The sequence below is a fragment of the Papio anubis genome, chromosome 19 (assembly GCF_008728515.1).
Source record: "Papio anubis isolate 15944 chromosome 19, Panubis1.0, whole genome shotgun sequence".
NCBI lineage: Eukaryota > Metazoa > Chordata > Mammalia > Primates > Cercopithecidae > Papio > Papio anubis.
The window spans coordinates 11,758,443-11,902,621 of NC_044994.1; the positions used below are offsets into that span (position 1 = coordinate 11,758,443).

General features: G+C 37.0%; 1 long non-coding RNA gene across 1 annotated transcript; it reads left to right on the forward strand.

Annotated features, from left to right (window-relative positions):
• Nucleotides 1-37,180: 37,180 nt before the first annotated feature.
• On the forward strand, nucleotides 37,181-115,675 carry LOC103879597. The gene is made up of 5 exons (XR_002518635.2): nucleotides 37,181-38,358; nucleotides 41,519-41,608; nucleotides 107,778-108,004; nucleotides 110,523-110,568; nucleotides 115,616-115,675. It is a non-coding gene; the product is annotated as an uncharacterized LOC103879597 (long non-coding RNA).
• The last annotated feature ends 28,504 nt before the right edge of the window (nucleotides 115,676-144,179 follow it).

Consider the following 144,179-nt stretch of genomic DNA (forward strand, 5'->3'; position numbering starts at 1 on the left):
ACTGAGGTAGAAAATCACGAAACTTGTGTCCAGACACCTGTAAATAATCTTAGTGAAATTATTGACACAAAAGTAAAACAAATTTCCCCACAGGAACAAAGAGAGTAGCTGACAAAGTAAAAAGTCCAGACACTGAGCTCAATGGTAGGAGTATATCTTTTTCTCCAACTTGTCTAACTTAAGGAATCCGAGCAGTATTTTCACTCACAAAACCAAAGTTGTCTGTGGCAGTTTACTTTATTATCTAAAATGGCATACAGTGCCAATAATATGGATAATCTTGGCTGGGCTTGGTGGCTCACGCCTGTAATGACAGCACTTTGGGAGGCCAAGGCGGGCAGATCACGAGGTCCGTAGTTCACTACCAGCCTGGCCAACATAGTGAAACCCCATCTTGACTATAATACAAAAACTTAGCTGAGCAGGGTGGCGGGCACCTGTAATCCTAGCTACTCGGGAGGCTGAGGCGGGAGAATCTCTTGAACCTGGGAGGTGGAGGTTGCAGCAAGCCGGGATGGTGCCACTGCACACCAGCCCCTGCGACAGTGGGAGACTCTGCCTCAAAAAACAAACAAACAAAAAAGGGTAATCTTACATATAAGATGTAGCAAATACATTCTCCATTTAGATAAAAAGTATTTAGGAAAACTTCGGGAACAGTATGCCTCTGTTGCCTCTTGGAAGAATTATCTTCACCCTTTATTCATAAAAACCAGGAGACAAGTAGCCACTGTTTCTCATTATGATTCTCTTACCTTTAGTAGCCAAGTTTTAGAAGTGAATGGTTGTGAGAAAAATGGTAAGTAGTACAGGAATTCATTATGTACAAAGCTTAAAATGTAACCTGGAAGTAGAAATTATAATTTAGTTGTTTGAAGTTACCTCATTTCATCATTAGTTTTTTTTACTAGGAGGTGATTTTTGTGTTTCTTTCTTTTTTTTTTTTTTTTTTTGTATTGAATTTTCTTCTCATCTCCTATGGCACTGAAAAAGAAAAAGAAGAATCTGTAGCCCATGATAAGGTGGATATTTAAAAGCCTCCCAGAAAATTTGAGGTGAAAGACTAGCTTATTTTAAAATAATAAATAATGCCCATCAGGATAGCAGAAATGTGGCATTGTCGTTTCTTTTTTGCCCATTCCTTTTCTCTGGGCAAAATATATCAGGCTATAAAGGAGAGCATGGAGAAAAAAAGAAATTTAAAAGGAAGAAGAAATACAACAAAGACATAATATACAAATAGAATTAAGTTTGAGAAATATTCCATGCACAAGATAAATTGAGGAAAATAAAATGCGAAACAAATTGAATTCATTTGATGAATTTGCTCCCAGTAAATTGGCAGCATTACAGAAAGCAATAAAAGAACATTTCGAGGTAATGGTTGAATTTAAAGCCTAAACACAGAAACACTGGCAATTTTGTGTTTCACAAATGCACATTTAATAACTAAATAATTATATTACTTATCCATTAATTCAAATATTCATTTCTACTATATTTTTGTTTCTATGTTACCTATCAATGGAAATTGAGTTTTTTGGTTTTTCTTTTTAAAGGTGTAAGATATCTTGTCACACCAAGAAAAACAGAGTAAAACGTTTGGGAGACATCATAAAAGAACCTACATTTTATTTTCTTCATGCATAAAGAAAGGAATCTAAATTCAGAATCACCTTTAACATTCTGTAATCCTACTTTATAGTCAGCTCTAGACAGTGGAGTATGAAGAAGATGAACAATGACTTCTGATGTGTTTTGGGGGAGAAAATCAAGCTCACACAGGAATTGAGGAACAAAGGAACTAATTCTGAATGTCAGAGCTGTGCCAAATTATGATGCCCCATAGTCTTTGATTAGTACCTTTAAGAGTATAGATTTGCATATTGTTTTGGCTTCCTTAGAAAGGTCTTCCCCATTATTATTTGAATATCATTAGAAAATCCAGCAATGAGAAGAGAAAACCTTAATTAAAAATTTCACTTAATACACATAAAATTCTAAATGCCATCTCTGGTTTATTTCGTGTCAATCTTTCTGAAATATCAGAATTACAGTATTGTGCCTCTTAAACAGAAGTAATCAACTATTTTGGTTAAAAAAGGGTATTATTAACTGAAAAAGATAATTAGGAACTGAAAGCAATATTAATAGATACAAATCATAATGCACCTTATCATTTCAAATGTAAATTTATGTAGAGCATTTAAGCAGTGTTCATTTTTAAAAGACTCTATAATAATGCTCATAATTGTCTTGCATTAGTTATGTCATTAGAGGAATTCTATTCTGACTCATAAAAGCCAAAATTGTCATAACCTGCCAAAACATTTTCATATATGAACCATACTGCAAATTTCAGATCAAAAATTACTTTAAATAGAAATTATACTTATTTATGTACCATATAGAAAATAAGAAAATATCAAAATTAATATATGGCCTATCTCTTCAAATAAAAGGGCTACAGAAGAAAAGCACATATCCAAAGTATACTGTCTAGAATTTAAATTTCAAATGGCATTATAAAAATATTGTCCTCAGTTTTAATTTTCACCTGAACATCTACCAATCACTTTTTACAGTTTACATCTGAGACAAATTTCAGTATACTACTAACGCATAAGCTTTAACATTCTGAATTAAGGTTTGATACACTGCCACCTAGTGATAATTTGAAGAAAATTCAAATGTATTTACGTAGTGCTGAAGGCTCAAACCCGCACTTACTTGAGGGAACATTGGGCAGGAATTTACCACACACTCATTTATCTGGCCGAAAAGCAAGCTGGTTAAAGGTAATAACAGAAGAGTAGATGGTAGTTCAAATATCTGCTCCATTTATGTCCTGACCTTGGGAAAGTTATTCTACATCTTTAGCTAAGCCTTGGTTTACATTTCTGGAAACTGGAAATGATTATATAATTACCTCAAATAATAAATTATTTAAGGTTAAACTACTTTATTTAAATTCATTTAAGAAATGAACACGATGAGGGTATATTGTTGATCATAGCCCATGCCATATCACAAACCCTTTTAGTAGTCATACAATTATTTGGCAAAACTTTTTTCTAAGTGTTGCATGACCAAACTCAATTATAATTTTCCAAAATACTGCTAAAGGTATTCTTGCTCCTTCAGCAAAAACAAAAAGTAGCTGATTTACCATGGAAAAAGTGATATTTACAGTTGCTGCTTCAAAATGTAAAACCACAGGAAAATTCTAAGTTTGGATTTTATTTCTACCATTTAATAGTTCCATAAGCCAATCAAAATACAGTCTTGAATTAAATTCCTACGTTCACTTTCTTCTAAGTTAGCAGCTGTGATAATGTCTTATATTCATTTTTATACATCAAGTACATATAGTGCCTGCACATAATACATGTCCAACAAATATTTTTGTAAGATCTGAGCATAATATCAACATAATATGCTTAGTTCAATGGGCATTAAGTTCCTGTTATAATTCAGTAGCTGACATAGTCATTATTAAAAAGATGAATTAAAAAACCATTCCAAATTAGGAAAAGATGGAGCCATACAACTAACAATACAAGTGAGAAGTATATGAAAACTACATCAGCTTTGTAAACAAAGGAACAATTTTTATCTGAGGGGCTTAGAAAAAGTATACAGAAGAAGGCAACATAACAATGTTAAAAAATAAAGGAAAGCACTCCGTTTCTTTGCTAGACATTTTCCCCCTTGTATTCATTAGCGATTTGTATGGTTCATTTGGCAAAAGTAGGGAAGAAGAAAGTGAATTTGCATAAGCACAATTAATGACTTCTTAAAAATTCAGCAGAATTGCAATTAAATCTGAGTGTATTCCAGTTCCAAAACAGTCATTCTCTTACAGTAAAAAGCTACTTGAAAAGTTTTCACCATAAAACTGTGCCTCACTCTTTTACATTTTTAAAGGAGTATTTAAATCTTATATAGTTAAGATCCGATACATTTTTATCAAAGAACAGGGTGGCTGCTTTTGTATTACCATCCCTAGCAGCATGAAATAAAGAGGCGAAGGCAGCCTGAAAAACCTTCTCTTTTTCTACCATATTTATGAAGAGGCCAGTGCCCCTGAGTCAACAGATCTGGCCATAAATGCATTTTGATAGTGGAGAGAGGACAGCAGATAAGGAGATAAATGAGGAAAGAGTCTAAAAATGTCAGTGAAATTCTCACCATAGCCAAAAAATATCAAGTGGCTGTCAGAGTACATCTTGATTGATGTTATTAAAACCTAGTTGAATCAATAAAATTGCTTTCAGGTCACAGTGTGGCTCCCAATTCTACAATTCTACTCTTAGACTTGATGTGCTATAAATTGTATCTAAGTTGAACTTTACTAATTCTTCTTAGATGTTCTGTGATATATAGTGCACAATTGCTCCTGAAGGAGAAACACCAACAGGCAGCATGATATGCAGCCTTTTCAACAGTGCCTGCAGCAAGGCAAAGGAGAGCAGACAGTAATCCTTCATATACTCTAGAAAGCATTCTTTTGCCAATAATCAAATTAGTGATTACCCAAATACGGACAATTCAATAGAAGATATGTATTAGGAGGTGTCCATCATGTATAAAAATGCACAAAGTTGTTGTGGGAGCTAAGAACATGCAATATGCATATAGCATAATTTTTGCTTAACTTGAATGATGAGGGAGAAAATATAATAACATAGAAGGCAAGGCAAGGGAACAATATAAGGAAACCAATGAGAAAATAATGGCTTTTCTAGGCATTAACAGAGGACATTTGCAAAAGAGCAACAGACATGACCAATGAGGGGAGATAAGAGTCATGCTTTTCTCATTCACTTGTTTAACAAAAATGTATTGTCTACTTCTTGCCAGGTAGGCATTGTTGTGGACTCCAGAGATATGGTAGGGAGCACAGCCAAGGAGCTTAAATTCTGACAAGAATAGATACAAATGTAAAATGAAAAGTATAGAGAGGACAACTTTATGATGTGAAGAGCACCAAGGAAAAAATAAGTACAGTGAAATGGCCGACCATGATGTGCGGGGAGGACTAATAACAATGCAGAATCCAGGGAGCGGTCTCCAAGGAGTTGGTGGTTATGTTGAGTTCTGCCCAATGGATGGCTCCAGCCCCATGACAACCCTCGGGAAGAACATTTCAACCAGAGGAAGGTGGTCAATAGATGGTCATTCCTGAAGCAGGTCAATGCTTTCCAGAAGCCTGAAGCTGCAGCTGAAGCACACATGTTGTGAGATTGGGTCCAAGAGGCAGAAGCTAGAGCATGTTGAACCTTCAAGGCCATGTTGAGGTAGATGAGTTTTATTCTAAGTGAAATGAAGAACCCCTGGGAGTTTTTAAGAAAGGGGGAAACTGATCAGATTATAAAAATTGAAAAATAATTTTAGAAATGGATTATGGTGGACCTGAAATGACAAGTTGAAAGGTTGAGGACTTACATGTGAACAATGAGCATCTGAGGACAGAACAAGGAGTTTCCACAAGTGGAACTATGGGCAGATGAATAGGATACATACATAAAGCAGGAATATCATATCAAATAAACAAAAACAAAGCAAAACCCCTGCTTATTTGGTGTATATGCCCTGGTGGCAAATGGCAGGCGGTGGGCGGCGAGGTCTTCATTATTTCACCCCAGTGAAAACTACATGTTCAAATGTGACCTTTTCTGTGAAGTCTTTCCTTGTGGTTCAACACTACTCAGAGCTTACAGAATGTTCTCCCTGCTTCTACAAGCTTTGAATGTATCTCTCTTACATCAATTTCATATTGCATTCTAATGTTGGGTTTACATCTTTTCCCTGTAGATTTTGCTCTTTAAAGATACATGTGGTCATGTTCACTTTAATACCATCAGTGCCTAATGCAGTGCCTCCTTCATAGGAGGTCCCCAGAGAATGTCTCTTGGAAGAATGAATCTCAACAGATCAAGCATCAGGGAATGAGATTCAATGAGACAGGGAGGGAGCAAACCACTCCCATCTCACCTAACATGAACCCTACAGTACTCTCTGTGTGTAGCAGACAAATGTCCTCTAACCAGTAACAATGGTATTATTAGTTGAGTTATTGCTATAAGGTAATCATCTGGGAGTGTGTGCAGTTATTATTTTAAGCTTATTGTTAACCATGAGAAGAAAACTGCATCATAAAATCCTGTATCTACATGTTACATAACAAATTATTTGAAACAGATTTGTAAGCATGGTGGTATTTTACTTCTGCTTGTGGGAGGTATTCTACAGTATAGACAATGCTCTAACAATACTTAAAAATATTAATTGACATTAGGTACTTGACATAAGTTGATTTCACTTGTTAAATGATAAACAATGGATGACACTTTTTGTGTGAAAAACTGAAGAAAAGTATCTTTTTCCGACGTGAATAGGATTATTTTGGTAGGCAGAATTACAAGAGAGTCCAAAATTCTCTCTCCATAAAATATATGCCAACTTTGGAGTGTTCACTCTGTGAGCTCTCCATTGATCATGTGACATTATATGGCAAAGGTGAAAGGATTTTGCAAATGTAATCAAGTTCCCAGATCGGCTGATGTTGTGTTAATCAAAAGAGAGATTATCTTGACTGGGCTTGACCCAATCAGGGGAGCCCTTTAAAAGAGGGTCTATAGGTCAGAAATGAGAGTTATAGCCAAGATGCTTGCTTGTTGCCCTTGAAAAAAGCAAACTGTAACTGGCTGAAGATAGGTCACATGGCAGGGAACAGAAGACAATCCTTTGGCGCTCAGGATTTCAGTCCTATACCCACGAGAGACTAATTTTTTCGATCAAGCAGTGACTGTGGAAGAAGACCTCAAAACGCATGATACAGTTCTGCCCAACACTTAGATTGCAATTTTGTGAGACCCTGAGCAAACGACTCAGAACCTGTGCCCAGACTTCTAACTCACAGAAAATGTATATTGTTTGAAGCAGCTAAGCTTATCATTTACTATGTGGCAGTAGAAAACTAATATATTTATAGTTTTGAGTAATGCCAATTTGGAACAGAGTAGCAAAATAGCATTATTGAACTCTGAAATGTGTTCTTTTAGCAACAGCTACAAGAATGCACTTTCTACATATGTAGAGTTGGAAGAGATCATAACAGTCTTAGGAATCTTGTTTTCAACTCACTTATTTTATAATTGCAGAAACTGAATCTCAGGGAGAGTAAATAATTTGCCTTTGGGTAGCATAGCTATGAGCTGGAGACTAAGCACAGGTTTTAGGGGAGAATACCATTACGGATATGGAAGCATAGGCAGTAGGAAAACCAAGTAGAAAGGGACTCGAAAGGAGTAACAGTAGAATCTACATGCCAAAACTGCTAAAATTCAGAATAGAACTAGCCCCTGGAAGAACTTGTGCCAATATTTTGGGGTCTATTTCTGGAAACACTGGAATATATTCAAGAGGCCAAATGACAGCATCAAACATTGAGGAGTAAGACACCGATCTTTTTACCAGAACTGCAATATAAACTGTGAGCTTCGTCATACAACGAAAGTCTGATTGCTAGGACCAAAGCACAAATTCAGTGAAAAGTAAGCACTGAAGTGAAAGACAAACTTTGGATAGGGATTTTAGGAATCTTCATGTTTATGACCTGTTTAGCCCTGAAAGAGGGGAGCAGGACTGAACAAACAGGGAAGAGGTCTTAGCGGTAAGATTAGGAAGCTGCATGACCCAAACATGGATTGCATATATCCCTCCCTCCCTCATCCCCAGTGTGTCTTTGGGAAGCGGCAAAATGGCCTGCCTATGAAGGAATCACCCTTATAAACTAATAAATATCTTCGTTTTTTTCATCCTCCTACATACCTCTGGAATTTTATCTTTCTTTTTATTAAAGAGGGGGATCTCTTTTGGGCAGAGGGCTCATTTAATGAACATTAATTAGAACACGGCAGGGTTGTCACAGAGTACATAATGTTCTTTGCCCTGGAACGTTGGCTGTTTATGACTCACTTCTCTGGGGGATACTTCCTTTGATCCCACTGGGCAGCAGACTAAAGAGGTCTCTAATTATATTTTGGGCTAAAATTAAACTTTGTTTTAATCTCTAATTTACCAAAGAATTTTTCCTTCACAGGCATTTTAGATAAGAGGTGAGGTTTCCTGGAGCTCTAAATTACCTTTCTCCTGCCCATCACAGAAACAGTTTGCATTTTCAACATACCTTTAATGATTCCAAACAAACAACGTAACAGATACTAAATTCTTGCTTACATTAGTACCTGAGTATACCCTTAGGTGTAACTTGAATATAGCCTAAGTTACATATCCTTATACTTGTTTGGGCATTGCTCTGACTCAAACTCTGACAAAGCATACTTTTTCATATTCATTACCATGGGACTGTTGTTGCATGTGTCACAACCTGTACAAGAGAAGTGCTTCCGTTTTTTTTTCTTCCTGCCTTCTGTTCTACTCCTACTTGGAAAAGAATGAATATTTAAGCAACATTGAATAAATAAATAAAAGCATGAATGAGTATTATTTCTGGGAAGCATACAATTCCATGGGTAGGAATGGTTTTTAGCAGCAAAGAGGCATAGGTGGGTCAACATGCTAAGCACTTTTCATGAGTATTGATGTTCTTTGACCCCTGGCTAATGATTCCCCAAACAATTACAGTATATATTTTACATTGCATGACCTTTCACCAACAATTTTGGTATTAAACAACATTATATTTATACACAGGGCATTTTGTAATGGCAATTCAGTGATGACAACAGTTAATCCTTTTCTCTCTTCTTTTCAGTGTATCAACAACCATTGCTTACAGAGCATTTTCTCTAGCAATGATTAGTCTCCAATGGTTTCTCAAAGCAAAAGGGACTTTCACCAGGTTTTCACCCTCTACTCAGGTTTCAAACATCTACAGCAGTTCTTTTTATCACAAGTTTAGAGAGAATTTCATTCAGGAATGACTTTGACAGGATGGGTTCAAAGTCCTAAATAGAGGTCTTATCCTTGTAGTTATAATGGTGCTTCTGCAATTAACATCACTGTTTCCAAACATCAAATCCCCCATCTAATACCCTAGTTCCCATACATGGCTCCCTAACCTGCTTTCCATGATGAAATTCCAGATATGCATCTTCATTTGCTCTGAGAATAAAGGGCCCACGTGAGTCGTCTTTCTTTTCAACATTTGTTCTAAAAAGATCATATCTTCTCTATAACCTCAGTGTTAGAATTTCATTTCCCCTTTTTATAAACATAAGTTACAAAGATGTAGACATCTTTGAGACTTCAACACTAGGCAAGAACGAAGCTAGGACTAACTAACCAAATTGTGTATTTGGTTCGCAATTCAGTACCACCCCCTGCTTCCTGTCCAACCATGTTTATGACAATCAGTCAAAACCTTGGTTCTTAACTAATGAACGGTAAAGCAGCAGCAGAAACCTCACATTTTTAACAAGGAGTATATCATCAGAGTCCAAGTGCCATAAGAAAAAAGTTGGGTAGGTTGTCGGGATCAGCTGGCCCTCAACTGGATTCTCAAACCCCAGAACATGGATGAAGACTCAGAAGAGAACTGGAATATAAACAAAGAATCAGGGTAGAGCCCCAGTTAAATTGACTTGGAACACCCTAGGTAAGATTACAGCTTTGTGGTTACATTCCTAAGAGCCTAGGGAACTAACATGGGCCAAACCAAGAGCCAAGAAAAGGATAATAGAGTAATCCTTATAGTAGGGCATTCTTGCATTGCTATAAAGAAATATCTGAGACTTGGTAATTTATAAAAACAGGCTAAATCTGCTCATGGTTCTGCAGGCTGTACAGGAAGCATAGCAATGCCATCTGCTTCTGGGGAGGCCTCAGGAAGCTTGCACTTACAGCTGAGGGCAAAGCAGGACTTTCATGTCACATGGCAAAAGCAGAAGAAAGAGAAGAATGGGCGGGGGGAGGTGCTATGCTTTACAACAACCAGATCTTGTGAAGACTCACTCACTATCAGTAGGAGAGCACCAAGTCATGAGAGATCTGCCCCCATAACCTGAACATCTCTCACCAGGCCCCACCTCCAACACTGGGGATTACAATTCAACATGAGATTTGAGCGGGACATCCAAACTGTGTCAACCCTTCACTTAGCAAAGAGTTGTGATGGACAATGTCCTAATAAAGCATCATATTTCATTTTTATCAACTCAGGCTCTGCAAAGTCAAAATTCAAACCCAATTCTCCTGATCGATAAGGTAATTTTTATTATTCCATACAATCAGCAGATACAGAAAAGGAAATGGATACATTTATTGCACAAATATGAAATATATTGTTCTACAATTAGAACTCTTTTGAGCAGTAAGGACATAAAGATAAGGAAAACAAAGCTTCTTCATTAAAACTTACAGCCTTGTAAAGAAGATAGAAAAGTGAACAAGCAATTACAGTACAATGTGATAATACATGCAAAAGGTGGTATGTGAATCCAGAGGTGAATAATATTTACATAAAAGTTTTAAATGCTGGCCAGGTGTCATGTTTCAGGGCTGTAATCCCAGCACTTTGAGAGGCCAAGGTGGGTGGATTGCTTGAGCCCAGGAGTTTAAGACCAGCCTGGGTAACATGGCAAAACCCTGTCTCTACAGAAAATATGAAAGTTAGCTGGACATGGTGGCACACACCTGTAGTCCGAGCTACTTGGGAGGCTGAAGTGGGAGGATGGCTTGAGCACTGGAGGTCAAGGTTGCAGTGAGCCATGAACATATCACTGCACTCAGTCTGGGCAACAGAGTGAGACCCTGTCTCAAAATTTAAAAAAAATAAATAAAATAAAAATAAAAGTTTTAACGAAGAAGGTGACCCACAATGATTCTTGAAGGATTATTGGGAATTTGAAAAGCAATGTTGTCATTATTATTTTTAAAGTCATGGTATACTTATACTAGAGGGAAACTTCCTTATTTTGATAAAGAATATCTATTCGAAAACTACAGCAAACATCACCTTTTTATGAAACCCAAGAAATTAGGATGATTATTATTGCAATGCTCTGCACAAGTTTTCTAGAGGACATAACAAATAAAATAAAATAAAAAAGCACAGACTTTTAATGGAAGAACAAAATGCTATTATTACGTGACATAGTGATCATCTTAGAAAACTCTTAAAGCAAGTCAGTCAGTAAAATGGCCACAAACACATGACAGGTGATATATTTAAGAGTTTTGGCAAAGATGGATCTGAGAGTCAGGAGAAAGAATATGGAAAGAACCCATTTTTTGTTGTGGTGGTTGTTACTTTTTTCTTTTTTGTTTTTTAATTTCAGAGAGGATATTTGCCTTTGTAAGGGATACATTTGACGTAAGTAGAAGAAAGAGGATGAAGAGAATGAGCGTGATTTTGAATACAATGTTTTCAATACGACTGATGCATTTTAAAGAAGATTCCATTTATGTATTAATAAGGATAAATTACACAATGTTGTAATAGCTTCCAGATCATGGTGGCTTGTACCAAAACAAGATTTATTTCTTACTCTCAAAAAATACAGTGCAATTTGAAAAAGTAGCCGGCTCCTTATCTTGCAACTATGCTATCCATAAGCAGAGGAAAAAGGAACTGGCAGGTAGCATAAGATGTTTTTAAGGACAAAGTCTAGATATATCTTACATCATTTTCACCCACAACCCATTCATCCAAACTCTAACTCCTGACCCAAACTAATGGTAGGAAAGGCCAGGAAAAGCAGTCTCTCTGTATTCCCAGAAAGAGGAAACAATACAGTAACGATAGAACAGCGTCTACGCCAAAAGAGGACTGACAGAAATACAAGTTTTAAGCTTAGGGATGAGCTTTTCATTAAATTTATTTGCTGAGTACTTAATGAAGTTCTACATTAAAACTTAACTTTCTTTATAAGGAAAGTCAGTACAATAAGGTCTGCATTATCTACTTTATAAGGCTGTTATAATAAAATTAAATGATGATGTGGAAGAACTAAGTTCTGAAGTACTACATAAAATAACACAAACATATATTTTAGGTACATTTGGTACCATACTTACTCTAGAAATATAGGCCTACACAGAAAAGAAGGCAGTTATTCTCTGCTTTTGTTTGATACTCGCTTCCCGTGTAGCATGTTTCCTAAATGAAAGCGTGTGTGTGTGTGTGTGTGTGTGTGTGTGTGTGTGTGGTAGTTGGTCATCTTTTCACAATTGAGGACAGTAAGGACTACCAGACAACTTCCAATACCCAGGGGTTGTCAAATATCTTGTGTAAAAGGGTAGATCTTATATATTTTAGGCTTTGTGGACTATAAGGTCACCACAGAAGTCTGTCACAACTACTCAGCTTGGCCGCTATAGAACACAAACAGCCACTGACCACAGGAATGGGCATGATTGTGTTTCAATCAAAACTTTATTTACAGATATAAATAGGATGCTGAAGACAACTGATTTGTCCAAAAGAGTTCTTTCTGCATTCATAAGGATTTAAATATTAGATCGACTTTGATAGTATGTATGTAGTACTTGAAGGCATTTTCTTCATCCTGCAACACTCTTATTTTTAGCCCCTAAAATAGTCAATACCTGTCATTTTTACTGGATGAGCAAAAAACGCCTTCTGTTGCTCCAGGACAGGAACTGGGATCCATAAATAAACTTATATAGAAATTAATGAAATGTTTTTAATAGAGAAATAGTCATAGATGTGATTGCATAGTAAAGACCAAACAGATCTTTGTAATGGAAAACAGATTAAGTATCTGCAAAACTTAAACAATGGACAATGAAAAGCTAGAAATGTCAAGCCCCTAAGTAAGGCTCAGGGAAATCCATTCATTCTCAAAACTGTGTTTTAGCTGAGAAATCCTTATGTGCTACTAGCCTTCCTTGGATAAGGGAACACAGTAATTGTAATAAACCAATAAAGCAACATCATGTGTGATTTTTGATGCTCAAGAGCTAATAAACAGACTGCTTGTCAATGGTCTAATCCATATTTTCTTCAGCCAGTAAACACCCAACTGTCAAAATATGTATTTATGAAAAGACTTCATATCTACCATATCTGTTATTAACGTTTTTCTTTCCACTTTCATAATTTATACCACACATTTACACAATCCTCTGCTGCTTTTGGAATGATATAGTAGTCTGAAAAATAGTAAATTCTCTTCCAGTTACAGTATGAAAGAACATAAAATTTAGCCTTGACAGACAATTTTTTAAAAGGTATTGCTGGGAGATGCCTTTATTATTTTACAACAGTTGCTAAAGGAAGGTCTTGGTCCAAAGACTATGTTACTGGGTTGGAAAAAAAAAAAAACCCTCTATAGCTGCAATAGCCTGCACTTGTACTTGTTGGCTAACACAGGTTAACACAATAGAAGCTAATTATTCTGTTGGGTCAGAGGCCATTGACAGTAAAAAGACAGCCTGTGATCAGGAAAGAACCTCTTTTCACCTTTCTACTACCCCATCCATAGGGTGCTGAGTAATGTGAGCTCACTTTGATCATATGAACACAATTCTATCTGCAATGGCCTCATACCTCATTATGATTATCAGTGATAAAAGGATATGTGGAACTGAAGCTTTGCATATACTTTCTCTTGTTCTCAGCTTTGATTATTGCCTTCTTCACACCTGCTTATTGAGCTTATACTAAATCCCTTGACAATTGGAGATCTGGAATCTCACCTGCTAATTACATTGGCTGTGGCTCAAAAACAGACCCATGCTAGTTAAACACCTGTGAACTTTACTTAATGGACATGTTATGACATTAAAAAGCCCTCTTTTCCCACCTTTACTGATAGCTTTCTTACAAAATTTAAGTCAGAAGTTTTTCTGTAACCAAGTTTATAAAGATCTTGCATTATTAAATTTAATGTAAAACTATTAGTCTTACATTTACTATATTTAATGTGTTATTGTAAATCTGTTATCTAGAGCTATAAATCCAATTCCTTCATCAAGCATTTACCAGTTACCCACTATGTGCAGAGGATTTTAGTAAGAACAATGACAGATACAATGAGATGAGCTGTAAGGAACTAACTTGTGGTTAGAAAGAACTATACAATGAAGTATGAATGACAAGGACTATAACTGAGCTTTGAAGAAAATCTGCAGGACTGTAAAAGAATGAAGAGTAACTAATTCCATCAATTATTAATGTTGCACAATGGTACTTGAGTCTGCCTGCTCAGTGCAGCAAAACTGAACAATAATATCAGGATTTGTGGCAAGATAAAGTGAAGCATGGGGAATTAGGAAGTTAATGCTTAAGACTCTGCACTCTCCAATGGTGTATGTGTAAGAGTTTTTAAAGGCAGGGAGGTAGGTTATAGGCAAAGTCGAAAATCAATGCATGGAGGCTATACATTAGTTTGCCTAAAAGGCAGGCCATCTTGAAGCAGGGACTTACAGCCCATAGGTGGATTCAAAGATTTTCTGATTTGTGATACGTTAAGGGAGCAAAGCTTTATCTAAAATTTGGGGTCAGCAGAAAGGAATGTTGAGCTCTGGCCTGTGGGCATGACTTCCTCCAGGCCCCTCAGGAAGAAATTTAGAAAAAGTAACAGCGGCCAGAGTTTGGACCACAGTTCTCCCTTATCTGAAGTCTACATGCCAGTGGACAGCATTTTTCATTTGGTGCGAGTCCAGGTGTTTGAAAAACAACTCAGGGACATATGTTAATATATTATCTTTAGTTTCTGTAGGGAACCAAACATTTTGTGACTCAAATTTCCTTAGCTATTATTTTAAGCTATTTCTACCTTCTTCCTTATCAGGTTGCTCATTTACTTCTCAGGGCTAATTGGGTGACTGGAATTTCCCTTGAAGGAACTCAAAAAGTTTCCTTTATTTTTATGATTGATGGGGCCGAGAAAGCCTTTAAGAGGGGTCCTACTCTGCCTCATTAATCTAGAAAGTAATTAAAAATCAAGACTTGGCAGAATATCCTCCCTAAAAAATGTTCTTGCTATCCTGTCTTATCAGTTGCTATTCTCATCACTATCCACTCAGTGATGCAGATCTGGAACTGGGAATTGCCTTGTATAATGAACACGTCTAGGACTTACAATGAGAAGACTGGGACTCACACCATACCTTCCTAAATTACTAGTTGTGTGGCTTAGGGCAAGTTGTTTAATCTTTCTAAATCTCAATTTCCTCATAAAAATTGGGAACAATTATTCTTACTTCTCTCACTGGCATATGGGGAGGATCAAAAAAGATAAAATGGATGAACGTTTATGTATCCACATAACTCTTTATAAATGTGCTTCTTTTGATCTTTTATTCTCCTATTATTTATAACATTTAGAAGATACAGTCATTATTATTTTAACTTAGTAAATTTATAATTGAAGACCTCAAAGAATGGTGATGACTAAAAAGCAGAATTAAAATCAGCCTCAGAGTCATCTACAAATCGTCAAAGAAAAAGAATGTTTCTTCAAACATCAAGTATGGGAAGAAGAGAAGAGAGATCATAGTTTACATCAAGACGGGGCTCAATTAGAGGGTGATAGCAACCACTGGTACTTAGGAAAGGGAGTGTGTGGGCTCTTTAACAGCTTTTTCAGGAATTTCAGCCAGGATGCTATTTTATAAAACCTCTGACAAGTTATATTAAGAATGCAACCATTGCTTGGAAACTAAACTGTATCAATTGTACCAACCATATTTTTATAGCAATATTTGTCCCTCTAGCAAATAATTCAATCCGGGATTATACAATACATTTTGCTTTCCTGTCTTTTGGATCTCCTTTATTCTGGGATCATTTATCAGCTTTTAGCTTTATGCTATTGAAATTTTTAAAGAACACGGACTGTTTACTTAGAGAATGTCCCTTAATTAGAGTTTGCTTGATATTTCTCTAGATTTGACTCAGTTTGTGCATTTTTAGATAGAAAACTACATGAGTTATATATTTTCCTAGTTCATCACATCAGGAGACAGGTAATGTCAGTTTATCCCATTATTTGTGAAGTTAACTCTGGTTAAATTGGTGTACACCATCCATATTCCTGCAGTCGTAAGTTACTACTTTTCATTTTGTGATTAATTTGTTATATTTGAAACTATGTAAATATTCTGATCTTCATCAATAGTTGTTTACTGTTGCATCTATTGATGATTTTTGCCTGAATCAATTATTACTGTGATGGTTACAAAACCATAATTTTCTGATTCTTATTACTTTTATTAAATGTTATCCAACTCTAGGGAAGATGTTTCTCTTGTCTCCTATTTATCCACTAATTTAGTCATTCTTGTCCATAGGAACTCATAAACTATTATAAAATTCAATGAACTATAATTTATTATCTAATTCAGTTTAATTTTGTCAACTATTCTTCACTTGGATGATGGGAGCCCTTCCAATATGGCTCCTATATCCTTTGGACCTAATCCCTTTGTTTTATGTTATTAGCCTTGCCTCAGTTTCTTCAGAATAAGAGATTCTAGTATTCCAATCTCCTACTGTACATTGGTACAGAAAGACAGAAGACAGATAAGTAGGTAGGCAGATAGATAGGTAGGTAGGTAGGTAGAGAGATAGACAGATAGATAGATACATACATACATACATACATACATAGAAAGATAGATACACAGATACATAATAGATAGACAAACATAAAGATAGATTAAGGATAAGAACAAAGTTTATAAAATATTAACAATTGATAAATCAGGGTGAAAAGAATGTGTGAGTTCTGTATACTTTTCTCGAAATTTTTATCTAATTACATTTTTTCAAGCCAAGATTTTTTTAAATTAACAAAGCAAACCAACTCATTTTGTGCCTAACTAGACTTTCTGAGCTAGTAATTTCCCTGGGAGTTGCTGACTCCTGTGGAGATGTGGAGATAGTATCGACTATTAGGAATATGCATGTTTTATAATTTTGTCAGGTGTCTAGTCATCTTAATTTTTAGGTTCAACTGGAAAACAATTTTCAGAAATATGGAACACTCAACGTGTCATTCTTTAAGCTATATATGGCCATTTATTTCTCCAGATTACTATTGTCATAAATCTTCAGGCTAAAGAATGAGAAATTTCCGTGTAAGAATTCTTCTCTCTCTGTTCACATTTTCTTGGTGATCTCATGTCATACTTTTATGAACTATACACTGTCAGATCTTAAATTTACATCTCCATTCCAGACTTATTCCCTGAACCGAAACCTTGACTTTTTGAATGCTGATAATACGTTTCCTTCAATGTGACTTACCCAAAATACAACTTCTGACATTCTCATGACTCATAAACTCATTCTTCAAATCTTCCTTCCCTATTTTATTCTCCTCCACAGCATTTAGCTACTTCGTGCCTCCAACCTAATTTGTTTGTGTATTTGTTTACTTTCTATAGTTCCCAATTAGAATAGAAGCTTCATGAAAAGAAAGTTTCGTATTTTTTCACATTTACTTTCCAATGCCTAGTGTGCTTGCCTGTGTAAAGCACTCAAATATTTGTTGAATAAATGAGTATGATGGTTCAATATGTTGCTTTAATTCACGCTTTCAAATGTAAATAGATTCTTAGGTCCGAGTAAAAAAGTATTTTAAAGTAGATTTTCTGGAACAAGTATAAAGAGTGAATGAAGATAAGTATAAAGTATTACCTACATTGGAGACCTTATTGGGTCACTATAGGGGTTGTAAGAGAGAGAATTAATAAAAATCATTCAAACTAAGCCTAGATGATTGTAAGTCGTATTGTGTTGCCACTGATATTAACATAAATTTTCTTAGGAAGAGGGGGTAGGTTTCAGAAAAAGAAGTCATATAAATTGATAATGTAGAAAGCCAATGCAATTTAGCCAGCAGAAAATTAAGAGATAAAAAAACTCTCTGGAGAAGAGAGAGAGAGAGAAAGAAAGAGGAGTATTTTCTATAAAACTGTTACACGTCCCAAATGTAATACTTCCCAATTCCCTCAAACACACTTCCCTTCAACACTCCACTTTTCTACACTTGTGTTTTGGGGAGTTGGGGGGCTAAGTATAAAGAAAATATTAACAGTATTGACATTTCAAGGAAACATGGTTTAGCACAGTGCATTGGCCATAACTATTACCATGACCCATATTCTCATTAGTATGTGTGTGTGCATGTGTGTGTTCTCATATGACCACAGTTTTTATTTAAAATATAGCACATTAATATAAACCTCTATATTTGGTCCTATTTCCTTCTAGTTCCTGAGAAGTTATAATGAATAGCACATTAGCTGCCCTATAAAAATTACATTTTAAATAAATTCTGATCATGACTGGCCTTCATGCTTAACCAAAGAAGTGCTGTGGCTCTTGTATCAAATATTTGTCAGATATTGAGAGCAACTTGGTTCTTAGGATTCTTTTATATATTTCTCTTTAGAATTTGGCTGAAGAAAACCCTAGCCTGCCTCTTCAATTGTTTCATAACATCTAGACAGTAAATAGAAAAACTGTTGAGTGCTTTACTTACAGCACAAGGTAAAAGAAATGTGAGGAGGTTAGTAAATAATAAAAAGAGGGTTACATAGATTTAGCTAAATAAACTTAAGAAAAATGGATTCAGTGTTCAGTATTCTGCAATAATGTACTGAAAAATTTTTTTCTTATAAAAGTATCATTCACATATTTTAAGACATAATTTCACGCAAGACTGGAATTGTTCTTTCTAAATGCACTTTGATAACTTTAACAAAATAAAATCAGGAAACAATGCATTTGAAAGGCATCTTTAAAAATTAAGTTCCGGAATAATAACTCAGTAGGAATCCATCAGTGAAGTTCTTGCTTGGTTCTCGCCCTTAAATATTCCTGTTCCACTTGCTGGTCCTTAAGGCATCAAAAGCAAGACAGAGCCTATCTAGGTCCTCAGAATACAAGCACTTACATATGAATAGAGGGGGATCTTGTAGGCATGGGAGTCATCTACACACACTGACCCACAGAGTTTGACATCTGGGGCAATATACCTTATTGGAAGGAAAGTAAATCGGCATTTATCTTTCCAGAAAATGCTACAATTCCCAATTCTACAGCTGGAATTGAATAAAGCATTTAAGAGAAAAAAAAAGAATCAAGAAAGAAATGTACATTCTCAAACTTTGCCTAGTATGCTTTCTTCTTAATAGTTCCAAAGTGAAAACAACAAAAATGCTCCTTGATAAAAGAAAGTCTAAACAAATTGGGGCATGTTTATACAATGGAATGCTACACAGTAGTCATGAAAAATGAACTACTGACATGAGCTACAACATGGACAAATATAAAAAACATAATATTGAGTAAAATAAGAGAAAAATAACAGTACATAGTTTAATTCTCTATTTATATGTATTTAAAGAATAGGCCAAACTAATCTATGGTGATAGGTGTGAAAATAGTTAATGGTGTTGACCACAAAGAGGACAGTGATAAACTTTCTAGGGAGCTAGAAATGCTCTGTATCTTAAATGAGGGATGATCACACAAATGTTTATTATTGTATAGAATCATAAAAAGTTATAGACTGTGTGCACTTGTAATTGGTGTATTTTGCTCTGTTAATTATAATTCAATGGCACACATACGTACAACATATACATATATACACTCATACACACACACACACATATGAGATATATAGTGCATAATAACTCATCTTGTAAATGCCCTAACCAACAGGAAAACAATGAGACATTATTGGAGGTGCAAAAAAAATCAATATTACCTACTATGTTTTTATAACCTCTTGTGCCCTTCTACCCAGTGGTGTGCTGGTAAGTTGTTAACAATGGTCATATGCACACTCACACACTCACAAGTTTATTGTAAGTTTGATAAACTCTGGGTAGCACACAACTTACAAATAATAATAAAATGTGCAATCCTATTTATAGCAAATTCTATACAACCACTTGATTTTACCCAATGTTTTCACTGATTTTTTTAAATCTTATTTTTTATTCCTCCACAATGCACTTGACATTTATAAATCAATACTTCAATGTAAGTTCTTTCATTGATCGTTGAACTCTTATACCCATGGCTAACCTACGGCTGCACATGGTGAATTAATGCTGATTTACCATGAATACAATTGAGAAGTTTGCTTTCATGAATAAGATGAAAGTGAAACAACAAAGACACATGCCATAAATCCAAATATTGAAAAAGTGTTTCCTCAATTTTTGTGCTATTTCAGTACAACAGCTGTAGACACAGCAGACATTTTAACTTTAACCAGCTTTATTAGCACTTCTTCATCACTTTAATGTTTAGACAATACCATCAAATATCATGTAATAACAAAATAAATAATAAAATATGACAACAAAAAGAGCATAAATTAAAAATAGTCAAGCACTTTTCTGTAGTGTTTGCATTTTCAAAGTTTAAATTTTCTCACCAGGCCGAGGGTGGTGGCTCATGCCTGGAATCTCAGCACTTTGGGAGGCTGAGGCAGGCAGATCGCTGGAGCCCAGGAGTTCAAGACCAGTGTGGGCAACATGCCAAAATCCTGTTTCTACCAAAAGTACAAAAATTAGGTGGGCATGGTGGCACACCCCTGTAGTCCTGCTACTCAAGAGGGTCAGGTGGGAGGATCGCTTGAGCCCGGGAGGTTGAGGCTGCAGTGAGCCATGATTGTGCCACGGCACTCCAGCCTGGGCAACAGAGCAAGAGCCCATCTCAAAGAATAAGTAAATAAAAATAAACAATTTCATCATAGTCAAGTTCAAGCTACTGCTGTGACATACTAAATGTGAAGTTGGGAAGAGACGGGCAGTTATCACACCATTATGCAGAACTCCCACCACACAGGTGCAGCAAATGTAAATAATCTCAAGAATATGTAAAGTAGTAAAATGTAGTCAAATAATTAGTGATGAGTTGCAAGAAATTATTTTGTCTCTAACTGTTTATTTAAGAGTAATTTGTAATATTGACTATATTTAGTGACTGTGTCTCAAATTCCTAAAAAATAACAATGAGTTCTTGAAAGCCAGTTTGAGGTGACTCCAGGTCACCATTGTTTCTGTCAATATTCACATTTAGTATACTATATATAGTAAAAATTTCCTCAAAGCAGAGTTTATATCCACCCCCTTTCCCCAAAAGCTTCTTTTTTCTGTCTAAACAACTTGATGTTGTACACCAGCACTTTTTGTGGTAGGACCAATATAAACACATTATCTTCTCTACTAGCCTGCAAGCTCCTTGCAGTCAGCCTTCTGTCCCAGAAAATCCCATGCATTCAGGACACAGAAGAGTAATGGGCACAAAGAGACCACCAATAAATATAGAAATGCGCTTCCTCTGACCACATTAATGTTCCACTCTTAACAGATTTGTTTGACCAGTACCCAAATTATTAGCCATGCTTATTATGGTTACAAAAAAATAGAAATTCAATTCAAAAGAGCTCATGCAAAACTGGTAAATTTTGACACACATAATTGGAAAGGACACTGGGTGGCTCAACTGAGAATTATAGAAAGAAATGCAGGAAAACCATGAACTCAAAACCAATGTCTCTAGAATTTCCTTTGGTCTTTGCTTAAAAAACATAATCTCTTGCATTGTAAATAGTAGATTTATTGAATCAATCCAACAAATATTTATTGAACATCTGCTACATGCTTGTACAGTGCCTGATGTTAACAACATTGTGAAAAAGACAGATACAATTTATATTCTAATAGTCAACTCTCTAGTGATGATGTTATCAATAAATGATTGCAATGCAATGGGAAAAGCATTCTGCCAGGGGAAGTCCAGAGATCTCAGGGACTTATAGAAAGAGCACCAAAATTAGCCTTAAGAAGTAAGAAAAATTCCAGGAGAAATATTGTCCAAGCTAAGATCAGAAATATGATTAAGGGTTAGGCAGGTCAATTTCATTAAAGATAAATTTATCTATTGAATGTAATTTTGTGTTCTTCATCCTGGGAAAATATTGCTCACGTTTCCTTTTAGATTTCCCATGAATCTCTAGACCGGAGAGATTTAAGCTTATAAATATGACTAAACCAGCAAAATTTTAGACTCATGTTAGCTGGAAAGGAGTTAAAGAATTGAATTCCCTCTTCTGGTCTAAATAAAGTAAGAAATACTTTGACTTATTTGCCATGCGGAGAAGACAGAATAATAAGCACAGTAAAAAGGTCCAAGCAAGCACTTAATATTTCTTCTCCTCCTGAACATAAAATCGATTTAAAAGAGATTAAGTTAATAATAGTGAAACATAAATTAACAGGTTCACCTTAGAAGCCATGATTTTTGGGGAAAATCTGATCTGCATTAAACTACTTTCCAAAAAATACAATATGATACACTTTTATTTACTAAAACACATTTAAAGGAAGAATATTTCTTAGGCTCTTAACATGTGGAGGGGAAAATCTTTTATTTTTTAGGAGCCACATGCATGGATTTTTGCTCTAACAAATTAAGTAATTTATTTATTCTCTTTGCTCAGCATTATCATCTTCTAGGTCCGAAAGGGGCTGAAATGTGAGGGAAAACGATCCTCAGAGCGAGCCTTGGACCTGAATAAGCACCAGTTTATTCGCTCCTGCTGAGGAAAGATTAGAAATTTGACAGAATTTCTTCATGAGAATGAAAACCCCGTACAGAGGATTAACTTCATATAACAGCAGTTTCATCAAACTAAGCAAAAAATACTTGTGAGAGAAAGGCAAAAACCCAAGTACAATCTAACAAGCTGAGCAAGGGAGACAGATATTATACACTGAAGCTGTGAAAACTGGCCATATTCTCCCCTAATTAATGGTATTGGATCAAGTTCAAGTACACTCATGACATCATGCTGTCGGCTAAAATTGTGACCAAAAAAATTGTGACAAAAAAAAATTGGCTACTATAGGTCGGGTATGGCGCTTAGCCATCAAAACGATTATATGAGAAATATTGTTACCCTTATTTTTACAATTAGGAAAGCAGTGATACAGAACTTACTCAGTTTTTTAAAATAGTGCTGCAGATAGGATTCAATTCTATTGAGAAAGCCGTCTTTTTTATTTTCTCTACTACACACACAATAAAAATGGAAGAGATGAATAAATATGTAATAATGTTTTAAATAATAGCTTTTTATGAACTGCCTCTTCCTAAGAGTATTTTTTGTGAATTGCCTACAAGTAATCAGTCTAATGGTATTTTGGCAAATGGATGAGAGCTCCTTTCCTAACTAATTCCTGGGAATGTCTACATTATATGACTCTCCCTATCACAGTAAATATATATAATTGACTTAAATCAATATATAAGACATACATACAGATTACAAGTTAGCTCTATTATAGAAAATGATCATTTCTGGGTCATGTTACATTGAATCAGTTACCTTATCACAATATTAGCTAACATTCTATTGTCTTAAACTGTTTATGCTGCTATAAAGTAATATCTGAGGCTGAGTAATTTATAAAGAAAAAGGGTAAAGATTTGGCCCACAGTTCTACAGACTGAACCAGAAGCATGATGCCAACATCTGCTTCTAATGAGGGTCTCAGGAGAATTCCAATCGTGGTGGAAGGTGAAAGGGAGGGGGCATCACAGAGCGAGAAACAGAGCAAGAGAGAGAGAAAGAGATGCCAGGCTCTTTTTAACAATCAGCTCCCACGGGAACGTGAGAACACACTCATTACCATAAGGATGGCATCAAGACATTCATGAGAGATCTGCCCCCATGACCTAAACACTTCTCTTCAGTCCTACAATATTGGGAGGAAATTTTAACATGAGATTTGAAGGGGATAAATATCCGAACTATATTACCTAACCACAGTAATTTCATACGTTAAACACAAGGATGTGCTACTTCTTATAAGCAGAGCATTTATAGATTTCCAACTAGTGGGAAATTTCATCAGCTGCAGTTGTGTCTTCTTCCGTCTACAAACCCACAAAGGACGATTACTAATCAGGGTCTATTACATCCAGGAGCTGGCAGAAAAATCCTTTTGGTCCAAGAACCACCAGAGATTTACTTTCTGCTGACTGCCAGCCTTGTGCCTCAACCCTAGACACCACATTACAAAAGAAAGCAGTTCATTTTATTCCCCTGAAGTACTCAGGTTCCATTGCTTTCACTGCTTCACATGGTTGCTCTGCCCCATAGTGTCCTTTTCATCCCTTTGGGGCTCATTTTGTTTCTCAGCCTGGCTTTTAATGCCCGCCTTCTTGCTCCCCTTCCTATTGATAAACTTCTGAAAAAAGGAGGAACAATGAAAAGCAGGGTTTTTTTTTTTTCCAAACATATCTGCACATATGATACAACCAAAATTTGATAGATGAGCTTAAGAGCAGAATATAGGACAGAAGAAAGATGCCATGAACTTGAAGATAGCATAGGAGAAATTATTCCATCTGAAGAACACAAAGCAAAGATTTTTTTAAAGAAATGAACAGAGATCGGGCAACCTGTGTGACAATATTTAGTTTTCTAATGTATGTGAAATTTAAGTCCTGGAAACATACAAGAGAAAGCATAGTGTAGAAAAAGGTTTTTTTTAAATAGAGTGACCAAAACTTTTCCCCAAGTTTGAGCAAATATGTACATTTTTCGGATTCAAGAAACTCAGTGAATTACACGGAAAATAAATTTCTAAATATTTAAAAAATGTATGCATAGGCCCACAGTAGTAAACTGCTGGAAAACAAAGAGAATTCTTTGAAAGTGGCCAGAGAAAAACATGTATGTGTGGAAACAATAATTCAAATGAGCAGTAACTTCCAATCAGAAACTACGGAGGCCAGATAACTGCAGGAAAGTACCTTAAAGCACAGAAAGAAGAAAACAACAAAGAGTAAACTCCAAGTTCTATTCACAGTGAAAATATTATTTAAAAATCAAACAGAAGTAAAATCATTTTAAACAAAGGAATGTTAAGAAAATTTGTGATCAGCAGATCTGGAAAAAAAGGGAATACTATTGTAAGTTCTTCTAGTTAAAGGATAATTTCTTATAAAATGCATGGAAAATGATAAATTTCTCTAAAATATGTAGAATTTTAAAGGAAATAGTTTAAAACTTGCTTTGTGGGGCTTGAAATATGTGTAAATATCATACACATGACAAGAACAGTATAATGTATGGGGCAGTAAATGGATTAATATTTTGCAAGCTTTCCTCATTATATGAGATGAGAGTCAATATAAATAAAAGTAGAGTATAAAAAGGTATGAGATATATTTTATATCCCTAGTAAAACCACTAAAATTCATGCCCAGGAATATAGTTTAAAATCCAATAGATAAAAAGCAAGTTTTCCAAAAGTTCAAATTATCCAATAGATGCTAAAAAAAAAAAAAAAAAGATTGAGAGAAACGAAAAGCAAAGAGGAAAAAAACAAAACCAAAATGGCAGACCTAAATCTATCTATAAGAGATTACTTTAAACATAAACAGATAGCTTAAAAGTTAATAAATGAAAAACCATATACTATGCAAATAACAACATTAAAAGGAGGGATTGTCTATATTAAAATCAGATAAACTCCAAAACAAAGAGTATTAACAGAGACAAATAAGCATATTTCATAAGGAAAAATGTCAATTTATCAGAAAGACACAAAAATCATAAATGTATTTTCAAGAAAGCAACAGTGAAAGTGTAAGATTTTTCTCTACTGGAAAGCTAGCAGGCTAGCCTGTCACAGTTTGATAGATAACAGCAGAAACCAAGGCTTTTGGTTCAGAGACAAATGGAAATGTATTACTCACGGTAGTAACAATAGACAGAGTGACATCCCATGCCATTTCGCTAAGCCCTGATTCCACAAGGTGATGTGATGAGAGCTAAGTGTTGTCCTTGGAGTGAGATGAATAACAGGAGAGGAATCCTGAGGTCGGGCATCCCTCATCTCTTATGTCCATTCTTATCACTGTTTCCTGGGTGATATTATCTTTATTTCCATGTAATATAAGTAAATATGGTATGTGGAGAGGAAGGAGACATCCCTATCATTACTATTCTGGAACATAAACAAATCTACTCTGGGGAGAAAGATGTAGGCGTCTATATCTCTATTCCCTGGAATATGAGGCATCTCTATCTTTCCAAGTCTGCCTGATTACATGAACATTTTTGTAAAGATGGTCTGGAACAAGTTGGTCATTAATGTCTAAATTTACAGAGATGTGAGAGACTCACTGAGAATTGTTTCCCAACAATTCCACTCCTCATTCCTACAGGCTTAGATTCTAGAAAATTTTCCCATGTGTATGCTACACTATTGGCCACTCTGAGTAATCTGACAAAGGCTAGGATTATATTCATTCAAGTCGTTTCATGCATCATTTAATTAAAGCTTCTCTAAACAGAATTCCAGACAGCAGAATGTGGCCAACCTATAGTACTGACTCTAGTCAGGCCCTGCAGGGACCCAGTTCTAGACAGCTAAAGCAATTCAAAAAACAATCAGGGTGGCTTTCTCCTTAAATTTTCTAAAGACCCGTCCACTGGGCCAATGTCATTGATCCATTTATGGCAGGATGCATTACCAGTTGTACAAAGTCTACATTCATCTTAAAAGAGGAAGTTTGAGGAAATTCAATCATCCATAACAGCACTTGCTAATGTGTTGAGGCTGATCTGAATGCCTACCAGGGTCAAGGTGCTGTCATTGATCGCTTCAGTTAAATTCAGAGGCAAATTTCATACCACCTTTCTTAGTCCACTCAGGCTGTTATAATAAAATACCAAAAACAGCATGGCTTATAAACAACAGAAATTTATTTCTCACAGTTCTGGATGCTGGGAAGTCCAAGATGAAGGTGCCAGCATAGTCAGTGACTGGTGAAGGTCTACTTTCTGGTTCATAGATGCACTTGGATAAAGGCTTTCCAGAGCTTTTGGTGGTGGCTACACCCCTGTTGAAAGTGAACCTGTACCTCACAGGTTAGTTACTTTGAAGAGCGAAGCCCATCCCTCCCTACTTACACAGAGCGGTAGTGTAACGCCAAAGGTTCTTACCTTAGCCACGCCAAAGATTTGGTGTGGCGGCAGCTTGCGATGAGAGAGAGATACGGATCAGACCGAGAGAAAAAAAAAGCTGGAGGCTTTACTGAGCAGAGTGACAGCACAAAGCTTCCACAGCGTGCAAGGGGTCCTGAGCGGGGAGCCAGTGTTCGATTTTTTGATCACCTTTTAACTCTTTAAGGCGGGAAATACGTGAGGCGGGAAGATGTTACCAGAGTGAGAAACAAAGACAATTAACATGCCTTAGATCTTGAGGAAAACTGGAACTGTAACTTAAGTTTTATCTACTTTATAACCTTGCAGCGGCATGGCAAAGGAGACAGGATCTCACAGGATTTTACAAATTGTGTTTACAGGGAATTGGAATTGGGACATAGATAAGGTCTGCTGGTCACAGAAAAACGGGCTTTTAACATTCCTTTTAGTTTTCAGGGGAGGGGCAAGGGAGAGAGGAAGCGAGGACACAGGGAAGCTTACAGCAAAAGTTTCGCTGTTTATAGCTTTCTTGGGGGAAGAAAACACATGCACAAATTCTTACATTAGGAATATTTTAAGCGTATCTCTTCAATATTATTCATCCAGGACCAAAGTAAGTCCTGATGCGGGAAAGGAGTGAGTTTCACAGCTTTCCAAGCCTCTACTCGACCCAGGAAGTCCAGCTGGAACTTCCTCTCAGTAGTGTCCCAGCAATGGAGGGATGACAAGCCACAGAGCTATCTGCTCTGAGCTGGGAAAAGGGGCTCAGCCCTGAGCCCATGTTGGTGGTAGCCTCCAGATGGGCATTTCCAGTGTCCCCAGTCACAGCTGGGAACCAAAGGATAATGTCTAAATGAATTGAAAGTCATGAACCCTGTGATGGGGTGTAATAGGGAAGTGGATCACGTTACTGCTTTCCCGGGAGGAGAAACTGGTACATTACCCATCCCCTACCCCGAGACCTCAGTTCACCCTAACATGATCTCCTCCCACCTCCTGCATGAGACCAGGTGTCTCCACTCATTATCAGGCTACCTGAGGGTGAGCTGGCTTTTAATCTTAAGTGCCACCTACTGGAAGGGAGGCTGAACTGCAGCACCAAATAAAAGATCTGTCAGAAGGGTGTAGTGCCAGTGCTTACAAGATAAGCTTCTGAGAACTCTGCACTCTTCGCCCCAGAGGAATTAGTGTGTTGGTTTATACATCCAATATATTGCTACAACAAGCAGTATTTGAGAAAGCCACCATACAAAATCCATCCACAACTAAGGAATGCATACAGAGCCTTGTCCCCAGTAAACACCCAGAAACAAAGCCAAATGATAATACAAAAAAAAAAAAAAAAAAAAAACCATAGTCACACCCTCAGGGGAAGAAAGAATAAATTAAAAAGTCCCTTCCAAATGATAGCAAATTAAAAAAGCGTGATGGCTCCTTCAGGTGAGAAGGAATTAGTAGAAGGACTCCAGCAGTACAGAAAAGAAAGAGGCCAGGCACAGTGGCTCATGCCTGTAATCCCAGCACTTTGGGAGGCAGAGGTGGGTGGATCATGAGGTCAAGAGATGGAGACCATCCTGGCCAACATGGTGAAACCCTGTCTCTACTAAAAATACAAAAAAAATCTGGGCGTGGTGATGCGTCTTAGTCCCAGCTACTTGGGAGGCAGAGACAGAAGAGTTACTTGAGACTGGGAGGCAGAGGTTGCAGTGAGCCAAGATCGCGCCACTGCACTCCAGCCTGGCGACAGAGTGAGACTCCGGAAAAAAAAAAAAAAACAAAAAAAAAAGAAAATATTTTGACACCTCAAGAACACACTTGTTCTGTAGCAATGTATCCTAACCAAAATGAAAATTCTGAAAAAAAGCAAGACCCAACCATCTGCTGCCTTCAAAAAACTCAGCTAATGAGTAATGACACCTGCAAGCTCAAATTAGAGAAAGATATATCATACACATGGAAAACAAAAAGAGTAAGGGCTGCTATTCTTGTTTCAGGTAAAACAGACTCTAAAACAAGAACTGTAAAAGAAAAAAAGACAAAGACCATTATATAACGATAGAGCTCAATTCAACAAGAATATTTAACTATCCTAAATATATTCACACCCAACACCAGAGTACCAAGATTTATAAAATAAAAACCAAAAGATATAAGAAAGGAGATAGATGGCTATACAATAATAGTTGGGTGACTTCAGCATCCCACTGGCAACACTAGATAGATTATTGAGGCAGAAAACTAACAAAGATTCTGGATGCTAATTGGATTCTTGAGTAAATGGACCCATTAGGCATCTACAGAATATTGTACCCAACAACTAAAGAATATATATTGTTCTCATCTGCACATGGAACATTCTCCAAAATTGACCATATTTTGGTGACAAAACAGGTCTCAATAAATTTTAAAAAGTCAAAATAATATCTAGTATTTTCTCAGACCACAGTGGAATAAGATTAGAAATAATTTTAATAATACTAAGAGGAACCCTCAAAACCACATAAGTACATGAAAATGAAACAATTTGCTTCTGAATGACTTTTGGGTTAACAAAAAAAAAAAATAAGACAGAAATAAAAAAAATTATTTGAAACAAACAAAAATAGAGAACAATATATCAAAACCTTTGGGACATAAGAGGCAAATTTATAGTGCTAAATATATACATCAAGAATGTAAAAGGCCAGTTGCAGTGGTCCATGCCTATAATCCTAGCACTTTGGGAGACTGAGGTGAGCAGATCACTTGAGCTCAGGAGTTCAAGACCAGCCTGGGCCACATGGCAAAACCCCATCTCTCCAAATAAATCCCCAAGGATTCACTGGGCATGGTGCCATGTACCTGTACTCTCAGCTGCTTGGAAGGCTGAGGTGGGAGAATCACTTGAGCCCAGGAGGTTGAGGTTGCAGTGAGTCATGATCACACCACTGCATTCCAGCCTGGGTGACAGAGTGAGACCCTGTCTCAAAAACAAAAAAAGATCTCAAATGAATAACCTAATTTCACACCTCATGGAACTAGAAAAATAAGGAGCTATTTCTAGCAGAAGAAAAGAAATAACAAAGATCCCAGCATGATTAAATGAAATTGAGACCAAGTAAATTATACAAAAAGTCAACAAAAGGAAAAGTTGGCTTGTTGAAAGGATAATCAAAATTGATAGACCACTAGCTAGATTAACCAAGAAAAGAGAGAAGATTCAAATAAGTCCAGTGTGAAATAATACCACAAAATACAAAACATCATCATAGGCTACTATGAACATCTCTGTGCACAGAAACTAGAAAACCTAGAGGAAATGAATAAATTCCTGGAAACATACAACCTCCCAAGATTGAACCAAGAAGGAATTTAAATCCTGGTTAGACCAATAATCATCTGTAATAGTTAATCAGTAATAAAAAAATCTCCCAACCAAAAAAGCTTCAGACAAGATAGATTCACAGTTAAACTCTACTGAACATAGAAGCGCTAGTACCAATCTTACTGAAAATACTCCGAAAAATAGAGGACAAGGAATACCTCTCTAACTTATTCTACAAAATTGGTGTCATCCTTACACCAAAATCTGACAAGAACACAACAAGAAAAGAAAAATACAGGTTAATATCCCTGATGAAAATAGATGCAAAATTCCTCAAGTTAATTTTGAGTTAATTTTGTGGTAAAGTTAATTTACCACAATCAAGTATGCTTTATTCCTGAGATGCAAAGTTGGCTCAACATATGAAAATCAATAAATGTGATTCACCAGATAAACAGAATTAAAAATAAAAAGCATACGATCATCTCAACAGATGCAGAAAAAGCATTCGATAATATCCAACACTCCTTCATGATAAAAACCATCAACAAATTAGACATTGAAGGAACACACCTAAAAATAATAAGAGCCATCTGTGACAAACCTACTGCCAACATCATATGAATGAGGAAAAGTTGAAAGCATTCCCCCTAATAACTGGAACAATATGAGGATTGTGGTCCAGTGTCACCACTTCTATTCAACATAAGACTAGAAGTCATGGCCAGAGCAATCAGGCAAGAGAAAGAAATAAAAGGCATTCAAATTGGAAAACAGGTAGTAAAATTATCTCTGAATGCTGGTGATATGATTCTATACCTAGAAAACCCTAAAGATTCCTCCAAAAGATTGCTAGTACTGATTAATAACTTCAGTAACATATCATGATATACAATTGATGCACAAAAATCAGTTGCATTTCCACCAACAATGAGCTGAGAACAAAACCAAGATCTCAATCCCATTTACAACAACTATAAAAAATAAAATACCTAGCAGTACATTTAACCAAGGGGATGTAAGATCTCTACAGGGAGAACTTTAAAACACTAATGAAACCAATCATACATGATACAAACAAATGGAAAAACATTCAATGCTCATGGATAGGAAGAATTAATATTATTAAAACAACCACAATGTGCAAAGCAATGTACAGATTCAATGTAATTTTTATCAAATTGCCAACATCAGTTTTTACAGATTGAGAAAAAGAAAAGTATTCTAAATTCATATGGATCCCCAAAATAGCCTGAAAAGCCAAAGGAACTGTAAGCACAAAGAACAAATCTGGAGGCATCACATTGCCTGACTTCAAATTATACTGCAAGGCTATAATAAATAAAACAGCATGGTACTGGTACAAATATAGAAGCATAGACTGATGGAACAGAATAAGAAATCCAGAAATAAAGCCACATACCTACAACAAACTCATCTTTAAGAAATTCCCCTGCCAAAAAAAATACATAAAATATTGGAGAGAGGGCACCAAATTCATTAAATGGTGCTGGGAAAATTGGCTATCCACATGCATGAAAATGGAGCCCTATTTCTCATTCGATACAAAACTTAAGATGGAATGTAGCCTTAAATGTAAGACCTCAAGTTATAAAAATCCTAGAAGAAACCCTTTTCTGGACATCGGCCTAGGCAAATAATTTCTGACTAAGACCTCATATGACTAAAACTTCAAAAGTAAAAGCAACAAAAACAAAAATAGACAACTGCGGCTCAATTAACCTAAAGAGTGTTTGCACAGCAAAATAAACTGTCAATAGAGTAAACAGAAAATCTACAAAATGGTAGAAAATATTTGCAAACTATGCATGCAACTAAGGACTAATATCCAGAATCTATAAGGAACTTAAATCAACATCAAGGCATTTCCCTACAGCCTCTGAAACCTAGATTAAGGCTCCCAAGACTTAACTCTTTCCCTCTGTGCAATCATAGGCCTAACACTGTATGCAAGCCACCAAAGCCTTGGGGCTTGCACTTTCTGAAACAATGGCCTGACCTGTGACTCCTTTTAGCCACAGCTGGAGCTGGAGATGCTGTAATGCAGGGTGCCATGTCCTGAGACTGCACAGAGCAGTGGAGCCCCGGGCCTGGCCCATGAAATAACTTTTCCCCCTAGGCCTCTAGGCCTGCAATGAGAGGAGCTACTAAGAAAGTCTCTGGAATGCCCTGGAGGCATTTTCTCCATTGTCTTGGCTATTAACATTCAGCTCCTCTTTACTTATGCAAATTACTGCACCTGGCTTGAATTTCTTCTGAGAAAATGGGTTTTTCTTTTCTACCACATGACCAGGCTGCAAATTTCCCCAACTTCTATGTTCTGCTTTCCTTTTAAGTATAAGTTTGAATTTCAGGCCATTTATTTGTTTATGCAAATGAGCATTGGCTTTTAGAAGCAGCCAAGCTACATCCTGAATGCTTTGCTGCTTACAAATTTCTTCCCTATATCATCTCACTTAGGTTCAGAGTTCTACAGATCTCTAAAGCAGGTGCAAAATGCTGCCAGTCTCTTTGCTAAAGCATAGCAAGAGTGACGTTTACGCCAGTTCCCAATAAGTTTGTCATCTCCATCTGAGACCTCCTCAGCCTAGACTTCACTGTTCATATCTCTATCACCATTTGGTCATGACCATTCAGCAAGTCTCTAGGAAGTTTAAAATTTTCCCACATCTTCCTGTCTTCTTCTGAGCCCTCCAAACTGTTCCAACCTCTGCCAGTTACCTGGTTCCAAAGTCACTTCCACATTTTCAGATATCTTTACAGCAATGCCCTGCTGTTCAGTACCAATTTTCTGTATTATTCCGCTCTTGCATTACTATAAAGAATGACCTATAAAGAACGAGGCTGGGCAATTTATGAAGAAAAGAGGTTTAACTGACTCACAATTCCACAGACTGTACAGGAAGCACCGTTGTGAAGGCCTGAGAAAACTTACAGTCATGGTGGAAGGACGAAGAGGAAGCAAGCACCTTCTCCACACGCTGGAGCAGGAGGAAGAGAGTGAAGGAGGAAGTGCTACACACTTTGAAACAACCAGATCCGTGAGATCTCACTCACTATCATGAGAACAGCAAGGGGAAATCTGCCCCAATGATCCAATCACCATCCACCAGGTCCCTCCTTCAACACTAGGAATTACAATTTGACATGAGATTTGGTTGGGGATACAGAGCCAAACCATACACCGGTTAACTAAGAATTAATGGGAGTTGAATTTTACTATTTTTTTCTGCAACAATTGATTGACCAAATGATTTCTCTCCTTTATCAATTAATGAGTTGAACTCCATTGATTTACCTTGAACTACATTAATTGTAGCAAGTCAGAAAGTGTTCCCTCTTTTTCTATTCTCTGTTAAGGGTTTGCGTAAGACTGACACTATTTCTTCCTAAAATTTTTGTAAGAACTCACCAAGGAAGCCACCTATGCTTTTGTGGGAATGGTTTTAATTTCAAGTTCAAATTACCTTTGTCGGCAAAGGAATATTTCCAGTTCTGTTTCTTACTGTGCTAGCTGTGGTAAGTTGGTTTTTTTTTTTCCTAGAAAGTTGTCCATTGTTATTCAAATTGACAAATGTATTGACCTAAAGTTAATAGTGTGGTGTTACAAACATCTGTAAGATTTATAATTATGTAACTAACTATTTTCAATTCTGAAAGAGGTTCCTTGTTTTTCTCCTTTTTTTCTTATAGAAGTGTTGTAGATATAGTCTCATAGGATTGAAATGTGGCTTCTATCAGGTAGGACTTTGTTTACACTGAAGTTTGGAAAATTCGTGTCTGATTTTCTCTTCATGTCTGGTAATGACAATATTTCACTCATCTCAAAGATAGAAACTAAAACCTAATGCTCGCAGAGCTCACACTGGCTAATGTGGTGAGAAAGGAAAAAGCAAACATCCTGGTTTTGGAAAGAGGCTCTGAGAATTATTTTAAATTAATGCTTTAGGGAACTGATGTGGTATCACCTTGCTGTGATGGATACACACAGTTAATAAGAAGATGGACAAATAAAGCATACTCCATGCCCAAAGACAATGAGGCTCTGGTATATGCAAGATTCTGTGATCTTTAGACCACAAAGAAGTATCATTCAATAACTGTACCCCTCAAATATAGGATCCTGAAAAAATGTAACATCCTCTTGGGCATGATTGTTCCACCTTCTCCCATTTTTCTATGGATTCATCATGAGTGGGTGATTAAAACTGTTATATCAATTGCAAAGAATTACTTAAGTTTTAACATCACATACAGAGGTTAATTTGAGAGCGGTTAGACTCGGTAGACTTATAACCAGCTTTCAAGCATTAAAGCATAGTATCATAAGTTGTACATGATATAAAGAAAAAAAACAAATAGTTCCTGTTATTACTGAAAACTTTAGTAAAAACAACGCTTGGCTTCAAAAGACAAATGAGATACTTGATGAAACTGAAGCCTGGCAAAGAGAATGAACCTGCCCAGCCAATCTTGAGTAGTAGAGAAAGTGAGAGTGATGTTAGAATTCATTTAAGGAGGACCACAGAATAAAACCTTTTATTGTCTTAAAGAATAAAAGATTACGGGAGCCAAAGTATACATGCATAATTAGAGGTGGGCAGGCACAATCTGAAAAGCAAGTATGAAAGGTAGATATGTAAAGGTTCAGATATACTAAGTGAATATGATTCTTAAGAACCGAAGGGAGAATAATGACAAGCAAAGAAAGAGGAAGAAAATATGGTCACATAAGGAATTAAGTTTCAGTAGAGGGTAATTGGGGAGACAGGTTGGGAAAGGCACAAAACATCTTTTTTAAGTGAAGATGGCTGATTATTATCTAATTCAGAACAAATATATAAACCTGACTTGTTGCTTATATGGAATAGCTAAAAGCCTTGTCTTCTCACATACTCATATAATTTCTATGTGGAAGGCAGTGAGTTAATATCACTGAGTTGGTGAATTATACAAAGGCTATTCAGACATGGATCCTGCTAAAATTTAATGGTTAAAATAGGTTGAACAAAAACTTTATCTGAGTGATACTTTTAAGAACTAGTCTCTCACAAGTATGTCTCTCAAATGTTCCTGACTTATTTTTATAAAAGTGTTTAATTGATTGATTTGTTTGTTTTAAAATTTTCTCATCTGGGTTATATTCCTAATTGGTGACCCTTAACCTTTCTCCTGGCTGAAAGTCCACCATGCCTCACTCATTAGGAGCCTTTTGTTATAGCTTTGCTACAATTCTAATATACTTGTGGAAAAAATGTATGATCATAAATGGTATATGAGATTTACCATATAGCTAAAAATCATTGGTAGGACACAGGAAAAAGGGATTCTTTCCCAGTAGAGGAATCAGAAAAGTCTCTATGAGGCGTAACTTGTGTCTTTAAGATTGAATAGCTTCAGGACAATTAAAGACAGAAAGAAGGTGTTCAGAGCACAGAGAACACTTCAGCCAAGAGAAAGACACACACAAAAGCCCCCAAATGAGAGGAGGCACAGCCAGCCATGAGGGTCTGACAGAGGCCCCTGCGACCAGAATACAAACACAGAATTCAGTCCATAATGAGGCTGCTGCGATAGGCAGGCATCACACCATGCCTGGTCTCACAGAATGGTGGAAAACAGCCTCCATGTGGCTTCAAACCAATGAGAAGACACCCCGGGGTTTTAAGGAAGGCTGGTAGCTTATTCACATTTGTGTTCTAAAAATACTATTTAATGTAAAAATGTCAACGTAATGTAGAAAACAGGAACGGATTGAGAGTGAACTGCTAGTACTAGAAAGAGCAAAGCAAATTACATATGCTATTTAATTATTCAAGATTTATTTGAATATGTACCAAGGCCAAGTCATGTGCTAGGTGTTACCAGAGTTATAAAAGAAGGAACGTATGTACACTTACATGTGTGTGTATGTGTGTGTTTATATTAACATATATGTGGATATACACATATACACATACTTAAATATACTTACACAAAGGAAACAACTTACACAATACTTGAAATAGCTTACATAAAGGAAATCTTTAAAATAATATATATATTTGTGAGTGAATAACAAAAAGAGTAGTATAGATCACAAAGGCTATAAGAATATAGTAAAAGGGAGCATCGGAGTGTGCTAAAATATTTGGCCAATGCTTTATCAAAAAGATGGGATTTAAGAGTGAACATCAACATGTTAGCAAATGTTCCAGTTACCTGTTGTTGCATAACAAGCCACTCCAGAACAATATCAATCATTTCTTGTACTCATGATTCTGCAGTCTGGGCGTGGCTCAATAAAGCTGGTTTATTTTCAGCTGGGGAGGGTCCACTGGGCCTGGAAAATCAGCTTCCATAATAGCTTAATCACATGGCAGGCAAGTGGCTGCTCACTGTCAGCTGGGGACACAGATTGGATAATGGACAATAGTCTTGTTTCTTTCCTCATGGACCTCCATACTTGGTTGCTTCCTCTTCTCCAGAGTATGTTGGCTTCAGAATAGTCAGTTAGTTCTCTCACATGGTGACTCAGTCATTCGAGAGCAGGTATCTGAAATAGTTGGGTCTCTTAAGGTTAACCCAGAAATTTATGTGGCATTATTTTTGTCATATTCTGTTGGTTAAACAGTCACAGAGTCCATTTCTAGTTCAAAAGGAAGAAACAAATCCCCACCTCTCAATGGAAGGAGCGTCAAAGAATTTGCAGCCATCTCTAATCTACCATAAGGAAATGCATACAGATAAGGTGGATGTAGAAACTATTCAACGTCAGGGCACAGGAGGTGATTTCCACAATCAGTAATAATAATAATAACTGAGATTCAAGGAGTAATTATTATTATTATTTTTTTTTTTTTTTTTTTTTTTTTTTTGAGACGGAGTCTCGCGCTGTGTCACCCAGGAAGGAGTAATTATATGCTTTGTAGGAATTATACAATTTATTCATTAACACCATCTTATGAGGTAAGAATTATCATACTCATGTCACAGATGGAGAAACTACAGCTTAGACAGAAGAAGGAACTTGTCTAGCATCACAGACCTGGTAAGGAGCAGAGCCTGTGTTTGAAATGAGTCTGACTTAGAGTTTTAATGATTTAGTCACTATGACATGCTACTGATTGGTTAAAACAGAACAAAAATTTGAAACCTTTTATGAGATAGGCAAATATTTTCACCTGTCAACTACATACTTATATTGAAATCACCGCGTGTGTCAGCATTTGGGGAAGTAATAAGATTCTCTTATCAATGTACAATTGCCTCTGACAATTTCATTTTTGGATATTAAGAAGCTTATTGATTTCAATATACGAGTTCATGGAATTGTAAATAGATGTTTATAACCAGCATTGCCATATCAATAATTCTAAGTTCATAGTTTAACTTCATATTTGAATAAAAACAATGAGTTCTTAAGCTTAACTAAATTAGATTTAATGTTAGTATTCATGTGACTCAAACTCTTTTGAATAAAATTACACATGACACAGATGAAAAGATTATCTTTTAACTCTTTATCATTGATTATTTCAACACAAATGTGGTAACTTCAGGATAGTTCTCCAGGTAGGCTCAGACTGGCCCAGCTCTCCCCAGTTTCTCACTTGTAGTTCTCAAGAATAACTGTAGAATACTCGAAAAATCCCACATCCTGAGATAAGGCGAAACTGGCTAGAAGAGCTCACTCTGTTCTAGTACCTCTCCCGGCGCCGTGTCCTAGATACAGGATTTCCTTCAGTGCTTTAGTCCAGAGCGTCGTATCGCCCATGATATAAAACCCGGGCAGGTTTATTTTCCGGGTCCTTCAGTTACAGTGCGAGTGCCGCATGCGCAGAGGAGACTCCATCTGCCATGGGCCGGTTTCCTGAGACTTGGACCGGCTGGCAATGAATCCTAGGCTCCTGTGTCCCTTGTTACCTATCTGTAAGGAAACCGCTTCGTGCAGCTTGTAATGTGTGTAGGCGTCTGTCTTACCAAACTCAAGACAACTTGGTAACCAGCACACAATACTGGTTTATAGTAACCACTAACTTCCTCAGAAGCAGCAAACTTTTAGAGTTTTTCAATTTAATTATGGTAAGTAAACATGTAAAAACAAAGTGTAATAATGAAAATATGACTAAAATATAATACATCTATAGTGTTTGAATTGTATATTCTTAACATAAAAACATTATTTGTTAGCTAAATGTGACGTGGGAGCTAAAAATGTTTCTAATAGCTATCAACTCACTTTTTTTGTTGTCTTTATCATTATGGCTTATCTGAGGGACCCTAAGAAATTTAATCCAAAATAGATGTGTCTAATTTTAGACTGAGATTTGTATTCTATTATATTTATTAATACTAAAGCACCTTCTGATTCACTTCAGAGGATAGTAACATTTAGATGGGAAATTCATACAGCATGATTCTTAACCTCACTCTGTATTTTATCTGCTTGATGATATTAATATTTTGTAATAAAATGGCATTTCTAACACGAAGATAAATCATATTTCCAGCTAATCCTCTGAATACTCGTTGGAGCTAGCTTTCTGATAAATATAGGCTTTTAATTTCTAAAAGAAAAGAACAGAGAACTTAAGCCATTGAACAAAGATGGTGACTAATACCTGTTCTGTTCTTAGGGCATCAGATAAACTATTCCAAAGGTAAGGAAATGAACAGGAACCTACCTCTAAGTCTTTATGAAGGATTATTAGTGATGATGTCTTTACAGACATGAGTATACACACAGTGCTGTTGCAGCTTAATATATCATTGGCCTCAATGGAGCCTTTAGTATCTGACACACTAAGTTCAATAGGAGAGGAAGGTAATTTAGAAAGCAGTAGAAATCTCTATATTGTTGCTGTGTATTCTCCCTTTCACCCCCCAAAATCACACAGACTATGAAGTCATCTGTGGCTACCTAGATTCTGCCAAATTCTTCTTTAACTCATTTATTGCTAAAGAGGAGCTAATCTAATTGCAACTCAGATGACTTGGAAAGAGAAGCAAGAGTCATTCTGCAACTAGGAGATGGTAAATAAGAAGATCACAAAGGAGAAATTAAATGATGAGAAAATAAATGTATACTCATGCAAAACAATGCATAAGAACAATGAATTAGCCAGTCTTTTATGGTATACTAGATGGTACACAGGCTTTGAATTTAATGCTGTTTATTTTTGTAAAAATCATATGATGTCCTAGACTAGGCATGCAGGAGAGGAGCTTTAGCTTCAGTGAGACAAAACAAGTGAAGGAGTTTCTTTCCCAGGAGATGTTTGTGTTGTTGTTGTTTGCTTAAGTCTGTGTTTATCTCAGAGGCTCCAGCGGGAGAGAGGAGAGCAAGCATGAAAGGGAGAATGATACGTGAGGAAGTCCTTACATTTGAGGAAGATGAGGTGGCCCAAGAGACCTGAGCAAAGAGCAGGCTAGTCACCTTGAATCAAAAACCTCTATTCCAGTCAGGCATGGTGGCTCACGCCTGGAATCCCAGCACTGTGGGAGGCTGAGGCGGGAGGATCGCTTGAGCCCAGGAGGTGAAGGCTGCAGTTAGCCGTGAGTGTGTACTGCACTCCAGAGCTTAGGCAACAGGGAACAGGGTGAGACCTTGACTAAAAAAATAAAGTAATAAAAAGCAAGCACTCTACTCCTACAAAAACCAAAACATAATAGAAACAAGCTTTTCCTATTTTTTTCTTCCTTCTTTTTTCCCCCCATATATTAGACTTAAATTTCAAACTCTCTCTACTTTCCTTGATCCCCACAGAGCTTAACACAGCCCTACAGCCCCGCAGGTGGAAGACTTGTAATGTACACTGAGAGATGAGCACAGTTTTTTGTTTCATGGAAAGTTATCATGTAGGTTTCAATTAAAAAATAATAAGCCTATGTCCCTCATAATCTCATTCAATTATGTTTTACGGTTTCCTTTTATGGAGAAGACATCTTCCGTGGCACCTCTTGGTGTTATGAATTAACGTAATTCACTCTCTGTTAAATATGGTAATTTCTTTTCAAGTTGAAAATATATCTCTAATGGTGTAGAATTTAGTCTCTCAAAGCCTTTGAAATACCAAAGAAGGGGAAACTGACCCTCTGCCCTGCTGTTGAGGAAAATGCACATTATTTGATCAGCCAGAGGAGAGAGCAGCATTTGTTTAGTGACTTGTGAACATCTCTATTATCTGCTTTATTTAAGGTGGAAAAACCACAGTAGTAGCTTACTTTGGAGCTCTTTATAACTAGAGTTGGCCTACCCTAAAGCACTAAAGTTCCTCTGAATTCGGTGTCCTTATATGTCAAATGGAATAGACTGCAGGGTTGTTTGTAAATATAATAATGTATCTGGAGGACAGAGGACCATGTAACACGGTGAGCATTTGATAGATTTTTGTGGTTGGCATTATTTCTCTCGTATTAGTTAACTACAGTGTCATCACGGAAATGAAAGAAAGATAATCTTCTTATTTGTAGCTGTTTATTCTACTCAAAGATTTTGTATGCATTTGTCTGTGCATGACAGGTCCTTCCACCCTACTCTACCACCCGCCTGCACCCCATACATGTCTCTTGTTAAAAATTATTATTCAGAGCAAAGTGGAACACACTCATTTATCAAGAACCACAGTTCACACTCCAAAGTAAATAGAAGAGTAAAGTCTGTAGGGAGAAAGGGAAGAAATGAGGGTTTCAACCCATCTCCTCTGAGAAATAAAATTTCTATTACAAAAACATATTTACTACACCATGTTGTCGGGAAGATCTAGCTATATTATTTTTCCCATGACATATGCATCAAATCTTTGTGAAACAAACATTTTTATATAAAGTAAATGTATCAGTAAAGTACACTAAGTATATTGCTATTGGTATTAGTCAAGATCCTTGACCCATTCTTTAGCTACTGAAGAAATGTTTTCAAGATAATATTCAACTACTTTCAAGATGTCTGACAAAATCTATTGAATTAAATTCTCCCAGTTATATTCATTGAGGTCCTTATCTTATCCTTACTGCTTTATTATAATTGTATGGCTATAAATCTGACTACAAGTATAGTTTCAGAAAGACTATTTCATTTTGGGAAAAGCAAATGATAAAATTTATATAATTTTATTTTTAAGTGCTTCTGCTTATAAGATTTACAATATATTAGCTTTCCATGAGTTTGCAGAAAATACTTTTAATTATGTATCTAGTTCCCTGAGAAAGTTAATTGTGATTTTTCATTCATTTTTGGTAGGTTATATGATTTTTATTTCTCCATGAAATGGACTGGGATCCTCCCAATCAGATGTCCATGATGTATTACTGACTGAAGCAGCTTAGACTGGTAAGTTCACAAGCTGGTTCTCTTTAATACCCTACTGTGCATGCCATATGGGCATGCTGTTTACCGTGCACTCCAGTTTTTCAAATATTCCCTCGCCTATTTTTTTAAAAGATACGCTGCTATTTTAGTAAGCTCTTCATTAAGTTCAGATTACTGTTTTTGTGTTTTATTTTCCCTGTTATAAGATACAGAGTAGAAAAATAAAAAGTCTAAATCAATATCCTAGACATTTTCAAGCAGTGTCACTAATTTCATTGATTTATGTTTAGGGACCCATTTATTTCCTTCCATGGAACTACATCTCTAAAAATACTTCGATAGCATCCACAGAAGTTACCTTCCTACCTTCTTGTTCTAACACAATTAGAAATAACAAATTGTGTTTTCTATTCTCTATGTCTAATGCAAACTACTTTTTGCTTATAGACTAATGGTCACAGTGTTCAGCTCTTGAGTCAAAAGATAATACTACACGTTCTCCCACTCTCATTTGTCATAGTGGCCAGTCTATGTTTCTCACAAGAAGGTTGAAGATAGTCTCACAATGCCCCAGCCAAGTTCCATTTCCAAAGCAGTGAATCGTTACTATTCCTTTCACTATTACCTTGAAATATATAATAAATAGAATATAATAGAATAATATAATACTTCTGAAGCCATGACCCATATGATACAGTCTGAAATCAGTATCAAATTTAAAGAATTGTAGCTCCCCAGATGCAATTCTACCCTTTATTTACATTTCACCAAGCAGATGTTTCATAGCAACACATATTAAAAACGGTCTAACTTTTTGATTACCTAATATCCCCACAGTCTGTGGAAGCATCCCATTCTGTTTACAACACTATTCTGCCTCACCATTGTGCACTCTTGGGCTGTACCTTCTTGCCTAATAACACCCCAAAACATCAAACCCCCTCTTCACCTGCATACCTGCCTCATGTAGATATTCTAGTTCATCTTCAACTCTTATCATTTATTTCATGAAAATAAAACTGTTCTCTCTACTCTTTGCATCATCAAAAAATAGGTAAAGTAGTGACATCAGCAAGATGGCACAAGATAGCATAATAGGACTTGTCAGCACTCCTCTCAATGCAGAAACATCAATTTGAACAACTATGCATGTACAACAATACCTTCACAGTGCTATGAAACCAAGTAAGAGATTACAGCACCTGAGTATAACACAGGAATAAGGAAAGACACGCTGAAGAGGGTAGGAAGGACAGTTGCACATTACACACGTCAGCCTTCTCCAACCTACCTAGCATAGTACAGAGAGAAATACCTACTTTGCAGGAAAGAGGAGGGAAGTGAGCACCCAGTTTTGCTCAGACCATAACACTAGGCTCCCCGGTGAAACCCGAGCCAGTCAGGCCCTCATGGCCCAGGTTCCTGGTTAGCACTTGTAGACTGAGTGGCCAGGCCCCTACAGTGCCAGGCCAGGACCTGGACAGCTATTTCTCAAAAGATGACTTAGGGAACATGACACACCGGGGCCTGGTGAGGAGTGGGGGGCAAGGGGAGGGATAACATTAGGACGAATACCTAATGCATGCAGAGCTTAAAACCTAGGTGACGGGTTAATGGGTGCAGCAAACCACCATGGCACGTGTATACCTATGTAACAAACTGCATGTTCTGCACATGTATTCCAGAACTTAAAGTATAATTTAAAAAAAAGAAGACTTGGAAATGGCCAACAGGTATATAACAAAGTGCTCAGCATCACTAATCATCAGGGAAATGCAAATTAAAACCACAATGAGATGTCACCTCACACATGTTGGAATGGCTATTATCACGTTATCAAAAAGACAAAAGATAACAAGTGCTGATGAGGATGTGAAGAAAAGGGACCCCTTGTACACTGTTGGTGGAGATGTAAATTAGAATAGCCATTGTGAAAAACAACACAGAGATTCCTCAAAAGATTAAAAATAGAACCACCACATGATCTCACAATACCACCACTTGGTGTCTATTCAAAAGAAAAGAAGTCAGTATATCAAAGGGATACTTGTGCCCTGATGTTTATTGCAGCACTATTCACAATAGCCAAAATACTGAATCCACTTAAGTGTCCATCAATGAATGAACAGATAAAGAAAATTTGTTATATACACACAATGGAATACTATTCAGTCTTACAACCCAGCCTCCCTTTCCTTCCCAGTTAATACACCGTCTGTCATTTACACGACCTCATTCTTAGCCAATTGTCAGCACATCCCAATTTATCTGTCTGCTGATAAGATTTAAGATGTTCCCGGCAGGGCACGGTGGCTCAGGCCTGTAATCCCAGCACTTTGGGAGTCCGAGGTGGGCGGATCACGAGATCAGGAGATGGAGACCATCCTGGCTAACACGGTGAAATCCCGTCTCTACTAAAAACACAAAAAACTTAGCCAGGTGTGATGGCAGGCGTCTGTAGTCCCAGCTACTCCGGAGGCTGAGGCAGGAGAATGGCGTGAACCCGGGAGGCGGAGCTTGCAGTGAGCCGAGATCGCGCCACTGCGCTCCAGCCTGGGCCACAGAGCAAGACTCCGTCTCCCCCCGCTAAAAAAAAAAAAAAAAGAAATTTAAAATGTTACCATCCCAACGTAATATGAAACTCTTAAAGTTCCTTGAGACCCCTTCAGGACCCAAAGATGTTCATTTTTGATGGTGAGATATTAAAAATCATAGGTATGAAGGGAATATGGAATTTCAAAGCTGGTCTGTTTCACGACCCTCTTTTGATGCATTCGAAAATTAAGATCTAGAGAGAGGAAGAGGCTTGATCAGAATCACACAGTAAGTCAGTGACTGACCAAGGCCATTACGCATGTCAAATCCAAGGGCTCCTTGCCCATTCAGATCATAGCTTATAGATGCCCATGTAGTCAACTGACTACCTTGAAAGTTAACCTTCAGCCTATAGGTCTTTGTGATGCTTGGCAAACATACTCGCTTGCCCTCTAAGCAGAGGGGATAGGAAGCAGCTGTAGGTTTTGTTAATATTGTGAGGGATCCCAAAGGTTATATGAACCAATTCCATAATGTAACAACTTACTGAGAGGAAGTGGTAGGAGAAAGCAAGTGAGGAAGGTTAAAGATACTTGTTCCTAAATTCGTATTTAAAACCAGTGAGTTTCAAATCTGGGCTATGACTCAGAAACATCTGTAACTGTGTTGGCAAACTAGGGTAACTAGGGGAATTACTTTAAGGTGGGTTATAAACATAAAAGCAAAAACTATAAAGTCTCTAGAAGAAAACATAGGACAAAATTTTTGCCATCTGGGGTTGGAAAAGATTTCTTGATAGGATGCAGAAAGAGATAGCCCTACAAAAAAAGAGAAAACTTATCAAAAGACACTATTAGGAAAGTCAACTGGCAAGCTACAGAATGGAACATATTTGCAAAACATACATTTGACAAAGGACATATCCAAGATGTAGAGTAAACTCATAAAACTCAAAAATATAAAGAACAGTCTAACTGAAACATGAACAAAAGAACTGAGGAGACCTCACAAAAGAAGGTTGCCCAATAAGCACAAGACCAGGTGCTCAACATCATTAAATATCAGGAAAATGCAACCAAATTCTCTTATATAATTAGTGGGAGTGTAAGTAAAACAGCACAACCATTTTGGACAAAGGCTTGTCAGTTTCTTGTTTAACAGCAAACAAATAAATTTAAAAACTACCCTATAATCCAGCAGTTCCACTCCTAGGCATTTATCCAAGAGAAATGAAAACACATGTCCTCAAAAAGACTTGCATAGAAACATTTGGGTTTTTGTTAGTTTTTTATTAGTTGAAAAATAAATTTAAGGAATAGAAGTCTCTCAATTTATTCTATTGACATTTTATCCCATAAATCTAATTTTTAAAAACTTAACTGTCAGTGAATATTTTCTCACAAGAACTAGCAGATAAAATATGAATTAATGAGTAGCAAATTAATGTTAATATTAATCTAGAAGTAGTTGATCATACTAAGATGCTTATTCTTTTTCTGGACATACATTTTTATTAATATAATTCAATGTAAAATACATATAACACAAATATAATTATGCCATCAAATTTGTTTTGGTACATTTGCCAACATTAAATATGTCAATAATGAAAATGGACTTGCAGAAATTTAATTCCACAGTTTATCCCTGAGTTTCAGCTCTTGTGTAGGATCAGATTTTTACTGGATTATTTTAATTATATGTACCTAAAATGGAACATGGGACTTAACAGAATACACAGGAAGAGGTTATCAAAAATCAGAGACGAGACCCCAAACTGAACTCAAGGACTCCTGGTTGCACTGGGGCTCAATAGATGGCTCTAGGAGCCACTCCAGATCATCAAATTAAGGATGGAACCAGCCCAATGAGACACAACCGGCATTAATAATGAGCTCAGGGTGGAAGCCTGTTGATGACCAGCAAGGCAGGCGGAATTAGAAAAGATCAGGTGCTGCCATAGATCACTTCCCAAAGAGAACAACAGATAATGCGGAAGACCTGATGCAACACCAAAGGCTACACAGGAGCCATTTAAAATTAAGTAGATGAGTTGCTTTGGCTTCAGTTTATTGGTCAACAAGTTGGAAGAATTATATTAATATTTTCTGTGCCAATAACATATGGTTGTCATAAAGATGAAATAACCCAATGAATTTGAAATTTTTAATATTTTCATGAAATTTATAATAATAGGAAGAATAAGAATAAATGGGACTACCTAACAAAGAAGAGTAATTAAGCTGGAAAGTAAGGAAGGGATTCTGTGTAATGCGATGAATTATTCTTTATGCATTGAATATCTATGATTGTGTACCTATCTCAAGGTTATTTTGGGAATCACTGTCTCTTAGGGTGTATTCCCATGAGCAAGGGTATTTAGAAGTAGGAATATATTTTATCTTCCCATACAATCTATAGCCCTTGAAAAAATATGTTAAAGGATTTTGTTTCGTTCTAATGAAGAGCAGACTAATGACTCTGAAGTAGGTTTGTGGCATGATGAAAGAGGGAATACAAATCTTTAAGATGAGCAAGTAAAAAACACAAGAGTAAATAATGACTGGTTTTGTGTAGGAAGAAAAAAGAGACATTAATAATTTACTTCATTTTGGTTGTTTTAATAAGAAAAATATCAAAACATCAGATCAAAGCAGTAGTTTCAAATCTAGCTTCACTTCATGCACTGATAATAATTTATAGGCCAGAGGAAGAGTTATGAACTGCATGGATTATTTAAAAGGCACAATATTTTCTCTTTGCTTTCCTGTTCAAAAACAAGTACAGTTTTCAAAGAGAAGAGAGAAGAGTTGTAGCAAATGCTATAACAAGACAAATTGTAAAACAAAAACGAAACAGATTCTACTCAGTTATTAAATAAAATTTAAACCAACCAAAAAAAAAAATCCTTAAAGTGACCTAACTCCCCACCCCTGACCACTGGTTTTATAAAATTATATAGCCTACATTTATTTGACAGTTCATCAAATGAGTAAAAATATGCCTTTTGTAAGTGCCATTCATTTTAGCAGAAGAAAATTCTAAAACAGTACATAATGGCATTTCACTGAATGAATTAAGTAGGATTATAAAGTCTTTACACTTTAGGAAAAGCCCTTAAACACATGGGATTCCCTCAGTTAACAGGAAAAGTAATCTCAGGGTCTATGCATGAAATCGCCTTACTAATCTCAGCTGGCCCTTTCTCATTGTTCCTAGACCAAAAATATTTAGATGTGCCTTCTTTTACAATCAAGTTTTGGCTCTGCTTCTGCTGAGTTATTTGCTCCCAGCTTAGCTGCTGCTGTTCTCTTGCCACAGTAATAAGGCTTGTAAAATTTGTAAAAAAAAAAACAAAAAAAACAAAAAAACAGGACCACAATTTATAAGATTTAGTTGATAATTTCTATCTACTAGTAAGGCTGTATGTTGTAGCAGAAAGAGTGAATTTAAATTATGGTTAGACTATTTATTATCTGCATGCACTTGGGAATTTACTTAAATTCTCTGAACTTTATTTCCGCATCTGTAAAGTTACCTGAGAGTTGCTGTGAGAATTAGAAAGAGTATATTCAAATTGTCTTATGCAATGCCTAGCACATTTTAGGTATAAAATAAATGGTTTTATTATATTTTATTGTATTTCTACAATTAAGTTAAAAAATCATAATTTGGAACTATTAAGTCTAATTAAAATTATGAAATCTTCAAACTTTCTAATAGAGCACCCTAATATATTTTCACATTCATTATCACTATTGTTTCTCACAAAACAACCTACAAGGCAGACAAGATGGATGTTATTTAATTAACTTATTTATGTTTAGAATTGTTATTAAAAATTTCAACTTTTATTTTAAATTTAGAGGGAACATTTGTTACATGGGTATATTTCATGCTATGGAGGTTTGGGATATCAATGATACCATCACACACAGAATGAGCATAGTACCCAGCAGTTGGTGTTTCCACCCTTGCTTCCCTTCCTCCCTTCCCCGTCTAGTAGTCCCCAGTGTCTACTGTCACCATCTTTACATCCATAAGTACCCAAAGTTTAGCTCCCACTTTTAAGTGTGAACATGCAGTATTTGGTTTTCTGTTCCTGAGTTATTTTGCTTAAAATAATGGCCTCCAGCTGCATTCATGTTGCTGCAAAGTACATGATTTAATTCTTTTTAACGGCTGCAAAGTATTCCATGGTGTATCTGTACCATATTTTATTTATCCAATTCATTGTTGATGGACACCTAGGTTGATTCCATGTCTTTGCTATTGTGAATAGTGATGTGATGAATACATATGCGCATGTCATTTTGGTAAAATTATTTATTTTCTTTTGGCTATAACCTCGTAATGGGATTGCTGGGTTGAATTATAGTTCTATTTTAACTTCTTTGAGAAATCTCCAAACTGCTTTCCATAGTGGCCAAACTAATTTACATTCCCATCCCTTTTCTCTGCAGCCTCACCAGCATTTGTCCTTTTTTTGATTTTTTAATAATTGCCATTCTGGCTGGTGTGAGATGGTACCACATTGTGGTTTTGATTTGCATTTCTCTGATGACTAATGATGTTGAGCATTTTTTCATGTTTGTTGGTTGCATGTGTGTCTTCTTTTGTGAAGTGTCTGTTCGTGTCCTTTGCCTACTTTTTATTGAGTTGTTTGTTGTTTACTTATTTAATTGTTTAAGTATTTATAAATTCTTCATATTAGACCTATTTGACTCCGTTTTGGTTCCATATGAATGCTAGAATAGTTTTTTCTAATTCTGTGAAAAATGATGTTGGTAGTTTTATAGGAACACCATTGAATCTGTAGATTGCTTTGGGTAGTATGTCCATTTTAATATTGATTCTTCCAATCCATAAGCATGGAATGTTTTTCCTTTTGTTTGTGTCATTTATGATTTCTTGTGTTGCTCTTATAAATGGGAATACATTCTTGATTTCGCTCTCAGCTTGAACATTATTGGTGTATAAAAATGCTGTGGATTTTTATACCTTGACTTTGTATCCTGAAACTTTACTGAAGTCATTTATCAGTTCCAGGAATGTTTTGGAATATTTATTCCAAATATTCCAAATATGATAAATATTGACCAGTGTTGGTGGTAAGAATTAATACAAATCTGAATATATTGTGACGAAACCCCCCCAAATTATTGAGATAATGTGAGATAAGGTAGTATGATAGAGAAGAATAAAAACTCCAAAAGTTTTATTGATATGATAAATATTTGGAATATTTATCATCATATCATTAGTGAAGACAGATAACACTCTCTCTCTTTTCCTATTTGGATGCCTTGTATTTCTTTCTCTTGCCTGATTGCTCTGCATGGATTTCCAGTATTATGTTGAATAGGAGTGGTGAGAGTGAGCATCCTTGCCTTGTTCTAGTTCTCAAGAGGAATGTTCCCAGCCTTTGCCTGTTCAGTGTGATGTTGTTATTTCATTTTAAGAATACGGAAATGAGGATTCAATGAGTTGTTCAAATAGCTGGTATATAGTGGGTCAAGGAAGTAAATCTATATGTATGACATTGAGCTTACTATATTCTGTTGCTGGGAGTAGGAGAAAGCTAAGAGTTTTATGGTCTTCTCCCCTAAAATTGTCCTCATGTTAGTTGATGGCAACTCTGTCCTTTCATGTAGCCAAGGTCAAACTTTTGGAGCTTTTATTCTTCTCTATCATACTACCTTATCTCACATTATCTCAATCAATAATTTTTTGGGGGGGTTCTTAACAATATATTCAGATTTGTACTAATTCTTACCATCAACACTGGTCATCTTTCTCCTGAATAACTCTCACATTTCTACTACCCTATACCCCCAACCATAGTCAATTATCAACACAGCAGCTAGAATGACTTCTTAACAATATAAGTAAGATGATGTAACTCTTCTCTCAAAATCCTCCGATGACTTTCCGTTTGCCTCAGAGTAAACAACAAAGTCTTTATAACAGTCCACAAGACTACATGTCCTGACTCCAGATAATTATTTGCTTTCCCTCTCATGTTCTCCACTGCAGTCCCACACCAATTGAACTTACCCTGAGAGCTCACATGAGGCGCTCCTGGGATAAACTTTCCCCAAACAGTATCATGGTCAATTTCCTTACCTTCTTCAAGTCTTTGCTAAAATGTCACCCCTCAGTGAGGCTTATCCCCAACCTCCCAATTTAACATTAGAAATTATCTCCCAGTGCTTCAGATCCTCTTACCCTGATCTATTAATCTTTCTTTCATTGTATCTTTTTTCTTTCTAATAATCTGTATAATTTGTTTATTAATTGAGTCCATTACATTCTTGCTCCGCCTGCCATCTCACCTTAGAACAAAACCTTGAACACTTTCCTCCCTAAACACACCACATGTATACATACACATGCACATACACATACATATGCACATACACATGCACATATACATACAAGTACACATGCACACACACACATACACATGCATATACACATACACATACGCATACACATATACACATACACACTCCCTCACACATGCACATCCACATCCACATGTTTGATTGCTTTTAACAGATCTACTCTTCCTGGCCAGTACACCATAGCTCAGTGTTTCTCAAAATATTGTCCATGTATCATTAGAATGGAATTTACAAAGGATTGTTGATTAATAGCATAAATCCCGAGCTCTCTCCTAGAAATGCAAAATTAGAATTTCTGGGGCTGGGTCATATTAGTAGGATCCCTTTGCAGACTAGAATTGGAAAAAATTGGCTAGTCTTTTCTTTTTTCCCCTTTTTCTTTCCTCCATTTCAGCTGTAGTTTTTCTTGGGAAAAAAAAAAAAAATCTGTGAAAACAAACATCCCCCAAAGGGCCAGTAATTGAAACAGGGGAATGTGTTCTCACCTTCTGTAGGCCACTCTGGAAAAGGAAAAGCACTGATATGAGTCAGTGTCAAGATGTTAAAGTTGAAATATTTTATTTCATGACAGAGGTTAAAAATGCAGCCACCATGTCACATGGCCTTTTAATTTGTTTGCATTTCTCTTGTTTTCTGTCCTACTTGTTTGGAGTAATTCTGTCTTATGGAACAGATAGAGTTATCTGACCTCCTCTGTCCCTCTCTATTGTCATGATCACCTAGGAAAACCTACAAGGGGATTTTTAGGCTAGCTCTGCTCTAGACATTGGGAAGAAGCCTTCTCTTTTCTTGGCATTGATGCTCCTCACTTCATCTCACTACTATCCTGGTGAGACATGATAATATAATTAGGAGCTTGGCCTGGATGAAAGTAACTAAAGATTAACTTAGTTTTAGACCAGAAGCGTATTTGTGGTCTGACTTACCTTACCAGTTCTGGTGGTGCCATATAGGAAAAGCAGTCTTTAGCTCACACCAATGGAAGAGCTTTAGAGAGTCCAAGAATTCCCTAAAATTATTTGCAAAATGCATTTTTGGTATTCAGTATTTTTATGGAAATAAAGTACTAAACTTTCCTTAAATTCTAAAAAGTTTCTGAGCACCAAAAGAGATTAAAAGCCTCTTCCCTTAGGATTCAAGATTTCATTAGAATTAATGTCCTCATAGAAAATTCTCTTCATATAAACAAATAAGTAACTTATCTGTTTACATTTGCCTTGCAATAGTGTGGTATCAAATATAGTTAATTCTAATTCTGTTCATTGTTAACCTCCATCACTACTCTAAGAAAACATGCATGCTTTTAAACATTTTTTAGGAGGAGGGTCTCTCTATGTTATCCGAACTGGCTTAGAATTCCTGGGCTCAAGGGCTTCTCCTGCTTCAGCTTCCAAAGTATCTGGGACTATGGACTTGAGCCACAATGTCCTGCAATGCATACACTTTAACTTCTCCTTTCTGTGACTTACTCGTAAGGTATGAACCACCAGAGAATCCCAATGTCTTTGAACAGGGATTGAGCTATGCCCATATTGAACAATGCTTTGGTTTGGATCCCAGAATCTATTATCAAACCTTCAAACAGCATCTATCCTAGAAATGGTCTTTTATACTTAATTCAGTAATGAGAAAATATGAGACATAATTTTTCAAAATCGAATTCTAACTTAAATATATACAACAACAATTCTTAAAGGAAATTTGAGTATTTTACTTCCTATTCGTTTATTGTTAGCACATAAGATTTAAAGTATTCTGGGTTTTATATTAGAATTAAAATATTTTCATTTGAACAGGAATTTGCAATTGACTTTATTTTCCTCTTGTTTTAATTTAAAGCCAAATGCATTTTTATCATATTTGAACATTTAGAATAAATCCAATAGCAAATTATCATTTTTCTTTTTTGTTTCATTTATTGGGAAATGTTTTTTAAGCTCCTATATTGTTCAAGATATGGTGTGGGTTATTTAGAAACATTAAAAAATGTAAAGATGTATATAATCTCAGTCTTGCACTCCAGAGGCTTATAATCTTAAAAGATATATGAGGTGCACACACCTATAGCTACAGAGCAAAGCACTAAAGGGTGTACATATGTTATAGACAATAAATCATACGGGAGTTCAGCTGAGACAGTACTCTGTGTTGGGGTGTGTTAAAGAAATGTACCACCAGTTATTTACGTGAAAGACAAATGTTAGCCTATTATAATCAAGAATTCAATATTCAATTTATCATTCAGTATTGATCAGAATCATTTTAAAAATATGGGTAAATTCAATAATATACTTTCAGAATGCATTATGTATACCATAGCAAATAGATGCTAAAGGTTTTTGGTAATGATTCAGTCAATTAATCCACTCATAGAGCTGAAACACTTTTCAGCCCTCTGCACAACTAAGGAATGAATGCTGAGAAATGAAAGAGGGACAAAGGCCAATAATTTGACGTAGAATGGCTCAAATGGTTCAGTGTCCACTCAGATATAGTGCCAGGAAAAAAGAAGAAAGTTTCAAAGTGAGTTTTAAGTTTAATGCAAAGGCAGATACTTACAACTTGTATTTTTTAGTCAGTACCTGCCATGATGACAAAAATTCCAGAGTCCTTTGAGTCCCTCCAAAATGTTAATCATGAACTTTAGGCATGAGATAGTGGACTGAATAGCTTCTTCATTTATTAGCCTCAAACTATTGAATATTAGATAATTCATCTCTCTCTCTAACTCTATCTCTGTGTGTGTATGCATACATATATAATACATATTTTTATATAGTGTGTATATATTACATATATATGTTCTCAATTTCTTCAAAAAAGTAAAACATATAACTTGATGTTTACCATTTAATAGTCACAGTTTACCTTGAGGTTCCAAAAGGACTATCCTTATTAAGCATATTCTACCTGAAAGACAGTGTTAATATTATTTTACTCAATATGAAATTCAGGTACTCGAATTTCCTCCGTGTATTTATCTGATACAACATTATCTATTAACTTTTTGAGATTAGGAACCATGATAAAATATTGCATATTTCCAAGAACAACTGATTACTTTGTTTTTCACTGACGAACACTTTTAGAGAGCAAGATTTTCTGATGTATCCTTCCTTTAGCATGACTGAATTTTACACTGATTCACAGATAAAGAATACGACACTTTTTTTTGCTGAGAATTGTTTAAGCCCTCAAATCTGAAAGGAATATCAAATATCACACGTTCAACCTCAGACTGTGATAGTCATGAGCATTGTGAGTCAGGAGCTCTGGGAAATCCATTATTATGCAAATTACTCAGTTTTCTTCAATTCCATAAAGGTTAATCTCTTGGTTCAGAAATTTAAATTCCGCAAGAAGTCTACTGATGGATATTGAATAAAAGTATATCTTATTTTTGTGATAAGTTATTGTAGTTTTTTAGATCTCTTATTTGGGGGGAATAGAACAAACTTCTTTTATTTGGAAAGTATGCAACCACATAATAAAATTTTAATCAGCTATAACATAAAAATGGCAAAACATTAAATTCTAAATAAAGTATTCACTTATTCCAGCATAAAAATGTCTTCAGCCCCCCAAAATTCTAGGGATCAGTAATTCTGTATAGCAAAATTCTTGAGAACAATCTGTAATCAGTAAAATGTACATTTTAATATTTAAAAAATTTACAAATCTTAAAGCAATCAATTAAATAAGATAACAGTACTTCCAAACATATTTTTTGAACATAGTCATTTTTCTGTCTATATGCTCAGTATCTAAACACTTAGCTATTGTTTCATGACAAGTAAGAAAAGATAACACAAGTCAGTAGAAAACAAATATTCTGATAATAATGTACTTAGTGGTGCTTGACGCATTTTAGCCAGCTCTTAAATGCTCTTTCCGAGCATTAAATCAATACAAGAGAGTCAGTCATCAGGCAACCATAATGGTGTTCCTTTAAATTTCCAGCATTCTGTTGGTAAAGAATAATCAACCATTATGCTATTATAACTCTATCTATACTATATGGTGTTTGCTAAACATTTTAAGGGAAGTTTCCAAAGACTCACTGCTGCTGGTTCTCAGTAATGGAAATATAATTCTCCTCCGTCAGCCTTTCTGGCCACCCTCCTTCCCTGGCTTCCAGTGCCTGTACCATCTTCTTATCGTGCTCATACTGATCTCCTCAGTAGCGCTGATTAGCACCTATAGGAATCCTAAGTTCCTTCATTCCATGCAGTGATGTCCTTTACCCACCATCACATACCGAATTCTTGATGTTAAAAGCATATGGAATAAAATATTTTATTTTATGAACTAATGACACAAAATTCCAGAACATTGTTATTTAGTGTCCCTCAGAACCTCTTGATCCTATAAGACTTTACCTCAGTTTTACTGAGAGCTTATAACTTGCCAGGAAATGAGTTAGGGATGTATAGTCATTTAATCCTCATCAGAAACTTTTAAGATAAGAGACAATATTGATGTAACTGAAGGTTAAGAAGGCTAAGTACCTTGCCCAAAGTCATTAGCAAATCAGAGGTGAAATTTGAACAAAGCAGTGTGACATCAGAGCCTATGCATTTGACTACCTATACTATATTCCTTCGCATAGGTAGAAGGAAAGATCCTGTGACTTATAAATTGGTTAGTACTGCACATGATAGCCGTAGATTAACAGTGTTCATTGGTATTTAGAATGCATTTTAGTAATTTCTATGTTCTGTGAAGCCCTAGGGTTTAATTTATTGGTGGACTATATGAAGTCCACCTCTCTGTGGACCATCTATCTGCCCTACTATACCCTACCTGTCTCAAGGCTGGGCCGTGAGACGATGTGATGAATGAAAGATGAGCAGAAGTGATATGTGTCACTTCTAGACAGAAGCTTTAAGAGCCTGTGTGTGCTGTGCATGCTCAGTTCGGTCTTTGCAACAGCAACATACACAACACCACATGTGGCTTCTCTGTCCAACTGGCTCCCAGAGTCAGGTTAAGAACAGTGACACAGAGCCGAGGCTGCAGCTGACCCACAATGGGCATTTGTGAGTGAGAAATAAGTTTTATTTGTTTTAAGCTACTAAGATGTATTGATTATTACCTAGCTTATCCTGGTTAATTTTTTACCATATTTTTTTTTTTACCCTAGACCCTGTCTTTTACAGAATACCTATTAGTATCTATGAGATACTAGTGTAACACAGAAGGCGGCTAGAGAAATTCTTCCCCCATACAGTATTATCGAAAGATGAAAACAGAATTATTTTGGAGACAATGAGAAAGCCTTGCTCTTGTCACAGCGTGACTAAAGCCTGAGGGAAACAATGCTTAAAACTGACAGTTCTTTTTATTATGTTATCCCCAGCAACAACTTCACAAAAGTACTTGTGCCTGATACAGCTGTCCCCCAAGATTGTTTCACTCAAATCTATTAATTAGTTCATTCAATAATTATTTTCTAAATGCTTGCTAGGTGCTGCTGGCCGGTATCAGGTGGCTACCCCAACCCAACATGTGGCTGTGTTCTTAAAGTGCCCAGTGATGATGTAGAAAACTCTGACTTCCCAATCTGACAGAAGGTTTAAATATGTTATTCATCTCGTTGTAAAAATCTCATGATGTTTTTGAGATGTCAGCTTGTCTAGGATAGAATTCCCAGTTAGTCAATGGAATATTTGTCTGAGTGTGTGTGCCATGAAGGGATGTTGCAGATGTAATTGGAGTCCCTAATCATTTGACTCTAAGCAAGGGAGATTATCTAGATCTCCTCTGGATGGGCCTAATCAGTTGGAAGTCTTGAACAACTGAGGTTTCCCTAACAGAAAAAAGAAATTCCACTGTGGCTTTTGTCCATTGGCCAAATGTCACATGTTGTTCTGCAACTTCTTTCAATCAAAATAATATTTTGTGAAAATGTATCCAGATTGATATAGATAATTTTAGTTTAATTTTATCCTTCAGATGATCTCCCATTTTATGGACACATCATAAATAATTTACTCTCCCGTGTACAGACATTTATGTTTTTTCAATAATATTGCCTTCGCATAAAAAGCTGCCATTCTTATGCATATCTCCACATGAGCTGTCTCTCTCTATTCCATTCTTATGCATATTGCCACACAAACATGTGCAAGAGATGCTTTAAAGTACACATCTAGAGGTAGAAACAGAGTACCATGTGGTGAAAGTTTCTGCAGCTTTACCAGCTATCACCAGAACACTCTACAAGATTGTTCACAAGTTCAACGTACCACCAGCAGCGAACAAGTGGTACCCTTATTCCAGACCCTCAACAACACAGCATTTTCAGGCTTTGTCATCTTGTTCAAGTTGATGGGCCTGAAATAAAATCTCATTTTCATTTTCATTTTCTTTCTTTCCAATGGAGTTGAACATCTTATTTTTATTAAACATTTGGTTTTCTTCTTCTGCCAACTACCTGCTCATTTCCTTTCTATACTTAGTTATTGAGTATTTTGTACTTACTGATTTTTAAAATTCTTAATATATTCTTAATAATTTATTTTCAATTATGATAACTTGATATATTTGCTTCTGAATCCAAACATTTTTTCTACTTCTTAAAAGTAACATTTTTGTAGACATTTCTAATTTTAATGTATTCAGAATTATCACTGGAACTTTTTGTAGTTTGCGGCTTGATGCCTACTCATCCTAGTTCTCTAGGCTCCTAACAGTGCTGTGATTCCCTACATGTCATTCCAATTTCAATACATGTCTATTGGTTACAATTGGCCAGAGACATTCTCTGCTGCTTTCAAACTAACTGATGTAAGCTTAAAATCATATTATGACTTTATCTAAATAGAAATTAAATTTTAGGCAGAAAGATCAATGCACAATAGCACAAAATGTCTTGTTCCCTGAGCAAATTTCTCATCGCCTCTTGAAAATTTGAGATCAGATAGTAGACATAACACATGGGTGAAGCTCACAGTGTATTTATACTTCTGTTTTATATAAACTCATACCCAACCAAAAAAGACATCCATATGTATACAGAGTATTTGAAAAAAATTAATTTAGATTGTTAAATATAGTGTGGAGAGGTTTTCATGTTGCTTCTCATTAACATGGAACTTTCTGCAAGTTTCTCTGCATCCTTGCCTTTTGTAAAGTTTACTTTAAGGAAACCAGGTACAATTAAAACAGAATAGAATATAATAAAAATTCCTGTTATGATTTTCAAGTCATCCTCAAAATTAGACAAACTAAAATCACTTGCAAAAAGATTAGAATAAATATAGGAATGTAAAAGTCTCAGAGGCTCATGAGAACCAGGATGTTTCATCCACTAGGATTTGCCCTTAGTCATCCCGCATTAAAAATAATGGCTATTCTTGGAATCTCTCAAAGGTGAAGAGATGAAACCAAAACATCTTTCTGAAACAGCAAGAAAACACTAAGGAGGTATAACCCATCAATTTAAAGTTCCATCTTACTGCAAAGTTCATCAGGAAAATTACAGAAAAATTAGACAAGATATTTAAATAGTTGTACTCACAACCTTGATATATATATATATATACACATATACTTCTAAGTGATACTGAAGATTGTTTTCTTTTTTCCTGTCCCAATATCAATCAGTGCTATGATAACTAATTCTATTAAACTGAATTTCTGTGATCCCAACTTCAAGACATGTATTTAGCATCTATACACCTGTCAATGAATATATTAGTCATGTGTGTGAGTGTGTGTGTGTGTGTGTGTATGAAAATATATGTTTAGCCATGACTCTAATTCAGGATACAATATAATATGACAAGAAATCCCAAGATATACGATTCCCATTTGGTCTTTTCACTCAGTCCTTTTGGAGACTTGTTTCTTCTGATCCATGTGCCAAAAAGTTCTGATAAAATTAATGATTTGAAGAAGGAAGTTTAGAAGCAGAGAAGTAGAAACCAACCACACCATGGCCTAAGGCTTACTTTGCCAAAGCTCAAGCTGAGATGTAGTCTTGGGCATGTTATTACTAGCATAATTGCCTCTTTCTTTGCCTATATACCTTATTGTACTTGTTTGGATTTACAATTGAAAGGAACCCTAAATGCCAAGCCAGAAGTCAAGAGGAATAACTGTTGAATTAAAGAGAAATTTGAGTGAGTTAGGAACACATGGGAATCTTCATTAAGCAGATTTTGGGAGTCATTGACATCTACTGTTGTGTAATGGTTGGGGAGGGACCAGTAACTTCCACACCTTCCACACCTAGATAATGAGTTGCCTAAATTATCAAAGGCCTCCTTTGTTCACTTATTCATTCTCTCAGCAAACAGGCATTTTACCTCTACTGTATGGTAGCTCTGACATACAGCAGAAAGAGACATAGCACAGACTAAACCCTCAGAGAGCAACACAGTTTAGTGAAGAGCATCAACAAGCAGTAAGAACACTCCAGCAGTGATCTTACTGGCAGTGTTCTACAGTGGCAGAAGAAGGACAATCATTCCAAGGAAAAGTTTGAAGAAGAGGGAAAAGTAGAAGTTACTAACCAAGAGAAGGTGTGAGTCGGGAGGAGACCCATAGAGTCAAAAGAAGAAGGAGCAAGAGGCATAAAAGCAGGGAAGCTGAAGAAAGCGTGGAACATTTGGAGAAGGCAAGTGGTTTGTCAGGCTCTGCAGGTGGGAATATTCAAAGATGAAATGTAGCCAGGATCCAGGAACCAGAGAAGGAAAGTCCAGAGTCTGGGGTAAATGTCGAACCGGAAGTTTATCATCACAGTAAGGAGATGAGATGGAAGCACAGCCAGAAATTATGAAACTCAAAGAAGGTCTTGTCTTTAATTTTGAATTATTTTCTTCCCTTAAGAAGGTGAGGGAAGAATAATCTGAGCTTGAAATAAAGACTTAGAATATAGACCACCGCCTGCGACCTTCTAACTCAAAATTAGAAGACATTATTGGATAGTTTCAAGGGAAGTTATGAACTTGAGAAAAACCCAGAAATAAGGTAAGGCCAATAATAGGTTTGACTCTGTGTCCCCACCCAAATCTCATGTTGAAACATAATCCCCAATGCTGGAGGTGGGGGCTGGTGGGAGGTTATTGGATCATGGGGGTGGTTTCTAATGCTTTAGCACCATTTCCCTAGTGCTGTTCTTGTGATAGAGTTTTCACAAGTTCTGGTTGTTTACAAATATGTAGCAATGTCCCCCTCTCTTTCTTCCTCCTGCTCCAGCCATGGAAGACGTGCCTGCTTCCCCTTCACCTTCCACCATGATTGAAAGGTTCCTGAGACCGCCCCAGAAGCCGAGCAGATGCCACCTTCATGCTTCATTTACAGCCTGTGGAAGTGTGAGCCAGTTAAACCTATTTTCTTTATAAATTACCCAGTCTCGTGTATTTCTTCATAGCAATATGAAAATAGACAAATATAGCCAAGATACAGCATTTTGTGTGGAATTTAATAATTAAAGAAAATTTTTTCTTTCTTTGTTCCTGCTTTTGGCATAGTCGGACTCTAGAGGGCATAGTGGAAAGAGATGAAACAGAAAATTGGAAGGATGAGTCATGAAAGGGAAAATACAGAGTGACACAGGAAAGATAAGTAAAGGCTTGCTGGAGTGACAGTTTCCAGGGATGACAGCAGAGATGTTCTGTTCTCACTGGCCCCATCATTTAGAGTGAAGTTCTCCACACATTATGTGGGGATTGTAAGAATCTGGCTGGACCCCTGACAGTCAGGGCAGGCATTCCATAGAGCGACCTCTGATAATTGACAACATCCATGGGGTAGAGCCATTTCTTTATATGTGAGGGTCATGACGTACCATATATTCCAGGGATCAAGGATCAACATCTACTTCCGTTATCACTGAAAATTCACCAACCTTCCTTGGATTCATTTGTACATTCCTATAACACCTTTCCTAAGTGGCTTCTAATCCAATTTGGATAAAACACCATTGGTGTTTTTAATACTTATCTGGTTGCCTGGATGTGTTTTGTTTGTGTATGTCTGAAGTAACTAATCCAAAAGGAAGAGTCTTTCTCTTGTTGCTCTCATTTGGTTTTCATTTTCTTGATAGTGTTCCTTTGCATAAAGAATAATCACCTTACAGAAAAATGTCATCTTAATCTCACAAGTGGTAGGAATTCTATAAAAATACTCAATAATAGATCAAACCTATTGGATGGTACCTAATGTTCTTTCATAGCCAGTGTATTTGCTGTTTTTAAATAGTAAAAAAGAAAGAACAATATTAACAAAGATGAAAAATAGGCTCTCACAAATCCCCCAAATCATTTTATCTGTAATTAATCTGTAGTGAGAACAGGCAGTTGACATAAAGTGAAAAAGATCGTCCTGACAAGACCTCTTAGTTCAGTAAGAGTCTTTTAATTAAAATGAGGGATTTCTGAGTATATGTTGTTTCCAAGCAGTGGGAAATTATGTTAGCATGCAACATTATTGAGGAATCCAAAAGCAGACTTGAAAGAAATAGGAGAAACTGACAAGCATAAGGTCCCTGGTTGCACTCACTCTCATTGTAAATGTTGTATCTTCCCACAGTGTATACTGCAGCAAATTTTCAGTCTCACTGGAAAAAGTAAAGCCATTGAAACTTTTAAAACCATTTTACACCAGTTTTGAGTGCTCATATTTTAGGGTCTTTAAAAATAATACATATATTAAATTGTCGGTATAGATATATTAAATAGATTTTTTGTTTTTATTTTATAGTCCACACTTTAGAATAAATAGTCTTACCCCCAGTGGAATTTTGGGGCTGCATATCTGGCAAAATAGATATTGGTGCCTCATTACAGGAAACGCACTGACATATGTGTAAGTCGTTTCTAACAGAGTTAGTTATATACATAATGAAGAAAAGAAAGATCTGTTCATTATTTCCTTCCTTGGGGAGGAGCACATAAGGCTTTGCAATCAAATAAAGCTGTACTGGGACAGCAGAAAGTGAAATATTTTCACAATAACTAGGATAGTAAATATTTGCCTTTTTTAAAAGAAAAGGGAAACCACCCGTCTTCATTGGCAGCATAGAGTAGTGAAAGTGGCATGTATCATTTGCCCTCTTACTTACAGAAAGTCTGTCACTCTATCTTTAATACTAGGATAGGCAGTGACAACTCAGTCTTTCTGTCCTGGCATAATTGCATGCCCCAGAAACCTTCCGTAATTTCAGTTACTCTTTTCAAGTGATTCCAGAACAAACTTGTGTTTTGAGAGGTGTCCGTTACAGTAAGGGAAGGGAGGAGCATGACTGACCAGAGGCCAGCATTCGCCTCCACCACAAAGCAGCCAGCTCAGCCAAGATTAGCTCAGAGCCAGGAGGAGCTCCCTATTTGGGGGAAAAAGTAAGTGAGAGATCCTCAGCGATCCACATTCCCCTGCAGACTCCTGCAATCCTAGCCACAGGAGAGCCCCTCAGCTCCCCTGAGACTAACATTGGGAGCTACCTGGAGTCCACACGATGGCACTGTTGCAAGTTACCAACAAGTTGGTACTGGGTCCCGTGTATTCCACAGGAAACAAGCAGCTGCATCACCACGCCATTGTGGGAGCCCAACTCCTACCAGACGACATGCTCTCCTGGGGCCCAGCAACTCCTGAATCCCAACATCCTTGAAGCCTGACTGACATCCCCCCATGTCCACCTGGAAGGTTGCAGCATTGTGACGCCAGCTGGGCCCAGCAGTGCCTAGGTGCATAGCACTCTAGTGTGCCACACAGTATGCTGCATCCCTGGGGAATAGGCAGCGTGGCATACCAGGGAGCCTTTCTTCAGGAGAAAGGCAGCCAAAGTGTGTGCTTCCCAGAGCCTGAGAGCTGCCTGACAGGACTGCTGCGTTTGACAGCAACTCCTCCTCGTCCAGCAGCAGCGGGGATGCCATATACTTACACGTGCCTTCAGGGGGACTGGGGATCAGCCTGCCATCCTGGGGTCTAAGAATAGGCCTGCCCTACCCATTGCCACTACTACCAGCCCATGCCTTTAAGGGCCTGAGGATATTCCTGACCTGCTTACAACCATCATTGATGGTCCTGAGCTCACTGTCTGGGGGCCCAGAGATTGACATGCTCCACCCACCACTACTTGTACCTATAGTCCAGGGGCCTGAGGACAGACCCTCCCTGACCACCACTGCCAGAGCCCTTGCACACCTTTGGACAGCCTGAAGATGGGCGTGGTCTGCCTGCCACTGCTGCCAGTGCACACTACTCAGGAGCATGGGGACAAACCCACCCTGCCTCCCATCACCATGCACATACCATCCAGAGGCATAGCGACAAGCCTACCTTGCCCAGTGCTGGTGCCGACTTGTGCTTCCCAGCAGCCCAAAGGCTGGCCAGCCCCAGACTGCCACCACCTTGCTGGTGCCCACCCCTACACACCACTCGGGAGCCTGGGGAACAGCCTGCTATCACCACTGCTGCTGCCTCTGTATGCTACTCAAGGGCCTGAGGGTTGAGCTGCCACCATTACTGCCACCACCAATGCCATGCATGCTGTAAGGATCCAAAAGACCTGCCTGCCTAGCCCTCTGCTGATACCACAGCACCTGAGCATGCTGCCAGGAGGCCTAAGGACTGACTCACTCAGATCTACCACCGCTGGTGCCCATGTACACTGCACTGGAGCCCAAGGACCAGCATGCCTTGCCTGCTGCTGCCACCACTGGTAACTGAAGACCAGTCCACCTTGCATTTCCATCTGCAACAAAACCTTGCTATAGTCTCTACTAACAACTGAGGTTAAGCCTGTAAGGAATGAACAGACACTACTGACATTGATTACAGCCAGAGAAATCATATAAAGACTACACTCCTGTACCCACCACAAATCAAAGGAAAAGTGCCCCCTACTCAACCAACACTATACATATATCTATTAAATAAGGAAATGTTTAAAACTGTGATACAAGAGAACACAGAAAAACAACACAAAGAAATCAGACATAAAAGTCATGATTTGAATGAGAAATTTAACAAAGAGATAAATATAATTCTAAAAGAACCAAACAGGAATCCTGGAACTTAAGAATTCAAAAAATCAATCGAAAGAACACAATCACGAGCTTCAACAGGAGACTCGATCAAGCAGAAGAAAGAATTTCTGAACTTGAAGACAGGTCTTCTCAAATAACCCATTTGGAGAAAGAAAAATAAATAAAGGAAGAAAGCGTATGTGAAATATAGAACTCCGTAAAACAACTATATATATTTTTTTTAATTTGGGAGTTTCAGATGCAGAAGAAATGGACAAAGTCATAGAAAAATCCATTTAATGAAATAATAACTGGAAACTTCTCAAGTCATGCAAGAGATACAGAAACACAGATACAATAAGCTTAAAGACCCCAGATAGATTCAATCCAAAGAGGTCTTCTCCGAGGCATATAGCACTCAAACGATCAAAAGTCAAAGACAGACAGCAAGTTCTAAAAACATCAAAAGTATCAAATCACATACAAAGGAATCCCTATCAGAATAACGGATATTTCCCAGCAGAAACTTTGTAGGCCACAAGAAAATAGAATGATACATTAAAAATGTAGAAAGAAAAAAACCAGTCAGTCAATATACCTTACCCAACAAAGCTATCTTCAAAAAATGAAGGAGAAATAAAGTTTTTTCGAAATAAGCAAAAACAGGAAATTCATCACCACCAGACAAGCCCTACAAAAATTCTCAGGGGAGTTCTACATCTGGAAGTAAAAGGATGATATTTACCCTCATGAAAATACACAAAATATAAAGCTCAATGGTAGAACAAATACAAAAATGAGAAAGAGACTGAAATCAAATGTGAACACTATACCAGATCACCAAATCAGAGTGGTAAACAATAAAAGGGGAAGAAAGGAACAAAGGATATGAAAAACCAGAAAACACAAGCAAAATCCTGGCAGTAACTCCTCACCTATCAGTAATAATCTGGAATGTAAATAGCTGAAATTTCCCAGTTAAAAGATGTAGACTGCCTGAATGGATTTCTTTTTTAAAGACAAATATTTGCTGCCTAAAAGAAACTTACTTTGCCTGTAAAGAGGCACACAGACTGAAAGTGAAGAGATAGGAAAAGATATTCCACATCAAGAGAAACCAAAAGTGTGCAGGAGTAGTTAAACTTAGATAAAATAAACATTAAGTCATAAAACATAAAAAGAGACAAGGCAGATTATTACATAATGATAAAGAGATCAATTTAGCACAAGAATGTAAGAAATTTACATGTAGATATATGCACCAGCACCAGAGCACCCAAGTGTATAAAGCAAATATTATTAGAGTCCATTACAATGATAACTGGGGGTTTTAACAGCCTACTTTCAGCACTGGGCAGATAAAAAATCAGACTTAGTTTGCACTATGAACCAAATGGACCTACCAAACATTCCATCCAATAGCTGGAGATACAAATTCTTCTCATCAGGAAATGGAATATTAAAGATAAACCATATGTTAGGCCACAAAAACGTCTGAACAAATTTTAAAAATCTAAATTGTATCAAGTATCTCATCAGACTGCAATGGAATAAAACTAAAAATCAATAGCCAAAGGAATTTTGGAAACTATACAAGTACATGGAAATTAAACAACCTCCTCCTAAATGACCACTGGAGTCAACTAAAAAAAGATAAGAAGAAAAATTTTAAATTTCTTGAAACAAATGCAAATGGAAACAGAACATGTCAAAATTTATGTATGGGACACAATAAAAACAGTGCTCAGAGATTATAGCAATAAACATCTACATCAAAAAAGGATTTTAAATAAGTGACCTAATGATATACTCTAAGGAATTGGAAAAACAAGAACAAACTAAATCCAAAACTAGTAGAAAAAAGCAAGAATGAATATCAGAGCAGAAATAAACAAAATCGAGACTAAAAAGACACAAAGGAATAATGAAACAAAAGTTGACTTTTTAAAGATGAGCAAAATCAATAAGCCACTTGCTAGACTAATCAAGATTAAAGAGAAAAGTTCCAAGTAAATAAAATCAGAAGCATAAAGAAGATATTACAACTGATACCACAGATATACAAAGTCATTCATTAGAGACTGTTATGAACAACTATATGCTAACAAACTGAAAAATCTAGAGAAAATAGATAAATTCCCAGACACACACAGTCTACCATGATTGAACCATGAAGAAAAATAAAACTTAAACAGATCAGTAACAAGTATTGAGATTGAATCATTAGTAATAAGTCCCCCAACAAAGAAAATCCCAAAACTTTACTTGGCTTTATTGCTTAATTCTACAAAACTTATGAAGAATAACTGACACCAATTCTTCTCAAATTATTCCAAAAAAAATTGAAGAGGAGAGAATTCTTCCTCATTCTACCAGGCAAGCATTACCCTGATACCAAATCCAGACAAGGAAACAACAAAATAAAGAAAACTATAGGCCAATATCCCTGACAAATATAGGTGTAAAAATCCTTAATAAAATACAAGCAAACTGATTTCAACAACATATTAGGAAGATAATATACCATTATCAAGTGGAATTTATCACAGAGATGCAAAGATGGTTCAACGCACAACAGAATCCAGGATAAAAACCACATGATCATCTCAACAGATGCGGAAAAAGCATTTGATGAAATTCACCATCCCTTCATGATAAAAACTCTCAAAAAATTAAGCATAAAATGAATTTCTCTCAGTATAATAAAGCTATATACGGAAAACACACAGCTGCCATTATACTGAATGGGGTAAAGCTGAAAGCCTTTTCTCTAAGAACTGGAAAAAGACAAGGATGCCCACACTGACCACTCCTATTCAACATAGTTCTGTTAGTGCTAGCCAGAGCAATCAGGCAAGAGACAGAAATAAAGGAATCCAAATTGGAAAAGAGTAAGGAAAATTTTCCCTCTTTGAGGATGACATGATCTTATATACACAAAAGTCTCAACAACCCAGCAAAAATCTCTTAAAACTGACCAGTGAATTCAGTAAATTTGCAGGAGACGACATCAACAGACAAAAACCAGTGGTGTTTCTCACACCAATAATGAACTAACTGGAAAAAAAAAAATCCCATTTACTATGGCTACAAAAATAAAATAAAATAAAATATTGCTGATAGGAGCGTGTAATGATACTATCACTTTACAAAAAGTTTGTCAATTCCCTATAAAATAAACGTATGCTTACCATGTGATGCAGCAACTCTCCTCCTAGGTATTTACCCAACTATAATGAAAAAATAAAACTTTATTCATGAAAGTTTATAATAGCCAAAAACAGGTAAAAACCTCAAGTGTTCCTCAACTTAGGAATGAATAAACAAACTGTGTACATCCACATAATGGCATACTGCTCAGCAAAAGAAAGAAATGAACAACTAGTCAACACAAGAACACAAGTAAATTTGAAATGCATTCTGTTAAGTGAAAGAAGCCAGATTCAAAATGCCATTCAATGTGATTCCATTTATTTCACCTTCATGCAAGGGTACAACTGTAAGATCAATTCTTGAAAGGGGAGGAAATGTTAGGAGGATTTGTATAATGAAAAACATGGAATAGTTTTTTGGGGTGAAGGAACTTTTATATCTTTATTGTGGTGTTGATTACACACTGTGTAAGCACGTCAAAAGTCATAGAGCTATTCACCAAAAAGTAAATTTTACCGCATGTAAATTGAGTAAAAACAAGGACATCAAAATTTCTCAGTTTTAGGTAAAGCATTACTTAGAGGGAAATTTAAAGCGTTAGCAGTTATATTAAAATTAAGAATGTTCTCTAATCAATGATCTATGTTTGCATCTTAAAAAATTAGAAAAAGATAAGCAAATTTATCCAAAGTAGAAGGAAGGAAAAAATAAAAGTAAGCCCAAAAATAGGAAACTGAAAAGCAATATAGAAAATGAGCTAAGGCCGTTCGTCATATCAGATAGAAAGGAAACTACCAAAGTTTACTAAGGTCATGTCAAAATGACTTAGAAGCCAAATTAAAGGGGGTCTAACAAAATAATTGAGGCAATTTAAGCTCCAATAAGATTATTAATCAGAACAGATTGAAATAGAATATATTTAAGTCCATGAGTTTGTGATAAAAATTTTAAAACTCTCCAAAGAATGATAGAGATAATATTAATAATTTTGAAAGAATAGAACATTTATCTTTGCTTCTTTATGATAATGAAATCACTGTATAATAAAATATTAAATAATGGGAAATATAACTTTATAGAAATATTTCAACTAGTAAACGAAAACAGAGTGATGAAAATGTCATCACTTCCAATTCCCGGTGAATTAATGTATCTAGGCATCAGATGCCAATAGGTACTAACATCCTAAAAGAAAAAATGATGGAACACATCATTACCTATAAAGTTAACTTGCTAAATATTAACAAGGAATTAGCCAAGTCTTTAGATAAAACTACTTAATTTCAGGGAATAACAGAGGAAGAAGGACGTGTGAAACGTGTCATGGGTATCAAATCAGCAACATTCAGACTATGAGAAACTTCAATTAAAATCACCTGATTTAAAAAAAAATGATTTTAAGAAAAAAATAATAACAAGATGAAAGGAAAATGAGAATTAAAATGTGTATATTGTAAAACCCTAAAATATACAGCTTAACTATGCACACTTGGGTGATAAAACCATGTTTTCTTTGACAGAAGCAGAAAAAAAAAAAAAAAAACATAAAAGTTGGTGATATGGTTTGGCTCCGTGTCCCCACCCAAATCTCACCTTGAATTATAATCCTCATAATCGCCCACATGTCAAGGGTGGGACCAGGTGGAGGTAACTGAATCATGCAGGACATTTTCCCCATGTTGTTCTCGTAATAATGAGTGAGTCTTGGAAGATTGAATGGTTTTAGAAGCATCTGGCATTTCCTCTGCTTGCACTCATTCTCTTTCCTGCCACCCTGCAAGAGGTGCCTTCTGACATGATTGTAAGTTTTCTGAGGCCTCCTCAGCTATGCAAACCTGTGAGTCAATTAAATCTCTTCTTTATAAATTACCCAGTCTCGGGAATTTCTCTATGAGAATGAACTAATGTAGTCAGAATAGTGGTTTCTTTTAGTGCAGAGACTGGGAATTGGGATTAGGAAAGGAAGTGTTGAGAGTTGCGAGTTTGTGGGTGGGGTTTTTGAACTAGGTAATTCCCAGGGCTTTTGTTTCCTATCCTTACTCTATTAAGTTATAAATTTTTTCAATACACTTTTCTATATTTTTTTTTTCCCAAAAGGGCTTTAGATCTGAAAATCATGATCAAATTGTTCTCCCAAACGACTTAAACCACACCATGTTGAAACTCTAGGAAAAACTACAATAGACCCAGTGAACTGGATTAAGGGGTCCATGAATGCCTCCAAATTGTTTCCAAGCTTATATGTGCCTCCAAGATTGAGAATTGTGCACCAAAAAGGGTAATTTCCACTTACTCTGCTTTTAACGTTTCAGACTTCTTAAGCTCTCCCTGCACAAGAAACAGGTGTCAAAAGGTAAAAATACATGATTTTTAAAAAGATAATTACTGATAACAAGTTTTTGAAAAACCTAAAATACAAAAAACTATGATTATCCTAGTATGTCCTTTTTCACCATTCTCTTATACTTGTTAAGGTGGCTTCCAGTTTATGCAGGCTTGATAGACTAGCTTTTTCCTATTTGCTAACTACTTCTTGGAGAGTTTACCAATTTTTATATCCTTTCCCTAAGTTTTTTTTTTACCAAGGAAAAATTCTCTTTTATTTACCATAAATGGCCCCTCACCAGGGGCTGTTCTCTTTCCATCCAACTTATCTCTAACTCCTGGCAGCTTTTACTTTTCCCATAAAACAGAAGTGTGAGTCAGGACCATGTGTGTTGGAATCACCTGGACTGCTGGTAAGAAGTGACAGTTTCTGAGCCCAAGACCCCAATTATCAATCATTAGAGTAAGAACTCCTGGGGATCTGTAATTTAAAAGGCATGAAAGCACTGGAAAACCATGGCAAAAGCATCAGCATGAAAACTCTCCTTTTTTTTCCTTAGAAAAGTTTTTAATTTCTTTCATTTCTTTGGTCTTAAAAAAAAAAAAAATTAGCAAAGATAGCCCTGCACTAATTTTACCTGCCTATCTTACAGCTTCTTGTTTAATTTTAAAAATTAGTTGATTGAGGTATAATTAACATAAAACAAATCCACCCCTTTTCAGTGTTCAGTTTGTTGAATTTGGACAATGTACAGGCCTGTGAGCATCACCACAGTCACAATGTACAACAGGGGTGTCTAATCATTTGGCCTCCTTGGGCCACATTGGAAGAAGATTGTCTTGGGCCACACATAAAATACACTAACACGAATGATAGCTGATGAGCTAAAAAAAACTCATAATGTTTTTGGTTTTTGGTTTTATACAGAGTCTCGCTCTGTTGCCCAGGCTGGAGTACACTGGCGCCATCTCAGCTCACTGCAACCTCTCCCTCCCGGGTTCAAGCTATTCTCCTGCCTCAACCTCCCGAGTAGCTAGGATTACAGGCACCCGCCACCACGCCTGGCTAATTTTGTATTTTTAGTAGAGACAGGCTTTCACCATTTTGGATAGGCTAGTCTAGAACTTCTGACTTCAAGTGATCCAGCAACCTCAGCCTTCCAAAGTGCTGGGATTAGAGGCGTGAGCCACCATGCCCAGCCTCATAATGTTGTAAGAAAGTTTACGAATTTGTGCTGGGCCACATTCAAAGCTCCTGGGTCACAAGCAGCCCACAGGCTGGGGGCTGGACAAGCTTGATATAGAATATTTCTTTCACTCAAAATGTTCCCTCATGCCCCTTTACATTCAAGCCCCTCGCCCATCCCCTAGTCATTGGCAACTATTGCTCTACTCTTTGTCCCTATAGTTTTGCCTTTTCTAAATTTTTTTCTTTTCTTTTTTATTCATTGTGATAAGAATATTTAACATGAAATCTACCCTTGAAACGAATTTTTAAGTACACAATGCAGGATGGCTAACTAGAGGCACAGTGTTATAGAGCAGATCTCTTGAACTTCCTCATCTTATTTAACTGAAACTTTACTCTTGGGATAGCAACTCTCTGGCTCTCTGTTTCTCACTTTCCCCAGCCCTGGTAAACCACCATTCTATTCTCTGTTTCTATGAGCTGAACTGTTTTAGATACCGTGTATAAGTGGAATCATGCAGTATTTGTTTTCTGTGATTGCCTTATTTCACTTAACATGTAACATCCTTCAGATTCATCCCTGTTGTTGCCAGTGACAAGATTTACTTTCTTTTTAAAGTATGAATAGTATTCCACTGTATGTCTTTACTAGCTATTAAAATCTATTCATGTGTGATGGACATTTAGGTTGTTTCCATACCTTGGCTATTGTGAACAGTGCTGTAATAACTATAAGAGTGGTTATATCTCTTGAATACCCTGATTTCAATTATTTTGGATATATATTCAGAAACAGGATTGCTGGGTCATATGGTAATTTTATTTTTAATTTTTTGAGGAACCTCCATACTGTTTTCCATAGTAATTGCACCATTTTATATTCCCACCAACAGTGTACAAGCATCCCAATTTCCCCACATTCTTGCCAGTACTTGTTCACTTTTTAAAATAATAATACACAAATGATGTGCAGTTTTATATGATATATCACCTATTTCATAAGAATTCAATGTATATTATGAAATTTACAAATATTCTCCTATCTGTGGGGCATTGGTACTATTATACTTAGTTAATGGATTGAGAAGAAAACAGAGAAAGCAAAACACTAGGTAATATGTAGAACCGGAGGCTTCTACAGAGCACTTATGTTCTTTTATTTCATTATATTAACTTTGTATGAATAATTTTAAAAGACTATTGCTTTTCTCATGAAGTGTGTAGTTATTTACAAATGAAAAAGAAAGGAAACCACTAGCACAGTGTATTAGGGTTCTCTCGAGGGATGGGACTAATAGGATTGATGTATATATAAAGGGGAGTTTATTAAGGAGTATTGACTCACACGATCACAACGTGAACTCCCACGATAGGCCGTCTGCAAGCTGAGGAGCAAGGAAGTCAGTCTGAGTCCCAAAACCTCAAAAGTAGGGAAGCTGGCGGGGCACGGTGGCTCAGGCCTGTAATCCCAGCACTTTGGGAGGCCAAGGCGGGTGGATCACGAGGTCAGGACTTCAAGACCAGCCTGGCCAAGATGGTGAAACCTCGTCTCCACTAAAAACTACAAAAATTAGCTGGGTGCAGTGATGCACGCCTGTAATCACAGCTACTCGGGAGGCCGAGGCAGGAGAATTGCTTGAACCCGGTGGAGGTTGCAGTGAGCCGAGATGGTGCCATTGCACTCCAGCCTGGGCAACAGAGTGAGACTCCATTTTAAAGAAAAAAAAACCAAAAATGTAGTGAAGTCGACAGTGCAGTTTTCAGTCTGTGACCAAAGGCCCAGGAGGCCCTGGCAGACCACTGGTATAGGTCCAAGAGTCCAAAAGCCAAAGAACTTCGAGTTCAATGCTGGAGGGCAGGAAGCATCCAGCACAGGAGAAAGATGGAGGCCGGAGGACTCAGCCAGTCCAGTCCTTCCAGGTTCCGCTGCCTTTATCCCAGCAGCTGATTGGATGGTGCCCATTGAGGGCGGTTTTGCCTCTCCCAGTGGACTGACTCAAATGTTAATCTCCTTTGGTAACACCCTCACAGACACACCCAGGAACCATACTTTGCATCCTTCAATCCAATCAAGTTGATACTCAGTATTAACCATCATACACAGGTTTGAGCATTATATCAACATCTGAATACTTACTTCTTTAGGTTCTAATTCTATAATCTTAGATGAAAGCTCCAGACAGTCCTGATGATTAATATTTTGTCTGACCTGGCATAAATTCCAGGTTTTAAAAGATGATAATTTATGAAAATTAAATTATGCCTAGAGACAGTTTTATCCATAACATCACAAACTCCAAAAATTAGCTGCACAGGGAGTAACAGGAAACACCAAATAACAGTTTACTGGATGTGAAGCCATCCAAAATTATTTTGTTTTTCAGAAATGTAATTGCTGTAAGCAGCAGCTTGAAATATAAATTGGAATTCATTTTTTGTTTTCCTATTACTGTCATGGGAGGGAGGGATAAGGAGGGGTGAGAAGGGGTAACTGAAGGTTCTTGAAAGTAATTCTCAAATTTGGCTTCTCGGGTTAATTTCTTCCTATTGTTTATGTCTTGTTGAAGTGTAATACTTTTAATTCTGAAGCTAAAGGGCCACAGGAAAGACATGTTTACCAAGTGCATATCAAAAGAAAATAGTATCCCGTGATGATCTCTTTGTCTTTCAGTAGATAACCGCTGGTGAATTGTGGAGTAAGCAACCTGTCACATACATTAGTCATGTGAGCTATGGGCCATCAGACTAGAGCAGTACTTGATGTAGCTTTATCTTCTAAGATGGTTGTTAATTTCCTTAAAGTAGTTTTGGGACTTGAACATCTTTGGCACAGTTTGGAGAGCAGAAATAAGTTTGTTGCCTTTCTATGCATTAGTGGAAATTGCTTAGGGTGATAACGGATTTTCATTTTATCCGGCCATATTACAGTCTGAATTATGTCCTTTTGACAATGAACTACCACATCCTTATGAAAATAACTTCGTAAATATTAATAAAGCCTTTCCCCTCAGGCTAGCCTATGGGTGTTGCTATGAATAAACAGAAGTGGACTGACTGGAATGCTACCCTATTAGGAATTATCAATGTTGAGAAATGACCTCTTAAATTTTGGTTTGGTGGTTTCTGCTAAGACTCTACCTTGTTTTTTATTATAATGTGGTTCTCCTGTATACCATATTCTAAATTATTTATTAATTGGAGTGGAGCCTAACCACAGTATCATTAATAATTAATTCTTCTTTTGGATCTGTGTGCATTCATGTGATTAAATGCCTGTGCTTTATCTTATGGAACCCACAGTCTGCTATTTTGCATTGATTAGAAGAAATGCACAAATAGCAGGCACCCATTATGGAATTCCCAAAGGATATTCACAGTAACCGTTTCCTGAGTGTATGTAACCTCTAATGCACCATCATGTGAGAAGGGAAAATCTAACTCTTCTACCCGCAGTTTGTTGCATTTGAAGCAGTGTCTTTGTGGGTAGGTAGAGCTTTGTGCCTGCTTCTTCACTATTGTTCTTTTAATACTTATTTTTCCTCAAGAGCAAATAGATGGGTGAATAGGATGGATGAGCTACATGAAGTGTCCTTAGCAATATGTAGGAAAATAAAATAACATTTAGAAAGATATGCTTCATACAGAATTTTCAGCTTTACCAAACATAATTGATTTCGTCTTAATCATCAGCTAGATTCTTGTTTTAAGAAAAAAGCACTCCTCCCAGCCCAGAGCTCAGACGATTAACATAACAAAGGTTTACTTTTTACTCTGGTTCACACCCCATGCAGTTTGGCAGAAGGCACTGTTTCACACTTCCTCTCAGAAATAAAGTCTGGCAGAGGGCTCTCTTCCTATTACTTGTTGGTCTAGAATAAAAGCCATGTTCAGTCTGCACACCAGGGAGAGAGAGGCTACAGACCACACCTGGGCTTTTCATGATCTCAGAGTGAGACGTTCAATGATAAAATGAATCATGGAGGTGATGCATTGCTCCCACTCAGAGTTCATTGGCCATCACCAGTCACATGAGTGGGAATTGGGGGATATACAGAAATTTGGAGGAGCATTACTGTCTATGGCCCTGTCTATCCTTCTAGTCACCAAATATCCTTTTGTTATTTTCTCCCAATATATGGCTCACATTTAATAACTTCCCAAGGAAGGACACACAAAAAAATTCCATCCAGTCACAAACTCAACTTCAAGTCCAGAGTCTTTGAGTGATGTGCAATCATCTCTGTGTTAAACCCACATATGACTCCAGCAGCTCTAGGTCCAGAAACCTGTAGACTAAAAGGACCTGATACTGTCCTCTCCAATGAAAAAACAAAAGAGAAAAATAGGAGACTAACAGTAGTGACTTATTTGTATCAATTCCCAAATTCCACTGAACACGTGTTATTAAGGGCACTCTCTTTGGTGGAAACGGATCTTAATTCCTTAATTCTGACTCTCCTTGGCCACACTGATTCAGGCACTGAAGAGTATAACCTTCTTCCAGGCTATGCAACTTTCTGAGCTCAATCCCTTCCCATAGAACATTAGTACCCTGTCATAGACCCCATTATTATCAATATTCACTTCCCCTCCTTGCAAGAGGATTGTATATCCCACTCTATGTTAATCTCTGAGTGTTGTATGATTGTTTCCAAAAAGCAAAATCATATAAGCAATGGAATGTATTTTGTCTAGGGTAGCACATGTTCTCCATGATGTCTTTGCTCTCTGCCATGCTTATTTGCAATGTCAGAGAGGGACCCAGAGAAAAGGAAACGTGGAGCAGAGCCACAGCCAACCTGTGATGGCCATGGCCCTGTAGTGCAGAGAAGTGAGCTTTGCCTGCTATAAGCTACTGACATTTCACAGTTGTTTGTTGCTGCAACATGAACTGATAAGCCCATTCAAAGGCCACATCTCTTTTAGTCGAGTGGCTTTTTTGGCAATATAACTGTTTCAAAAACTTTATAGAGCTTCTTAAATAGTCTATGCAAGTTAGTCTGATGTGCTAACAAATGTATCTAACATTCTCTTTGAGGCATGATTCTCATCTATGAAATGTGGGATTGCTTTTTTACTCACAACTCTCACTCTCTCTAAACTTTATATATATATATACACACACACACACAAATATATATATACACACACACAAATATATATATACACAAATATACACACAAATATATATATATATACACACAAATATGCACACAAATATAGATATACATATATACACATATATATATGTATATATATTACTCTTATCCTTAGTTTAGTTTTGCCCTTAAGCATTTAAATTACTTGAAAGGTTGTACTGAGTATGTTTCTCAAAAAGGCTTTCTTAAGCCTGTTACTGCCAGGTATCAAAGCAGTTGACTCTTCTAACTCAAAGGACTCACTGTCCTAATTCCCTCTGCAAATTGACAATTTCTTTACTGAAATTATCTGTTTCTTGCAACACCTTGTAAATACAACTAAGTAGCAATAGAAATACTATAAGTCCTCCATTTTTCAACCTCTTCCCATAAAGCTACATCAGAGAGTGCTACATGATCTACTTTGCAAATTATCACAGGCTCCAGTTTCACAAAATATTTTAGCCCTATAAAAAGAGATTGCTAATGTAAATCTAAAAACAGTTCTAAAATTTAAAAGTTTACTTAAAAACTAGGTTGTTATCTTTTTAGCTTGATAACCATTTCCTCAGTGGCCACTAAACCATTGCCGTGTACTTTAGTGTTTTGGTTTGTCTGTTATAGGAGCATATCATTCCGGTACCAGTTTCTGTATCAATAAGGAAAGGCTAGGTTACAATGGAGCAACCAATAATTTCCAAATCCCTGTGGCTTCGCATACCAAACTTGTATTGGTCAGTCTCAGTACGTGTTCCCTGGAGATGGTCACAGCTTCTGCTCGAAACAGCCCAGTGTAGGGCCCACTATTTGGCATTTGTACTAGTTGGCCTGGTAGCAAGCCTTTACAAAACCTCATCCTGGAAATGACACATGGCCTTGCTCTGGACAATGTATTGACCAGAACTGGTCTCCAGGACCCCACCCAACTTTTGTAAAAGTACAAGAAAAATGTAGAGAAGTAAATGAAATCTTTGGGGGATATTGCTGTCTCTACACAAAATTATGTAATATACCATTCAAATTAAAAAGAAGCAAGTGACTGTAAATATAAACAAAATGACAGGAAAAAGAAAAAAATTATAATAATATCCAGGCACAGTAATTATGGAATAAATCAGATTTCTGGCATGCCTGTTTGTATGACAGCAAAAAAATCCCCACCATCATTTCTGAATTATTCAAAAACTGTCTAATTTGTATTTTTTATCTCGTCCTTGCTTATCTTTCCTCCTTTGGTAGTTACTATTCCCTAATACAAGATGAAAAACCCAAACTAGGCTATTTTATGTCTTACAGTTGCTATGGCAAAAGGTATTAACAAACAACAGTAATGTGTCTTATCTGAACAACTTGCAATCTTAATCAATTGTGTGGCCATATAATTTTGCTCAAACCAGAACATTTTGAGAGTGAAAATGGGTGATATTAAATATACAGAGAGATAACTCAAACAAATTTATTCTTCAAAATGTAAAGATGTGTAAAATAGTTGCACAAAGGTTAAGAAACTTATTTGAGGTTATCAAATTAAAAAGCAGGAGAAACATGCTTAAATTTGAGCTGCCTAATTCCCATATCTCAACTCTTACTCACTGTGCTGTCTCAATTACCTCCTCCCTTCTCACTGGAGAGTCATTAATAATAAATTTCTCAAACTGGGATAAATATATAAAGAACTTCAGAGAACATAGGAAGCTTTGTGTCATATTTACTTGTGATGATTCCACATTAATCAGGAAAGAGCAAGGGAACTGTTGGGAAAAATTAAATAAATAGAACCCAGTTCTGCCATAATTTTTGCTTAAATATGGAGGGAGGTGAAATTGGTTGAGAGGTCATGGTAAAGTCTCAAGGGACTCCAGAAGACTGGCTCAGTGCTTTAAACAACAATGTATTACTGTATATTATTATTATAATTATTTGAACAATAATGTATATTAAAATTATTCAGAAAATAATAAAATGGGTAATATCCAGTTCAGTGTAAATGACTAGTATTTACTCAGATATATATACAGTATAAACATTTTCCTTTCTCTTTCTGTATCCTTCAAAAGTCATAAGAATATCTGCACATAATCATATGTATGGTGTAAAATTACTCCATGGAAGTTGCTGGATGGCATAACCTGATGGGAGAAACAGAAAACTTAATAGAAGTGAAATCGGCAGAGAAGTTAACAGAACTTAGAAGCAATGATGAATTTTATTTGCACAGTATGCCCTATGATTTTTAATTTTATATTGTTTTGAGCCTTGTTGCTTTTAAGATCATAAAACTATTTGTTAATTTCCATGCCCACTACCAATCACAGTTCATGGATATATTTTGCAGGAATATGTAGCACCCATCAAGCATAGTGTAAGCAGTGATTAAAGGGGCAGATAAAGAAACAAGGTAAAGAGAATGAATGAATGAACGAATGAATGAATGAATGAATGAATGATACAGAGTTTAAAATAGATAATTTTGTCCCATGACAGCCTCTACTTCTCCAGGATACGCACTGAAAACTAGACAGGTCATTCTCTTTTCGACTCCATATGTGACTTTGGCCCCAAAGACTAATACAGTTTCACGGTGGGCAAGACAGTTACACTCATATAAAGTAGTTATTGAGCATTTTATGACATCCCAAAACATTTTTTAAAATAACATTTGCCTGTAAAATTGGCAGTCTCCACTCACCTTTACCAAAGTTTCCCTTAGAAAGTCCCTTATTGATTAACTATGGATTAGGATAGCCTTAGTTGATAATTAACAAGGTCATTTGCAGGTTGCCCAGTCTGGTTTACATTTAAATTTAATTTTTGAATTGATATTGGACATTTGATGTCCCTTAGGGAGATAGTATTTCTTGTGTTATCCCATTTATATACTTTTTGCTTTGGAAAATTGTTTTAAATGACCTATAAACTGCCGGAAATCAATTTAGACTTTGCTATAGTGTTTCAACCAGACGATGAACACAATTCAATTAATCCTTAATAGTAATTTCTCTAAATATACCTTAGTTATTTTTTATTGCACGTGGGATGATTACTCATGATTGTATGTGGCACTACCAGCAAAAGGAAAATGGACCATATTCAGAGATAAACTACATGTAATTATGTAATTGCACTTGACATAAATTCAAGGATATTGAATGCACCAGGAAATCTGTAATCTGGAAGTTTTATTGTCTAATTCAAAGATCTAGCCAATAAGCTGTGTAGATTTTTCTTTTAAGTAGCTAACCACAAATGAGCTAATGACTGATTGTGTTATGGTTGCAATATCACTGCACATATGACCAAAAATTGCTAATGGATTTAGTTTATATATCTATTTGAGAGAAACAGATATTCTGGATCTTAGAGAACAGTTAGCCTGTGTTATTTCTTTGCTTTGAAAATGATTTAGAGCTCTGGTCTTCTAGCGGGATTCGTAATAAGTCTGGAGTACCAGAAATGCTGAACAGGGAGTTGAACCCTCATTAGGCATATCCAGACACAGTTCAGCAATTGCTGGTCCTCACAATCCCAACTGGTCAGTGGCCCTGAGGCCCTAACTCTTCTGCTGGTCCCCTCACTCATTCCCAAGACTGTAGGTACCCAATAAAATATTAGCACAAGTTCCCTGTCCCCACTCCTCACCGTTACCCTCCTTACTGAAACTTGTCTTTTCAGCTTCTATCATCAGACCAGTGCCAAGTTTCCTGGCCTCCAAATTCAACGTGTTTATAAGATGCTGCCCAAAATATTATTCCCATGGCATAGCTCCTGAGAAGAAAGTATCACATACTAGGCTCCACCTAGGATTTTGGAATGCTTCACTCTGACCCTACCTTCTGTGTCCAGAAGTAAGCATTGAATTCCTTACAAAAGGTAAACCCAGGAAATAGAATTTACCAATAATTGAAACACAACCAGCAACAAGGCAAAGGTATTTAACAAGTGGTCAAAAGAGACAGGAAGACATATTTGAGCATCTCCCTCATGAGAACCAGCAAGTTCTGGACTAAGATTCTTCAACATCTAAACATTCCAAAAGTATTAGCTCTGCTTCCAAATGCTAGCCAAAGGGAGAGAAAACTAGTGTTATGTAACGGTGATACAGGGTTATTACTGTAAATTATCTTTTTTTGGAAAAAAAAAATCTCACTCTCACCCTGGCTGGACTGTAGTTGTATGATCTCAGCTTACTGCAACCTCCACCTACAGCGTTCAAGCAATTCTCCTGCCTCAGCCTCCCGAGTAGGTGGGATTACAGGTGCTTGTGACCACACCCGGCTAATTTTTGTATTTTTAGTAGAGACGGGGTTTCGCCACGTTGGCCAGGCTGGTCTTGAACTCCTAGTCTCAAGTGATCCACCCACTTCAGCCTCCCAAAATGCTAGGATTACAGGCATGAGCCAACGTGCCTGGCCTGTAAATCATCTTTTGTGGTTCAAAGGAGATGGTCCATTTTTTGTCGTGATCCCGTGGCTAGTCAAGATCACTGCAGAGCTGCAGTGATGCCTCACATTTTTACTTCAAGTTTATAATTCTGAATGTATTTAGCCCATTCTTCCAAAGATTGACCACCCCACCAAGATGGCAGAAGCAGGAGAAACTTGCATCCTCAGCCAAGTAATGTTCCGCCACCTGATGCAGCCCTCCACGTGAGCTCCTGTGCCCTTCTCTTACTCAGGTTTATCAACAAAACGTCTCACATCCCTTGGGAGAAATTTTCCTCCTTAGGGACCTCAAAGGTTTTGCCAGTATGTGAACTTCTGTCTGAAGTATCTCATTAACCTAGTTGGATCGGGGAAGTTCTAGCAGCATTTAACCTCAGAAGAGCAGGTATAATTTCTGCAAAATCAAGATCCCTGGGGTATAACAGCTCAAAAACCTTCCTATGGTAAATATATTGGGACTATTTTATAAGACTGTGCCCTACTAAAAAGTCATACATGCAAAACACCTCATAAAAGTGAATAGGACCCAGATTGCAAAATGCAGTAAACATCTAGTTGGTCTATCAGATTTTCTTCTGATCTGTACCCATTTTTCATAGGCATGCAGTCCAGCTCTCTCGATTATTGTTAGAGTAGTTTCCAGTATATGTAAAATACCACCTCAACTACATTCACATTGTATTTTATGGTATTTTTATAGCAGTGTTGCATTTCTTATTTTGAATTCTGTATAACAATGGAGTATTTTAAACCAGAGAATATAATATATCCTTGTATATTTTTAAAACCTGGTCATAAATACAGTTTGCAAAAAGATTTATAGAAGTAACAATATTCTTTATGATGTGTCTGAATTGTTTTACCTTATCACAATTTAAACATAAGTTGAGGAACTAATATGACCTCTAGGTGGCATCTAACTTATTGAAATCAAGTTTCCCACTATGTTCTGAAGCTTTGAGAGCCAATTCCTGCCTTGACTACCATTAACTTGGCACTTCTTGTAACTGACACATTTTTCAGGAGGTTCACAACCCTAACAGCGTCACAACCTCCCAGTTCTAGTATGCCCTGTGGTGAAAGTTAATGGCAAACAGCAGCAACCCAATTCTGGAAGGACTGCTAATGGCCCAAACTCTTCAGTACTGAAGGTTTGAGTCCCTCTACCAGGTACAAAACCAAGGCTTGCTGAGGTCCTTGCTGAGGGCAAAGGAAATATGGAATAGATAGTGAAAGAAGGTAGTTATAAATACAGATATGACCACATGACCCATTGCAGAAATAGACTGTAATTATTATAATATATCCTTATTTTATTATGAATATGTTTGCATATATGTATTTGTACCTAGAAAGTGTTCTTGTTTTCTTCTCTCTTATGTCTTTGTCATATAACATGAGATAAATTAACTCTATACCACAGTATTTTAAACATTGTGAACTTTACATCATAGTATGTAAGTAATAGAATATCAAGGAGAAAAGTAAACATTACTGAAGGATTTTGCATCCTCTTCTGAGGAGGGGGTAAGTGCATTTCCAGTTGTACATAGGATAGTAGTATCATATTTGGCAGAAATGATCATTTGTTTTTGTCTTTATTTGGATATGAAGTCTGGTTTATAAAAATGTGTATAGGTGTCAAGTTGACAAGCAGTGGACTCTGATGATTAATTTGTTGTTCGACTTGGCAAAGTTGTGGTGCCCAGTTACCTGGTAAAACACTAGTCTAGATGTGGTTGTGAAGGTATTTCTATATATAATTCACATTTAAATTGGTTGACTCTAAGCAAGCATAATATGAGCAGGCATCATCTAGTCAGTTGCAAGTCTTGAGTAAAGACCGAGGTTCCCCATAGAAAAGGACTTCCTCCTCGAGACTGCAATGTAGAAACTCTGCCCAGATTTCTAGCCTGCTGGTTGGCCCTAAGAATTTCGAACTCAAGATTGCAACATCAACTGTCACCTGAATTTTCACCCTGCCTGTCTGCCCTATAGCTTTTAGACTTGCCAGGAACCATAATTATTATCTGAGCCAATTCCTTAAATAAATAAATTTCTCTCTCTCTTTCTGGAGAACTCTGACTAGTACACATACCTTTGTTTCTCTTTGATTTGTTTCTTTAAGCCTACAGCTTAAGAAATCATTTAAGCCAAACGAAATCAATGAAGAAAGTATTGATTTGAAACTTTTGCTCTTAACTTACTATCCAATACAATAAAAATTTAATAAATCATATTGAAACATTTCTAACTTACAAAGCCAAAAGTTACACAAAGTGTAAAGAATTCAACAGTGACATTTTGAAGTAAACTAGGAAAGCCTAATACAATCTTTTCTCCTCCACGCAGACTAGACCCATCCTTGGAAACAGAACACACCTAATTCCCAACTGCTCTGGATGAAAATATTGTGAATTCCCACCCTCAAGTTCCCACCCTCGAGTGAGCTTCAGCTCGCCTAATAACAGTGCAAGTGATAGATTAAGCTTGGAGGGTAAGAGTCTTTAGGGCTTTGTAAGATATTATAGCTGTTAAAGTATACATTGAAATTCTTTGAGGGCAAAGGATTTGAGTCACCTAGCTGACCCCTATAGTACTTTTTATAGAATAAATTCTGATAATACCCATGAATAGTGGTCCAGTTTGGTGAAGCCACTCTCATTCTGAGAAGTAAAAATATTTACTTCTCTTTACTTTTGTGAACACTATGTATATAACTTTAACATAATTTGTGTTCTGCAAAAAGATTTGCTTATCAAAACTTTTAAAGCACTGCATATATGTTCTAGAAAATGATCTTATCAAAAAAAGGAAAAGAAGAACTCTTAGAATAAAGTCAAAGCCACATTGCTTTCTGCATTCAATAACTTGTATGAACAGAAAAATTTTTTAAAGAGACATAAATACCCTCTCACTCATAGCATATTTTAAAGAAAATAAAAAGAGAAGGGGCACTACTTCCACAGTACAATCTACAGCTATAATTAAAACTCCATCGCTTTGAATTTGTCTAAATTTTGTGGTTAGAGTCCTTTCCTCTGTGGTTGAAATTACTTTCTTGACTTAAGTTTCATTATGCAGCTTGCTTGCTCAAAACTGTTCTTAAACTTTTCGTTTTCTGCCACTACCCTTTTCTCATTCTTAAAATCTTACCTGCAATCCTTCTTCAATCATATGAATTCTTGTAGAATAACTAATGTATAGGAGAACGTAAGAGGAAAAGTGGGCATGGGAAGAGTCCCAAGCAGGCTGGAAACTATGACATTATGCAATGTATGAAAGATTAAGGTCCAAGCACTTTGGGAGGCTAAAGTGGGGGGAATACTTGAGGCCAGGAGTTTGAGACTAACATGGTGAGACCCTGTCTCTATAATAAATACATAAATTAGCCAGGTGTTCTGGCATGCACCTGTAGTCCCAGCCATTCAGGAGGCTAAAGTGGGAGAATTGCTTGAGCTCAGGGGTCCGAGGTTACGGTGAGCTATGATCACGGCACTGCACTCCAGTCTGGATGACAGAACAAGACCCTGTCCCCCCCGCCAAAAAAAAAAAAAACATAAAATAGTTTAAAAATTTAAAAACCAAAGGACGAGAAATAGTAAAAGAAGAGGCCAAGTGACTGCCAAGGTGAAGAGCAAATGGAAACTCAGCTTCACCACTGAGATGTCAATCGCTTGTTCAGAAACTCAGTGGCATCAGTCCACCCAGGGATAGTTAAATTTCAGTGATGTCTACCAAACTCACAAAAGGAAATTAGCAGGGAGCCAGCTATTGGATAAGGTGCCAAAATGATTACCTCAGTGGAGATCCAGCTGACTGGAATAAAAGGCTAAATCAAGCCTGGTTCAGCTAACACATAATAGTAGTGTTGAATGAATAAGCAACAACGCATACTGGGTCATGGAGACAAGTCAAGGTAAACAGCACGGTTGAAGTCAAGAGTAGGTACAATGCAAGTGTCAAGCATGAAATGAAATCAGATCCCATTGGATTAAGGAAGGTTAAAACCAAAAGGGGCACTTACAGGCTCCTCTGTAAAGTTAGTTAAATAGCACATGGCTTTAGCACTGTGATTTTGAAGTTTAAAAACACTTTGCCTATGACTGTAACTTGTCTACCTCAAGCAGCCATATTCATTGCTAACATGTGTGTCTTCATTTCCTATTGATGCTGTAACAAATTATCACAAATTTGTGGGATAAATAGCACAAGTTTGTTGTCTCACAGACTGCAGTTAGAAGTTTGGGTTGGATTACAGGTTTCTCTACTTCAGGTCTCATAGGCTGAAGCCTATGGGCTCTGGGAAGAACCGCATCTAAGCTCATCCGGGTTGTTGATAGAATCCCATTCTTTACTTTTGTAAAGCTGGCTGACAGCTAGGGGCCACCTACAGCTTCAAGAGGCCTCTCTCTAGTTCTCACACATGGCCCCTGCATCTCAGAATTTCCCTTTATTCCACATCTATCTTCTGCTTCCTCTTCCACGCTATCTCTGACTCCAGCCAGAAAATGTTCTGTGGTTTAAGGACTCATGGGTTTAGATTGGGCCCAACCAAATTATCAGGATTTCTCTCTATTTTGAGGTCCTTAACCTTAATTACACATACAAAGTCCCTTTGCCTTTTAAGGTAGTGTATTCCCATATCCTCAGTGGCTTCAGTGGCTGCCACTCTGTCTGCCACTATCCCCAGGGAAGAAAAGGCTCTGCCATTTGGAAAGGTGGTTTCTGTGTCATTGGACACCAGTTCTGAGAGTTAGTTTGAGAACTCATCCCCGAATGTGCTTTCCTCCCTCTCCCCTGCCCACCACACCTTACATTTAATAAATAAGGTTGTACTTTTCTTAGGGTGTGGATATTAGGGGGGTATTATTCTGCCTACCACATACCCATACAGTATTATTATTTTCCTGACCAGATTGCCCATTTTGTAACATTTACTGTTGCATATGCCTGAGAAGATCACAGTTACCCTGTTTCTTAGAAAATACTAAGACTAGAGGTTTGCTGAGCAAAAATGTACAGTCAGAATACACACAGGTCTTCAGGCATATTATCAGTGAGCTTTGGTAGTCTGATGAAATAACCTTGTTTCTTGAGATTATTCCTATGAAGGTTACTAAATACTACTGTAACCCTGTCATTGCCACCATGTGCATTTGTGCAGGTTGTGCCCTGCATAAGCATGCTCAGCAGAGGGACTGGAATCTGGCCAACATTCTACCTAGAGCTCGATGTCCTGCCAGCACCCAGAGAAAGCAGTTCCCACAGCTTCCCTCCAGCCCTGGAACTTTCTCTGCTCAATATTGTTGAAGGACAGTCTGACACATTCTTATTCTTCAACTTTCTCTTTGCTCAGCCTTGAGATGCCCACGTCTCTTCTCTTTCCTCTTGTCATTCATTTATTATCTTTCTCATTTCACCAGGAAGCTGTAAAATATATCAATTCCCCACAGTAGAACATTTTGTTTTCACTGGTTACATTCTAGGTTGGCTTTTTCCTGATACCATCTAAGTAGTCACTGTGACTGTATCAGTCATATTTCTTCACACCACATTTTAGGGTAGACTCTTTCTGGGAAGATATCTTCAAGAGAGTTCATTTTTTCCATCCTGTGAGAATTCCTATAAAGCTCAATCAAAGAGGGGGGCTATTCTCGGTCAAAATACCTTATCCATTTCCTTTCTGGACTTTTTAAAAACTGTTTGTCACAGTTCAGCTTAAGTCTTTAAAGCTGTATATTGCTAGTAAATGTAATTTTGGTTCTCCAATGTTTATTCATATGATCCCAGGCAATTGTGGACAAGTTCACCTCATATTAACTAAATTTTAGGAGAAGTCATTTATAAATGCAGAGTATAAATAAAATTAGTAATTCCTTTTTCAGGATTGGCCTTTTTTTTTTTTTTTTTTTTTTTTCTTACTGGATTGAATGGACTTTTTAAAATGTTCAATTTTTTTTGTAAAACTTTTAAAGATTGATCACAGATGAGCAAGACTGGGGGAAAAAAGGTTGGCACAATTCTTTTTAGCAATTTTGAAATCTAGAACCTTGAGATGTTGACTAGAGTAAAATTTCATACCTTCGCTACTGTCCACACCTGAGCTAGTCTTCCTACACAAAATGTAGCTTTTGCCACCTGCGTGTTTGTGTCGTTCCTGCATTTTAAAATGCATAGTCACCACCACTTTTCCTTACCCTGTCAATTTTTCACCTCTTTACTATTGCAATTGAAAACATTTTTCAAGATCCGCCTGCAATTCCATTCTCTCTCTGAAGCTTTCCTCACTCCACCTAAAAGTGAGTTCTCACTCTTTGGACTCCTTTTACTCCTTGGTTCTTTCACTTTTATAGTGTTGATTATAGACAAAATTGTATCATAATTTTTTTTTCTGAGCATATTGTATGTGAGTTTCTTCAGACAAAGGACAGAAATACCTGCAGTGGTTTTTCATGCCTACCTGAAAGATTTAAGAGACTGATCAACAGATCTATGTGTGTATATAGGTTGTCAGTGGCAGATTTCAATGTGACTACATGGAAAATTGACTTTAGGTTACAAGTTCTTGAAGGCCTAGAGCTAAATCTTGTTTATCATTTTTCTGTACAATGGTCAGGATATTGTCATTTACTTGGTGGGTGTGCAACAAACATTTGCAAGGAATTAATAATACAAAATATTTTTAATTTATTTTGAAACACATTTTCAGAGGGGAGAGATTAATGTATCCACAATATAGTACTATTAACAGAACAAAATTAGAATTGTGTTCAATGTCCTTAAATGATAGCAGTAATGCCCTACTATTAGTACTACTAGTAGTTACAGTAAGAGCAAATGCTTATTCAGTGTAGGCAATATGCAAGGCACTGTTTCCAATTAATATGTATTAATATTAATATATTAAAATATAATGTTATATACTAACATTAATATATAATGTATTTTATATATTAATTCATTCAAACCTCGTAAAAATCCTAGGATGCTGTTATATTCGTTGTCCTAATTTTAGTAAGATAAAACTAAAAAAAGAGACATTAGGTACCTTGCTAGAGATCACGCAGCTAGCAAATGTCAGAGCTAGTGAGTATTTGAACCAGTCTGTTTCCAAATACTATGCTCTTAACAACTAGACTATATACTAAGTGGAAATACTTTTTTTTTTTAATGTATGGAACATTTTTAGCATTCGGGAGCCGCGGACTGGATCCACATTTAACAATGAGTTTTGGTGTTGAAAATAAATTCTGAGTAGCTGAGAGCTTTGCATACACAAGAGGTCCTGTGGTCTGATACTTTTGGGAAAGTCTACACTAAATAAATACTTTTCTCATACACCCTGTCATGAACAGAATACAAGTTGAGAAACACTGATATGGATTATCGCAGCTGCTCTCTATACTGGCTGCCCTCATTTATCTCCTATGATAAATAGTATTTGAAACAGATAGTCTGTTTCCAGATACTATGTAATCTGGAAACCCACATGCAATATGCTCAGAAAAAAATATGATACGATTTCTTCCATTATTAACACTATAAAAGCGAAAGAACCAAGGAGTAAAAGGAACCCAGGTGAGTGAGAGCTCACTTAGGTGGAATGAGTGAGGAAAGCTTCAGCGAGGGAATGGAATTTCCAGATTCCACTTCAAATACTATTGAAGTGCACGTGCATGCACGCGTGCACACACACACACACACACATACACACAAACACACATTTCAGTCCCAGCTAAGAACTGCTGCATTTGAACTGTGGGGGTTGGGTGGTCAACCAGTAGGTCCAATTATAGCAATAGATTTCAGAGCTATACTGGTAGAATTCTAAAGATTAGGAAAAATTTAGGTGTTCATATATATTCTTCACTACATTCTGCATGCGGCTTTTACAGTAAAAAGAAAGAAAAATAATGTAATTTCACACTGATAACCCATTAATTACAGTTATTTCAAAATTCAATCACTTTTTATGCTTATTACTTTATTATACTGTGGGTATTTCTAATCAGGGACCTAAAGCAGTAAGTATAATTAAAATCATTTAGAAGAAAACTGAGCAAAAGGCAGTACTATATAAAATAAGACCAATACTTGTATTAGTGTTAGTATTATCAATGTATATATACAGCACATTTATTAATTGTTAGTGCTATATGTCTGTTATATGTCCAATTCCTATAAGAATATATTGGAATGCGACTTTCAGCCAGTTTACTCTCCCTTTGGGTTTTAGAAATAACAAGTATGAAAGAAAGTGGTACATTGCACATATCTATATTTTAAGGAATTTTTTCTTCCAAAAAGCACATAATACTTTGTAAGCATTAGAAATGCCATATTAAAACGAACTAGCAATCTTTTTGTTTTAAGGAAATGGAAAAGTTTATTAGCAAAAGCAATCAAAATGCTATTATTGCCCTACTTGTGTATCTACTTTGCTTATACGCTTGTGGTTGGATCTCATTTCTCCAGACAGTGGATATAAGCCTTTTCAGTGTTTTTCCATTGCTTCGCAAGAGGTTGATGAGAATATTTTATCAATATTATTGGCAAACCCATACATGTATATATCTACATATACAGACTTTAATCTGGATCAGTAAATGATCGATTTCAGTTTTGAATCCTGAGGCATTAAAACAAACAAGAAAAAATGTGATAATCCAATTTAATATGGAAAAGGACTAATATGCTTCATTAAATGCACTCTTTATAGAAACCTAATTTTTAAAAAGATATTTTCCTGGGGTAGTTTTTACAACTTTTGGACACATTCTTTCATTCATATTGCCTGTAAGTTTTACTCTCTTTGATGGAAAGTTTATTCAAATAAAGATTTAACCCGTGTGTGTGTGTGTGTGTGTGTGTATGTGTGTGTATTAAACTTGCAGCATTGTTAATCGCACATTATGTTCTCATGTTCTGCTCCCTCACAGGTGTGTGTGTGTGTGTGTGTATTAATCTTTCTGAATTGTTAATTGAGCATCATGTTCTGCTCCCTCACAGGTGTGTGTGTGTGCATGTGTGTGTGTGTGTGTGTGTGTATGCATGCACACATAGAAATGCCTTTAATCTTTTTTTGTAGTTGTTACAAAAAGAGGGGAAAGAAACTTCAGAAGATCCATCGACATTCAGTAGCCGGAAAAACTGTAGTAATTCAGAGTTTATTGTTAAATCAAGAGTTGCTTTAGATTTGAGGGCAGCTTTTACGGTGCTTTTTCTTTGTGTAAAGAAAAAAGTATAAAGAAACTTTTCGAGTCAATCGTGCAATAAAGCAATTGAGAACTACTGGAACTTACACATAAAGCCTACCATCTGACAAAGTCTCTGCCAATAGTGAGTCATTATCTCCAAAGTGTGTCTCATGCCAAGAGGACATAACAGAGAAAAACAGTTATTCAACATGACAGAAAGCATGTCTTGTTTATTTCCACCACCTCTCAAGTGTTCTATAGTACCCCCCACACAGTATGTGATTAACACATTGTTGTCTAATTTGATGGTAACTCCAACCACTCAGTTGCTCATTGTAGAAACTTTGATTATGAGCATTTTTTCATGTGCCTGTTGGTTGTATGCATGTCTTCTTTTGAGAAATGTCTGTTCATATCCTTTGCCCACTTTTGGATGGGGTTGTTTGGTTTTTTTCTCATAAATTTGTTTGAGTTCTTTGTAGGTTCTGGATATTAGCCCTTTGTTAGACGAGTAGATTGCAAAAGTTTTCTCCCATTCTGTAGGTTGCCTGTTCACTCTGATGGTAGTTTCTTTTGCTGTGCAGAAGCTCTTTAGTTTAATTAGATCCCATTTGTCAATTTTGGCTTTTGTTGCCTTTGCTTTTGGTGTTTTAGACATGAAGTCCTTGCCCATGCTTATGTCCTGAATGGTATTACCTAGGTTTTCTTCTAGGGTTTTTATGGTTTTAGGTCTAACATTTAAGTCTCTAATCCATCTTGAATTAATTTTCGTATAAAGTGTAAGGAAGGAATCCATTCTCAGCTTTCTATTTATAGCTAGCCAATTTTCCCAGCACCATTTATTAAATAGGGAATCCTTTCCCCTTTTCTTCTTTTTGTCAGGTTTGTCAAAGATCAGATGGTTGTAGATGTGTGATATTATTTCTGAGGGCTCTGTTCTGTTCCATTTGTCTATATCTCTGTTTTGGTACCAGTACCATGCTGTTTTGGTTACTGTAGCCTTGTAGTATAGTTTGAAGTCAGGTAGCGTGTTGCCTCCAGCTTTGTTCTTTTGACTTAGGATTGTCTTGGAGATGCAGGCTCTTTTTTGGTTCCATATGAACTTTAAAGTAGTTTTTTCCAATTCTGTGAAGAAACTCATTGGTAGCTTGATGGGGATGGCATTGAATCTATAAATAACCTTGGGCAGTATGGCCATTTTCACGATATTGATTCTTCCTATCCATGAGCATGGTATGTTCTTCCATTTGTTTGTGTCCTCTTTTATTTCACCGAGCAGTGGTTTGTAGTTCTCCTTGAAGAGGTCCTTCACATCCCTTGTAAGTTGGATTCCTAGGTATTTTATTCTCTTTGAAGCAATTGTGAATGGAAGCTCATTCATGATTTGGCTCTCTGTTTGTCTGCTGCTGGTATATAAGAATGCTTGTGATTTTTGCACATTGATTTTGTATCCTGGGACTTTGCTGAAGTTGCTTATCAGCTTAAGGAGATTTTGGGCTGAGACAATGGGGTTTTCTAAATATACAATCATGTCATCTGCAAACAGGGACAATTTGACTTCTTGTTTTCCTAACTGAATACCCTTGATTTCTTTCTCTTGCCTGATTGCCCTAGCCAGAACTTCCAACACTATGTTGAATAGGAGTGGTGAGAAAGGGCATTCCTGTCTTGTGCCAGTTTTCAAAGGGAATGTTTCCAGTTTTTGCCCATTCAGTGTGATATTGGCTGTGGGTTTGTCATAAATAGCTCTTATTATTTTGAGATACGTTCCATCAATACCGAATTTATTGAGAGTTTTTAGCATGAAGGGCTGTTGAATTTTGTCAAAGGCCTTTTCTGCGTCTATTGAGATAATCATGTGGTTTTTGTCTTTGGTTCTGTTTATATGCTGGATTATGTTTATTGATTTGCCTATGTTGACCCAGCCCAAAAATGAAAACAGCAAACAAAAATGAAAAAAGAAACCCTCTAAACTTTTACTTCATCCCCTCAATATTTTGACTTTATGTTGTCTCAATTTAAATATTTTCTTGTTTCCTGTTAATTTTTCTCTTGTGTTGTTTTTAATATCGTTTTGATAGATTTGTCTTTGGGCTTCATACTAGAGTTATGAGTGTACTGCACACCACAATTATGGCATTTTAGTATTCTGGATTTATTAGAGGACTTAATTTTACCAATTGGTCTTATATTTTCAAATGATTACTTTTTGCACATTAGTGTTTATTTTTCTTTCAGATTGAATAATTCTGTTGAGCATTTCTTGTAAGATGGGTCTGGTACTGGTGAATTCTTTCAGTTTTTGTCTGGCAAAGACTTTAGCTCTCCTTTGTAGTTGAAGGACAGATTTGTTGTAGACAGTATCCTTAAATGACAATTTTTTTCTTTTAGCACTTTGAAAATGTTGTACCACTCCCTCCTGCACTGTAGAGTTCCCAGTGAGCAGTTTGTTGCCAGACAAATTGGGGTCTTTGTTATTTGCTTCTTTTCTTTTGCTGCTTTTAGAATACTCTCTTTGTCCTTGACCTTTGAGAATTCGATTATTATACGCCTTGGGGTATAGCCTTCTTTGGGGCAAATCTGTTTGGTGTTCTCTGACTTTCCCGTACCTGGTTATCTATCTCCTTCTCATGTTTTGAAAAATTTTCTGTTATTTCCTCTGAACAGGCTTTCTACCCCTTGCTCTTACTCAACTCCTTTAAACAACAATAAATCTTAAATTTGGTCTTTTGAGGTAATTTTCTATATTTTTTGGGTGATCTTTATTCCTTTTCATTTTTTTTCTTTTTCTTCTCTGCCAATATATTTTCAAATAGCCTGTCTTTGAGCTCGCTCATTTTTTCTTCTGCTTAATCTATTCTACTGTTGAAAGCCTCTAATAAATTTTTCAGCTTAGCAAACATATTTCTCAGTTCCAAGATTTCTGTTTGATTTTTCAAAAAAATAAAAAATAAAAATAAACCTTTAAAAAAATACCTTTGGTAAATTTCTCTAATAAGTTTCTGAATTGCTTTTTTGTGTTATCTTGGACATCACTGCGTTTCCTTAAAGCTGCTATTTTGAATTCTTGGACAGAGAGATCATATACTGCTGTCTTGTTAGGGTTAGTCACTTGTTTCTTGCCTTTTGGATTGGGGAAGGCTATGGTTCCCGGTTTGCTGTTCTTTTGTGTGTGTATATATGTCTATCTCTTTGCATTAAAGGATTATTTAGTCAAATCATCTCTATCTGGCTTGTTTTCATTTTTATTGGATATGTGTTCTTAGAGATTCTTTGTAATTTATCTGTCAATTTTCTTTCTTTCCGCCCCTCCCCCTGCTGGGTTGCTGCCTCCTTTTTGGCACTAGATGCTGTCTTAAGGCCAAGTTTGCCTCAGTTCTGGTAAATGATCAGAGTGCTGCCTTTCCTGAATGGGGGATGTCCCAATAGCATGGGAAGGGCGGCTAGGGTGAGCTCTAGAATGAATCTTCTACAGTGTGGTGCTGCTGAATGTCCATTCTGATTTGGCATTACCTTTGGATGAGTTACAGAGCAGAGTTTCCAGGGCTGGAGATGGCAGTCCCTCCTCTCCCCTTTGTCACTAGCTTTCCTCAGAGATATTTTTTACTCCAGGCACTCTAGATGCTTCTCATGAGTTTGGCAGGGGCAGGTCTCCTGCCAGCAAACTTGGGATGATGGGGAAGCTACTTGTCCACCTTGATATCACTTTTTTCCAGTGTAGAAGCTGTCAGTCAGGGGAAATTTTCCACGTGCTTGCCGCTAGAAGGACTGGGGGGAGGAACATCATGGATATGGAAGTCCAATTCTTTAACCATCTGCTCAAACTATTTTCATTTCCCTGTGGCCCTGGGAACTGTTTTCTCCTCCTATTGAGATCTGGGAGATTGCTGGTAATAATCTTGGCACTGTATATTTATATTTTTGGTTCTGGGAAAGAGAGCGAGTGAAGCCAGCTTGTTTCTACACTGCCATTTTGGAACTAGAAGTCCAGAAACATTTCTACTGAACAAGTATTCAATGTGAAGAGACAGATGTGCATAAGTGACTTGTTCAGTATATATTTTTGTGCTGTTCAGATTTTGAGCCATTTAATGTATCTGTTTCCAAAATAAATGCAAGTAATTTAAAATATATGCAATAACATTGCCATTCCTTCCTAAATTATGAAAGGTATGGCGCATATCCAATTTGTGCAAAAAACCCATCATATTCTTTAATAAACTTGTATAATTTTGATGGAAAATGTAATTAATTATTGGCCAGTCAAAAGATAGGAGTTTTGCGGAGATATAGCTGATTTACAAATAAAGGTTTACTTTGGTAAAAAAAAAAAAAAAAAAAAAGAAACTTTGATTAACTAAACTCTTCTCTCATACCTTTTCACATTCAATCAGTAAACTGGTGCCATCAGTTTTAGTTCCTAATTAGTGCTAAGCTAACTCTCCCATCCTATGTTTGCTCTGCCATTTCCTTTGTTCATGCCAAACAGTTTATCTTGTGGACTCATTAGCAGTCTACACTCCAAGTCTCTCCAGTTCATCTCCTTCACTGACAAGTGAATTCTTCACCTAAACTACAGAAAGGATGATACGAAATTCCTGCTTTAAACTTTCAATAAACCCCATAGACTACAGGATTAAACCCCAAATCTTCTCATACTATACAAGGTCTTCCTTTGCCCAACTCTAGTAGCCTCATTGCCCCTTATGCTGTATCACCCAGATTATACTCAGATCAAACCAGACTTTGCACATGTTCCCAGAAGCACCATGACCTTTGACTGTTCAGAACCATTGTAATGTTTCCCCTGGTTTAAATGATCCTTCTTCAGTCCTGGTCTGTGTCCTGAAAATAACATTTATTCTTTTGATTGAAATGTTTCTATTTTTTAATTGTAGAAATTATAAATCATTTAGAGTTCAAAGTTTGTAAAATATGAACAGAACTATTGTGTTTTTTAGAAACCAATTCTCCTCCAAAAATCTTTGTTTCCTTTTACTTCATAAAAAACAACAAATACACATGCAGATAAAACTATCAAAAATACAGTTTTATTCATCTGTCTATTTTTATGTATTTATCCATTTTTGTATCTACTTTCTTCCGACAGACAGTTGCATTAACATGATTTACAAAAGTATATAACTGAACTTATTTAACGTCATTATGATTCTAAAAAACACCTACTATTCTAAAGCATGCAATAAAACATATTATTCTAAAGCAAATAAAGCAATCTGCATGACTAGATGAACAGACAGAGAAGGATTAATTTCTTTTCCTTGGGTTATCATTCAAAAGGACATCTTTTTAAATTAAACAGTGTGACACAGTCAGATATTTCACAATAAATGGCAGTTTTGTACACTGCAGCTAACAGCCTTCTTTCTCAGAAATATGCCAGAGAAAGCAAACAACATTGGAACACTGGGTATATGGAGGAGTATGTTGAAGGTAAGAAAATTTTAGGAAGAAGACCACGGAGCACCTTAAATATCCAGCTGGAGAGCTTAAAATATATTCTCTAGGTGCCATCAAATGCTTTTGAGTGATGTATTTAGAGTGTCATAAAGAGCTTATTGAATCTTGGACATGGAAAAGAATGGCTTGAATTGGGTAGAGCTGGTAGAAGAAAAACCCAAAATTAGAAAGACACTGAAATACATCAATATTAACAACAAAGATAAAGGTTATTACTGACCATAATTAAAATGGAATTGAATCTTAGCCACTGCCTTTGGGCAGGATGGCTTAATAGAAATATAGAAAAAGCAAATAATGATCAGTCTGGGAGACCAAGAAAAATGGAAAGAATACAGTCATTTGGGTCAATTATAGTGGTCTCTCCAGCGCGGTTGTTACCATTAAGTAGGACTGTGGTTTACAGTCATGGTTCACTCCTCCCAGAGCTGTGTGCATCAGTGTGACCTGGAGTCTGATATCCTCCATCTTTTAGGCTCTGTCTCAATGAAATATTTACATTTTATTTGTAGTACAGTGGCTGTCACATGAATCTTCAATTCGAAGCATTATCCTTTGTGATACAGCTTTTATTCACTTTCAAGGCACTTAGATAAAGTCATGGCTGTTGATTGCATGACTTGAATGTGGAGGTAAATAGTAAATTTTTACCATCTTAACTATTATTCAAGAAAGAACTAATTGGATTCACTGACTCAGATTCTGTAAATCTTTTTGCCACAATAACTACATTAGCACAGATAGCTTAACATAGCTTAATATCACAATTTAGTGGATCTACTAGCTTCTTCACTACAAAAAGAACTTTGGTTTGAGTTTCAGATTTACACAAAATTTGTTGTGCTTTTTTAATATGGAAAAACAAAGTCACCGTCTAGTTGACAAAAATTATTTGCATCACATTTGTAAAATATATAAAAATGAAACATGTTGAGATTATCAAAGTAGTAAAAAACGATAGAAAATTATGCCTTCAATGTTTGTCTTTGTTTTAAAGGACTATAACTTAAGTATGGATAGTCATCTTGTGGTCATATCTAGGTTTCACATTTTCTATATCCATTCATCCATGGATAGGCAATTAGGTTGATTCTATATTTTGGCCACTGTGAGTACCGCCGCAATAAACATGGGAGTGCAGCCATCTCTTCGATATACTGATTCTCATTCTTTTGGATATATACCCAGCAGGAGGATTGTTGGTTCACATGGTAATTCTATTTTTAGTTTTTGAAGGAAGCTCTATATTGTTTTCCACAGTGGCTGCATTAATTTACATTCTCATCAACAGTGTACAAATGTTCCCCTTTCTCTACATCCTCACCAGCGTTTGTTATTTTCTGTCTTTTGGATAACAACCATTTTAACTAGGGTGAGATAATATTGCATTGTGTTTTTGATTTGCATTTCCATGACAATTAGTGACTATTATTCACTTGGATTTGTTAATATATCATACATAATAACACTGGTAGCACATTAAATTATAATGTTTATTATTTCATATTATGATGTAAGTTTATAATCAAGTTGATTTAATTGCTAAACACTATCCATATACAAATAGAGTAAACACATTTTATTCAAAGTCCATGGAATGATTTGAAATTTTGATCTTGTTGATAGGGTTTGGCTCTGTGTTCCCACCCAAATCTCATCTCCAGTTGTAATCCCCATAATCCCCACGTGTCCAGACCAGGACCTGGTGGAAGGTGATTAGATCATTGGGGTGGTTCCCCCATGCCATTCTCATGATTGTGAGTGAGTTATCGCGAGATCTGATGGTTTTATGTGTTTGACAGTTCCTCCTACACACTTTCTCTCTTGCCTGCTGCCATGTAAAATGTGGCTGCTCCTCTTCTGCCACAATTGTAAGTGTCCTGAAGCCTTCCCAGGCATGCAGAACTATGAGTCAATTAAATATCTTTTCTTTATAAATGACCCAGTCTTGGGTAGTATCTTTATAGCAGTGTGAAAATGAACCAATATACTTGTAATCCCCCCAAAAAACTTTCATTAAATCCACCCAAGTAGAAAGTTTCTGTGAAGAACTGCAATAAAACAGAAAATAAAAAAGGACAAAATTTCAATCAATAAAACTGCAATGAATTAATTGTTAAACTTATATAGTAGTTATTGGATGATGTGCGTAGTCAAACTTCAATTATATGATATTTTTAAAATGCTGACAATGTGATGTATGGCAAAACCATACTTACGGTCATTTTTTCCTGTCATAAATTCTTGAGTTATATGAAAAATAAAAATCAGTGCGAGTAAGTTTTGTAAGCCTAAGGAAATTGTGCAAATTCTAATGAGTGAATTAGAAAACATTTTTTTAAAAGAACAGTAGAACTAATATACAGGAGCTAGTTCTTTGAGGAAAAATAAAAAATAAATATAGGTCTAATAAATAAAACAGAAACATTTAATGGTCAAAATTACAAATGAGAAGAGTTTAACAGATTTCACATTTTTCATTAGAATGAAATATTATTTATAATGCTATACTAAAGAACTTAAAAATTCCAAATGGATGTTTCTGTGATTGATTCAACAGAGAGTAGAAAACCTGAATAGCTTAATAATAATGGACAAAGAAACTTAAAACTTCTCCATGTGTCAAACACTGTTTTCTAAAATATGCTAAGGGGTCAAATGACTTACAGATACGTTCTTTCAGATTTTGAAGAAGCTCCTAGTTTCCATAGCATATAAATTCTTTCAAAGCATATAAAAAGATGGAGTACTTCACAAATCATTTTACAAAGGTTGTACAATTGAGACAGTAAATCTTGATGATGATCTCATAGCACTTGATCTTGGCCATAAAATTAAATGTAAATTAAATTACAAAATTAAACCTGCAAAACAACCTCTCGTTATAAGTACAAAACTGGAATACTAACAAAAGAAGGGGATTTGAGGAAAGGGGTTTGTTAGAAGAAGGATATGACACTAAGATTAATGTGGGGAACGAAAGTGGAAAAATGGCCATACGTAATTATGAATTTTAAAGAAGAGAAGTAAGACAGACATTTTCTTTCATGGAAATAGACATACCCTGGCAAAAGAAGTTAACCTGGGGTTGAATCTGGGCTTCACCAACAAGCTTTTCATCATCTGGCTGGTCTCTTAACATGTCTTTCTCTCATTTCATCTTTCAAAGGAGAAGAAAAAACACCTCAAATGTGCCTTGTGTAAATTGAATCATATAAAAGATATAAAGCTTTTTATATGACCCCCGGTGTACAGTAAGTGCTTGTAAGTGTTAGCAGCTTTTATAATTAATGTAAGTGGCATTAATCTCAGGAATCAAATTGATATAACATTGGCACAAGAATCAAAAGACCAATCATGAATCAGGAAACTAAGAAATAGGAATTATTTGAAATTATTTCATTTATTACAGACACATTAGCAGAAATTAATTAAGAAAAATGAGGATTATTTAAAAACGGCTCTGTGATAATGTCTAGCTGATTGTCCCATCATCATTATTGAATAGTTTGTCTTCATGGAATATAAGTCTCACAGCGCAGGCATGATTCAAGGCAAGCTAAACACTTCTAACTTTTCTCATTTTTCTCATCCAAATTCTTATATTTAATTAAGGGGATGTATTCTTAAGAAGAGGTCTATAACTTTTGGCTGATTCTCAGAAAGGTTAAGACCTATGAAAGATTAAAACTACATTTCTATAATTTTGATGTTGAAGATCTTTAGAAAGATTTCTTGGCCAGGCACGGTGGCTCACGCCCGTAATCCCAAGCCCTTTGGAAGGCTGAGGCGGGCGGATCACCTGAGGTCGAGATTTCGAAATCAGCTTGACCAACATGGAGAAACCCCATCTCTACTAAAATATATATACACACACACACACACACACACACACACACACACACAATTAGCCAGGCGTAGTGGTGCATACCTGTAATCCCAGCTACTAGGGAGGCTGAGGCAGGAGAATCGTTTGAACCCCGGAGGCGGAGGTTGCGGTAAGCCGAGATCACGCCATTACATGAAACTCTGTCTCAAATAAAAAAAGAAAACTCTAACAATTAGAAAACAGTAAAAAAAAATTCAAGTTAGAAAATTATCAACATTTTATTCACTATCATACGCATATTTAAAGAATCACTATCATATGTATATTTAAATAGGAATTTGATGAAACTTCCATTTTGTGAGGCTTCTCCAGAAATTCCTTAATCACAACTGATAATACAGATAATATATTTCAATTGTGCTTTTTCTAAACCACATGGCTTTCTGATTGTCAAGCTTTCCTTTTATTTAAAAATATCTAGATGTTTGCCAGTATCTTAAATCTACACGTTTAATATCTTTAAAAAAAATGGGAGGCCGAGACGGGCGGATCCTGAGGTCAGGAGATCGAGACCATCCTGGCTGACACGGTGAAACCCGTCTCTACTAAAACATACAAAAAGGCTTAGCCAGAGAGTGGTGGCGCCTGTAGTCCCCAGCTACTCGAGGAGGCTGAGGGCAGAATGGCGTAAACCCAGGAGGCCCGGAGGGCTTGTAGTAGGCTGAGATCCAGCCACCACCGCCTCCAGCCTGGGTGACAGGCGGACTCCATCTCAAAAAAGGACAGCATTGAAAGTGTTTTGGAGTTCAAACTCTTCGTTATTAATCCTCTCAACCATAGTGTCCAAAAAATATGCATGACAGTGTATGTGAAAAGTTCTGGCTAATTCTCATGCGCGTTGCTGTCGCCACTTTCGGCTTCTGTTTCTTGTGGTCTACTTCAATCAGTATTTTGCTTAAACTAAATCGAATTTTTGGCAGAGAACGTTTTTTAATCCTTTTTAAATTGGTTCTACAAAGATTGAATTTCACTGGTACATCAATGAAATGAAAAATCATTTTAGAAAAAAGTTTAGAAGATGGCGAATAGGGTGGCTCAGTCTTCAACTCCCAGGCGCCAATGACACAGAAGCAGTGATTTGGCATTTTCAACTGGGGTACTGGGTTCATCTCACTTTTAGGGGAGTGCGGAGGTCGGTGCCTAGTCAATGCTGCAGCCCGACCAGCGAGGAGCTGAAGCAGAAGCGAGGGCATTGCCTCACCTGGGAAGCGCAAGGGAGGAATCCCTTTTCCCTAGCCAGGGAACTGAGACACACAACACCTGGAGAATGGTGGCTCCACCCCAATACTGCGCTTTGGGCAAACAGGCACACCAGGAGATCATATCCACACACCCCTGGCTGGGAGGGTCCCACACCCGGAGCCTCCCTCATTGCTATGCACAGCAGTCTGCTTGATCTACCCGGCAAAGGCAGCGGTAAGGGGCTGGGAGGCGCCCGCCATTGCTCAGGCTTAAGTAGGTAAAACAAAGCTGCTACAGGAGCTCGAGCTGGGTGGAGCTCACGCCCGAAGCTCAAGGGGCTCCTACTGTCTCTGTAAGACTCCACCTCTGGGGGCAGGGCACAGTAAGCAATAGCAAGTAGCAGATGCCTCTGCAGACCCAAACGACTCTGTCTGACGAGCAGAGAGCAGTGGATCTCCCCAGCAGGAGGTTGAGATCTGAGAAGGACAGGCTCCTGCTCAAGATTCCCCTGGCCCTAGGTAGCCCCTAGCAGGAGACATCCCCACACTAGGGAGCGATCCTGACACCCCCACACCTCACAGGGTGGAGTACACACCCCTAGAGAGCTTCCCAAAGCAAGAATCAGACAGGTACTTGCTGTTAGAAATATTCTATCTTCTGCAGTCTCTGCTGCTGATACCCAGGCAAGAGCAAGAGATTACAGAGTGGAACAAGCAATCTCCAACAGCAGACCTACAGCTAAGAGTCCCTGACTGTTAGAAGGAAAACTATCAAACAGGAAGGATTACCTACCTGCAAAACCCATCAGTACATCACACCATCATCAAGACCAGAGCAGATAAAACCCTGCAAAGATGGGGAAAAGCAGAACCCGAAAAGCTGGAAATTCAAAACAAGAGCATCTCAGCCAAAGAGGCGCAGCTCATGCATGTGGATCGAAGCTGGGCGGAATGGCTTTGTGAGATGAGAGAGAAGAAGGCTTCAGATCATTAAATTTCCTCAATTTAAAGGAATTCCATTACTTGTATAAAAGAAACTAAAATCTGCAGAAAAAAAAGTGGAAAAGATTAGCTGGCTAAGACCTAGATTAATGCAGAGAAGGTCATAAAGCAGAATAGAAAGACATAGAAAACAACAGCCACGAGAAATCGTAGACAAATACAAACTGATAGCCGACTCGATCAACTGGAAGAAAGAGTATCAGGTGGGGTCCGATAAGATGAGAGAATAGGCGAGAAGAAGAGAAACCAAAAGAAAGAAAGAAGTAAGACAAAGCCTGCAAAGAAGTATAGGATTATGTAAAAAGACCGTCGATCTGATTAGGGTGCCTATGAAAGTAGAGGGGAAAATGGAACCAAGTTGGAAAACCTCTTCAGGATATCGTCAGGAGAACTACAACTGAAGTAGGGCGAGGCCAACGATTCAAATCCAGGAGAAATACAGAGAGCATACAAAGATGCCTCCTCCGGAAGAACACTCAACTCAAGATTTTACATAGTACCAGATTCCGCCGAGTTGGAAATGAGGAAAAATCTTAGGGCAGCCAGAGAGAAAGTCGGATTACCCACAAAGGGAAGCCAGCATCAGACTCTGGCAGAATCTCTAGAAGCCCAGAAACTCTACAAGCCAGAAGAGAGAGTAGGGGCCAATATTCAACATTCTTAAAGAAAGAATTTTAAACCCAGAATTTCATATCCAGCCAGAGCCCTAAGTTTCATAAGTGAAGGAGAAATAAAATCCTTTACAGAAATACGTCTTAGAGATTTTGTCACCACTAGGCCTGCCTGCCACAAGAGACCCTGGAAGTACTAAACATGGAAAAGGAACAGCAGTACCAGCCATCTCAAAAACATGCCAAAATCTCTTAAGAGACCATGAGATAAAGGAAGAAACTATATCAACTAATGGGCAAAATAGCAGTTAATATCATAATGGCAGGATCAAGTTCACATAACAATCTAGCATAGAAATGTAAAATGGACTAAATGCTCCAATTAGAGACACAGACTGGCAAACTGGACCAGAAGTCAAGACCATCAGTCCTGCTGTATTCAGGAGACCCATCTCACAGAGACATACATAGGCTCAAAATAAAAGGTGCAGAGGAAAGATTTACCAAGGAAATGGAGAACAAAAGCCCCAGGGGTTGCAATACTAAGTCTCTGATAAAACAGACTTTTAAACCATCAAAATCAAAAGAGACAAAGGCCATTTACACTTAATGGTAAAAGGGGATCAATTCAACAGGGAAGAGCTAACTATCCTAAATATATATGCACCCAATGCAGGGCACCCCAGATTCACATAAAGCAAGTCCTTGAGACTTACAAAGAGACTTAGACTCCCATACAATATGTGGGGGGACTTCAACACTCCACTATCAGCATTAGACAGATCAGCGAGACAGAAAGTTAACAGGATATCCAGAGATTGAACTCATCTCTGCAGCAAGCAGACCTAATGAACATCTATAGAACTCTCCACCCCAAATCAACAGAATATACATTCTTCTCAGCACCACATCGTACTTATTCCAAATTATTACATGTGGTGATAAAGCCTCCTCAGCAAATGTACAAGAGCAGAAATTGGCCACAAACTGTCTCTCAGACCACAGTGCAATCAAACTAGAACTCAGGACTAAGAAACTCAACAATCAAAACCGCTCAACTTCATGGAAACTGAACAACCTGCTCCTGAATGACTACTGGGTACATACTTGAAATGAGAGCCCAGAAATAAAAAAGAGATGTTCTTTGAGCAGTGAGGCAAGATACAACATACCGAATCTCTGGGACATTTAAGCAGTGTGTAGAGAGGGAAATTTATAGCACTAAATGCCCACAAGAGAAACTAGGAAAGATCTAAAATTGACCTCTAACGCCAGCTAAAAGAAATTAAGAGAAGCAAGAGCAAACACGACCGAGAGAAAGCTAGCGGAAACAAGGAAATAGCATCAAGATCAGAGCAGAACTAGAGGAGATAGAGACACAAAAAACCCTCAAAATCAATGAATCCAGGAGTTGGTTTTGAAAGATCAACAAAATTGACAGACCACTATGAAGACTAATAAAAAGAAGAAAGAGAAAGAATCAAATCAGCTAAAAGCTGATAAAGGGATATCACCACCGACCCCACAGAAATACAAGCTTCACCATCAGAGAATACTATAAACACTCTCATAGAATAAACTGGAAAATCTAGAAGAAAGAAATGGATAATTTCTAGACACTTACACTCTTCAAGACTAAACCAGGAAAGTTGAATCCCTGAATAGACCAATAGCAGGCTCACAAGTGAGGCAACAATTAATAGCCTACCAACCAAAAAGTCCAGGGTTCCTGGTGGATTCACAGCTGAATTCTACCACAGAGGTACAAGGAGGAGTTAGTACCATTCCTTTACCGAGCTATTCCGAAATCAGCGAAAAGAGAATCCTCCTAACTCGATTTATGAGGCCAACATCATCCTGATACAAAACCTGGCAGAAATACAACAAAAAGAAATTTTAGACCAATATCTGAACATGATGCAAAATCCTCAATGCTACAGGCGGATTCCAACCAACACATCAAAAGCATCACCATGATCAAGTAGGCTTCATCCCTGGGATGCAAAGGCTGGATTCAACGATACGCCAATCCAATAAACATAATCCCAGCATATAAACAGAGACCAAGAGACAAGAACCACATGGTTATCTCAATAGATGCAGAAAGGCTTTGACAAAATTCAACGGCCTTCATGCTAAAAGCGGCTCAATAAATTCGGTATTTGATGGAGCGTGCCTCAAAATAATAGAGCTAAACTGCCGTGACCACAGCCAATATCATACAGATAGGCAAAAACTGGAAAAAATTCCTTTGAAAACTGGCACAAGACAGGGATGCCCTCTCTCACCACTCCTATTCAACATAGTGTTGGAAGTTCTGGCTAGAGACAATCAGGCAGAAGAGAAAGGAAATCAGGGAGTATTCAGTTAGGAAAGAAAGAAGTCAAATTGTCCCTGTTTGCAGATGACATGATTGTATATTTAGAAAGAAACCCCATTATCTCAGCCCAAAGTCTCCTTCCAAGCTGATAAAAGCAACTTCAATAAAGATCTCAGGATACAAAATTAATGTGCAAAATCCCACAAGCATTCTTATACCAGTAACAGACAAACAGAGAGGCAAATCATGGAATGAACTTTATTCACAATTTGCTTCAAAGAGAATCAAATACCTAGGAATCCAGCTTGCAAGGGATGTAAAAGGACCTCTTCAGAGAACTACAAACCACTGCTCAGTGAAATAAAAGAGGACACAAACAAATGGAAGAACATACCATGCTCATGGATAGGAAGAATCAATATAAATTAGAAAGTACATACTGCTTTAGGAGTTATTTATAGATTCAAGTACCATCCCCATCAAGCTACCAATGGAGTTTTAAGCTACAGTGGAAAAAACTTTGCTTCCAGGTTTCGCCTGGAACCAAAAAGGAGAGCCATACATCTCCCAAGACAATCCCTAAGTCAAAAGAACAAAGCTGGAGGCATCCAATACCTGACTTGATATACTACAAGAGCTACAGTAAGCAAAACAGCATGGTACTGGTACCAAAACAGAGATATATAGACCAATGGAACAGAACAGAGTCCTCAGAAATAATACCACACATCTACAGCCATCTGATCTTTTGTGACCTGAGAGGAAACAAGAAATGGAGAGGATTCTATTTAATAAATGGTGCTGGGAAAGGTGGCTAGCCATAAGTAGAAAGCTGAATCTGGATCCTTTTGCTTCTCCTTATCACGAAAATTAATTCAAGATGGATTAGAGATAAATGTGGGGCCTAATACCATAAAAATCCTAGAGGAAAACCTAGGTAGTACCAAAATTTCAGGACATAGAGGCATGGGCAAAGACTTCATGTCTAAAACTTACCAAAAAGCAAGCCGAAGCCAAAGGTCCAAGCGTGGGATCTCTCATTAAACTAAAAGAGCTTCTGCACAGCAAAAGAAACTACCATCAGAGTAAGACAGGCAGCCTACAGAATGCAGGAGAAAATTTTTGCAATCTACTCATCTGACAAAGGCTAATATCCAGAACCTGCAAAAAGAACTCAACAAATTTATCAAGATAAATCTTCTATATCTCATCATCACTGGCCATCAGAGAAATGCAAATCAAAACCACAAGTAAGATACCATCTCACTTTGATTGAATGCGATCATTAAAAGTCAAGGAACAACAGGTGCTGGAGAGGATGCGGGAAATAGGAACACTTTTACACTGTTGGTAGGTTATGCCAAACTGGATTCAACCATTTATAGAAAACAATTATGGCGATTCCTCAAGGATCTAGAACTAAGATGTACCATACATTGACCATCCCATTGCAGGTATATATACCCAAAGTTATAAATTATGCTGCTCTAAAGACACATGCACCGTATATTTTACATTGCAGCACTATTCCTAATATAAAAGAGACTTGGAATCAACCCAAAGTATCCATCAAGTGACAGATTGGATTAAGAAAATGTAAGCACATATACACCATGGAATACTATGCAGCCATAAAAAGGATAGGTTGTATGTCCTTTGTAGGGACATGGATGCAGCTGGAATCCATCATTCTTAGCAAGCCCTGCAAAAGACAGAAAATAAACACGCATGTTCTCACTCTGGAGTGGGAACTGAACAATGAGATCACTTGGACTCGGGAAGGGAACATCACACGGGGCCTATCATGGGGAGGGAGGGAGGAGGATTGCATTGGGAGATTATACCTGATGAAATAGCGAGTTGATAGGTGCAACACACCAACAAGGCACAAAATTATACATATGTAACAAACCTGCCACGTTATGCACATGCCCTAGCTTACAGTATAATAGCAATAAATAAATTTAAAAAAGAAAAATCATTTTTATTAAGTAATCTTCAGTATACTCTGAAACATCTGATATGAATTTCATGAGCAGTCGTCTTATTATTCAGTTGAGAACGTGGTTACAATCCACCCAGATTTTGCCAACGTGGGAATCGGTATTATTTCTATTGATTGACTTCTGAATTTTCACACATGTGTAAGACTCAATTGTGAACTATAAAATAGACTTACCTAGCTTGATCTCTGATTGTTAACAACATCAGAAAACTCATAGATGTATAATTATAGATGTAGTAATTGTATCATGCTCTCTACACTGACAATATCATTTTCTAAGTTATAAAAATATATTTAATAATGAATTTCACATGTATCCCCTATCCTTCAACCTGTTTCAGTGAGCTGTAATTTTTTTATTCAATTTTATCACAAATTCACCATTCTGTCTAAAATTTGAATGACTTCGATACATATCACATTTTCTTAATTTTCTACCACCAGAAGCACCTTCTCTACCACAGAATTTTAATTTATCATGTAACTTTTTCCTTGTTAGAAAAATTAGCACTCCTATTACAGTAGGTAGGTAGGTAGTCAGAAATGAGCAGAGAAGAAGCCCCCCTCCACCCCCACCCCCAGCAGGTGATGGTCAGGCGGTTGCTAAACTGCCTCTCTAAAATAATGATTGGTCACAGCTGGCGCCAGAGAAAGGCAGTCTCCCAGTAGATAGAAAAACCTCAAACCGGTGATCAGCAGCTTCCCGATAAGATCTCAGGAGTTGGGCAAGTGGGCTCAAGCATGCGCAGTAGGAGGCAAGATGGCTGCGTTTAACCAGTATATGACTATCTAGGAACGCTGGCCTAGTAAGGGAAGACTGCCTCAAGCGCACATGCGTACAACTCCAGTAAACACACTGTGCATGCTGCACCCCCCAAGAACTAACAGGCCACTGTGCATATGGACAGGCCACCCGAGGGAAGAATCAGGGGAGAAGTAATGCAAGACCCCGGAAGGATGCCAACAGGTAAAACCCTAAGTCAAAAGTTAAACCATGCCCTAGATCTCTCAAGTTGCCTGCTTGATCCTCTTCCAAGGATACATTTCTTCCTTTTATTCCTGCTTTAAAACTTTTTAATAAACTTTAACTCCTGCTCAAAAACTTGTCTCAGTCTCTTACTCTGCCATATGCCCCTCGGGCAAATTCTTTCTACTGAGGAGGTGAGAGTTGAGCTTGCTGCAGACCCTTACAGATTTGCCACCAGTAACCTTACTAATAGAATTCTACCTCCTTTCTAATCTTGTATCCAACTTTTATAAGTCTATACAACAGGACTATTTAAAATGTCACAATTTAACTACATCTTCTTGTACTTTAAACCTAAATTTTAGTTACATGCTTCATCATATCTAATAAATTACAAAAAGCGAAGAGTCCTAAATTAATGCTGTCCTGTATGTATCATCTTGTATTCGTAGATTGGCCCCTGATGAAAATTCACTTGTGCAATGCTACAATTGCAATTGATATCATCAATTGACTCAATTGGTGAAATCTTACAAATATTTGCAAATAATCCTAATATTTGTTTTGGTAACAATTTTAAATTATTACAGTCACTAGCATATGAGTTATAATAAAACACAGATTTAATATTAAACTGTTAAAAACCGGTAAAAAAACATATGCAGCACTTGTATAGAACTGTGCTTATATGGTAGGATATTCATCTGGTAGATGTGGTACTTTTAAGGTAACCTGATCACTGTGCATACAAATGCCATCACTTACTTCACTGATAATTTTGTCACTATTTTCTATGTTGAATTTTGATTTAAAATTTATTGATAATGTTCAATGAAAATTTGTAATTTTTAAACAATAACTGAATAAGACAATAATTTATTTCCTATCTATTGATATACTTTTAAAAGCTTTATTACTTTTAATACAACAGCAAATAAAAGGTTTTACCTTCTGGGAAATTGGGAAGAATTATAAAATATTCCATTGTACCTTGCTACTCAAAAGTGGTCCACAGAACAGCAACATTAGCATCCCCTAGAAGGGCAAGAGAAATGCAGGTTCCCAGGCCCCTCCCTAGCCCTACTGAATCCAAACTGGCATTTTAAGAAGATAAGAGTCCCAGGTGATTCATATGTGTATTTAAGTATAATAGGTTCCCCAAAATAAATTATGAATTATCAAAATATATCTTTTGACTTTCACAAAAATAGTATTTTCAAAAGAGTTGCTTATGTTAGAAATAAAATGTGCACCTTAATAAACTCAGACTACATTTTACGTATCTATATTATCCTCAAGTGGATGGGTTCAGAATTTAAGTCAACATATCAAATAATGCAAATATTTTTATTTGACATCTTCATGCAGATTCTTACAGAAGGATTGAGTTACTGTAACTGAAGACTTGAAAACTAACCAGCAAAAAGTGCTCTGAGGTTATGTTTGGTTGGAAGTGAACCCAGATGGCTCTGCGAGTCTCCAACAGTTTGTATGCTTAGGTGTGGCTAACTCCTCCAAGCCGTGGGCAATGCGGTACCTCCAATCTCTGGACAACAATAGCAGAGAACTATCTTAGGCCCTTAAATAACTGCCAGGTAAGACCTGCACTAAATATGTGTGCAGTACAGGGCAGGAAGGTAGGAGAAGGTAGACCAAAATTACAAAATGAAGGATCTAGGATAAATTTCTGAAAACAAGATTGAAGTTGTGCGACAGTAGGAGATATGAAATAAGGAAACATCGGTCCTTTTCTCAGAGTAATTAAGAATAAGATTATGCTTTAATCTGCATCAGTATATTAAGTTCTTCCTTCAGGTTTGTATTATGCAAACCTGAAGTATAATCCTCTGCATTATACTCACAGTATATTTGCATGTTGATAATTTATAGGGGATAACAGAAAGTTGCTTCCCAGTAGACTAATTTTATCTCAATGACAGTATCCAATGTTTAAAAAATGATAGTACAACCAATTCAATGTTTACCTAATATAAAAATATTTTAAACCTAAAAGGCAGGTTTTATTTACGTTACAACATCTGAAAATGCCTCCCAAATCCCTATGAGTTTCTGAGATCTCCACTTTGTCAACCATGAGCTAGAATTGGCTGGTGATTTGGCAATGGCAGCTGTAGGAAAACTTATAGCAAATAAATAGACCTGATTTTTACATGTTGGATTCTCCTCAGATCTCACCTCTAACTCACAGCTCGTTGATAATTAATAATCATTTTTTCTATGTAAAAAAGTAAACAGATCAATTACTTCATAATTAGATAATTTTAATAAGTGAAAGAGACTGATAAATCTGTATTTCTACAAAAATCACTATGACATTCAAAGTTTTTGTTGATATTGCACACTGTTATGGACTAAATGTTTGTGTCTCCCCCAAATTCACGTGTTGAAGCTCTGACCCCCAGTGCGATGGTAATTGGAGATGGAGTTTTAGAGATGAGGTCTTAAGAGTGGGACGTTAATCAGATGAGATTGGTTTCATTATAAAAAGAAGAGACATAAGAGTGTTCTCTTTCTTCCTCTCTCCCTCCCTGCTCCTTCCTCCCTTTTGCCCTTCCTCTCTCCCTCCCCCTCTCTCTGTAAGTACCCACCAAGAAGAGATCATGTGAGTGAGACACAGTGAGACAGTAAAGTAGCAGCAGCCTATAAGCCAGGAGGAGAGACCTTAGAATGAAACCAACCCTCCCAGCACCTTGATCTTGGACCGCCCCACCTCCATAATTGTGGGAAATAAATTTCTGTGATTTATGTCACTGAGTCTATGGCATTTTGTAATAGGAGCCCAAGCAGACTAATACATACTTCAAATAATTTCTATTCCAAATTATTTGATAGTAGGCATAGACAAAGGAAAAGTTCAATTTGACTATTACATCATAAGATTTCAATTATAATAATCATTTAAAGGCAAAGATGAGAAAACTGACCTAGAAAGGCAACATATTAGATGTCAGAGAAATGTGAAGTGCTTCCTTTCTTGCTTTATTGAATCAAGTAAATCTAAAATATATTTAAAAAATAGTAATGACAAACCATGCCCTGATTTTTGAAAACAGGCATTGTAAAAGCCGTATTATATAGAACTTAATAAACATATCAAAAAAGTTAAATGCATACACAATACATATTATTTTCACATAAAATTCTAATGTCGGCCTGAAATTACTGGTAAGAATAAAGAAAAAAGTGCATAGATTAAAAACCAGAGACATATAATGAAGATTATTAGATATAATGAAGCTATGTAGCTGAGAATAAAAGCCCCAAATCGCTCTTGATACTTGAATCTAAGAATCCTTAAGGTAGTGTACTAGGAAAATCTTGTTTAAAAGTATCTGTACATAACTAACAATTCCATGTTACAAATAGAATCTTAGAACAAATTTGTGTATGTGAGTGTTTTCTTCAAGGCATAAATAAAACAATATATTCTGAAAGTTACATTTTATATACAGATATAAAATTGTTTTTCTCATATAATTTCTATTGTGCTGAGATTCCAGGAAGATGTTTTCTAATGTATCTGTAGAATGCTATGAAAATCATCCAGAACAAAAAGGTTATATCTGATTAAAATCCTCATGAGCCAGAATTTGTGTTTGTTTTCATCGTTCTCATATTCCTTGTGCTGAGAACATAGCAGGGACTCAATAAATGGCACACAGCAGGGACTTAATAAATATGGAACGAGTGAATTAATTGACAGGAATCAGAATATGCTACCTTGTAATATGATGCCTTGGCATGTTGTATACTTTAAGCTAAAGGAATTTGAGTAACAGCAGATTCAGGAAGTGCTCTCTGACCTCCCCCTTCATAAGACCTTCATGTGAGAGATGCCTTTCTTATAGCCAAAAGAAGCATCCTTATGTCCAAAACAGGGATGCCAAGAGGAAGCTGAATGAACAGACCTTGTTAAGTTTCCCCCAGTTTTCTACCCGTAGCTCATACATCTTTGTCCCATCACATTTTTCCATGATCTTCCATTCTTCATCAAACTCAGTATAAAAACACTCAGGTTTAATTATTTCTTCAGGTCTTCATTTCTTTACAACTGACATGAAGTAAATTAGTATATTTTTCTCTTGTTCAAAGGTCTTTCATCAATCTAATTTAGAGGGTCCCAGCAAATGAATCTAAGGTGGGTAAGAGATTTTTTTTCTTCTCTAGATAATGAATGTGTTGGCCAGGGTTCCCTAAAGAGACAGAGCTAATAGGATAGATTTATGTATGAAGGGGAGTTCATGAAGGAGTATTGACTCACACTGTCACAAGGTGAAGTCCTACAATAGGCCATCTGCAAGCTGAGGAACAGGGAAGCCAATCCGAGTCCCAAAACCTCAAAAGCCGGGTAGCTGACAGTGAAGCTTTCAGTCTGTGGCCAAAGGCCCCGAGAGCTCCTGGCAAATCACTGGTGAAAGTTTAGTCCAAAAGCTGAAGAACCTGGAGTCCGATGTTCGAGGGCAGGAAGCATCCAGCACAGGAGAAAGATGAAGACCAGAAGACTCAGCCAGTCAAGTCTTTCCATGTTCTTCTGCCTGCTTTATTCTAGCCCCAGCTACAGCTCACAGACACACCCAGGAACAGTACTTTGCATACTTCAATTCAATCAAGTTGACATTCAATGTTAACCATCACAATGAGTGAACACTTTCGTAAATTGTAAGGTTATCGTCATTAAAACTACTCTTGTGATGTTTAACCATATTAATTATAAGTACTTATAAATAACAGAAAAAGAGATTAAGTAGACATTTAATGTTATTGTTTAATATATTTGATAGTTAATGAAGAATGAAATTTCCATGTAGGGTTTCACACATATCACTATCTTCAACTTCTTCTTTTGCTTGTATACTAGTTTCCAGTTACCTCACCCATTAGGAAGAAAGCTCTGTAAGAGCAATGGCTTTGTTTTATAAACCCCTGTACTAATGGTGCTGAAAACAGTGCTTGTCAAATAGCAAGTGCTCAAAAACTGTTTGCTAAGTGAAAGAATAAATGTAAAGCACAGGTTCTCAAGCCAGTTTAGATGGTGAGGCATCTAGAAATTATGCTTGATGTACCTTAAAAAATACTGTAACAGGCAGGGCATGGTGGCTCACACCTGTAATCCCAACACTTTGGAAAGCTGGGGAAGGAGGATTGCTTGAAGGCAGGTGTTTGAGACCAGCCTGGGAAACAAACTGATACGGTTTAGCTGTGTCCCCACCCAAATCTCAACTTGAATTGTATCTCCCAGAATTCCTACATGTTGTGGGAGGGACTCAGGAGGAGGTAACTGAACCATGGAGTCCGGTCTTTCCTGTGCTATTCTTGTGATAGTGAATAAGCCTCATGAGATCTGATGGGTTTATCAGAGGTTTCCACTTTTGATTCTTCCTCATTTTCTCTTGCCACTGCCATGTAAGATGTGCCTTTCACCTCCGTCTGTAATTCTGAGGCCTCCCCAAACATGCAGAACTGTTAAGTCCAATTAAACCTCTTTTTCTTCCCAGTCTCAGGTATGTCTTTACCGGAAGCATGAAAACAGACTAATACACAAAGCAAGACCCCATTTCTACCAAAAATTTTTTAAAAAGTTTAACTAGGCATGGCTGTACACAACTGTAGTCCCAGATACTCAGGAGGCAGAAGCAGGAGGATCACTTGAGTTTGAGGCTGCAGTGAGCTATGATCGTGCCACTGTACTCCAGGCTGCATGACAGAGTACAGAGTGAAACTCTATCTTTTAAAAGAAAAATATATATATAGAGAGTAAAATATCCAAATATTAGGCTTAAAAGTATTAAGCTTATAATGGATAAAAATCACGCAATACTATCTGTAGTTGTAAATTATGGAATAATGTATGTTAATTTTTTCATTTCCACTTTTAACTCTCCCACTCAAAATTTCAAATATGATAAAATGTGGAGTATCTACCAAGTGTCTTGAACATGTTTGTACTTTAAATATTAATAGGTTTAGATTATAATTGCAAGTCATTTAAACTCAGAGCACCAGCATTGCTTATGTGAAATGGATTTGCTATGCTAATACATGTCCCTTTTCTGTCTTGTGCAATGTTAGGGTCAATAAAAATAGATTTAAAAAATACCAGCAGGTTATTAAAGGTGACACAAGTCCTTTCATTAAAATAATGCTATTATTACCATCTGAATGCTAACATCAACTTCTAGAATTTGAAGGCCAATTTCTGTAGAATCTCTGTACTTTTGTCTTAGTCTGTTTGGTTGCTATAACAGAGTACCATAAACTGGATGACTTATAAACAACATAAATTTATTTCTTATAGTTCTGAAGGCTGGAAATGTAACCACCCAATGGGTTTACCTTGCCTGCTGTCCAGACAGTGCTGATTTATCAAGATAGAGGAATTGCAATAGAGAAAGAGTAATTCACACACAGCAGGCTGTGCGGAAGATCCAAGTTTTATTATTACTCAAATCAGTCTCCCTGAGCGTTCAGGGATCAGAGTTTTTCAGGACAATTTTGTGGGTAGGGGAATACCAGTGTGTCAAGAGTGCTGACTGGCCGGGTCAGGGACGAAATCATAGGGAATTAAAGCTGTCTTCTTGTGCTTAGTCAGTTCCTGGGTGGGGGCCACAGATCAGATGAGCCAGTTTATCTATCTGGGTGATGCCGGCTGATGCATCAAGTGCAGGGTCTGCAAAATATTTCAAGCACTGATCTTAGGAGCAGTTTAGGGAGGGTCAGAATCTTGTAACCTCCAGCTGCATGACCCTTAAACTGTAATTTCTAATCTTGTGCCTAATTTGTTAGTCCTACAACGGCAGTCTAGTCTCCAGGCAAGAAGGAGGTTTGTTTTGGGAAAGGGCTGTTACCATCTTTGTTTTAAACTACTAAGTTCCTCCAAAGTTAATTCAGCCTATGCCAAGAAATGAACAAGGACAGCTTGGAGGTTAGAAGCAAGATGGAGCTGGCTAAGTCAGACCTCTTTCACTGTATCAGTTACAATTTTGCAATAGCGGTTTCAGAAAGAACAAGATCAAGGCACGGGCACTGGCAAATTTGGGGTCTGGTGAGGACATGCTTCCTAGTTCACAGATGGTAGTTTTCTCACTGTGTCCTCACATGGTGGAAGGGACAAGGGAGCTTTCAGGGATATCTTTCATAAGGCAAATAATCCCACTCATGAAGACTCCCATCTCATGATAAAATCACCTCCCAAATGCTCTGCCTCCTAGTACCATGACATTGGGTGATAGGATTTCAACATAAGAATTTAGTGGGGACACAAATATTCAGTCTATAGCAACTGTAATTCCAAACACCATAACATCATAGCATATTTCAGCAATAACCTAAATTGATAAGAATTGCAAAGAAAAGATAAAGTAATATTAGATAGGTAGCTATTCTTGAAAAAGTTTAATATTCAATAAGGATGACTATGTAGGTATTCAAGTTACCTGAGTATTCTATTTCTACATATTAGCCTAGGAAATAGGGAAATTAGTTGGCCAAATAATTACTGGGCAAATAAATACATTAGGGGAAAAAATCCACATCAACAATACTTTGAGAAACGAGGTAGGGGCATCACTTTAACATTGCTTAAGGTTTGCCATAAATTTTGTAGTGAAAGGAACATATACTCAACTGCCTCAAACACACTATTTCTAGAATGCTTGGCCTCTTTCGACAACAACATCTTCATCTCTAAAATTACTCCTGAAGCTAGCTAAGGGCATCAGAGTGTGAGCTCCTTGGAGGCAAGGATAGCATCTTGGTTTTCATTGTAACTGAGACACAATACTTAGTAAATGTCTGTAGAGCAAATATGACTGTGCTGAATGTGCCAACCATATATAATTATTTGAAATACACTGCACTATTGTTTGTCATCAACCACTGAAATATCCAGTAATTATTCTGTGCATCCAAAACCTATCTCAAGGCTGCCTATTGCATCCAGGAGAGTCAGAAAATCCATTGTCAGTTCATATTAGAAAAACTGCTAGAAATGTTCAATTCAATTCACTAAAGATTTGTTAGTCTCCTGCTATGTGTCTTTTTATTATACTAGATGCTATAAGAAAATAAAAGACATAAATGTCATGATCCTTGCACTTAGAAGGGACTTGTCTATTTCTATCCCTGTATATATGTGCCACTATAACTATTTTCCAAAGAAACATATCCCTCAATCTTTCACAGTAAGTCGCAGTAGCATTTTTATTAGGAAACTCAAGTAATAAAAAGGGCAGTTCTCATAAATGCTAAATCTGAACAAACAAACAAGGGGCTATAAAGGAACTAGGGGAGTCATAATACTAGGTGAGCCAAGGAAGAAAGAATGCTACAAGTTAAGTAGCGCTGTAACTAAAACAATAGCTGAGAATGAAACTCTCACAGGGAAATGCAATAAAAAGACAAACACTGCCTGAGAAAAATATCATCTGTATCTTATGGGTAGTGGGCTCCATTTTTCCTTTTCTTCTAATCTTTTAATGTTAATTTAGAAGACACGGACTAGAAAAAAATAAAGATAGACATTTTGAAGACATGAGGTATTACTTGTGACTGGTCAACCAGAAGGGTACACAATAAACAGGATAAAAGGAAATACATTGGTGAAGCCAAGACATCTGCTCCCAATCCTAATTTCATTGAACAGTTTGATTAAAGGGAAAGAAAATTCATTTAAATTAATGGCTAGTATTTGCATTTTAATGGAACTTTTTGGAAGATGTAGTCACCAAATATTTCAGCTATTTCCTCAGGGAAGGCAATAGGATTTCAATTCATTTCAGAATTCTAAAGCAAGTAAAAATATGATCCCATTCTCATAAGACCAAGCAAAGCAAATCTTTTGAATGTCTTCAAACAAATCAATTCAATGGCAAATCAATAAATATTTTAAAAAGAGAATATCCTTGACTCCTCAATTATTTTACCGTAATCCAGAGAGAGAAATTGGACCCAGATTTACAAGCAAATCAGGAAGTCTGAATATCTTTCACTGAAACTAGACCACATCCAAGTGATAACTGACTGGTAAGTTTTGATCTCCATCTTCCTAACTCTATCCAGGGAAGCTGGATATGCTGATGGATTTAGCTGACTTGTAATAAGCTATTGGTGCTCTGTAGTTGTCAATGTGTCAGTTTTTTATTTGTAGGAATGCCCATGACAAAAAAGCATTTTTGTTGTTTCTACAGCTTCACATTTACTGCATTGAAGAAATAGGACAAGTTTTAAGAAGCATGTTATCCTGAGTGGTAAGCTATTTCTCTTGCATATGAATGGCTACCTAACATTAATATTTCCTAACTAGTAATTTTTATAAAATGAAATAATAATAATAAATTTTTATAGGAAGTCGTGTATTTCGAAAACATGTTATGTGTTCTTATAACTTTTTTTCTGTGTTTTTTACACAGAAGATGAGAAACAAAAGGAAGAAATGTATTTATCTCTTTTCTACTAATTGTGCAAATTGCTCACAGATGCCAAATAATCCTTCATGTTTTTCTCAGTGAGTCAGGTCCTGGGCTCGTGGAAACTGTGATAAACAGAGAATAGATTTACATATAAGATAGCTTATTACATCAAAGTGAACATGCCTTCAGTATTAATAAATTTTAAAAATCTGCATTTCCATTGGTAGTTTCTACCTCGTCAATATCTTTTTCCCCTTAAAAAATTTTTTAAATTTTTTATTATACTTTAAGTTCTAGGGTATATGTGCACAATGTGCAGGTTTGTTACATATGTATACAAGTGCCATGTTGGTGTGCTGCACCCATTAACTCGTCATTTACATTAGGTATCTCTCCTAATGCTATCCCTCCTTCCTCCCCCCGCCCCATGACAGGCCCCAGTGTGTGATGTTCCCCTTCCTGTGTCCAAGTGTTCTCATTGTTCAGTTCCCACCTATGAGTGAGAGCATGTGGTGTTTGCTTTTCTGTTCTTGCGATAGTTTGCTGAGAATGATGGTTTCCAGCTGCATCCATGTCTCTATAAAGGACATGAACTCATCCTTTTTTATGGCTGCATAGTATTCCATGGTGTATATGTGCCACATTTTCTTTATCCAGTCTATCATTGATGGGCATTTGGGTTGGTTCCAAGTCTTTGCTGTTGTGAATAGTGCCGCAATAAACATACGTGTGCATGTGTCTTTATAGCAGCATGATTTATAATCCTTTGGGTATATACCCAGTAATGGGATGGCTGGGTCAAATGGTATTTCTAGTTCTAAATCCTTGAGGAATCACCACACTGTCTTTCACAATGGGTGAACTAGATTACAGTCCCACCAACAGTGTAAAAGTGTTCCTATTTCTTCACATCCTCTCGAGCACCTGTTGTTTCCTGACTTTTTTTAATTTATTATTATTATTATATTTCTAAGTTCTAGGTACATGTGCATAACGGCAGGTTTGTTACATATGTATACTTGTACCCATGTTGTTGCAAGGTAACCCATCAACTACAAAATTCCATCAACTCGGCTATTTACATCAGGTATAACTCCCAATGCAATCCCTCCCTCCCCCCCATGACAGCCCCTCTCCCCAGCCCAAGTGATTCATTGTTCAGTTCCCACCTATGAGAGAACATGCAGTGTTTGGTTTTCTGTTCTTGTGATAGTTTGCTGAGAATGATGGTTTCAGCTACATCCATGTCCCTGCCAAAGGACAATAAACTCATCCTTTTTATGGCTGCATAGTATTCCCATGGTGTATATGTGCTACATTTCTTAATCCAGTCTGTCACTGATGCACATTTGGGTTGATTCCAAGTCTTTGCTATTGTGAATAGTGCTGCAGTAAACATAATGGTGCATGTGTCTTTATAGCAGCATGATTTATAACTTTTGCATATACCCAGTAATGGGATGTATTGGGTCATATGGTACATCTAGTTCTAGATCTTGAGGAATCACTCATACTGTTTCCTTTCCATAATGGTTGAACTAGTTTACAATCCCACCAACAGTGTATAAGTGTTCCTATTTCTCCACAGCCTCTCCAGCACCTGTTGTTTCCTGACTTTTTAATGACCGCCATTCTAACTGGTGTGAGATGGTATCTCATTGTGGTTTTGATTTGCATTTCTCTGATGGCCAGTGATGATGAGCATTTTTTCATGTGTCTGTTGGCTGCGTAAATGTCTTCTTTTGAGAAGTCTGTTCATATCCTTCATCCGCTTTTTGATGGGGTTGTTTGTTTTTTTCTTGTAAATTTGTTTGAGTTCTTTGTAGGTTCTGAATATTAGCCCTTTGTCAGATGAGTAGATTGCAAAAATTTTCTCCCATTCTGTAGGTTGCCTGTTCACTCTGATGGTAGTTTCTTTTGCTGTGCAGAAGCTCTTTAGTTTAATTGGATCCCATTTGTCAATTTTGGCTTTTGTTGCCATTGCTTTTGGTGTTTTAGACATGAAGTCCTTGCCCATGCCTATGTCGTGAATGGTATTGTCTAGGTTTTCTTCTAGGGTTTCTGTGGTTTCAAGTCTAACATTTAAGTCTGTAATCCGTCTTGAATTAATTTTCGTATAAAGTGTAAGGAAGGAATCCATTTTCAGCTTTCTACTTATAGCTAGCCAGTTTTCTTAGCACCATTTATTAAATAGGGGATCCTTTCCCCATTTCTTGTTTTTGTCGGGTTTGTCAAAGATCAGATGGTTGTAGATGTGTGGCATTATTTCTGAGGGCTCTGTTTTGTTCCACTGGTCTATATCTCTGTTTTGGTACCAGTACCATGCTGTTTTGGTCACTATAGCCTTGTAGGATAGTTTGAAGTCACGTAGTGTGATGCCTCCAGCTTTGTTCTTTTGGCTTAGGATTGTCTTGGCAATGAGGGCTATTTTTTGGTTCCATATGAACTTTAAGGTAGTTTTTTCCAATTCTGTGAAGAAAGACATTGGTAGCTTAATGGGGATGGGATTGAATCTATAAATTACCTTAGGTAGTATGGCCATTTTCACAATATTGATTCTTCCTATCCATGAGCATGATATGTTCTTCCATTTGTTTGTGTCCTCTTTTATTTCACTGAGCAGTGGTTTGTAGTTCACCTTGAAGAGGTCCTTCACATCCCTTGTAAGTTGGATTCCTAGGTATTTTATTCTATTTGAAGCAATTGTGAGTGGGAGTTCACTCATGATTTGGCTCTCTGTTGGTCTACTATTGGTGTATAAGAATGCTTGTGATTTTTGCACATAGATTTTGTATCCTGAGACTTTGCTGAAGTTGCTTATCAGCTTAAGGAGATTTTGGGCTGAGACAATGGGGTTTTCTAAATATACAATCATGTCATCTGCAATCAGGGACAATTTGACTTCTTCTTTTCCTAACTGAATACCCTTGATTTCTTTCTCTTGCCTGATTGCCCTAGCCAGAACTTCCAACACTATGTTGAATAGGAGTGGTGAGAGAGGGCATCCCTGTCTTGTGCCAGTTTTCAAGGGGAATGCTTCCAGTTTTTGCCCATTCAGTATGATATTGGCTGTGGGTTTGTTATAAATAGCTCTTATTATTTTGAGATACGTTCCATCAATACCGAATTTATTGAGAGTTTTTAGCATTAAGGGCTGTTGAATTTTGTCAAAGGCCTTTTCTGCATCTATTGAGATAATCATGTGGTTTTTGTCTTTGGTTCTGTTTATATGCTGGATTACATTTGTTGATATGTATATGTTGAACCAGCCTTGCATCCCAGGGATGGAGCCCACTTGATCATGGTGGATAAGCTTTTTGATGTGCTGCTGGATTTGGATTGCCAGTATTTTATTGAGGATTTTTGCATCGGTGTTCATCAGGGATATTGATCTAAAATTTTCTTTTTTTTGTTGTGTCTCTGCCAGGTTTTGGTGTCAGGATGATGTTGGCCTCATAAAATGAGTTAGGGAGGATTCTCTCTTTCCCGATTGATTGGAATAGTTTCAGAAGGAATGGTACCAGCTCCTGCTTGTACCTCTGGTAGAATTCAGCTGTGAATATGTCTGGTCCTGGACTTTTTTTGGTTGGTAGGCTATTAATTATTGCCTCAATTTCAGAGCCTGCTATTGGTCTATTCAGGGATTCAACTTCTTGGTTTAGTCCTGGCAGAGTGTATGTGTCTAGGAATTTATCTATGTCTTCTAGGTTTTCTAGTTTATTTGCATAGAGGTGTTTATAGTATTCTCTGATGGTAGTTTGTATTTCTGTGGGGTTGGTGGTGATATCCCCTTTATCATTTTTTATTGCGTCTATTTGATTTTTCTCTCTTTTCTTCTTTATTAGTCTTGCTAGCAGTCTATCAATTTTGTTGATCTTTTCAAAAAACCAGCTCCTGGATTCATTGATTTATTTAATGGTTTTTGTGTCTCTATCTCCTTCAGTTCTGCTCTGATCTTAGTTATTTCTTGCCTTCTGCTAGCTTTTGAATGTGTTTGCTCTTGCTTCTCTAGTTCTTTTAATTGTGATGTTAGGGTGTCAATTTTAGATCTTTCCTGCTTTCTCTTGTGGGCATTTAGTGCTATAAATTTCCCTCTACACACTGCTTTAAATGTGTCCCAGAAATTCTGGTATGTTGTATCTTTGTTCTCAGTGGTTTCAAAGAACATCTTTATTTCTGCCTTCATTTTGTTATGTACCCAGTAGTCATTCAGGAGCAGGTTATTCAGTTTCTACGTAGTTGAGCAGTTTTTAGTTTCTTAATCCTGAGTTCTAGTTTGATTGCACTGTGGTCTGAAAGACAGTTTGTTATAATTTCTGTTCTTTAACGTTTGATGAGAAGTGCTTTACTTCCAACTATGTGGTCAATTTTGGAATAAGTGCGATGTGGTGCTGAGAAGAATGTATATTTTGTTGATTTGGGGTAGAGAGTTCTCTAGATGTCTATTAGGTCTGCTTGGTGCAGAGCTGAGTTCAAGTCCTGTATATCCTTGTTAACTTTTGTCTAATGTTGACAGTGGGATGTTAAAGTCTCCCATTATTGTTGTGTGGGAATCTAAGTCTCTTTTTAAGTCTCTAAGGACTTGCTTTATGAATCTGGGTGCTCCTATATTGGGTGCATGTATATTTAGGATAGTTAGCTCTTCTTGTTGAATTGATCCCTTTACCATTATGTGATGCCCTTCTTTGTCTCTTTTGATCTTCATTGGTTTAAAGTCTGTTTTATCAGAGACTAGGATTGCAATCCCTGCCTTTTTTTTGTTCTCCATTTGCTTGGTAGATCTTCCTCCATCCCTTTATTTTGAGCCTATGTGTGTCTCTGCATGTAAGATGGGTCTCCTGAAAACAACACACTGATGGGTCTTGACTCTTTATCCAATTTGCCAGTCTGTGTCTTTTAATTGGACCATTTAGCCCATTTACATTTAAAGTTAGTATTGTTATGTGTGAATTTGATCCTGTCATTATGATGTTAGCTGGTTATTTTGCTCAATAGTTGATGCAGTTTCCTCCTAGCATCGATGGTCTTTACATTTTGGCATGTTTTTGCAGTGGCTGGTACTGGTTGTTTCTTTCCATGATTAGTGCTTCCTCCAGGAGCTCTGGTAGGGCAGGCCTGGTGGTGATAAAATCTCTCAGCATTTGCTTGTCTGTAAAGGATTTTATTTCTCCTTCACTATGAAACTTAGTTTGGCTGGATATGAAATTCTGGGTTGAAAATTCTTTTCTTTAAGAATGTTGAATATTGGCCCCCACTCTCCTCTGGCTTGTAGAGTTTCTGCCGAGATATCCGCTGTTAGTCTGATGGGCTTCCCTTTGTTGGTAACCCGACCTTTCTCTCTGACTGCCCTTAACATTTTTTCTTGCATTTCAACTTTGGTGAATCTGACAATTATGTCTTGGAGTTGCTCTTCTCAAGGAGTATCTTTGTGGTGTTCTCTGTATTTCCTGAATTTGAATGTTGGCCTGTCTTGCTAGATTGGGGAAGTTCTCCTGGATAATATCCTGCAGAGTATTTTCCAACTTGGTTCCATTCTCCCCATCACTTTCAGGTACATCAATCAGACGTAGATTTGGTCTTTTCAAATAGTCCCATATTTCCTGGAGGCTTTGTTCATTTCTTGTTACTCTTTTTTCTCTAAGCTTTTCTTCTCACTTCATTTCTTTCATTTGATCTTCTGTTACTGATACCTTTTCTTCCAGTTAATCGAATCAGTTACTGAAGCTTGTGCATTTGTCACGTAGTTCTCGTGCCATGGTTTTCAGCTCCATCAGGTCACTTAAGGACTTCTCTACATTGGTTATTCTAGTTAGCCATTCTTCTAATCTTCTTTTCAGGGTTTTTAGCTTCTTTGCAATGGGTTCAGACTTTCTCCTTTAGCTCGGAGAAGTTTCATCGTCTGAAGGCTTCTTATCTCAGCTTGTCAAAGTCACTCTCCGTCCAGCTTTGTTCCATTGCTGGCAAGGAGCTGCATTCCTTTGGAAGGGAAGAGGTGCTCTGATTTTTAGAATTTTCAGCTTTTCTGCTCTTTTTTTTCCCCATCTTTGTGGTTTTATCTACCTTTGGTCTTTGATGATGGTGACTTACAGATGGGGTTTTGGTATGGATGTCCTTTCTCTTTATTAATTTTCCTTCTAACAGTCAGGACCCTAAGCTGCAAGTCTATTGGAGTTTGCTTGAGGTCCATTCCAGACACTGTTTGCCTGGATTTCAGCAGCAGAGGCTGCAGAAGAGTGAATATTGCTGAACAGCAAATATTGCAGCCTGATTGTTCCTCTGGAAGCTTCATCTCAGAGGCATACCCGGCCATGTGAGGTGTCAGTCTGCCCCTATTGGGCGGTGCTTCCCAGTTAGGCTACTCGGGAGTCAGGGACCCACTTGAGGAGGCAGTCTGTCCTTTCCCAGATCTCAACCTCCATGCTGGGAGAACCACTACTCTCTTCAAAGCTGTCAGACAGGGACATTTAAATCTGCAGAGGTTTCTGCTGCCTTTTGTTTGGCTATGCTCTGTCCCCAGAGGTGGAGTCTACAGATGCAGGCAGGCCTCCTTGAGCTGTGGTGGACTCTACCCAGTTCGAGCTTCCAGTACCTACTCAAGCCTCAGCAATGGCAGGCGCCCCTCCCCCAGCCTCACTGCCACCTTGCAGTTAGATCTCAGACTGCTGTGCTAGCAATGAGGGAGGTCCCATGGGTGTGGGACCCTCTGAGCCAGGCACAGGATATAATGTCCAGATGTGCCATTTGCTAAGACCTTTGGAAAAGCACAGTATTAGGGTGGGAGTGAGCTGATTTTCCAGGTGCTGTGTGTCACGGTTTCCTTTGGCTAGGAAAGGGAATTCCCTTACCCTTTGTGCTTCCTGAGTGAGGCGATGCCTCACCCTGCTTTGGTTCTTGCTCGGTGGGCTGCATCCATTGTCCTGCACCCAGTGTCTGACACGCCCCAGTGAGATGAACTGGGTACCTCAGTTGGAAATGCAGAAATCAGCCGTCTTCTGTGTCTCTCACACTGGGAGCTGTAGCGTGGAGCTGTTCCTATTTGGCCATCTTGGAACTGCCAGCCTTCCCCTTAAAATTTTAATACCAATTCAAATATATTTCAGAAAGAGGGGAAAAAATCTACTTGAATTGATACAGACCCCTGAGGTCATAGATTTATTATTTATAAAGGCATAAATCCTAGAAAGCAAATTAAAATTTGTCTTCCCTTTTGCAGATGAGAGAATTGAAAAGCAGATTCTTTAGCTATAGGAATTACCCATTCCAGGAGGGAGTATAGTGAAGCCCTTAAACTGAATAGTTCATTAGGCAGTGCAGGTGCTGCTCTTAGCCACCCATACCTCTTGAGTTTCCATAATGCCATAGTTTACTAAAGATTTGAAACAAATAAAATTCACTCTAAATTGATCCTCAATTTTCTGGTCTAAAGCTAAACTGTGAAGTAAGGGTAGATAAAGACTCCTCTAATGAGCATAGAAAGGAATCACAGTGGGGCTTGGTGGCTTATGCCTATAGTCCCAGCACTTTAGGAGGCCGAGGTGAGTGGATCACTTGAGCCCAGGAATTTGAGACCAGCCTGGGCAACATGGCATAACCCCATCTGTACAAAAAATACAAAAATTAGCCAAGCATGGTGGCATGCCCCTGTAGTCTCAGCTACTCAGGAGGCTAAGATGGGAGGATCATTTGAGCCCGGGAGGTCAAGACTGCAGTGAGTTGTGATTGTGCCACTGCACTCCAGCCTGGGAGACACAGCAAGACTCTGTCTCAAAGGAGAAGAAGGAGAAGGAGGAGAAGCAGGAGAAGGAGAAGGAGAAGAAAGGAGAAGAGGAAGAAGAGAAAGAAAGAAGAAGAAGAGGAAGAAGAAGAAGAAGAGGAAGAAGAAGAAGGAGGAGGGGGAGGAGGAAGAGGAGGAGGAGGGGGAGGAGGAGGAGGAAGAGGAGGAGGAGGGGAAGGAGGAGGAGGAAGAGGAGGGGCAGGAGGAGGAGGAGGAGGGAGAAGAAGAAAGGAAATGAGGAAGAATAAGAAAGGAGAAGAAGAAAGGAGAAGGAGAAGGTGAGTCACAAAATGAAAATGGGAGCAAAAAGTTTTTCTTGTGACTGCTCTCCTTCTTTCTTTTTGAAGACAGTTGTGATTTATTGCTTGTTTTCTAATAGGTTGTGGAACTCAGTGCAAATTAGCAAAGGTATTACATTGATGCCCAAGCTGGGCATCTGTCTCTCTAGATGAAGCTAACAATTATAACTGGAAAATTCACAGAGGTGGGGGGGTGGCAAATACAGGATTCTTGGAATGATATAGAGCATAAAACATTGCTACTGAACACTCGGCAAAGTTCCATTGGAAAGATGGTGGACAAAATATCCTATGCCAGGATGAGAAAGCAATGTTTGAAATAACAAAAGTCTGAAAGTGCTACTTTCTGCTTACAAGCAAGAGTCACAATATTGATGAAGCTCTTATAGACTTAAAAAAACACTGTTGCAATTAAAGTGAAACCTCTAACTTCTGGAAGTCCCAAACAGGAAGGACAGTCATGCTAATCTGATGAGATGACAGAAGATCTGTCACCTAATCTAACGGCTGCATTTATGCACACTCTCCTGCAGTGTGCTTGCAAAGGAAACACTGTTGGCTCTGTAATAACTCAGGAGGAACAAACTGTGCCTATCCTTAACTTGAGGCAGTTAATGTCTTGCCTGGAAAAATAACAAGATGAATTGCTTTCCATTGATTATTTTTATAGCACTCAACACCATAGCACATATGCTCGTTAGCCTAATGACCACCACAAATGCTTTGAGGACATGTGGGTGGCTAACAATATATCAGGCTATATACACTCTGCTATGAAGCCACAGAGAAAATGCAGGCAGAGAAAGAAAAAAAGTTAACAAACATGTAAAATAAATCTAGCAAAGGAAGGACAATATGTTTCTACTATGATCTGGGTTGGAAAGGGTTAGAAAAGGTCAGGGGAACACTAGAAACCTACAATTGCTGGTCATTTGGGTAGCCAGAGACATCCACTGGAAGATTGCACTTCATATTTAGACAGAAATATGTCTTATTAAAATAACATTATGAAGTGGCCGCAGTTTTTACCCGATTTCCCCAATGCTGACTTCAGAATGTTTAGATAAATATCATGGAAATTCCATATATCATGCAGTGTGTAAAAGACAGAGAAGCTTCCAAATTCCATGAAGACAACCAAAGGATGAGCTGAAAATTCTTGAACTCAAATTGTAGAGTGAAAGTTATATATTCAGTTTTCTGTATACCTTAAGTTCAACAACAAACTTCAGAAATTATAGAGTGAAAATCTGATATAATTCTAATAATTTTAATTTCAGTGCTCTCCTCACCATGAAATTCATAAAAACTCATAAATATCAAACTATTCTAGGACCCAAAACATACTATGTTCATTTATTACTCAATAATAGTGTTTCACAGAGCATTTTCTATGGAACATTTTTCTCAAAATACTCAAGGCAATAGAATTTCATTTTAAAACAACTTAAATGCTTGAATCTACCTAAAGATTCACAATGACCATGAGCATATTAAAAGTTGTGAGCAGTCCTGCAACTTATAAAACAAAGTTTTCACCAGACCAAAAAAAAACACACACACACACATAAACAAGAACATACAGCTACAGACCATTATTTTTTATGAATATAGATGCAAAAATTCTCAACAAAATTTAGCAACAGAAATGAAATCAGTAAGGCAAAGAGATATCTGCACTCACATGCTCATCACAGCACTATTTACAATAGACAGGGAATGGAATTAACCTAAGTGTCCATCAACAAATGAATAGATAAAGAAAATACAATTCTAGCTATCTATACAATGGAATACTATTCAGTCTTAAAAAGAAGAAAATTCTGCCATTTGCAACAATGTGGATGAAGCTGGAGGACATTCTGCCAAGTGAAATAAAACCAACACTGAAAAATACTGCATGACCTCACTTACATGTGGAATCTTAAAAAGTTGAACTCATAGAAACAGAGAGTAGAATGATGGTTGCCAGGGCTTGTGGGAGGAGTTTGGTCAAAAGGTATTAAGTTTCAGTTAGAATGAATAATTTCTGGAGGTATATTATACAGCATGGTAACTAGTTAACAACAATTTATCATATACTTGAAAAGTGCTAAGAAAGTGGATCTTTTTTTTATTATTATTATACTTTAAGTTCTAGGGTACATGTGCACAACGTGCAGGTTTGTTACATATATATACATGTGCCATGTTGGTGTGCTACACCCATTAACTCATCATTTACATTAGGTATATCTGCTAATGCTATCCCTCCCCCCACTCTCTCCCCATAATAGGACCTGGTGTGTCTTAAATGTTTTCTACACACACACACACACACACATATGTGAGATGACAGATATGTTGCTTAGCTTCATTTAATTATTTTACAATAGATGCATATATGAAAACACCATGCGGCAAACACAATTTGTCAATTATACCTTAAGAAAACTTGGGGAGAAGAATACAACAACATATAAAAAGCATTATACATCATGATGAAGTGGAATTTATTTCAGAAACGCAAGGTAAATTTCATATCTGAAAATCAGTTAATGTAATCACACAATCCATTTACGCAAAATGTTCAAAACCAGCAAATCTGTAGAGACAGAATATAGACTGGTGGTTGCCTAAGGCTGAGGCAGGATGCAGAGAATGGCAGGAATGAGAGGTGGTGACTGCTACATGTTTCTCTTGCAGGCAACAAAAACATGCCAGAATTGGTTGTAGTGATGGTTACACAACCTTGAATATACTAAAAACCATTGAATTGTATTCTTTAAGCAGCTGAATTGTCTGATACGTGAATTTTATCTCAGTAAAGATATTACCAAAAATTATTTTCACAGATTTCTTACTTATAATATTATCATTGCTAGAGTAATAATATTGGCAAGGGTTATTTTTGCCTTTGCAAAATGCTATTCCTTTTGCCTGGAATGCCAAGCGTATTCCCTACCTTTTTTCTGTCTTAAAAACTTCTACTCATTTATTTAATAATCAGCCAAAGTGTCACCACTACTGTAATGTCTTCTATGATTCACTCTGGAAAAGGCAAATGTCTTTGAAACATGTTTAACCGTGACCCACACATGAACCCTGGGTTGGTGGCTGGGTGGATGGATGGATGAATGGATGAATAAATAGATAGATGATAGATAGATAGATAGATAGATAGATAGATAGATAGATAGATAAAAAAATTTACAAAGCAATATTTACTCTTACCACATGCAATTCATGCTAATATTTTCTATTGCATATTATTCTAGTCTAGTCAATTTCATTTTAAAAAATGTTTTTGTGGCCCATTAAATTAATTTCATGACCCTCTAATGAGCGGCAATCTGCAATTTGACCAATACTATCAAAAATAAATTGAGCCTATATTGTACATTTTAACATAAACATCAGTCTGCGACAGTGAATATTCTTTCTTTGGATTAGTGTTATAGGATGTCATAGTCATTGTATATATTCTGCATTAATCTCCTTTTTGAATATTAGAGTTCTGCTATTCTTTCCCAAGTATTGTAATCCTGAGCTACACAGGTAAGTAAATTTTATGCCAAGGAATTATTTCTACTTGAAGAAAAGACTTGATCACTTACTTTAAAATGATGCTTAGTCCCTAATTTCCTGCTGTATTAGCTAGAAATTTGTTTTTTCCTCCAATATACTCTACAAAGTGGTGGCTGTTTTACTTTCTATTCTGGTAGTGGCTCCTGAGCTGTAACTCTGTCCTGTATTCTGAGTTTCATTATGCTCTCCACAAGCTCCTTTGTGTCCTGCTCTATGTTCTCCTTTCAACATGAGCAGATTGGAAACACAGTGAAAGCGATTTCACCATGAGCAGAGATATGGGTACAAATGGCACTTACTGCATCATGCAAATAATTGCATCCTATGAATGTGTACCACAAGTAATTTTATAATTGAAGTAAGTCATGCCCAGTGAAGAGTAGGTTATCCAAAAAACATGATTTCAAATTTTCATTTTTCCTTTTGTCATATTTACTTATGATTATTTTGTTATTATTTCTGTGTCCATTGTAAAACATTACATCCAGTCTTTAGATAAATAATCTGTATGGAGTGGGAGTGATATGAAGTGGGTATCGAGTCTGGTAATCACTTCTTCGATATAGGGCTAGGACAATATTGGATATAGGTACCTGCAAGTTTATTCTACATATGGCATTTGAATTTATTTTTTCCACAAATCCCCATTTAGGAAATTGCGTATGTGTGCATGATAAGTCACATAACCTGGGTATCAGTAATTTTCTCCTTCAGAAATAATTCCAAAGAAGATGTCCATCAAGAAACACCACAAAAACAGTATTAGGCATAAGGTTTTAGAAGAAGTGGCCTTCATTTAAATCCCAGTTTGGGCCTTAGTAGTCATCTTGCCCTGCAAATACTGACTCCATTCTTATATCTACATATCTTGTGTACCATCTATCTAGATATAGCCCGTGCCATATTTTCTTTAAGCTAGAATTTTATATCTCACAGCCTCATATACTCGTTTGTAAGCATTCTCATGCCTCATTCAGTTACTCACATACCTTGGCAAATGTCTGTAAACATCCCATCTTCATTCTGGATCCTTGGAATAGGCCTGACGAACCACAAACTTAAAGAGCACTTTATTGACTTTTGTATGTACTGCAGATTCTTTATAAGGTCACCAACCTCAAGGGACATGAAATCCAGTGGCAGAGACAAAATAATGATGAACCGATAAAGAACAAGAATGAGAATGTGTGGGGCATATCATAAGTGCTACAGGAATTTTGAAAAAGGAAAGATTTCTGAGAATTCTAATAGTCAGCGAAGGATTCCCTTGAAGACTTACACTGTACGTAAATAGGCAGAAAAGGGAGTATGTTCGAGGCAAAGAAATACATTTAGGAGGCTGTGGCATATAGTGTAGTGGGTCTGATGGTTTTAACTTCAAGTCTAAAATATATCCTTTCCACCTATGTTGTTTTTGAAAAGTTAATGAATATTTCTTAGCCAATAGTATTCTTACCTCTAGAATTAAGATGAAATACCTGCAGTGCTTGGCAACGGTAAGCAATCAATACAAATTTATTGTCTCCTTTTTCCAAAAAAAAACATGAATAGAAGTACAGTCGAAATTAGAAACATTTGTTATTTTATGAATTTGGGGTAAGAAATATGTTTGTTTAGAGTTCGTTGCAATCATGAATCCCATACATGTAACAGGTAACACAGTAACAAAACTGAGAGCTTTTTAAATTCTAAACGCCTTAGACATTTATATTCAAATGAAATAACATATGGCAGGATAGCATTTCTTGCCCCTTTGCTCCTTGTTACTCATGGCATCCTCATTACTTATGGGGAGGAGACTTGTTGGCATAATAAAGTTATCAAACTCTTGCTGTGAAAAGCAATTGATCTTAAAAAGTAGATACTCCATTCAGAAAATTGTGACAATTCATAGTATACAGAAGTTGGCAGGAAAGTCAGACAAACTGCCGGGAAGAAAGACAAAAAAGAAAGAAGGGAGAAAATTCACAGTGAAAAGATCTCAGACTGACAAGAAGGTCATCTGAAAGGTGAATGAAGAATGCCTGCCCCCACCTGAGACTCAGAATATATTCCTAGCTGCCTAGTGTAATATTGGGTCTCCAGTGGTGGACAATTGAATTTGTGACCTTTCCAACTGTTACTGAGATTGAAGGCAGGGTTTCCTGAAAACCCAGCTGAAGGTTAAATGGAAGTCGTATGGATTACCCAATTTGGGATTCCAGTGCTACTGCTGGCCCTCTCCACCCTCCCATCTCCCAGTCACAGCGTCAATGATTTCTGCCTTTTAAGGATGAAAACAACAACAACAAAAAACTACACTGTCAAAAGATCAATGCTTAAACAAAACCTGTGTGGAAAATGAACACTAAGTTTCAGCTGGGCAATATGGCTTTCACAGGACTTAGAGTGTGGCTCCTTTAGCCTAGTGTATCTTTCTTTGTTGCCTGAACATGGCAATTTTGTCATGCTTTGCATCTGAGAGTTTCCACTGATTTCCCACATTTCGCAGGGATAAATGCCCAGTAGTACAATTCTTCAGTCATATGATAGTTGCATGTCTAGTTGTTGTTTTTTTTAACCTGCCAAACTGTTATCGAGATTGGCTATAACATTTTGTAGTCCAACCAGCAATGTATGAGTGTGATCCACTTTCTCTGCATCCCTGTCAGCATTTGGTTCTAGCTGTGTTTTATTTTAGCCATTCAGTTAGGTATATGGTGATACCTCCTTGTAATTTTAATTTGCACATCCCTAATAACTAATGATATTAAACATATTTTCCTGTGCTTATTTGTTATTTTACACACTCTTTGTGTTTTTTGCACATTTTTATTTGGATCAGTTGATTTTTTACTGTTGAGTTTTGAGAGCTCTTTATAAATTATAGCGTTTTGTTGCATATGTGGTTTGCAAATAGTGTTGCTCTTTCTATAGCTCTTATTTTTCTTTCTTAAAATTCAGAGCCAAATTTTTAATAAGCCCAAGTTATCAGTTTTCCCTTTTATGGATTATAATTTTTATGCATGTCTTAAGAAATATTTGCTCAGACCTATATCCTAATTTTTTTTCCTTTTTAAAAATATCTTTCAATTTTTTTAATATTTAAATTTTAATTCTTGTGTTTACATAGTAGATATATATATTTATGGGGTACATGTTATGTTTTGTACAGGCATGCAATGAGTAATAATCACATCATGTAAACTGGGGTCTCCATCCCCTCAAGAATTTATATTTTGTGTCACAAATAATCCAATTATAGTCTTTTAGTTATTTTTAAATGTACAATTAAATTATTGTTGACTATAGTCACTCTGTTGTGCTATCAAATACTAGGTCTTATTCATTCTTTCTCACTACTTTTTGTACCCATTAACCATCTTCACCTCCCCTCAACCCCAGTCCCTCATTACCCTTCCCAACCTCTGGTAATGATTTCTACTCTCTATATCCATGAGTTCAATTGTTTTAATTTTTAGATCCCACAAATAAGTGAGAGTACGTGATGTTTATCTTTCTGTGCCTGGCTTATTTCACTTAACATAAAGACCTCAAGTTCCATCTATGTTATTGCAAGCGACAGGATCTCATTCTTTTTATAGATGAATAGTACTCCATTGTGTATATGTGCCATATTTTCTTTATCCATTCATCTATTGATGCACACTTAGGTTCTTCCAAATTTTGGCTATTGCAAACAGTGCTACAACAAACATGGGAGTGCAGATATCTCTTTGATATGTTGATTTCCTTTATTTTGGGTATATCCCATCAGTGGAATTGTTGGATCCTATAGCAGCTCTATTTTTAGTTTTTTAAAGAACCTCCAAACTTTTCCCCATAGTGGCTGTACTAGTTTACATTCCCACAAACAGTGTATGAGGGTTGCCTTTTCTCCACTTCCTCCCAAGCATTTGTTATTGCCTGTCTTTTGGATATAAGCCGTTTTAACTGGAGTGAGATAATGTCTCATTACAGTTTTGATTTGCATTTCTCTGATGATCAGTGATGTTGAGCACCTTTTCATATGCCTGTTTGCCATTTGTGTGTCTTTTTTTGAGAAATATCTATTCAAATCCTTTGCCCATTTTTACTGGATTATTATATTTTTTTCCTATAGAGTTGTTTGAACTCCTTATATATTCTAATTATTAATCTTTTGTCAGGTGAATAGTTTCCAAATATTTTCTCCCATTCTGTGGGTTGTCTCTTCACTTTGTTAATTGTTTGATTAGCTGTACAGAAGCTTTTTAACTTGATGTAATCCTATTTGTCTATTTTTGCTTTGGTTGTCTGTGCTTATGTGGTATTACTCAAGAAATTTTTTCATTGGCCCACTGATCATTCTGCAGCATATTGCTTAATTTTCATATATTTGTATAATTATCAAAATTCCTCTTGCCATTAATTTCTAGCTTTATCTATTGTGGTCAGAGAAAATGCTTGATATTATTTCAAATTTTTGGCATATTCTAAGTCTTGTTTCATGACTGAACATATGGTCTATGCTGGAGAATGACTAACTTAACATAAAATCACTTTTATTTCTATATACTGAGAACAAACTATTGTATATTAATGTCTTGAGGCTGCTGTAACAACTATTACAGACTTGGCACCTTAAAACAACAAGTCTCTCACAGATCTGGAAGCCAGAAGGACAAAATCACGGTGTCAGTAGAGACACACTCCCTCAAAAGACTAGAAAAGAATCCTTCCTTGTATCGTCCATATTCTGGTGACTTCTGGCATGCTTTGGTTCATGGCAGCATAAATTCATTCTGCTTTCATCTTCACAAGGATTCTTACCTCTGTGTCTTCTCTACTGCCATCTCTTATAAATACATACGTCATTGGATTTAGAATCTATTCTAAATTTAGGATGATCTCATCTTGAGATCCTTAATTATATCTGCAAAGTCCCTTTATCCAAACAATATGATGTTTACAGGGTCCAGGAATTAGAATTTGAACATATTTTTTGAGCCACTATTCAGCCAACTACAGGCAGTAAATGAAGTATTAAAAACATCACAAACATATAAAATATTTGAAATCAATTTAACAAAAAGATACAAGTCTTTACACTGAAAACTAATGCACATTGCTGAGAGCAATTTCTAAAAGATGAAAATAGAGATGTATACCATATTCTCTTTTTTGTGTGTGTGTGTGTGTGTGTGTATTTTTCTTTTTTTTTTTTAATTTATTTATTATTATTATACTGTAAGTTGTAGGGTACATGTGCATAACGTGCAGGTTTGTTACATATGTATACTTGTGCCTTGTTATGTGTTGCACCCATCAACTCACATATTTACATCAGGTATAACTCCTAATGCAATCCCTCCCCTCCCCCTCCCCATGATAGGCCCCGTGTGTGATGTTCCCCTTCCCGAGTCCAAGTGGATCTCATTGTTCAGTTCCCACCTATGAGTGAGAACATGCAGTGTTTGGTTTTCTGTTCTTGTGATAGTTTGCTAAGAATGATGGATCTCCAGCTGCATCCATGTCCCTACAAAGGACACAAACTCATCCTTTTTTATGGCTGCATAGTATTCCATGGTGTATATGTGCCACATTTTCTTAATCCAATCTGTCATCGATGGACATTTGGGTTGATTCCAAGTCTTTGCTATTAGAATAAAGCGTAATAAACACACGCGGTGCATGTGTTCCTTAGAGCAGCACTTATAATCCTTTGGGTATATACCCAGTAATGGGATGGTTTGGTCATATGGTACATCTAGTTCTAGATCCTGAGGAATCTTCTACACTGTTTTCCATAATGGTTGAACTAGTTTACAATCCCACCAACAGTGTAAAGTGTTCTATTTCTCCACATCCTCTCCAGCACCTGTTGTTTCCCGACTTTTAATGATCGCTTTATTCTAATCCGGTGTGAGATGGTATCTCATTGTGGTTTTGATTTGCATTTCTCTGATGCACAGTGTGATGATGAGCATTTTTTCATGTGTCTGTTGGCTGTATGAATGTCTCTTTGAGAAATGTCTATTCATATCCTTTGCCCACTTTTTGATGGGGTTGTTTGTTTTTTTTCTGTAAATTTGTTTGAGTTCTTTGTAGGTTCTGATACAGTTCCTTTGTCAGATGAGAGTAGATTGCAAAAATTTTCTCCCATTCTGTAGGTTGCCTGTTCACTTGATGGTAGTTTTTTTTGCTGTGCAGAAGCTCTTAGTTTAATTAGATCCCATTTGTCAATTTGGCTTTTGTTGTCATGCTTTTGTGTTTTAGACATGAAGTTTGCCCATGCCTATAAGTCCTGAATGGTACTACCTAGGTTTTACTCTCTAGGATTTTTATGGTATTAGGGTCTAACATTTAAGTCTCTAATCCATCTTGAATTAATTTTCAGATAAGGAGTAAGGAAAGGATCCGCTGCAGCTACTTATGGCTAGCCAATTTTCCCAGCACCATTTATTAAATAGGGAATCCTTTTCCCCATTTCTTGTTTCTCTTGTGTTTGTCAAAGATCAGATGGCTGTAGATGTGTGGTATTATTTCTGAGGACTCTATTCTGGTTCCATTGGTCTATATATCTGTTTCTTTGGTACCAGTACCTGGTTGTTTTGGTTACTGTAGCCTTGTAGTATAGTTTGAAGTCAGGTAGCTGCGGATGCTCCAGCTTGTTCTTTTGGACTTAGATTGTCTTGGAGATGCGGCTCTTTTTGGTTCCATATGAACTTTAAAGCAGTTTTTTCCACCTGTGAAGAAACTCATTGCAGCTTGGATGGGGATGGCATTAACCTATAAATTACTTTAGCAGTATGGCCATTTTCAATGATATTGACTTTTCCTATCATCCATGAGCACGGTATGTTCTTCCATTTGTTTGTGTCCTCTTTGGATTTCCCTACCTGAGCAGTGGTTTGTAGTTCTCCTTGAAGAGGTCCTTTACCATCCCTTTGTAAGTTGGATTCCTAGGTATTTATTCTCTTTGAAGCAATTGTGAATGGAAGTTCATTCATGATTTGGCTCTCTGTTTGTCTGTTACTGGTGTGTGGTATAAGAATGTTTGTGATTTTTGCACATAGATTTTGTATCCTGAGACTTTGCTGAAGGCTTTTATCAGCTTAAGGAGATTTTGGGCTGAGACAAATGGGTTTTCTAAATATACACAATCATGTCATCTGCAATCAGGGACAATTTGACTTCTTTCTTTTCCCAACTGAATACCCTGATTTCTTTCTCTTTGCCTGATTGCCCTAGCCAGAACTTCCAACACTATGCTGAATAGGAGTGGTGAGAGAGGGCATCCCTGTCTTGTGCCAGTTTTCAAAGGAATTTTTCCAGTTTTTGCCCATTCAGTATGATATTGGTTGTGGGTTTGTCATAAATAGCTCTTTTATTATTTTGAGGCACGCTCCATCAATACCTAATTTATTGAGCTGCTTAGCATGAAGGGCTGTTGAATTTTGTCAAAAGCCTTTTCTGCATCTATTGAAATAATCATGGTTCTTGTCTCTTTGTTCTGTTTATATGCCGGGATTATGTTTATTGATTTGCTATCGTTGAACCAGCCTTGCATCCCAGGGATGAAGCCCACTTGATCATGGTGGATAAGCTTTTTGATGTGTTGCTGAACTGCTTGCCAGTATTTTATTGAGATTTTGCATCGACAAGTTCATCAGGGATATTGGTCTAAAAATTTTCGTTGTATCTCTGCCAGGCTTTGGTATCAGGATGATGTTGGCCCCTATAAACTGAGAGTTAGGAGGATTCCCCTCTTTTCATTGATTGGAATAGTTTCAGAAGGAATGGTACCAACGCTTCCTTGTACCTCTGGTAGAATTAGCTGTGAATCCATCTGGTCCTGACTTTTTTGGTTGGTAGGCTATTAATTGTTGCCTCAATTTCAGAGCTCAAGTTGGTCTATCTTAGGGACCAACTTCTTCCTGGTTTAGTCTGAAGTTATGTAAGTGTCCAGGAAATTATCCATTTCTTCTAGATTTTCCAGTTTATTTTATGTGAGGTGTTTATATTCTCTGATGGTAGTTTGTATTTCTGTGGGGTCTGTGGTGATATCCCCTTTTATCATTTTTAATTAAGGCCATTTGATTCTTTCTCTTTCTTCTTTTATTAGTCTTGTTAGTGGTCTCTCAATTTTGTTGATCTTTTTCTAAAACCAACTCCTGGATTCATTGATTTTTGAGGGTTTTTGTGTCTCTATCTCCTCTTCAGTTCTGCTCTGATCTTAAGCTATTTCTAGCCTTCATAGCTTTCTCATCGTGTTTGCTCTTGTTTTCTAGTTCTTTTTAATTGGCATGTTAGAGTGTCAATTTTTAGATCTCTTCCCTGCTTTCTCTTGTGGCATTTAGTGCTATAACTTCCCTCTACACACTGCTTTAAATGTGTCCCAGAGGATCTGGTATGTTGTATCTTTGTTCTCATTGGTTTCAAAGAACATCTTTTATTTCTGCCTTCATTTTGTTATGTACCCAGTAGTCATTCAGAGCAGGTAGTTGTTCGCTTCCATGTAGTTGAGCTGCCTTGATTGAGTTTCTTAGTCCTGAGTTCTAGTTTGATTGCACTGTGATCTGAGAGACACTTTGTTATAATTCTGTTCTGTACATTTGCTGAGGAGTGCTTTACTCCACCATATGGTCAATTTTGGAGAAGTAATGATGTGGTGCTGAGAAGAATGTATATTCTGTTGATTTGGGGTGGAGAGTTCTATAGATGTTCATTAGGTCTGCTTGCAGAGATGAGTTCACCCTGGATATCCCATAACTTTCTGTCTTGTTGATCTGTCTAATGTTGACAGTGGATGTTGAAGCTCCCATTATTATTGTATGGGAGTCTAAGTCTCTTTGTAAGTCTCTAAGGACTTGCTTTATGAATCTGTGCTCCTGTATTGGTGCATATATATTTAGGATAGTTAGCTCTTTCCTGTTGAATTGGATCCCTTTTACCATTAAGTGGAATGGCCTTCTTGTCTCTCTTTTGATCTTTAATGGTTAAGTCTGTTTTATCAGAGACTAGATTGCAACCCCTGCTTTCTTTTTTGCTCCATTTTGCTTGGTAAATCTTCCTCCATCCATTTATTTTGAGCCTATGTATGTCTGCAGAGATGGGTCTCCTGGAATACAAGTAGACTGATGGGTCTTGACTTTTATCCAGTTTGCCAGTCTGTGTCTTTAATTGGAGCATTTAGTCCATTTTACATTTAAGGTTAAGATTGTTATGTGAACTTGATCCTGCCATTATGATATTAACTGGTTATTTTGTCGCTAGTTGATGCAGTTTCTTCCTAGCCTCGATGGTCTTTACATTTGGCATGTTTTTGCAATGGCTGGTACCGGGTTGTTCCTTTCCATGTGTTGAGTGCTTCCTTCAGGGTCTCTGTAAGGCAGGCCTAGTGGTGACAAATCTCTAAGCATTTGCTTCTGTAAAGGATTTTTATTTCTCCTTCACTTATGAAACTTAGTTTGGCTGGATATGAAATTTGGGTTTAAAATTCTTTTCTTTAAGAATGTTGAATATTGGCCCCTCACTCTCTTCTGGCTTGGAGAGTTTCTGCCGAGATCTGCTGTGAGTCTCGATGTGGGCTTCCCTTGTGGGTAACCCGACCTTCTCTGGCTGCCCTTAAGATTTTTCCTTCATTTCAACTTCTGGTGAATCTTGGCAATTATGTGTCTTGAGTTGCTCTTCTGAGGAGTATCTTTGTATGCTCTCTGTATTTCCGGATTTGAATGGGTGTTGGCCTGTCTCTACTAGGTTGGGAAGTTCTCCGGATGATATCCTGAAGAGTGTTTTCCAACTTGGTTCCATTTTCCCCTCACTTTCAGGCACCCCAATCAGACGTAGATTTGGTCTTTTACATAAGCCTATACTTCTTTGCATTTTTTTTCTTTTTTTCTTTTTGTTTCTCTTCTCGCCTATTTCATCTATTTGATCCTCAATCTGATGCTACTCTTTTCTTCCAGTTGATCGAGTCGGTTACTGAAGTTTGTGCATTTGTCACGTGATTTTCGTGTCATGGTTTTCATCTCTATTTCGCTTATGACCTTTCTTTCATTTCACTACTCTAGCCACAATTCTTCCAATTTTTTCTCAAGATTTTAGTTTTCGGCGCTTGCACGTAATTCTCCCGGTTCTGAGAAATTTGATGGACTGTGTTTTCTTCTCTCTCATCTCAATAAAGTCATTCTCCCGTCTGCTTTTGATCCGTTGTTACGCATGAGCCATGCCTCCTTTGCTCGAGATGCTCTTATTTTTGAATTTCCAGTTTTTCTGTCTTGCTTTTCCCATCTGTGGTTTTATCTGCCTCTGGTCTTGATGATGGTGATGTACTGATGGGGTTTTATGTAGGTGTCCTTCCTGTTTGATAAGCCTTTCCTTCAACAGTCAGGACCCTGTAGCTGTAGGTCTGTTGATTGCTTGAGGTCCACCCAGACCCTGTTTGCCTGGGTATCAGCAGCAGAGGTCAGTAGAAGATAGAATATTTCTGAACAGCCGAAAGTGTACCTGTCTGATTCTTGCTTTGGAAGCTCTCCTCAGGTGTACTCCACCCTCTGGGAGGTGTGGGGTGTCAGACTGCCCCTAGTGGGGATGTCTCCCAGTTAGGCTACTCAGGGTCAGGGACCCACTTGAGCAGGCAGTCTGTCCTGCTCTCAGATCTCAACCTCCTGTTGGGAGATCCACTGCTCTCTCTCAAAGCTGTCAGACAGAGTCGCTTATACTGCAGAGGTTTCTGCTGCTTTGTTGGGCTGTTGCTGTTGTTGTTGCTGTGTGCTGTGCCCTGCCCCCAGAGGTGGGAGTCTGCCAGAGACAGGTATTTTGAGCTGCTGTGAGCTCCACCCAGTTCGGAAAGCCCAGCAGCTTTGTTTTCTACTCTACTTAAGCCTCAGCACGGCGGGAGCGCCCCTCCCCAGCCTCGGGCTGCTGCCTTGCTGGTAGATCACAGACTGCTGTGATAGCAATCAGGAGGCTCCGCGGTGTGGGACCCTCCCGGCCAGGTGTGTGGGATATGATCTCCTGGTGTGCCTGTTTGCTCAAAGCGCAGGTATTGGGGTGGAGCAATCTCGATTCTCCAGGTGCTGTGTGTCCAGTTCCCCTGGCTAGGAAAAGGGATTCCTTTCCTGCGCCTCCCAGGTGAGGCAATGCCTTGCCCTCTGCTTCAGCCTCGCTGGTCGGGCTGCAGCAGCTGACCACTACTGCATCATCTCCCGCACTCCCCCAGTGAGATGAACCCAGTACCCTGCTGAAAAATGCCGAAATCACCGCTTCTTCTGTGTCGCTGGCTTGGGAGTTGAAGACTGGAGCTGTCTCTATTCGCCATCTTGCTCCTCGGCCTATGGCTCTATTTTGACTAAATGGTCATATTCTCTATATTGACTAAAATACTCAATATTCTTAAGATGATAATGTTCTCTAAATTTAGCTACAGGTTCAACATCATAATAAGAATCCCAATAGGATTTTTTTTTTACTGAATTTGAAAAAATAAACCTAAAATTTGTATGGTCTTAGCTAAAATAATCTTGAAAGAGATCAAGAAACTTGGAAGAATTACATTATCTGATTTCAAGATTTATTATAAGATGACTATAATCAAAACAGTAATGTGTCAGTATAGGGAAAGACAGAAAGATCTATAGAAAAGGATGAAGAGTTCACAAATAGATCCACAGATATGCAGTCAACTGATTTTTTTTTTTTTACAATGATACCAAGGAAATTCAATGGGTCAAGTTGCAGCAAATAGTGCTAGTAAAACAGAATATCTACAGGGAAAAAAAAATGTATCTCAACCCTTATTTCACACAATACACAAAAATATATTTGAGATGTACCCTTAACTTAAATGTAAATACTAAAATTACACAATATCTATAAGAAAACAAGAGAATATCTTCACAACCCTGCCGTAGTCAAACAATTTTTAGGGGACAAAAATTATTCATTATAAATGAAAATCTAATAAATTAGATTCTATCAACATTTTAAAAAATTATTTAACAACATATACTGTTAAGAATATGTAATGCAAGTCACAGAATGGGAGAAAATATTCTTGAGAAATATATGACAAAGTATATCAAGGATTTAGAACGAATTCATGTAATTCAATAATTTTTAATGAAGTTGACCTTTAAACATTTCCTGTTGCATTAAGAATAAGTTTGAGGATTGGAAATACAAATTGCTCTACCAAAGAATAATCAAAACCCCTAGGTTTAGCATCTGCATATAATGTATTGATTGTACATTATTTTAGCTTGTTGATTGTTGGTCTAAAATATGTTTTTCTATACAGATATTGTCTTACTTTGGCAGTGATTTAGGACAGGCCAGGAAATGCATAAACACTTCTCTTAATTTATTATGATAATGTATATCCTCTCTATGCATAGACAAAGAAAATCTGCTTGTGGTTAAGATTAAGGTTAATCATGATTTTTTTTTTTTTTTTTTTTTTTTTTGGCTAAAAATCTTACACACACTTCAGGGGCTATGAAACAATAAAAAATAGATATTGGCATCTGTCCCCAGTTTTTGACACAGAGCGTCTAAAACCCTTGTAATTTCCTAAGCAGGAAGTAACTAGGAGCATCTTTTATTCTAATATTTGGCTTTTGACCCTGGTTCCTGACACAGAATCCCTAAATCCCTAGAATTTCCTTGGTGATAGAATCTTCTGTCTAATGAGGCAACTCTTGGTGGGCTACTGAATGGGGACTAGTCATCAGCAAAACCAAGCCATGATTAGAATTTTGAAACCTTCAGCCCCAGCCCTCATCCACCAGGAAGAGGAGAGAAGCTGAAGATTGAGTTAACCGATCATGCTTACATGATAGAGCCTCTATTAAAATCCCTGAAGTTCGGGTTTGGAGATCCTCCCTGTTAGTGAACAGATGGAGGTGCTGGGAAGGTGGTGAGCATGGAGAGGCCCATTCCTTGACCTATGCATCTCTTCCATTTGGCTGTTTCTTAATTGTAGCCCTTGTAATAAACCAGTAAATGTAAGTAATGTTTCCCTGAGTTTTGTGAGTCCTTCTAGCAAATTATTGAATCTGAGGAGGAAGTTCTGAGGCCTCCAATTTATAGCTTGGTCAGAAGCACAGGTGACAACCTGGACTTAAAATTAACACCTGCATGTTGTGCACATGTACCCTAGAACTTAAAGTAAAATAAAAAAAAAAAAAATTGACATCTGAATTGGGTTATGGGGATACTATTGTGTGACTGTTCCCTTAACTGTGGGCTCTGATGTTACCCGCAGGTAGATAGTGTCAAAATTGAAAAGAATTGTAGGACATCAAGTCCATGTCTCCAGAGAGTTGAAAAATTGCTTGGTGTGGGGAAAAAACACACACACACATTTTGGTGTTGGTAGTGAGGTGTTCTACAATTATTGAGTGTTGTGAGAATGTAAGAAAAATAGTATGCTTTTCTTATACAGGTGGCATGAGTTATAGCATTTACACATTTGTTTTTTAATATTTCAAGTTATAAAATGTTAAAAAGTACAGAAGATAACCTAATAACAATCTGTTTATCCATCAGTTGATTTTATCATTGTACCATACTAATCTCAAATTGTTTTGAGTGGTAACATTAAGGGACATTGATTAAAAGTCCTGCATAAACCTCACTGATTCTATTTCCCTTTGTCCCTCTTTCATTATTCTGAATTTGGTGCTTATCATATTATCGGACTATGGATAATTTATATGTACATAAAAATGGAACAAAATTGACTTACAATTTTTTTAATTTATGTGTATGTATGTTGGTTGATAGTTTTTTTGCACTCGACATTGTTTTTTATATTCATCCACAATAGTAGATATAGCTCTAGTTTACCCATTTTAGTAATATGTATTATTTCATTGTATGAATATGTCACAATCCACTTTTTTGTCTCCTATTAACTTGCAAGTTTTCGTATTACAAAAATGCTGGAATAAACATTTTTTAAGATATTATACAAATATGCAAGAGGAACTCTACTGCAATAGTTATCAAATTGTAGCCCTGGGGGCACATGGGGCTCTGAGACCCTTTATAGGCTCTGCAAAAACAAAACTGCTTTTAGAATAATATTAAGACATTATTTGCCTTTTCTGTATTTTAATTCTCTCCCAAATGTAGAGGGAGTTTTCCAGACACTACGTGTGTAGTGGTAATGTCATCACTCTCACAGCTAATAGAATGTATGTTTGTGTATTCTTGTGTTTTAAATTTTTCACAGCTTTAATTTTTAATGCGGTAAATATCTATATCTATAACCGACATGAAAATAGTTTCTTAGAGTCCTCATTAATTTTTTAGAGTGTAAAGAGATCACGATACCAAAATATTTGAGAATCATTGTACTAGGCTATATAAGAAAAATGCATCTTCAGCTTTACTTGACACTGTAAAATTTTCTCCAAAGTAGCTGTAATAACATACATCTTCACAAATAGTGGGGTAGCGAAACTTGGCCTCTACTCAAGTCTGACTTCTACATCTTGTGTAAGGGGATCTAGTCAGCTGAAACTGATCACGTTCATTATCCCAGTTGGAAAGGAACCTGTGATTTGTAATTATCTTTCTAGGTTTTGTGAATCTAGAAGGCGTAGTAGAAGATTTACATGTTCAACTGAGTTTCGTATCAAACACAACCATCCTTCAACACACGCCATTAAGTTTTAAATTTAATTCTAAAAACTGTGTGAGCTGTGTATCAGGAGTTTTCAGATACAGTATTGTTATTGCTATTCAATTCTAAATATCAATACTACCCATTGTAATTTTTGTCCTTTACCCATAAATTATTTGCTACTGCATTTAAGCCTTAAAATTGACTTATTTTTATTTATTTATTTATTTATTTATTTATTTATTTATTTATTTATTTTGAGACTGGGTCTTGCTCTGTCACCCTGAGAGTGGTGCGATCATAGCTCACTGTAACCTCGAACTCCTGGGCTCAAGTGATTCTCCTGCCTCTGCCTCCTGAGTAGCTGGGACTACAGGCACATGCCACCATATCCAGCTAAGCATTTTTAAACATTTAGGCATGTTATTAAACCTTCTATTGATTTTCTGTTTGATTGCATTATGGTCAGATGTTTCAGTTTAAATAACCTTGATTTTTTAAAAATGTGTTGCAGACGTCCTGAGAGATTTTTTCTATGGCCAATCTTTATTTAGAAGGCATGTAAGAGTTCTGCTTCATGGATACAAGGTTCAAAATGGATATTTTAAGTCAAGCACATTAATTATATCATCCAAATTTTTTGTAGACACATATAATTAAAATAAATCTTAACATATAAATACAATTAATACAATATGCATATGTTCAAAATATATTGACATATTACATACTATTAATATATTAGTATTACCATATTAATATATAAATATGTATTAATTTTTTCCTATTTTGGTCTATTAGATCTCTCATTTTCAAATGAAAATAAGTTAAAAATCTCATTATGCTCATTTTTGCTTCTTGTAGCTGTAGATTATGTTGTTAGGTTCATACAAGGTCAGGATCATGAAGTTTTTTTGGTGGATTGTTCTTTGTAATATTGAATTATCCCTTTTGATTTAGCAGGTTTTGTCTTTAATTCTGCATTGTCTGATCTTAATATTGCTACCATCACTTTTGTTTTTATTGCATGTTTTCATTGCTCATCTGTTCCCATCCTTTAATCCAATGTATGTGTATATGTCTAGTATATGTGATTTGGGGGATATCTTTCTGAAGGGGTATATAATCTCTTTATTTACCTTTCATTATTCTGGCTTTTCTCATTTGTGCCCTCAATAGCACTTATCATACTTTTGGACATAACCATTCTCCCTTGTGCATTTTCTGACATACTCTTCATTTCTAAGGTAATGTCCTCTTTTTCTTTAGTTTCCTTCCTGAATTTTGTCAGTTCCTGCTCTTTTTCCTACTCTTCTGTGAGCTTTTGCATTTCTGTTCCTTGTGTTGTTTCATAGCTAGAAATGAGTTTTAAATTATGTATCATTCCCATTGGTATCATGTGTTACAGCTTTTCGCTGCTGTTTGGTGTTGTTTCTTCTGCTACAAAGTTTTGTTTATTGTTTTCTGTTTTGTGATTTGCCCTGCCCCATGTGGAATCTTTTATTCTATCTTGTTTCATTAAAGCCTTTATCACCTAAAATGTGTTTCTTTGCTTCACCATCAGCTGATTCTGTCAAACAGAAGATTCATACAGCCTGGGACAATGATTCTCAAATATTTTGGGATCATGATCTCTTTACGCTCTAAAAAATTAATGATGACTCCAAGGAACTATTTTCCTGTGGGTGATAGATAGATAGATAGATAATTACCACATTAAAAATGAGTGCTGTGAAAAATTTAAAATATAAAAATACACAAGCATACATTCTATCAGCTCTCAGCATGATGACATTACCACGCCACGCGTGGTGTTTGGAATGTCTCTTTCTTTTTTTCTTTCAGGAGCAATGACTTCCCAAGACCACTCCTCCCTTGTCCCATAGCTGGGCAAGCCCCTTTCTTTCTTCTTCTTTGCCAGTGCTCTGACTGGCCAAGTTTCAGAACTGTTCTCAGGAGTTCCCATGCATAGTGGCACTTTCTCTTCCTGTTTTGTTTTTTTCATGACTAGCGCCTTCTACCCTCCCCAGCTCTGCTTCACTGCAGTCTTTATTTCCCATATCCTGGAAAATAGGTGTTTGTAATCTTCTTTGCTCCCTAAGAATGCTG